The 123,117-nt window shown below is 43.0% G+C and overlaps 3 protein-coding genes across 16 annotated transcripts; 1 reads left to right on the forward strand and 2 right to left on the reverse strand.

Annotated features, from left to right (window-relative positions):
- Positions 1-966: 966 nt before the first annotated feature.
- On the forward strand, positions 967-50,524 carry Mak (male germ cell associated kinase). Of its 11 annotated transcripts, XM_070024571.1 has the most exons (17): positions 984-1,018; positions 3,353-3,469; positions 12,489-12,802; positions 17,213-17,267; positions 18,552-18,673; positions 19,433-19,512; positions 22,493-22,625; positions 23,713-23,884; positions 25,619-25,786; positions 27,825-28,130; positions 30,746-30,918; positions 32,328-32,476; positions 39,376-39,507; positions 41,831-41,905; positions 43,955-44,074; positions 49,235-49,314; positions 49,951-50,524. In XM_070024571.1, exons 3-17 carry the CDS (start codon positions 12,702-12,704, stop codon positions 50,143-50,145), a joined length of 2,061 nt encoding a protein of 686 aa, XP_069880672.1. In that variant the 5' UTR covers positions 984-1,018; positions 3,353-3,469; positions 12,489-12,701; the 3' UTR covers positions 50,146-50,524. The 11 variants fall into 11 exon arrangements, with proteins under 11 accessions (XP_069880671.1, XP_069880670.1, XP_069880673.1 ...); XM_070024570.1 differs by lacking the exon at positions 3,353-3,469 and having other exon boundaries at positions 967-1,018; XM_070024569.1 differs by lacking the exon at positions 3,353-3,469 and having other exon boundaries at positions 973-1,039.
- Positions 50,525-60,691: 10,167 nt separating this feature from the next.
- Tmem14c (transmembrane protein 14C) lies at positions 60,692-65,790 on the reverse strand. Of its 4 annotated transcripts, none has more exons than XM_070024582.1 (6): positions 65,688-65,790; positions 64,480-64,640; positions 64,170-64,246; positions 63,155-63,256; positions 62,454-62,541; positions 60,692-61,215 (listed from the first exon to the last, which is right to left on the reverse strand). In XM_070024582.1, exons 2-6 carry the CDS (start codon positions 64,500-64,502, stop codon positions 61,161-61,163), a joined length of 345 nt encoding a protein of 114 aa, XP_069880683.1. In that variant the 5' UTR covers positions 64,503-64,640; positions 65,688-65,790; the 3' UTR covers positions 60,692-61,160. The 4 variants fall into 4 exon arrangements, with proteins under 4 accessions (XP_069880683.1, XP_069880685.1, XP_069880684.1 ...); XM_070024584.1 differs by having other exon boundaries at positions 64,480-64,536; positions 65,688-65,784; XM_070024583.1 differs by having other exon boundaries at positions 64,480-64,536; positions 65,659-65,784.
- A 6,749-nt stretch (positions 65,791-72,539) lies between these two features.
- On the reverse strand, positions 72,540-82,383 carry Pak1ip1 (PAK1 interacting protein 1). Its single transcript, XM_070024586.1, has 10 exons — positions 82,267-82,383; positions 80,612-80,774; positions 79,100-79,220; positions 78,952-79,026; positions 78,550-78,602; positions 77,741-77,886; positions 77,560-77,657; positions 75,084-75,183; positions 73,199-73,322; positions 72,540-73,062 (listed from the first exon to the last, which is right to left on the reverse strand). The coding sequence occupies exons 1-10, from the start codon at positions 82,348-82,350 to the stop codon at positions 72,866-72,868; spliced, it is 1,161 nt and encodes a 386-aa protein (XP_069880687.1). The 5' UTR covers positions 82,351-82,383; the 3' UTR covers positions 72,540-72,865.
- Positions 82,384-123,117: the final 40,734 nt, after the last annotated feature.

Genomic DNA, 123,117 nt, shown 5'->3' on the forward strand with positions numbered 1-123,117 from the left:
TCAAAAGACTCCACATAGAGCTCCCCTATGACCCAGCAATCCCACTTTTGGGCATTTACCCAAATGTTTACAAACATGACCACACTAAAGCTACCAGCACGACTATGTTTATTGCAGCACTATTTACTATAGCTAAGATATGGAATCAACCCAGATACCCCTCAGTAGATGAATGGATTAAGAAAATGTGGTATATATACACAATGGAATTCTATGCCTCCATCAGAAAGAATGACATTGCCCCATTTGTTAGGAAATGGAAAGACCTGGAAAAATTATATTAAGTGAAGTAAGCCAGGTCCAAAGAAACATAGGTCCCATGGTTTCCCTTATTTGCAATATCTAGTGTATGTCTGAGTCAAGCAGAAAAGGTCAGATAAGGTGATGTTAGGGAAATGAACCCTTAGATATGTATTCAAATGTTTTTTTTTTCTTTCATGCATTTGTTTCTAACGCATTTATAAGATTATTTCTTTGTTGCTTTGTATGTCCCTCCCCCACGGTATAACTCCTGCTTTCACTGTATTTGATGTTGGTATAATTTGTGGAGGGGAAGGGCAAAAACAAATCGTTAAAATAGGGATACAGGTGGACCCATTGCAACAATGAGAAGTACAAGTCGTTATGTTGAAAAACGAACTTTAAAACTTTGGTGGAGGGGGGGATTGGGTGGGGGAAGGGGGGAGGCTGGGAAGGGATGGGAAGGGGAAACAAAGGAGGAGGCTACAATGCTTGATAAGAAATGTACTCATTATCTTGTCCATGTAATTGTAACCCCTCTGTACAGTATTTTCACAATAAAAAAAACTATGAAATCAAAAACAAAAAGCTCACTAAATCAATGAATGTTTCCTGAAGCCCCGCCCCAGTGGGGGAGGGTCTAGCGGGGGATGGGCGTGGCTGGCTCGCGCAGACCACGCCTCCCTGGAGGCGGGGCTGGAGCCGGCGGGCGCACCCCGGCGGTTTCCTAGGAGACGAAACACACAGGACGCCGGAGCTTCACAAGGGGGCGAACGAGGTGAGCGGTCGGCGCCGGCAGGTAATCCTGAACGAGCGGGCTGCGGGGTGGCCTTCCTCGGTCCGACCCACCCGGAGCCTGTGCTCCGAGGCCGGCCCGGCATGTCCGATCCGGGCCACTCTCGGCCGAGTGCCCGGACCCGACGCCGGTCGGGGAGGGCGGGAAGGGCCGACCAGGACCCCTCCGTGGCTTCCCCGCCCCGGACCTCGCGGGGACCGGTGCGGGGAGTGAGGGTGACCGCGGCGTGGAGACCCCGGCCCCGGGTCCTGCGCGGAGCCGGTCCCGCCGCGTTGGGATGCGGGGAGGAAACGACTCCCGAGAGTGGGGCGCGGGCCTGGCCCTGGGGAGCCGGCGGAGCGCGGGGCGGGCCCGGGATCGGGAACGCTGCTGGAGGGGAGTGGGAAGGGGGTCCGGGGGGCGGTCCCGGAGGGCGGGCTGCGGCGTCCGGGCCGGCCCGTGCGGCGGCAGGTGGGGCGCGGGCCGGAGCCGCGCGCGGGGCGCGGGGGGGACCCCCGCCCGCGACCCCCCACGGCCGTCCCCGCCGACCCGCGGGACGCCGGCCCCTGGAGGCGCTGCAGGTCCCTGGGAAAAGTGCGAGTGACCCGCGAAAGGACCTTGGGGGCGGGTGGAGGGGGCGGCCGACGGCCCGTGAGGACAGACGGACAAACTGTGCGTACGGAACCCCTGTAAGAGGAACCTGCTTCTCGGGCTCGCGCTAACGGAGGGGACTGGAAGTAAATTGACTTAATTCTAACCAGAAAACAAAACCACCACCCCTGTTCAGTGAAATGGCCAGTGAAATGACAGAGGGAGAAGTTTCGCCTTCAGCCTTGGCGCTCCAAATCAACCTGGCCTGGAACGGGGTCTTTTCCTGGAGTTGGACTTGGACTTGATCATTTGGGTGTTAAATAATTGGTGAATGTTGTTAGCACAGAGCATCGATGCTTTTATTTTTTTTTTTAAGACACTGTATTTGTTTTCCTGTTATTCTAATTTTTGGAAACATATCCCTTAGTGTGAAAGCCTTTTGTCTGTTAAGAGTTTTTTTGTTTTCCACGCTGGTAGTAACACGATCACGTGTTCTACCAAGACACAACCAAAGCTTATCTGCTCTGTGATTGGCAGCCAGTTTTACCCTCCACTTGCCCTTCATGTAATCCTCTTTGGTACCTAAGCTGCTTATTACCTGGCCAAAGCTGTTAAGAATAAGGCCCAAGTCTACTGCAATTGTGCACTTAGATAAAAAATAAGAAAATGAGAGTAAGAATAAATTATGAGTATTTATTTGGTGAAGTTCTATAACTGAGACTAAATATTTCCTTGAAATTGGCATATATTCAAGTGACTCTTAGGAAAGTAAAAAAAAATTGTGCAGATTAAAAAAAAATAGTGCAGATTGATAGTAGAAAATTCTGAGTTCTTAATTCATTTAATTGTGGATCCTGCTGAATTAATGAAGGATCATACTTATACTGCATGTAGTTGGGTCTTCTTTGGTGTTGCACATATATGTACTCATGCACATAAATTGTTAATGCATCCCTATTTTGCAGAATTAATTTCCCAAAGGTCAATGGCTATGAGTAGATATAACTTGTAGGGAAGTACTATTGATGTTGGAGAATCAGAGACAGTCTATGTTCCTTTCATTACATACAGTACTATTCCAGTAATTGCTTTATAACCTTGACATTTGACACTAATAAAACCAGTTGTTTGTGCTAGGCATCGGTGATTCACACCTCTAACCCTATCTACACAGGAGGCTGAGAGCTGAGCATTATGGTTCAAAGACATCTTGGGCAGGAAAATTCATGAGACTCATCTCCAGTTAACCATTAGTAACTGGAAGGGGAGGTGTGGATCAAGTGGTAGAGTGCTAGCCTTGAGCAAAAAAGCTCAAGGACAGTGCCCATGTCCTGAGTTCAAGCCCTAGGACTGGCACAAAATCCAACAAGAAAAAAAAAAAACTAGTTGTGTGCATAGGAATATTTTCTTTTTCGCACAACCTTCTTATCCATGGCTTATGCCTTCTCGTTTGCTCTAGGCCATATTTTCCTGGGTTAGACTGGATAGCTGAAATGATCAGTTTCTCTCCTGAAAAAGCTGCTTGTTTTTGTTTTAACTAACATGGTTCAAAAGAGGCCTTTCTAGAGTTTGGTGTGAGAGCATGTAATCTTGTGTTACCAAAGGCTAGATATGGCTTAAACTGGACAGGTTCTCAGTGCTGGCTATCAGTCTGACCTTTCAGAATCTACATCAGATCTTTAATTTCCACCATCAAACAGAAGCTGGGACATGGTCGCATATTTGTTGATTCTTTCTCTCATATAGCCATCCAAGGTTGAAAGAAAATGAGGTTTCCAGAATAGCTGCTTCAGAAATGGCTGGACTTCCAGGCCAGTGCAGAAAGACAGCAGTGATTCAGTGGTCTGCTTTTCCCATCTCAAGGTAATGGTGATGGTGGCATATGAGGAGCCCAGTGGTGGAAGAGACAGAGGTAGTGCATTCCACTGTTTTCGGTTGTTGGGCAAATGCAAGGTATATTTTGTTGTTTGCAGTATCCCTTTACCTCTCTGCACTTGTTCCTACCTCCCAGATTACATCCCATCCCAGGCCCCAATGGTAGTCTAGCTTTCATTCCCTTCTCAAGCACTATGTTCTTTTGCAGTGTTGCTCAGTGACCTTCTTCTTCCCAAGTCAATGTTTGTCCTCAGGCCTTACCTTAAAAGTCATTTGTGCTGTACCTTTGGCTCACACCTGTAACTCTACTCAGGAGGCTGAGATGTGAACATCACCATTTAAAGCAGCCCCAGCAGACAAATCTGAGAGATTCTTATCACAAAAAGCATAAGTGGAGGTATGGTTCAAGTGGTAAAGCAACAGCTTTGAGCTGAGTTCAGTCCCCTATATTCTCTCTCTCTCTCTCCCACCCACCCCCCACACCTGCACACACACACACACACACACACACACACACACACACACACACACAGAGAATAGCTTAACAGAAAGTGATACTATTAAACCATTATATTTTTGAATTAAATTCTTTTTATGCAAAAAAGCTAACAAGTTTTTCCCTTAACCTCCCAAATTCTGTCTCATGCTTACTTTCCCTTGCCTCCTTCTAGGATTCTTTTAAAAACATCCTTCCAGGAATGTGGATGACACAGATGCAGCCCTGGTTTTCAGGGCAGGGCAGTAGTACCTTGTGCCTGTGCCAGCTGGCCAGCAGGATGTTGGTGTTTCCGAGAGAGGAGCTTGGATAGGAATGTTAAGTGTAGAGCACTGTGTGGTTTTAGCTGTAGGAGCAATGCTTCTTCTAGCTGCTTCAGTGATTGGAAGAGCTTGGCACAGTGTCATCAGAATTGGGTTGTTTGTAATGTGGGGATTACATGGAAGAACTAAATAGCTTCAACTCTATCGCAAGTACTAGACCGACTCCATCATTGAATCTCTGATTGGTCATAGACAGATCATTTTAAACCTTCTCTCACATGAAGAACATGATAACTCTTTGCACAATATAGTCTCTATATTATTACCTAAGCAAAAAGGATAAGTAAACCTAGAGAGAATGAATGTATTTTCTCAAGAGACAGGTGTATATCATCTTAATTGGGAGTTGAGAAAGAATGGGTAAGCATCTAATATGCTGGTAAAATGGTAAGAAACAGATTTAAATTCCTGTGTTGTTAAGTCAAAGCACAGCTCAAAAGAACTTCCAGGAAGTGGTGCTGTGGCTCAAGCAGTAGAGTGTTCACCTGGAGCTGAAGAGCGCAGGGACAGCGCTCAGGCCCAGAGTTCAAGCCCCATGACCGACAAAAAAAAAAAAAGAACTTCCAAAACTGGATTTGTGCCTAGCATGGGTTTGCTCATGCTTGAAATTCTAGCTAGAAGGCTGTGATCTAAGGATCAAAGTTTGAAGCCAGCCTGGGCAGGAAAGTCCATGAAACTCTAATCTCCATTCAAACACCAAAAAGCTGAAAGTGGAGGTATAGCTCAAGTGGTAAAGCACCAGCCTTGAGCAAAAAAGCTAAAGCTAATGGACAGCACCTAGGCTCAGGAATGGAAGTTGTTGAGTGGGGGAGGGGGAGGGGGAGGGGAGGAACCTTGCTTATAAGACAAAGGAAAACAAACAATGAGAAAAACAAATATGTAGTTTAGTTTGGAGCCACATATAGAGATGCTGCCCTTCTTCCTTTCTTTATATTACTAGCTAGTACTTTGATTTTAGGGTTTATTTTGTTGGTCATGGGGCTGGAACTTGGGGCCTGGGTGCTGTCCCTGAGCAATTTTGCCCAAGGTTAGTGCCCTACCACTTTGAGCCACAGCACTACTTCTGGTTTTGTCGTGGTTAATTGGAGATAAATGTCTCCTGGGCTTTCCTGCCTGGGCTAGCTTTGTACTTTGATCCGCAGATCTCAGCCTCCTGAGTAGCTAGCATTACAGGCATGAACCACTAGTGCCTGGCTTAATAGTTAGTACTTAGAATCAGTGTCTGTGCATAACATAAAGACCTTTTGGAAAAAGGTTCTTTTTTCCTTTCCTTACAAATGGGAAACCTTTGGTTGATAGTTAAGACCTTTAGTTTAGGCTTAAACTAAGGAAAAATGCAGAACCCCCTAAATAGGAATAGAATCTACTGGTGAGCTTTTTTTTTTTCAAGGAGTGAATTATTGTTCATGTGTCTTTGGGAAGGTTATCATCTAGGTGAAGTAAGATACATGTTAAGTCAGTATGCACTCCCTGTTACTTAGCCCACGTGATTCTGATGGAATTTTCTGCAAACACATGCATTCTTGCAAACACATGCATTCCTGAAGACAGGAAACCACAATTATGTGCATGTGTGTGCTACCTCCTTCAGGAAGCCTGGCTGTAGAAATCAGAGATATTTTGACAACTACAACATGTTCTTTAAACTTTTTTTTAGTGGTGCCATACATTTTGTTACTGTCTGCAACTATCAAGTCTTGTAAGAGAGTAAGAAATGTCTAAAAGCAAAAGAAGAATGCCAAATAGGTATGAATTGAACATCAGTTCCTTGAAATACAGAACTAAAATATATCAATAGGAGGGAATTGTTGAACATTATATAAAGACTGGCAGACACTAAGGTACATGTGTCTTGTTTTATTTATTTGCAGTAAACTATTGAAACAAAGTTTTTAATATACACGGATCTGTAACCACTTATCCACAATTTTGAAATCCACAGTGCTCTGAAAAATGAAATTGAGGTAGCTTACTGTCAGAGCACCTGCCTAGCACTTGCCTAGCTTTTCCTGTAAAGTGAGAGTCAGATTCTTGCCTAGCATGAGTAAGGCTCTTGGTTTGAGCGCTACTAATTGGGGGTGGGGGGGTGGGGGGGAGAGAGAGAAAGTCCTGTAAATTTATTTGCAACAAAACAGAACCTGAATGTCATGAGGCCACATCTTCATCTGTTTTACTTGGTATTCTTTTCTTACATGTATTTTCTGCAGATACACTAAGATGATGTTTGAAGCTTTTATAAATAATATCGTCAAACCCCCCATATTGCTCTTTTTTTTTTCCAACTGTGGGGCTTGAACTCAAGGTGCTGCTCCTGAGTTTTTGTACTCTAGGCTAGCACTCTACCACTTGAGCCATAGCTCCACAGTCAGCTTTTTGGTGGCTACTTGGAGATAAAATTCTATAGACTTTCCTGCCTGGGTTGGCTCCAAACCGCAATCCTCCAATCCCTGCCTCCTGAGTAGCTAGGATTACAGTTGTGATCCACTGGCACCACACATACATTGCTTTTTCAAGATGGAAATTTCTGAATTTCACACTCATCTAGCCCAAGAGTCTCACAGAAGGGTTCATGAGCTTTAACTAGATTTCATATGTCAATAGCACTGTTCTCTGATTGCTTAATACAGGTGGCATCCATAATCCTAAAGCATGAAACCCATAATAACTCAAAATCTGAAAATATATGTAAGCACAAATAAATCAAGACCTATGGCCTTTAAGTGCCAACGTAACATCTCAAGTGGAAAATTCCACACCTGATCTTATGATAAGCCACTGTTAAAATGCAGGCACTATACATATTGTATAAATTTACTTTGGGAGTCAATGAATTGCATGTTTAGAATGTCATGTTTATCTTGAGTGACATCCAAAAGATAATCTCATTATGTATATAAGCAAATATTCTACAATCTGGAAACATTTGAAATCTGGATCGCTTCCATCCCAAATATTTCTAATAAGGGACACTTGACCTGTGTCATGGTTCTTTTCTGCTTAATCGGATAAAGGCCACTCCTAATGGCAGGATCCGCACTGGAAACAAGTTAGGAAGTAGAAAGCTATAAGTTTGGGGAGAGTGCTGACTACAGGACTAGTTGCTAGTCACTTTCCAGATCCATTTCTCATAAGCCTGTGCTTCAAATCAGAATAACTGATTTGAATCTAGACCCTACCACTTAATAATAATAATAATAATAGTAATAATAAATTTCTTGTCTTTAAAATTCAAAAAAATTGATATAACACAATTCACTTTCCAAATGTGCCTTTCAAGTGATCAGTATTTATTTTTTTGGGGGGGGGTCCGATTGTGGGGCCTGAACTCTGGGCCTGGGCGCTGTCCCTCAGCTCTTCAGCTCAAGGCCAGCGCTCTACCACTTGAGCCACAGCACCACTTCTGGCTTTTTTTCTTTTTGCTTATGTGGTGCTGGGGAATCGAACCCAGGGCCTCATGCATGCAAGGCTAGCGCTCTACCACTGAGCCACCTTCCCAGCCCCTCAAGTGATCAGTATTTAAAAGTACATTTCTGTCATCCAAATCATATTGAAAATTCAGTTGCAGTTGCCATGCACAGAAGATTACTGTTGCTTCGTGAGCTGCTTTGAATGTATAGCTGGTCATCCATTTGGAAACTAGCCACATGACAGTCAATGCAATAACTGATCACTGACCGAATTCTGTGCTAGTTGTGATTCAATTTATCTGATAAAATTGGGTAGGAATGGTTTTGTCTTCCCTGTGGGAAAGGGTCATGGTGTATGCACGTTGCCCTTGAATGTGAGTATGTACACAGAGGCTGTGTGTGGAAAGAGTGCTCAAATGATAAAATGATGTATACACCCAGATAAGTCTAAATTCTTTGTTCTGTTCTTTGCATTTCCCTTTTTCTCTATAGGCTTGAAACTATTTCCAGGTGAAAATTTAAAAAATAAATAAAAGGCTTAACCTTGGGGGAAAAAAGCAAAAGCCCAACTCTGTAGCCTAAACTCTACTGGCATCAGTAGCTATGTTAGCTCAAGAACAATCACATAAGCAAATCTCTAATTTTCATCTCCATTTGTAGATCTGATTCAGCTCCATTAAATAGAAAGTTTAGAAATATATAAATGTTATTATAGATACTAATGAATATTTATACAAGATTGTATCTACATTAGAGTATCTGATCATAATACTGTTTAAATGCTACAGGTTATCCTTTTCCTGTCAGTCTTGGTTTTGATCAGTACCAAAAGTTTTTGTGCCCAGTGAGAGAGCTGATTCCAAGTCAAACAAGACTCGTAGCATGGTGTTTCAGTCACTGTGGTCTGCTATAACAGAAGAATAGAGATTGGGTGCTTATAAACAACAGTGATGTCTTCTCAGAAGCCATCAGTGGATTTGGAGTCTAGTCCAGAACCACAGCTGTCTGGAGACATGGTGGGTGTGGCCAAGTGCTCTCTGGACCCTCCTTTTGAGTACTTATGACTCCATCACTCTCCAAAGGCCCCATCTCCAGATATTGTCATCTTGGGAAGATGTTTTTTTCTTAAGAAAGAAAAAGAGAGAAAGAAAGAGAAAGAGAGAAAGAGAGAAAGAGAGAAAGAGAGAAAGAAAGAAAGAAAGAAAGAAAGAAAGAAAGAAAGAAAGAAAGAAAGAAAGAAAGAGAGAAAGAAAGAAAGAGAGAGAGAGAGAAAGAGAGAAAGAGAGAAAGAGAGAAAGAAAGAGAGAGAGAAAGAGAGAGAAGGAAAGAGAGAAGGAAAGAGAGAAGGAAAGAGAAAGAAAGAGAGAAGGAAAGAGAGAAAGAAAGAGACAAAGAGAGAGAGAAAGGAAAAGAAAAGAAAGAAGCTCATTTATGTATTTGCTTTTTTTGTTTGTTTGTTTTTGGTGGGTCCAGTTGTGGGGCCTGAACTCTGGGCCTGGGCGCTGTCCCTCAGCTCTTCAGCTCAAGGCTAGCGCTCTACCACTGAGCCACCTTCCCAGCCCCTCATTTATGTATTTGTTGAGGTAGGTCTCACCATATAGCTCAGACTGGCCATGAACAGACAATTCTCCTGCCTCAGCCTCCTGAATAATACAGAAGTGCATAACTATGCCTATCCAGGGCGTTAGGACCTTGACTTCATTTTGGGCTATGAACTAAGTCACTGTGTTTTGGGGTGAACCTCTTAGTATTCTTGCTTACCAACTACCCTTTTGACACTACAGAATTGTTACAGGAGTACTCTGGGAAAATAGCATGTAATAAATGATATTGTCGTTGAAAATTTAGGGATAACAGAAAACCTATTATATTTTGCTTATATTGTTAAGAAGATGATTGATACTTACCTTTTTTATTTTTTATTGTAAAAATAGGGTACAGAGGGGTACAGTTACATGAGTAAGGTAATGAGTACATTTCCTATTGAGCATTGTTACCCCATCTTTTGTTTTTCCCCTACTATCCTTTCCCTCCCCACCTCCCCAACTCCTCCCTCCCTCCCCCACCTGAAGTTGTAAAATTCGTTTTCAACTTAGTGTCTTGTGCATCTCATTGTTATACCATTATTTTTATAATACTAGTACAGTTGTGTTCTTGGCATGTTGTGATTGTCAGGGGTAGAGATCAATTATGTTAATCTGCAACTACTAAGATAGCAGCTTTATATTAAGTATATGTAATATGACCTTCTATAGTTAAACATGTATTCTTTTTTTTTAATTTTATTTGTGAACATACTGTACAGAGGGGTTATAATTACCTGGGCAGGATAATGCGTACATTTCTTACCAAGCATTGTAGCCTCCTCCTTTGGTTTACCCTTCATAAACATGTATTCTTTCTGTATGTCATAAAAGGAGGAAAAGACAACTGTGATCCTTGACTGTTTATAAACTTTGCACTAGTCATCACCTTCTTGCTGCAGTGGTGGGGGCACAGGAGCAGAATGAAGACCAGCCAGCTCCAAAACATGCCATATATCTTGCTCTAAAGAGCCAAAGCAAGATCCCAGCTTCTGCTCAGATCTCATTGTGCTCCACATGCTCTCATTTCATTGGCCCAGATCAAGTCACATGACCAAGTAGGAGTGGGACACATAAGCACAGTCCAGTCACCTGGGGCAAGGCAGGTCTGTATGATTCTTTAGGAAAGATAGAAAATAAACAGGTACAAGAATATATCTCCTGTCCTACATTTATGCTGTTATGCATAGCATATTGCCATCAATGAAAAGAAGCAACAATTTAGAGGAAAGAAAGTTTTGATCGTAGTGACTTTCTAGGACCTACTAGCTTTATTTCTGTGATTTGTACTGGGAATATCTGGAAGATTACACACTCCCATGTAATTGGGCTTTCCTAAGAGTTTCCTGGGGTGTCTCTTGTACAAAGAAGGATTTCTGCTGATGGACCTGCTTTGGCAGGTTGTATTAAGGGTATAAAAAAGCCAGGCCTCTGAGGAAGAATGCCAGAGTGGTCCATCCATTGCTACAGTTGGAGGACTTGCGAGGATTAAAAGATGTTTGCTAGCTGGGCACCCATGGCTCATGCCTGTAATCCCAGCTGCTCTGGAGGCTGAGATCTGAGGATTACAGTTCAAAGCCAGCCTGGGAAGGAAAGTCTGTGAGTCTCTTATCTCCAGTTAATCACCAGAAAACCATAAGTGGCACTGTGGCTCAAGTGATAGAGCACTCGCCTTGAGTTGAAGGGCCTTGAGTTGAGTTCAAGACCAATGAACCCTCCCAAAAAATGTACAGGAAGGATGAGCCACTCATTAATCTGGACCATGACATTTTAATGCCACTCAGATATGTGTGTCACTGGGATAAAAAGTAATTGATGATAATATAGAAATTATAAGAAAATAGCAGTTCCCTAAGCTTTTGATTTTAGTTGTTTTTCCCCTCCTTTCAGTTACAACAGAGTGTATCTGTATTCTGTTTGATGTTTTAAATGCAAAACTTCGAGTAGGTATGTATGTGACGGAAGGAAGGAGAGGAGGAGATGGAGGGAGGGAGAAGGAGATGAGGTGTTATCAAAGATTCATATTTATAGTCTCATGGGATGTTAGAGCTAGACTGCTCTGGTGTCAGTTACATAAACTGAGATCCAGAAAACTGAAAACTTTGCCCCTACTGTAACAGGTTGAAAGGTGTCAAGGTTCAAGTTCAGTCTTTACATTTGGAATACAGACTGTTAAGACCTCAATTCCAAAATTTATTCTTGCACCTCTTGAATGTCATAGAGAGTAATTATATGCAGGGCTGGAGCTATGGCTCAAGTGGTAGAGTACCAACCCATCAAAGAAGCTGAGCACGTGCAAGGCCATGAGTTCAGGCCTTCGTACCAGAAAAAAAAAATGTAATCACATGTATTACCAAATAAACGTGTGTATATACATATATGTATGTTTGTGTGTACATATATATATATATGTAAACAGTTCTACATTTCTCATTTTTTGTGTATATTAAGTATGATACTAATTCCTGGGTTTTCTGTATTTAATGCAAAATAAACAGAATATGAAGTTCTTTTATAATGCTACTCTGTCCACATAAGTTTACTTTATATTTACCTTACCTAATTGGGATTTCTATATCAGGAAAGTTTTTATTTTTACAAAGAATATAATTTTAAGTTTGTTTTTTGCCAGTCCTAGGGTTTGAACTCAGAGCCTGGACACTGTTCCTGAGTTTCATTTGCTCAAGGCTAGTACTCTACCACTTGAGCCACAGCGCCACTTCTGGCTTTTTCTGTTTATGTGGTAACTGAGGAATTGAACCCAGGACTTCATGCATGCTAGGCAAGCATTCTATCACTAGGACACATTCCAAGCTCCTAATTTTAAGTTTAATATGCTAAATTAAGTATGATGCAACAACCAAATCAAAGAATGGGTAAGGCTTAAATAAAGACTTCCCAACATCTTCTGATCCATAGACAGACGCGCTATCCATTGCGCCCACCCAACATCTTATTTGGAATAATATAAATTATAGCCAATAAAAAGAAAAAGACCATACCAATCACTAAGTCAATACCAAATCTCAGAAAACAACACACATAATGAATTGCACAGGTGACACTGGGTCCATTGTGTGTGAACTTCATGTCACAGGGCACATGTGACTGGCTGATACCTGGTGTTTCGTTATCCATGGCTTCTTGTATTCTAGGTTGTTGGGACAAAAACTCCCCTTACTTTTGTCTTTCTTGCAGGTTGTTCATAAGAATGGAAGCAATGTTTACTTGGCGGACTCCTTTTACTGTGGCTGATGAACCTGCATAACTTTGAGGGAGACCCTGGATTTAATAATGACAAACCTTTCACCAGTGTAGCAACGGGAGCAAAGGCAAAACCCCACAAAAACAAAGAAGTGTTTGCATTTAGATTCAACAAGGGAGTCATTTCAATCAAGCACTTTGGCCAGAATGAACCGATATACTACCATGAGACAGCTGGGGGATGGCACCTATGGGAGCGTGCTAATGGGCAAGAGTAATGAATCTGGGGAGCTGGTGGCTATCAAGAGGTATGTGTATATGTGGGGGCGGGGGAGGGGGAGGCAGGCACGGGGCGGGGGCTGTGGCTTACATGAGAAACTCAGGTCTTCCTGTAGTTATGTGCTTGCTACAGAAGTATTTTGCAGCACACAGTAGAAGTCTAGTTTAGACCTCATGCTAGTTTGACAAAGTAACATGCTAATCTGAAAAAAAAAAAAGTGTGTGTGTGGGGAATTACCAAAAAGCTACCCCTGATGATCTTTGTTTATATTATTTTAATTTTCCATTTTGTCAGATACAAATGACAAAACAAAAAAATACTTTAAGTGCTCTGTCTTTTATGCATAAAACGTTCATACTGAAATTAAAAGTAATAAAATTTATTTTTCAAGTTTAAAGTTGAATACAAAGTAGAACCTGTTTTAAGACAATAGGCCTCCCACCAAAAAAAAAAAAAGTCAAATTGAATAATGCTGGGTTGCATATAGTATTTTCCTAGACATATCAATGAACTAAAGTTTACTATTATTTCTTTTTAATCTCCTGTATTTATTGCTATCCAACAAAATACCTCAAAGCTTAGGGCTTAAAATAAGAAGAGATATTTATTCGTAGTTTTTATGGGTCAGGAATGTAGAGGTGACTTAAGTGGGTTGTTCTGGCTTAGGGGGCTCATGAAATGGCTCTCAGTTGTCATCCAGGTTTCAGAAGTTGAAGGCTTGAGTGGAGCCTGGCAGTCTATGACCGCTGTTGTCATTTTCTTAGGAGTATGTCCAGAGGCTAGAAGCCTGAATTTCCGGTTGGCTTCTCCTGAGGCCTCTCTTGGTGGCTTGTCAGAAGCCATCTTCTCTTTGCTTTCAGAATATCTGTGGGTACATGTGTTTCATAAGCTCCTTGATAAGGACACCAGTGATTTCAGCTCTGGGCCTTTGTGAAGGTATCATTAAATTTTAATCACCCCTTAAAGGCTCCATCTCCAAACACTGTCATACTTTTGCAGGTTATGACTTTAACTTGAACGTTGCAAGGTAAGGGAGCAGCCATAATGGGCTGCTATACCAAAACAGACTGGGTGGCCTAAATAATAAATGTATCTACTTTCAATTCTGGAGACTCAAAGTCTAAAATCAAGGTGTTGGCAGGGGTGTCTCCTTCTGAAGGCTGGGAGAAAAGGGATCTATTCCAGGCCTCTTGTCCTGGCCCTGCATGGCCATCTTCCCTCTATTTCTTTATAGTATCCTCTATAGCCATTTCTGTGTGTCTTTTTGTAAGGACAGCAGACAGGTTGGATTAGGGACCATCTTTAATGACCTCACTTTATATATTTATTTACTTTGTAAAGACCCCAACCCCAAATATAGCCACCCTGACTTCCACACATCATGTTTAAGGGACACACTCCAACTCACACCACTCACTCCTCCCATGGGTGGCAAAGCTGTGCTGTTGTTGGCAGCAGGCCTCATTTTCTCCTCACCTGGGCCTCTCCAGAGGTTTTCTCAAGCATCCTAAGGACATGGAAGCCATCGTCTACCCTGGTTACCATGACTACCAAAGTATGATAATGTAAAATTTAAATGCTTCAAGTATTGCAAAAGGTAATGGTTTAAAACACATGTGTAAGGAGCTAAGTATAGTGGTGCATGCCTGTAACCCAAGCTATTTGGGAGATGAAGGTGGGAGGGTCACAGCCCAAAGTTGGCCTGAGCAGGAGCATGAGACCTTAGCTGAAACACAAAGCAAAAAGCAAAATGTAGCCGAGCACCAGTGGTTCACACCTGTAATCCTAGCTACTCAGGAGGCTGAGATCTGAGGATCATGGTTCAAAGCCAGCCCGGGCAGGAAAGGCAGTGAGACTCTTTTTTTTTTTTTAATATTTTATTTTATTTTATTTGAGAACATACTGTACAGAGGGGTTACAATTACATGGGCAGGATAATGCATACATTTCTTACCAAGCATTGCAGCCTCCTCCTTTGTTTACCCTTCACCTCCCTTCCCAGCCTCCCCCCTCCCCTCCACCCAATCATACCCCCCTCCCCCCCCACACCAACATTGTAAAGCTGGTTTTGACATGACATTTTGTGGCAGTGAGACTCTTATCTCCAATAAACTGCTCGAAAACCAGATGTGGCGCTGTGGCTCAAGTGGTAGAGCACTCGCCTTGAGCTGAAGAGCGCAGGCCCAGAGTTCAAGCCCCATGACCAACCAAAAAAAAAAAAAGCAAAATGTTACAGGGGCTAAAGTGTGATTACAGTGGCAGCAGGCTTTGTCTAGCAAAAGCCTTGAATTCACTCCCTAATATTACACCAAGATACATGGAGTAGATAGATAAAGAGAGACAGACAGAGAGATAATAGGTCAAATTAAAATATGCTTTTATGTATGCTATTCCTAGGGTTTGAACTCAGGGTACAAGTCTCTATCCCTGCTGGGCGCTGGTAGCTCACGCCTGTAATCCTGCTACTCAGGAGGCTGAGATCTGAGGATCACAGTTCAAAGCCAGCCTGGGCAAGAAAGTCTGTGAAACTCTTATCTCCAATAAACCACCAGAAAACCGGAAGTGGCCCTGTAGCTCAAGTGGTAGAGTGCTCGCCTTGAGCTGAAGAGCTGAGGGAAAGCCCTCAGTCCCAGAGCTCAAGCCCCACTACCAAAAAAAAAAAAAGTCTCTATCCCTGAGCTTTTTTGCTCATGTTCAGCATTTTACCACATTGGCTATAGCTTCACTTCCGACTTTTGGTTAGTTAGTTGAAGATAAGAGTCTTGAAGACTTTCCTGCCTGGGCTGGCTTCAAACCATGATCTTCAACTCTCAGCCTCCTGAGTAGCTAGGATTACAAGAAGGAGTAAGCCACCAGCATCCATCTTTAATTATATATTTTCAATTGTATGTCAAACTGCTGTATTTTTTTAAGTTTTAGCAATAGGCAGTGGGGAATACTGCCCTGTCTCATTTCAGCACTGAAATGAGTAAGCCATGAGCCCTCAGTTTAATCAAACTGCCTCATAAATTTATAGTGCCTGCGTGACCATCAATGAAACGCTGATGCACAGAACAAGAAGAGTATCTGTTTCCTGCGTGTTGCAGAAAGCATGTTACAGTAAGCGTCTCGGTGAAGTAATGTACTCTATGACCAAAAATTGTGAGGCCCAGAGAGGTGACCCAGTGGCTCTTCCAAGGCTGCCCAGCCGGGGAGCAGCCGTTGCATGCCAGACTTGTAGTCCTGCAGCTGCCAGTTCCTGACCACCTTCCTCACCTGCAACTCATGACCTTGGAGGAGCCAGATTATAATAATTACTGCACTTAATTCAGTAATTATAAGCTTCCTCAGAATTTTCTAGAACATCTCACCAGGAGTTATAATAGTAAATGAAAGAATAGGGCATATATATATATATATATATATATATATATATATATTTACTTTTCATAATCCAGCCTTTGAATTCTTATGCCTGAAAAAAACAGTTTTAGGACACAAACCCTGACTTTTCTCAACTCCTATCTTGTGTGGTGACTGAAAATCCATTCATATATAGTACAGAACCCTTATCTATTGTATACTTTGGGACATTATTTTACTCTCAACTTTCAACACTGGGACAGAAGAAGAAAGTAAAGAACAGAATTTGAGAAAGGCCTTGGAGTCAGTCCCAAGACTAAAATAGCAAGTGAGAGAGGGAGGAGGAGGAAGAGGAGGAGGAAGAAGAGGAATGAAAAGGAAGAACAAAAGAAGAGGGAAAAGAAGAGGAGAGGAAAAGAGAAGGAAAAATAGGAGATGAAGGAGAAGAGGAAGAGGAGAAAGGAAGAAGAGGAGGAGAGACAGGAGCAGGAGGAAGATGAAGAGAAGGAGGAGGAATAAGAAAAGGAGGAATATGAAGAGGAGGACCACAGGAAGAGAGGGGAGAGGGAGAAGAAGGAAGGGGTGGAGGAAGGAGAGAAAAGAAGGAAGGAGAGAAGAGGAAGGCGGCAACAGTCATTTCTAATGTTTGGTCACTTCTGAAATTTTGGCTGGTTTCATTCATTTTGCTTTATAGCTGAGGTCTTCTTATGTCAAGTTGACTAAATTTACTACTAAAATTTATGATTCTTCCTCCAGCCCCTTCCAAAATATGTATTTCATATTTACTATTTAAGTTCCAGAAAGAGAAGAAATGTGAAAAGACTCAGTTATACTGATTAAACAATGTTAAGAACTCACCCAGAATGGGAGCTTCATAACAGTTGACTGTGTGAGGTTGGAAAGTCAGACATGACACAGGCCTGGCCTCTATCAGCAGCTTGAGAAGGAGGGAAGTAATAATGTGTTTCTAAGACAGAGGAAGTGGTACCATCATTTCCCCAAAGTGAACCCCAGTAATAAAGGAAGAAAGCCATTGTGTCATTTGTATTTTGTAATCCTCAATCCAGAGCACTGAATATCTTCTTGTTTATTTCAGGATGAAGAGAAAGTTCTATTCTTGGGATGAATGTATGAACCTGAGAGAAGTTAAGGTAAAGTCTGAGAAATGAACAGAACTCAAGACCTAACTCCATCTTGTGCCAGACAATAGCAAAAAAAAATATTCCCTGGGAATAATTGGGAAGCATTCAAAGATAATGGTGTTTACATTTTCCTTCATCTTCCAAAAATAACTTCTCACAGCTTCCTGCTCTGATGTTAGTGGACAACAGAAATATGGCCTCCTATTTGAAAGTTCTCTCTCACTTCTAAGTCTTTTAGAGAAGAGCATTTTAAATTCAGACTAGCAAAAGAAAGATAACTTTTTAAATTTCTTTTCTTTTCTTCTTTTTTATTGTGAGAATACCATACAGAGGAGTTGCAATTACATGGGCAAGATAACGAGTACATTTCTTATCAAGCATTGTTGCCTCCTCTTTGTTTCCCCTTCCCATCCCTTCCCATACTCCCCCTACCTCCCCTCACCTGATCCCCCCCCCCACCAAAGTTGTAAAGTTTGTTTTTCGACATAACGACTTGTACATCTCATTGTTGCAATGGGTCCACCTGTATCCCTAGTTAAACGATTTGTTTTTGCCCTTCCCCTCCACAAATTATACCAACATCAAATACAGTGAAAGCAGGGGTTATACTGTGGGGGAGGGACATACAAAGCAACATAGAAATCATCTTTTTAAATTTACATACCATTTCCTATATTTTATGCTGTACAGCTTTAACAAGTATTAGAGATATTTCAATGGCTAAGTCAAAAATAAGATTGCCTTAATTCCCTCCCATCCTCCCTCCACACACACACAGAAAGACAGATTGAATTGATTGGTAGCTATTGTTAGCTTGATTAATACTTGCACTTAATATACATGTACTACTTGCTTTAGGTATTCTTAAATGTTTAAATTTTTTGTAGCTATTAAAATGTAACTCATGAATCCAGAAGCAACAGAAAATTAAAGTCATTATCATAACTACCATTGAATGAGATTTTTGCCAACTTCTGTTAATTTGTCTTAAGAATTTAATGCTTTAGCCAGATGTCATATCTCTGTAATTCCAGCTATGCAAAAGACTATTAGAGGGATGGGGAGATCCCATCTCAATGAGGTAGAGATAGGAAGATTACAGTCCAGACCAGCCTGAAAGGCAAAACAATATTTTTTTTTAATGCAAGACCCTGTCTGAAAAAGAACTTAGGGCAACAAGAACTTAAAGGCATGGCTCAAGTGGTAGAGCACCTACCTAGCAGGGCTCTGAATTCAAACCCCAGTACTAAAAAAAAAAAAAAAAAAAGAATTCAATGCTTTGCTATTTTGCAGTCTCTGAAGAAACTTAATCATGCCAATGTGATTAAATTAAAAGAAGTTATCAGAGAAAATGACCATCTTTATTTTATATTTGAATATATGAAAGAGAACCTCTATCAATTAATGAAAGACAGGTATGTATGTGTTTTATGAGAAATATATTTGTCCTGTTATTTTGTCCACAATCTCCTTGGATCATTTGAATATATTGCACTTTAGGACAGAGAAATAAATCATTTCAAGAAGTGGATTTGAATTAGCCTATTATTGTTGTTGAATGGCAACATTTAACTCTGGAAAGAGAAGCCACCACTTTTCTGGGATAATTCTTTAAAAGGCAAGATAGATATTTCAGATAAGCACGTCTAACATTTATGCTTTAAAAGGTGAATCTAGGATGTAGCTCAAGAGGTAGAGAACCTGCTTAGTAAGCCAGGGTCTTAAATTCAAACCCCACTACTCTAAATAAACAGACAAGCTGTAATAAAGCTGGTCTTAGGCAAAACTGTAGACATTTAACCTTCTGGTCAAGCATCTTAGGAAAAGTTAATAGAAGAATGGAGAAAGGAAGTCTAGGTTGGTGGCTCACACCTGTAATACAGTTCCTCAGGAGGCAGAGATCTGAAGATCTCAATTGGAAGACACGCACACATACATAGACACAGAGAGAAATCAGTTGCTGAGTATTTGTTCAGTACAATCACTCTTATAGATGAGTTTTGATAACACATCAACACAAATTTCTATTTCCACCTTTTGAATGCATGCACTTTTACACTGTAAGTCTGGAAATGATACCTCAGCCAGTATCCTGAGGCTAACAGAGGCAGGGGAAAATCTCTAGTGGCTGATTAACAGGATGTCATGACTGTTCATTTATCCATTTCTTCCAGAAACAAATTATTTCCTGAGTCAGTCATCAGGAACATTATGTATCAAATATTACAAGGACTGGCGTTTATCCATAAACATGGTAGGTATCTCGATGTTTACCTCTGTGCTGTTGAGTTCCCACACAGGCAACGTGTGTCAGCTGTTAAATAATGTTAGATTGTATACCTGCAAGTTTGGGGTATATACTTACATACATACACTTTATTGTTTTTCTAGCCCTGTGTAAAGCAGGATGTCTGCAATCTAGAACCATCTTTTTCCATAGGAGAGGTTTTAACAGTTTAAATCTTCAATCTGTTGATTCAGTCATCAGAAACTCATCCTGCCCCTCCTTCTCACAACTGTAACTGAAATGTCAAATGTGACTAGTCCTTCTTCATGAAAACACTGGAATTCTTTGATCCACCATGCCCAGGTCCTAACATTTGAATAATTAATAACCCAGTGCTGTTTTATCAATAATTTTAGCATTTGCATTTAGTCGTTCCTATTCTCTGAGGGAAATTAAAGCAGGTGTTTATTCTTTTCTTTGAATTTATTATTTAAGTGATTCATTTTTTTGCATATGTGTCAAACCAAAAACAATTGATAGTCCAAAACATAGAAATGGTTGTGTGCAGTGAGTCACGGATGTTAGATATTAAGTTGGGAAAGTGTGTGTCACACCACTGTGTGTTCTGACTGGGGACAAGTGACCACCACCCTGCCCTCCCTGTCCCCTTCCATCTCACATCCTCTATAGTCTCTCTGCCTTTCTCTTGCTCCTCTAGCTGCTGCAGGACACAATATGTCTCCAAAAGATGCCATTTAGAATATTGCCGAGTCTCTCCTCTCATTTTTTGCTAGTACTGAGGCTTGAACTCTGCGTCTCATACTTTCATTCAGCTTGCTTGCTTATGAGTGGTACTCTACCACTTGAGTCAGCTTTTTTCCTGGTTAATTGGAGATGGAACCTCAATGACTTTTCTAACCCTTGATTTTCCAGCAACTCAGGATTTTCCTGAGTTGCTAAAATTGCAGGCACGAACCAATTGTCGCCTAACTAGACTTTCCAGTTCTTTTTATTTGGGGTAGAACATATTGGAGATAAATTACTGGTGTCTTTTTAATTCAAAAGTCATTTACAATAGGCTAGAAACAATTGGTAAAGGCCAGGAATATATAGAAATAAAGATCATTGCTCCTCAGCCCATTTTAAATTGCCGAACATGATAACTTAATGTTTACTCATGCTGTGATTATCTTCCAACTGGCACAATTAAAGGAGAAATTAGGACTTTAAAACTGGCTAAGGCTGGGAATGTGGCTTAATCATAGAGTGCTTGCCTAGCATGCATGAAGCCCTGGGTTCGATTTCTCAGTACCACATAAACAGAAAAAGCTGGAAGTGGCGCTGTGGCTCAAGTGGTAGATCACTAGCCTTGAGCAAAAGAAACTCAGGGACAGTGCCCAGACCCTGAGTTCAAGCCCCAGGACTGGCAAAAAATAAAATAAAATGAAATGAAATGATGGTTAAAAATTAATTGCATATGAATTGTATAATTGATGATCACCTAGTCCACTTACAGTCACCCTGAGGAGAAGCCCCACTTCAAGTCTGAATTTCAGGGGTGTGTCTACTTTTCTTTCCTCTGGGTTTGCTGCCTCATTTTCTGTGTGTTGCCCATTAGTCTTGGTATCCATTTGTTCTATATATTGAATTGGTACTATAAGCATCATAATTGTTGGGCTGTTCAATGACATAGCTGTGAGTAGAAACTGAACTATTTTTTCAAGGTAACAGATGTCTGGTTTATTTTAAGTATATAATGTACTCAGCCGTTTAGAGGTTTGCTGTCTGGTTTTACTCTCACCTTACCTAGCTACTATAAAATATGCCCCAGAACTGAACTACTAACATAAGATAAATTTAAATGAAGAAATTAGTTAATCCCAGCTACTTGGGAGAAGGAGGTGGGGAGGATAGAGGTTTGAAGCCAGCCAGGACAAAAAGTTAGCAGTCAATAAGGCAGGCATGGTGGTGTGGTGGTACACACCTGTTGTCCGAGCTACATGGAGGCCACATGTAGGAACACCAAGATCTAAAGGCATCCGCAGGCAACAACAAGAGACACTAGTGGAAATAATAACAGAAAAAGAAGGTGGATTGGTAGTGACGGGGTGTATGGTTCAAGTAGTAGAACACCTGCTTAGCAAGCATGAGACCACGAGTGTAAATCCCAATATTGCTAATAAAATATATACATGTACTATACATATGGAAAGCTACACACTATATGTATAGCTATGTACATATATATGTATATAGTATATAAGGAGTATAGTATATATGCATATATACCATACCAATACATATATAGTATATATTATATATAATATAATATGGCACATATATACTATATATGTATGCTATATGTACTATATGCATATATAGTATACATAGTATGGTGTGTATGCTATTATACATATATTGTATATGTATATATATATAACATATAGTATATATGATATAATGTACTGTATAATATATATAGTATATATTATAAATATATAGTATATATACACCGTAGAATATAGAGTTCCATTTTTGTCTAATGTCCTTTACAATAAACAAACAGTTCTACTCCAGGAATCTTGTGTTAAGTCACAGTATGGCAGAACAGTAGAAAGGCCCACCACACTGACATTAAACTGACTGGGAAGTGCTTCTTGGCAAGCCCCTTTTCTCTGGACCTCAACCCCTGGTCTCCTACATAGTAGCACTTGTAGGAATGTGTGGAGATAGTCATGGTATGCCAGGTTCGTCCTTGTACCCAGACCTGCTTGAGTCACAGTAAAAAAGGCTCCTCAGATGAGTGGCTGTTTTAGTGTTCTTGCATGGTATGTGAACTTGCTTGCCAGATCATTGTGAAAGAAGGCTCCAGTCCAGTCCCTGCTTAGAAGAGAAGTGTGATTTGCTTAACACTGAGTTTCTATCACAGTAGGGAGACTCGATTGTCATTTACGAACCAAATTGTTTCAACAAGATGACTGATTCTCATTGTCCTCTGTCTTGCCAGGTTTTTTTCACAGGGACATGAAACCAGAAAACTTGCTTTGCATGGGTCCAGAACTTGTGAAAATCGCTGATTTTGGACTTGCAAGAGAATTAAGATCACAGCCACCATATACTGATTATGTATCTACCAGATGGTAATGTATCAGCTCCTCTGAGGACTGAGACTCTGTTGATATTTTCCTCTGATGAATGCATTCACTGTCTTTCTGTAGGTTCCACAGTGGACATTTAAAGCAAAACAGAGAAATTAATTTGATATTTTAGTGAGGGGGTAGAATTGGTCAGTAACTATTCTAATCCGTGAACTAAGAGACAGAGAAAGGATCTCATCCATGCATGCAACCAATGTGATTCCATACCCAAGTATGTCCCATAGATGATTTTAGGCACTGAGTACACAGCTGAAAACAGAAAAGAAACATTTCTGCTTCCTGCTGCTTATATGACAGCAAACATACAAATGAACAAGCTAAAAAAAAAACCTGCTGGATGCCAATGGCTCATATTTGTCATCTTAGTGATTCAGGAGGCTAAGATCTGAAGATTGAGGTTCAAAACCAGCCCAGGCAGGAAAGTCTGTGAGATGAGATTCTTATCTCCAATTAATCACAGAGAGAGAGAGAGAAAGAGAGAGAGGGGGAGAGAGAGAGAGAGAGAGAGAGAGAGAGAGAGAGAGAGAGAGAGAGAGAGAGAGAGAGAGAGAGAGAGAGAGAGAGAGCACTAGAAGTGGAGCTGTAGCTTAAGTGATAGAGTGCCAAACTAGAGCAAAAGAAACTCAGTGACAGCACCCAGGCCCTGAGTTCAAGCCCCAGGACTGGAACACATGCACACACACACATACACATACACAGAGCCAGAGCCATTATTGTCCACAGAGAGGAGTGGATTAATGGTATGAACACTTTCAAACTGATAAAAAGGGAAAGCATCCCTTTTGATGTGTTATATCTGATACCCATTTTCTTCCTTAATAATCTAAGCATGCTTATTTCCCTATCATTCATGTGAACTCCAGTTTCAGGCAACCTGGACATCCCATCTGTAGTTGTAACCAGCATCACGAATTGTTGGTGGTTGTGTGCAGCCTGTTGTACAAATGCCTGGTATACAGAAGGCACTGTCTGTACCTTGAATAGGACCCATGACCAGAGTAGAGCCCTATACCCACCTCCCTGAGAAATCTCACCCAGAGCAGCTTCTGTTTGGTTTTCTGTTCCCCAGGTATCGTGCTCCTGAAGTCCTGCTAAGATCTTCAGTGTACAGCTCCCCCATAGATGTGTGGGCCGTCGGAAGCATAATGGCGGAACTGTATACATTCCGACCTCTTTTCCCAGGGACAAGTGAGGTGGACGAAATCTTCAAAATTTGCCAAGTTTTAGGGACTCCTAAGAAAGTAAGTACTCATGTGCCCCACTTGCTATCACTTTTATTTCTAAGTTGCCTCTTGGCTTTCCATTTTATAAGCTTTGATTATTTATGACTGTTGTCTGATATATGCATTTTCAAATTGCTTTATAATTTAATGGTTTTTATCTTTATTTGCTTATTGAGGAAGGAAAAGGATTTATTTTTCTTTTTTTTTTTTTCCTTTTTTTATTGTCAATCCTGGGGCTTGAACTCTGGATCTGGGCACTGTTGCTGGGCTCCTTTTGCTCAAGGCTAGCATTTTACCACTTGAGTCACAGAACCATTTCTGGCTTTTTATGTGACTAACTGGAGATAAGAGTCTCATAGACTTTCCTTCCCAGGTTGGCTTCAAACCAGGATCCTTAGATCTCAGCCTTCTGAGTAGCTAGGATTGCAGGCCTAACCCACTGGTGCCCAGGAAAAGGATTTTAAGACGCCAGAATCACACCAGACTGAAGAAGAAAGGACCCATCTTTGTTAAGAACTTAAGAGAGCTAGGAACTAATGGCCTATAATCCAAGCTATTCAGGAAGCTGAGATCTGAGGATCATGTTTCAAAGCCAGCCTAGATAGAAAAATCCAGGAGACTCTTATCTCTAGATAACCTCTGAATAACCAGCAAAAAGCAGGAAGTGGAGCCATGGCTCAGGTGGAAAAGCACCAGCCTTGAGTGAGCATGAAGCTATGAGTCTAAGCCCCACTACTGGCACAAAAACAAAAACAAGAAAAAAATTCCATTTGGAGAGTCACTTTGCATTAATGGCCAGCGCTCACCACATAGTTTGGAGGTCACTTGCTCTACGTGTGTCTATTGGTATCAAGTCATTAACCGCAGGGGCCTGGACTTTCTCATCTCTCGACCCCTTGTGTCTGTCCTGCATGGATATTTTGGTTTCTTGTGGTACTAGGGTTTGAACTCAGCAACTTTTGCTTGCTAGACAGGCACCCTACCACTTTAACCACATGCCCAGCCCTTTTTGTTTTAGTTATTTTTTCAGATACAGTATTGTGTTTGTGCCTGGGGCCAGCCTAAGACAGCATTTTGCCTCTTGTATAACTGGGATCACAGGTGTGCACCACCACGACTGGCTTATTTATTGAGGTGCAGTCTCACCAACTTGTTCCATGGTCAATCCTCCCAACCTCCATCTCCTGAGGAACTGGGATTAGAGAGGCATGAGCCACCACACCCAGCCAGAAACTTGGTTTCTTGAACTGTGCATTTTTCGATTAATATTAACTTTCAAGCAGTAGCTTACTTTCTGAGATGTGTTTAGTAAGTAGTTTTAACTCTCTATAATTATGTCCTAATTAAATATTAGCATGTGCCTTGTCTCTAACATTAGATAACCAAATAGAGATGTTATGTTTTAACATAATTATCATCTCAGCTACATATGATTTTAACACTGGATTTGGTATATAACATGCAGTGAGACTGATTTGTTCTTATTTATTCAAAGTTGTCATCATCAAGATTCAAAAACAGACAAGAGCTTAACACATTGAAATTTATAAACGTGATTTCTTGTGGTGTGCCAAGTCTCGGTTAAGTCTTCTTTCTATATGGGTTGTGGAACCCGATAGTACATAAAGCATGGAATTTTATTTTTGCATTTGAGTCAACATGAAAAATCCCCCCACCTGAATGGTGTCTGTGTTATTCTTGCATTTCAGAGTTGATGCCTAAATCACGTTTCTCCTTGTTCTGCCTACACAGAGTGACTGGCCCGAAGGGTACCAGCTGGCATCCTCCATGAACTTCCGCTTTCCCCAGTGTGCCCCCATCAACCTGAAGACCCTCATTCCCAATGCCAGTAATGAGGCCATTCAGCTGATGACCGAAATGTTGAATTGGGACCCAAAGAAACGACCGACGGCAAGCCAGGTAGGACACATTTCCCTGGCGTGTTGTGGGCTCTTTCAATTTTCAGGTTTTCCCAATACAAGGATGTTTTCATTTCCAAAGACAGTGCGTGCTCCATTAGTTTCCCCCAAGGGGATGAAGCCCTAAAACCCCAAGATACCCATTGCATGTGATCAGTCGACTTTTGGTATATGTAAGATCTTTGAGAAAATTCTGAGACTGGCTATGGCAATGATTTCTATGTTCTATCATTCAAATGAGCAGTGTTTCAAGCGCTTGTTCAAGTATGGGGAAGGCCTTATACATCCATAAGAACCATAAAGAAAGGAAGGACAGATGTAAGGAGAGAAGAAAGGAAGAAAAGGAAGGGAGAGAAGGGAGGAACGAAGGGGAAGGAGGGACAGCCAGAGAGGAGGGGAAAAAGAGAAGCAAAACAAGGTTTGACTGAATGGGATCGCTCTCGATGATTCTGGGGTTTGACAGTGGTGATGAGGAAAAATTAAGACACACAGAAGGCTTTTCTGAGTTCTCCTTTGGTTAAGGGTGGGATTCCTGTTCACCGTGTCCATAAGACTGGACTGAAGACGTTCCTCCTCCAGCATCCACAAGAGGGCAACATTGCAACACCTGCCCTTTGTTGCTTTGTGACTAGGGCAAGTTTCTAGGTCTTTAAATGCCACTGATGGCTCCTGTCTGTAATCCTAGCTACTCGGGAGGCTGAGATTTGAGAATCGAGGTTTGAAGCCAGCCTAGGCAGGAAAATCCAGAAGTCTCTTAATCTCCACAAAAGGCCAAAGTGGAGCTTCTGGCTCCAAGTGATACAACCCTTAGCAAAAAAGCCCCGGGACAGCTCCTAGACCCTGAGTTCAAGCCTCAGGACCAACATAGAAAACAACAACAAAAAAGAAAGAGAAAGAGAGAGAGAGAGAAAAGAAAAGAAAAGAAAAGAGATGCCTTGGGGCTGGAGGAATGGCTCAAGTAGCCGAGCCCCTGCCTACTAAGTGTGAGGTCTAGAATTCAAATCCCACTTCTGCCAAAAAGAAAATGGAGAGAAGGATAATAACTTTTATTGTATTTTTATCATTTAAATGTAAATTCCATATGAAATACCTTGATTTTTTAAATTTTTAATTTATGGAAATGTCTCTAATGGTCATCTGGGAAAAAAAACAAGAAGCATTAGTGCAGGAGTATTTGAATAAGTAATTTGTATATTGAAATTTTTGCCAGTTTCGACCAAAAAAAATTTTGGGGGGGGGGTCCGGTCGTAGGGCCTGAACTCTGGGCCTGGGCACTGTCCCTCAGCTCTTCATCTCAAGGCTAGCGCTCTACCACTTGAGCCACAGTACCACTTCCGGCTTTTTTCTTTTTGCTTATGTGCTGCTGAGGAATTGAACCCAGGGCCTCTGGCATGCAAGGCAAGCGCTCTACCACTGAGCTACCTTCCCAGCCCCCCAAAAATTTTTTTTAGAGATACTGTGCTTTAAACTCAGGGCTTTGAAGATGCTGTTCTACCTAAGCCATGCCCCAGCCCCTTTTGCTTTCATTATTTTTCACATGTGTCTCCAGGTTTTCCTTCAGACTAGCCATGATTTTATGATTCTCTTACCTACAGCCTCCCAAGTAACTAGGTGCTCTGCCACACCCAGCTCGTTGGTTCCTATGGGGTCTCACAAACTGTCTTGCCCTGGTAGCCTTGGAACCTCAATCCTCCCCAGTAGTTGGGATTACAGACATGAGCCACTGCAGTCAGCCCAACAATGAAATGCTTAATGTTTCTCCCTGTGGCTGAGAGTAGTGTTACAATTTATAGAAAAGATCAAACAACAACGAAAAGATTTATAGATGGTCTTTATCCTGGGAGATGAGTTTTTCTTTTGGTTTCAGGGTAGCAGCAAGGTACTTCTTGCAGGGAAGGAGTCCCCTGTTGGGGTAGGGACATGTGAGGCCCTGGGATCAATATCCATTGTAATGGTGGACAATCGGTGCCAAGTTTGAAAGCCCGAGACATGGAGACGAACTAAGCCACCATCCTGTAAAACCTTCCATGCTTTCACAGGCTCTGAAGCACCCGTACTTTCAAGTCGGTCAGGTACTTGGTCCCTCCTCGCATCACCTGGAATCCAGACAGACTGTAAGCAAGCAGCTGCTGGAAACCAAGCCATCTCCAGCAGAAGCAGAGCCTAAGCCTCGGCCTGGAGGAGCTGAGCCCACTGCGGGGCAGCCTCAGCCAAAACACAGCCACCAACCCCTGCAGTCCATCCAGCCGCCCCAGACCACGGGGGTCCAGCAGCCCTCGAAGCAGCCCAGCCAGCAGAAGCCATCCTTGACACTGTTTCCAAGTATCATCCCAAATGTGGCTGCAGTGAGTACCTGCCATGTGGCAGGTGACGGGTTGGGGATGGGGCGGGGTGGGGGGGAGGACTGGGGGTTTGGGTCTTGGGCATTTCTGACAAGAGTACTGTGGTGGGGGTAGGACAGCCAAATAGGGAGACTTGCAGAATGAAAAACCATCCCTCCAGTCCCCATTAATTTCTAAAAGAATTCAAGAGAAACGGAATCCTCAAAACCAATCCCAAATCCTAAGGATTTTAACAGGAATTTCAAGTGGATGTGAACAGATTGTTGTGTTTTTGAAGTGAGAGGCAGGGTGGTGAGTCCTCTTCCTGTTCAATTGTGGAAGCTCATGAGGTGCCAGGTGATTGCTGGTATCCTCTCTTGGGATGACCACTGACAAATGTGTCTGCCCTGCAGCACCTTGGGCGTGAAATCCACCTTACACACGCTGACGTAATCTTCCCCAAGTCACCCCTGCCACCCACCCTCTCCCGAGGCACCTTCTAACCTACTGTTAATTACTGAGCATTGAGTTTATGGTTGATCTTCTGGCCCTTCCCCCTAGGAAGCAAACTCCACATGGTCAGGAATATTCTCCACATAGCCCCAGAGTCCCGAGTTCTCTCAATACATATTTGCTGAGTGAATACATACTTGTCTCCATTATTTTAAAACTACCTCTGGGATAGTTAGTGGAAAGTTCTGAATATTAGAAAATTCTTCCCTATATGGAGGTAGAATTTTGTTTCCAGTAGGTGTGTGTGTGTGTGTGTGTGTGTGTGTGTGTGTGTGTGTGTGTGTGTGTGTGTGTGTGTGTGTGTGTGTGTGTGTGTGTGTGTGTGTGTGTGTGTGTGTGTGTGTGTGTGTGTGTCTAGAGTCTGAACTGAGCACCTCATGCTTGCTAGGCTGGCAGTCCTAGCACACCACAGGCCTTTATATTTTAGCTATTTTTTCAGTCAGGGTCTCACTTTCACCCAAGGGCCAGCCTCGGCCTGTGATCCTTCTACCTACGCCTCCTCCATAGCTGGGATTCTAGGTGGGAACTACCCTATCCAGCTTTTAATAAAAAGCTTTCTCTCCTAGAAAGGCAGCCTTGTAGCTATTTGGCAATTGCCCTTGCATTACCTAGCCTCTTTCTAGGGGAAAGACCCCCAGCTTCTGCACAGGCTCTACATCATTTGCTGTGAAGCCCCTCACCCCCCTGCTTCCCACTGAGAATGACGCTGCCAGGACCAGAGGCAAGCAGTGCAGGCGGGAGTATAGAGCAGGGGGAGCCACTCCAGCACATGCCACACGGGGTTACATTTCTCCTTCTCTCCTTCCCTCCCTCCCTCCCTCCCTTCTTTTCTTCCTTCCCCTTCTTTATACTGAGCTTTGAAATTAGGAACTTGTTCTTGCTGGCACATGTTCTATCGCTGGAGCCATGCTTCCAGCCCTTAAAATGTACAATTTTTGGGCTGGGAAGGTGGCTCAGTGGTAGAGCGCTTGCCTTGCATGCCTGAGGCCCTGGGTTCGATTCCTCAGCACCACATAAGCAAAAAGAAAAAAGCCGGAAGTGGCGCTGTGGCTCAAGTGGTAGAGCGCTAGCCTTGAGCTGAAGAGCTGAGGGACAGCGCCCAGGCCCAGAGTTCAGGCCCCATGACCGGACCCAAAAAAAAAAAAAAAAAAAAAAGTACAATTTTTGATTCAGGTCACGCTGGGACACAGGGAAGTTTGTTTGGTTATTTTCATATAAAACCTCAGGAACTCCGCATAGCCTTGGGAGGGGCCCGCAACGTCAATGCACAGTAAGGGAAAGGAAGGGACCTAGGCTTTGTTGGGTTGCCACTACGTACTTGGAGCTAGCTTTCATTCTCTGAGTTACAGAACCACTAACCCACCCTGATGCCGACAGCTCACACTGGGTTAAGGATTCTGTCACTGGACATTTCTGAGTGCCTTTTTTTTTTTTTTAATTCTCTCACCCACTCAGTCAGAGCAACTTCCAGCCCTCTGACCACCCCCCCCCCATCTCACAGTCAATATCCTGGACACGATACCATTTTTATATTTTAGACTACATTTACTATACCTTGTCATTTGTTTGTTTGCTTGCTTGCTCTACCATTTGAGCCACACATCCACCTCCAACTTTTTGCTGATGAATTGGAATATGAGTCTCATGGATTTATCTTCCCGGGATGGCTTCAAATCTCCATCCTCAGATCTCAGCCTTCTGAGTGGCTAGGATTACAAGCGTGATCTGCTGGCACCTGGCTTGTACCTTGTCTTTTGGTTTTCTTCCTCATCTTTTTTTATTTTTTGGCGAGAGTGGGGGCACCTGGTTTGCTCTACTAGACCTTCAGCCCAGCCCTTTTCTGTACCTTTCTCTGTTTGGATATATTTAGGTACACTCAGGACTCAGTACCCTATTGTGCTGCGCAGCTTTGTAACCTAGGAGCAGTAGGCTCACATAGAACCCTGTGTAGTAAGTAGTAGGACCATCTAGAACAATGACATGACCACCCAAGGCTGCCATGTCTCAGAATATGTCTTTGTTGTCAATTGTCGCGGGAGAACTGGGGCCCTCAGTGTCAGCCAATGTCATGCTCCAAAGGCCTCTAGGAAATGTTGGAAGATGATGATGTCTGCTTTCCACTGCAGAAGCCAGCTGGCACACTGGGTCACAAAAATGGCAGGCGGCGTTGGGGTCAGACTGTCCTCAAGTCTTGTGATAGCTGGGAGGACCTAGAGGACTGGGACTACGGAGCCTCCCATTCTAAAAAGCCAAGCATGACTGTTCTCAAGGAAAAGAGGAGGAAAGACTCTCCGTTTCGGTAAGCGTTCTCATTCCTGGGGGAAGTGGATTGGACCACTCACTAATTATAATGAGTGTAGACCTTAAAAGACAAAGAGAACTAATATTTTCTTTGATGCAGCCTAAAACCTTTATGTATAACTCTGAAAAAATTAGAATCGTGACTCTCACAACAAAGGATGAGTGAGGGTGTGTGGCATGCGCTCCCACAGTTACTTTTTAAGATAGAGACTGGCCAGGTTCAGTAGCTCAAGCCTGTAATCTTAACTACTTGTGAGTCAAAGTCCAAAGAGATCACACTGATCAAGAGGGAGTCTTGCAAAATTCTTTGTGCCCAGGCAGGACTCAAACCACGATCCTCCGATACTCAGCCCCCAAGAAGTTAGTATTACAGACTTGAGCAAGAAACAGCATAATAGTTATCTTTAATAGGTAGACAAAAGCAAGATATGGATATTGACACTTATGTGTATGCTTATCATCAGTAGACAGTTACCAAATAGGTAGTTGCACTAAGCAGAGATCTTCAGCCTATCAGATATTCAGCCGTGGGAGCTAGAGTTTCAAATACCTGCCACATAAGAGTGTGTATTAAACACCAACAATGAAACAGCTTCAAGGAGCCATACAAGTTCTACTGAGGCTGCTAAGCTAGAGGGAAAGCTCAGCGTTAGAGCATGAACAGTCCCGAGTTCAATCCCCAGCCCCACCAAACAAAGAGTAAGTTAAGGGAATGGGTAAAAGCTTCTATCTGTGATTAAACTAGCAAGAAATGGTGAGTCTATGGCCCAATGGGGCAGTGTCCATTTTCCAGGGCGTGGACTTGGTGAGTGGGAGAGGATATGGTAGTATGAATTTGCAGGGAGTAACTGTGAACTTTTCCAGGCAATGGGGATTGGATGGTCCATCCGGGCCCCTGCAAAGAAAGAGGATGTTGACAGGGAGATGGGCAGTTGTTTATAACGCCTAGAGTATTGAGCAGTAAAAAACAAACAAACAAAACTGCAGCCCATCTTCTGATAGAGATGACTGCCTCACCCAGTTGCATTGTTAGGATGGCCTTAGGAAAGAGGCAGAGCTAAGCCTGGAAGGTGAAAGTCCTCAATTCCCACACAGGAACCAGGCTGAGGGAGACACGGGTGACACCCCCTGCTGGCACCACCCCACACCAAGGAAGGGCCCGCCTCTCCACACATCTGTTCCGTGTACTGGGGAACAGGGCAGCACATTCTGCACCGTGCAGAATACTGTCTGGTATTAGTAGTAATTCTGTATCTGGCCTAACGGGGGTGTAGGGAGATGGCATTCAGAATTCCTCTCAGCAAGGGATTCCAATGGCGTCACATTGAGTGGTCTGAAACACCATAGAGGGTAAGGAAGAACTTGCCATTTTAGTGCTGTAATTGCTACCTTACCTCCTCTCCCAAGGCTTCCGGAGTCTGTACCCTCAGGCTCCAGCTACTTGACTGGGGAAACCAAGAGCAAATCTTCTGCTATTGCCCTAACATCAGATGCTGAATTATCAACTGCTTCTACAGCTAAACAGTACTATTTGAAGCAATCAAGATACCTTCCAGGTGAGTAGATAGAATAAAATGTGCATAGATGGGCCAGGCTCTGATACAAGAACCAGTGACATCAAAAGTATAACCACAGGGCTCTTTGGTGGCTGTGCCAGTTGCCAAGGACTAATTGGACTTAAGGCCTCTGCCACTGGAAATCTAAAGAAATACAGAGCATCCAAAATAACAAAGATGATAAATATTCCCCAAAGTATTATCCACCCCCTTCCCTACTCAGAGCTATGCATGTAATGAATGCTACATTTTATGGAGACAATTCTGCACTCCATTACCATTTTTTATAAAAAACAAAAATGAATTTTGTAGGGGATTTTGTTGTTCTTACTGCTACCGCTGTTGTACTAGTCCTGGCATGTGAACTCTGGGCCTGGGCATTGTCCCTGAGCTTTTGTGCTGAAGACTAGTGCTCTGCCACTTGAGCCACAGCTCCACCTCCAGCTTTTTTTGGGGTCCCGTCATGGGGCCTGAACTCTGGGCCTGGGCACTGTCCCTCAGCTCTTCAGCTCAAGGCTAGTGCTCTACCACTTGAGCTACAGCACCACTTCTGGCTTTTTTCTTTTTTCTTATGTGGTGCTGAGGAATTGAACCCAGGACCTCATGCATGCAAGGCAAGTGCTCTACCAGTGAGCCACCTTCCCAGCCCTCCACTTCCAGCTTTTTGTGGTTAATTGGAGATTAGAATCTCATGGATTTTGCTTCTCGAGTTGGCTTTGAACCTCGACCCTCAGATCTCAGCCTCCTGAGTAGATAGGATTACAGACATAAGCCACCAGCACCTGGAAAAATTGTTACTTTTAATATGTATGTGTGGGGCTGGGAAGGTGGCTCAGTGGTAGAGCACTTGCCTTGCATGCCTGAGGCCCTGGGTTTGATTCCTCAGCACCACATAAGCAAAAAAGGAAAAAAGCTGGAAGTGGTGTTGTGGCTCAAGTGGTAGAGTGCTAGCCTTGAGCTGAAGAGCTGAGGGACAGCACCCAGGCCCAGAGTTCAGGCCCCATGACCTGACCCCCCCCAAAAAAAAAATACGTATGTGTGTGTGTGTTATTTACTTAATGAAGTGTGATGCATGTTACAAGATCATTTTGGCTGCTGGGCAGAGCATGCTAGAGACTCAGACAAAGAGACTTGGTGAACAATCATTGCACAATCATATCTGAATGGGAGAGGGTGATATTTTGTTCCACGCTGGAGGAAGCAGAGGTAGTAGCAGATACAAAGAACACATAATTTTGGTAGTAGAACCCATAGGGTTTGCTGATAGATGAGCCTCAGTGATAGCACACAATGAAGAGTCAATATGGACTTCTGAGTTCTTGACATGGTTGTTCCAGGAATGGGAGAGGACTGGGGTATAGAGAATTAAAGCTGCATCTGAGCCCATTCAACATCTGAGTCAATGTATCTAACAGACAACTAAGTGTGTGGAGCTGGAGTGTGAAGGAAAAGATCCAGACCATGAAAGAGTTTATGATGTGCTTACAATAGAGTTTTGTCCTGTAAATACAAATAAGAAGTCTTTGGATTCCATTAGCTCTGAAAGAGAATCAATTTTAAAAGCACTGTCTGTCTGTGTGACTATTCTGAGTCCAGTGAGAGGAGAGGTGATCTCTTTTGCATCAGTATGGATGCAGTCACCACATTCTAGATGCCCGGGAAAGGCCTCTGGGCGTATATGAAGATGCACCTCTCAGAGGCAGCCGAGCTTCCTGGCTGCCAGCCACAGTCACCACTCCCCACCAGCATGTCTGGGATGGATGGGTAAGGCAGATGAGACTGGCTGGTCTAGATACAAGTCACTGATACATGGCATATTTTTTCTGTCCATCTTTTAGGCAACTTAAGTACATTTAAGCTCTAGGAATCTAGTTGGGGCCCCCTCCTGTGAATAAAATCATTGGCAAAGAAAAAAAAAAGATGAAACAGTGTGTAGTGATACACGTTTGTGATTTCACAGCTGCAGAAGTTGAGGCAGGAAGATGGTGAGATTGAGGCTAGTTTGCCTTGAAAACATAAGATTAAAGTGTAAAGGCAAAAAAAAAAAAAAAGAACAACTCTACAACAACAAAAATCGGAGTATAAGAGGAAAAAAACAGAAAGAAGGGAGGGAGGAGTGGGAAGGAGGGAAGGGGAAGGAAGGATGGAAGGAAGGAAGGAAGGAAGGAGGGAGGGAAGGGGAAGGAAGGATGGAAGGAAGGAAGGAAGGATGGAAGAAAGGAAGGAAGGAAGGATGGAAGGAAGGAAGGAAGGAAGGAAGGAAGGAAGGAAGGAAGGAAGGAAGGAAGGAAGGAAGGAAGGAAGGAAGGAAGGGAGGAAGGGAAGGGAGGAAGGAAGGAAGGGAGGAAGGGAAGGGAGGAAGGAAGGAAGGGAAGGGAGGAAGGAAAGGAAGGAAGGGAAGGGAGGAAGGAAAGGAAGGAAGGAAGGAAGGAAGGAAGGAAGGAAGGAAGGAAGGAAGGAAGGAAGGAAAGGTTGCCTGAGGACAGGCCTTGGAAGCAGGAATGCAGTTAGGGAGCTACTGAAGGTCATCCCGGGAAGACATAATGATGGCTTATAGAGTTCTGACCTAGTTCAGAAATGGACTTGTGAGTGGGGGGGGGAGGGGGGTATAATTGGGTGGGGGGAGGGGGAGGCTGGGAAGGGAGGTGAAGGGTAAACAAAGGAGGAGGCTGCAATGCTTGGTAAGAAATGTATGCATTATCCTGCCCATGTAATTGTAACCCCTCTGTACAGTATGTTCTCAAATAAAATTAAATTAAATTAAAAAAAAAAAAAAGAAATGGACTTCTGAGTGTAAAATAGGGAGTAAGTGGGATTTCACATCCCAGGGGACTCCAGTCCTGGTGGGTGGAGCTGCGGTGTACTGAGATGGGGTGGCACATGCTGTCTGGGGTATGACAGTTGATCTCAGGTTAGACGGTGTGTTACTTCTAAGACTGCCTCGGGAAAAGCTGGGCAGTGGCTCCATGCATGCAGGCTCCGAGTCCACAGGACTGGATAGGATTGCTCACAGAGAGGTTGTGAGAGGCACAGTGTGCATTCATGTACAGGCAGAGGGGCCCTAGAGGAGGAGCCCAGCAAGGGGAAAGGAGACAGCCAGACAGTGGAAAGGGACAGCCAGGAGAGGGCGGTATCCATCTATCACAAAGGGAAAACTTACTGGAAAGAGCTGTTTGCTGCTGAGCGATTGGGGAAGAAGAAATAGAAATGTGCCCGGGCTCGCGCCTATAATCCTAGCTACTCAGGAGGCTGAGATCTGAGGATCATGGTTCAAAGCCAGCCCAGGCAGAAAAGTCCGTGAGACTCTTAAAGCCACTGGAAAACCGAAAGTGGCGCTGTGGCTCAACCGGTAAAGCACTCGCCTTGAGCTGAAGAGAGAAGGGACAATGCCCAAGCCCAGAGTTCAAGCCCCACGACCAACAAAAGAAAAGAAAAGAGATAGACATATCTGGCCACCATTGACAGTAGAAAGATCCCTGTTCACCTGTGAGGTTTCAACCTGGAATGGCTGAAGGCAGGACCACCTTGCAGGGTGGATTGGACTAGAGACTGAAAATGTAGCCAACTCTTCGAAGGTATTCTGCGAAGTGGGATGGAAGAGGTTCTTCAGCGGTGGAGACACAAGAGCAGAAGGAAATGATCACTTTCAGAAGGAGGAATTGGCCATGCAGGAGTGAAGAGAGTGACGGAGGACCGAGGTTCTTAGAAAGCGACAGGAGCTGGAACTGATGTGATGTGCACATTTGAAAGTGTAGTTGAAATTGGCATTGAAACCATGAGAGTGTGTCTCTGACTGCAAAACTAATGATGTAACAGAATTCCCAGAGCTCTGATCCAGGGAGAATACTTTTTTCTTGTTAATTTTTAAACCTCAAGTATGTTTCAGGAGTGGAAATCTACTTCTCTAGAAGGGCGCTCTCTGCTGGTAGAAACAAGTACTGTGAAACACTGGCAAAAAAATCTGGTGGAGCAAAGGCACCCCATCTTCCTGGGTCTGCTCCCGGATGTGGTTTTCAATAACATATTTCTTTTCTTTTTCTTGTTTTGTCGGTTGTGGGGCCTGAACTCTGGGCCTGGGTGCTGTCCCTCAGCTCTTCAGCTAAAGACTAGCGTTCTACCACTTGAGCCACAGTGCCACTTCCAGTATTTTCTGCTAATGTGGCGCTGAGGAATCCAACCCAGGGCCTCATGCATGCAAGGCAAGCACTCCACCACTTAACCACCTTCCCAGCCCTCAGTAGCATATTTCAAGAGGAGATCTGTCGATCATTTCCTTTTTAAAAAGGAAATAACAAAGTTTTAAAAAGCAAAATAACAAAGTTACTCTTAAGATGATAAAGAATTGTTTGAATTGCTAAAGCTGAGCCTTACTTTTTGTTATCCAGTTGGCATCTTTGTGTCTTGAAGATGGTCACTTAGAGCTAGAGGAGATAGAAGCTAAAATGAACCCAGTGCCGTCACTTGGAAAAACTTTATTGAGCACCTGTTAGGACCCAGCAACTGTGCAGATGACAGAAAGGGGGAAGAAGAAGCAACCCCCAACACCTATTAATGACACATACTTATTTGTGTAATCGAATATCTTCAAGAATGAGAACAGTATACTGGGGATCCTCTTTAATACACTAAAAGCCACATATATATACATATATGTGTATGTACGTGTGTGTATGTATGTATGTCACCCTGTAGGATTATGGGAGCTCTAGAAATGTACCATATAATTGCAGGGCTGAATGCCATAGCACTAAGGAATCAGCATCTGTGACATTGACCCGTGGGGAAAGAGAGACTCATAGTTATGACTGCTGTTGACAGGCTATGTACTTGGAACAAGACTTTGAGGTTGTTATCTGTTATTTACAATGTGCCCCCCCCCCCCGTGCTCTTATCAGCTTACACAGAGTATCTAGTAGAAATGCTATCTCTCAGTGGTACCCTCTGGTCTCACCCCTGCTCCTAGAACCCAGACCCACATCACAAGCTGATGCCACCGCTGCCTGCTGCAGCAGCGCACCCTATAGCATCTTTGAAACCCCATGCTGCCCGATCCTCTCCACATGAATCACATCAAGTCCTCCCCATGGCCTTTCCGGGTTAGTTCCTCCTATTTCATTTTAAATCTCTTAACATGACCTGACCTGACCCCTCCCCTCCTCTCCAGCCTCATGCCATAGCCACATCTTGTTCCTGCCACCTCTGAGCTGATGGGCGGTGATCCTCAGCCGCCTCACCTTTACACCAAACAGACACCCCTCTACTCGCTGGTCATAAGGCTTAGATCAGCTCAGATCACCATAGCTGGTTGGCAAGACTCATTGCTTTACACCAGATTCTCACATGACAAATTATGTAATTAGAATTATGAATGTCCCCTTGTTCATGACTGTCAGAGCCAAGAGTAAAAACTGGTCCATTTGGGCTGCACACTTTTTCTTCTGTCTAGCACATGGTAGGTGCTCAGTAAATATCCTTTGAGGCCAGAGATTACCACCATATAAGATGCATTGTTAAAATGTCAGTATTTCCTGCTTGGCATATGGAAGACATCCACAGAAAGTTTAGACACTAATAATTCCCTTAGATCTTATTTCCAACAGATTGAACTCTTTATCTTAATAACTTCAGTTAAACCATGGTATGTGTATTTACTTTTTTAAAAAACTAGTTAGGAATATTGCCATGGCTGATTGGATTAAAATATAATTTTAATATTCACAATCTATTCTTCAGTGAATTACATTTATGAACACTGTGCTCACTTTAAAAACGTTTTTACTCTCCCACACACTTTTCGCTTCCATTTTTGGATAAAGATTTTTTAAATATGATTTTAATGAAATTCTTTAATAGGAATTCAAAGATCTTTTTAATATGCACCTGCTGCAACACCTTCTTTCTCCAATAAGTTCCTCCCATAGTCCTTTTTGTAGGTGTTTATTAGAAGCTGAAATCTCTAAAGAGTTGTGTTCTAAGAAAGAAATGGCTTAGCAAACAACCCACTTCAGTAGAGCAACAGGGATGGGTGGCTTTTGAAGCTTATTATTTCTGCTTTTAAAAGGAGGGGCAGCACTATTAGAGATCTCATACCTGTGAAATGTTTTTAATGAATTCAGTTTGTGAAGAGCAAAAGCTCACACTGGGTACAATAATGTCTTTAAAGTCTTTAACATCGCAAAAGTTCACCAAATGTAATCATCAAAAGCAAACAAATGAAGAGGTTTGCAAATCTCCTCCCACATTAAAGCCACCATCTTTGACCACCCAGCACCAAGGCCTGAGGCTGACTTGACATTGCACAGATTGCAGGAAATCATATATGACTTAATCTGTCCTTTTTCCCAGGTACACTTCCAACACCTTGTATCCAGGTCACAGGTGATAAACTGTAGGATTTACTATGTCTCATATACAAGTAAGCATTGCACATGGATTTCTTTAGAACTTGCTGGGGTTCCCTGAGTTCCACGTTACACGTCTGTCTTGCAAACCTTTGTGTCTTGCTAATGGTTCCCTGAGGCTCTGATCCAGTCTATACTCAACGTGAGTGAATGAAGCAGAACTGTCATGTTTATTTTTGCAGAGAACACACAGTGCCTCTTCAACTTTGAGACACTTGGCATGAATATCAAGTGCTTGTTTTACTTATATGCTTCCATAGAAAATATGTTCTGATTATAAAGTAAAAAAGTGAAGTCTGTGAATAGTTCAGACAGGTGCCGAAAGCTCCAGATGAAGGCAGGGCTCATCAAAAAGCAGGCACGTGCTGCAGCTGGATGCTAAATTGATCTCTAGTCTCCTGGGCACAAGTATGTTTAGTCTTCATTAGACTGTGTTTTGTATTTTTCCCTCAAGTTTGTGATCCCACCATAATCTCTGAGATGTCTGTCTGTCCTCAGGTGTAAATCCCAAGAACATGTCCTTCCTAGCCAGTGGAAAGGATCTGAACGCATATGCTTGGAACAATTCATTATTTCCTAAGGCCCTGGGGCCCTCAGGAACAGGACTTGCTTTCAAAAGGAGTAACGCAGGTAACATCAGAACACATTTAAATATAAATATGTTGTTTGCCTTCTACCCATGTGCCTTCTACCTGTGTTAACTTGTAAGTATACGGCAACTATCTTCTTCCAGTGGAGATAGACAGCCCTGGAAAAGGCTTGTGCTATCCCAGGCAAAGGTTATCCCAGAGACTCTCTGAGCACAAATAGTGGTTTGGATTGTTTTTTTTGGGGGGGGGGAGGTTGTGGGGTTTTTTTGAAGGGTGGTGATTGGTCAAAGCCTCATCTTCTACTTAGTCTCTTTCCTAAATGGATCTGCTTTTATTAGCAAGATGCTTCATTAATAAGAATTCTTATTAATTAGGATGGTGTGCTTCCAGTTCCCCCAAAAATGTAACGTTTGGGATGCCAATCAAATGGATGGTTTCTATGTTGCAGTCAGTGTTGAGAAAGGAAGCCACTCTTGTGACTGGGGAGCAAGTCCTTTTTAAAGTCAGGTGGTCCAACACTTAGGAGGCTTTAGATAGGAAGAAAGTTCAAGGCTAGCTTGGGTTACATGGTGAGACCTTATCTACAAAAAAAAAAAAAAAAAGAAAAGAAAGAAAGAAAGAAAGAGGGCTAGGAAGGTGGCTCAGTGGTGGAGCGCTGGCCTTGCATGCCTGAAGCCCTGGGTTCGATTCCTCAGCACCACATAAGCAAAAAAAAAAAAAAAAAAGCCGAAAGTGGCGCTGTGGCTCAAGTGGTAGAGCACTAGCCTTGAGCTGAAGAGCTGAGGGACAGCGCCCAGGCCCAGAGTTCAGGGCCCACCACCGGACCCAAAAAAAAAAAAAGATCATTTTCAGTACTTCACTTTCAGGTAATAAAAATCATGTTATATGAGATTACTGCATGATTCTTGGTCTATAACTCTGAAGAAAGTACAAAGGATAGAGTGGCAAAGCTGTAACAAAATGCTTTGATTCCTGGCTCTTTAATTATACCAAACACTGTTGGTGTTTCTGTCTCCAAAAATTAAAAAAAAAAAAAAGGAGAGAAAAGAAATCACACTTAACCCTAAACATGTGGGTTCCTGCAACAAATATTCATTAGTTGACACATAGGTTACTTGACAAAATCTTTCTCTTTAAGAGATGTGTTCCTCGTACTTCCAGCTCTGTGGAGGCCCCCCTCTACTGAAGAATTTCACTGTTTTCCTTTTGATTTCAAGTAAACCTGCTCTGTGTGCTTAAAAACAAAAAGAGAGATGTGTGTTCCCAATGTTTAGGAATCAAAATTAGAACAAAGACACTCATCTATATTAGTTAAGTATGAAATATTAGTTAAGTATGAAAAGTAGTTAATCCAGAAAAGAATCTTGATGCTTATAGAAATTAACTTTAAAAATTTTATATTTTTGTGATTTAGATTGTTTTAATCCTAAAATTATATTGAGATAAAATCGGGAAGCTGAAGTACAAATGGAAATCTGTCTTGAAGGAGAAGGGAAATTAATATTGAGATCTCCACATGTAAAAGATGAACTTGGGGCTGGGAAGGTGGCTCAGTGGTAGAGTGTTTGCCTTGCATTCATGAGGCTCTGGGTTCAATTCTTCAGCACCACATAAGCAGAAAAAGAAGTGGCACTGTGGCTCAGGTGGTAGAGTGTTACCCTTGACCTGAAGAGCGGAGGGACAGCGCCCAGGCCCAGAGTTCAGGTCCCATGACTGATAAACAAACAAACAATAAATAAATAAATAAAAGACAAACTTACTCATGTATTTGACATCAGTATCGGTGGATATATAATTACTGTGGGATTTCCATTGCACTGGTTATATTTAAAGGAGAGATGTAATCATGTGTTCTTAAATGTTTATCAGGACAATATACCAGAAATAGCATCCTTTATAACTTGTTAGATTTATGATGAAAACAATTTTTTTTCAAAAGTGTGAGGGGAAAGGTACACAGGTCTTTTCTTCAGAATGGTGATACTGGAACAAACAAATTTGTCCAGCATGGTCATAGCAAGTGAACTATATGGTATCTACATACTTGGATTTTGTACAAGTTTTTCAAAGTCACTGTCCATTTAACAGGGTTGAGGTGTCATACATTGCAGCCCTGTAATTTACTTATTGTTTAAAAATAATATTCATAGAACAAGAGATCGATTCAAATGACAGCAGTACAGCTTTGAGTCTTGGTATTCCATAGTTATTGAGGGCTATGACAGCACATGGGAATATTTTCTCATTTTCAGAGTTCTTTTCTTCCTGGAATGTTTCAATGTATCATCTAACTCATTTTTCCCCCTCTTTCCCTATAACATTCTCCTTCTGCCATTCATTCTTTCTACCTGCCTTCTCTTTAGAAGAAAGCATAATAAAACCAATTGAAAAACTCTCATGCAATGAAAGTTTTCCTGAAAAGTTAGAGGACCCACAAGGTAATTTCTGGGGATTATGAATGATACCACGTGTCCTTTGACTCTCTTCTCTAGTTTCCTTCTCAACCTTTGCTCCTAATCCCTTCATGAAACGGCCATGGCTGTCCTGCTCTTAGGATTCAGATCAGAACTAGCAGAAAGAGAACCATTCCATGTCATCAAGAACACTGATCTTTGCTTAGAGTGTTGGTACACACCTGTAATCCCAGCTCTCTAGATGTAGAAGCAAAGGGATCATAGGTTTGAGGCCAATCTAAGCAACATAGTGAGATTCCCTCCCCTCCCCCACCAAAAAAAAGAAATAAAGAGTAGAAAATGATGGCAATTTATAGAAATAAGCAGATAATTCTGTTGAAAAGAATATTTTCTAAATTTGCCATCACTACTCTGAAACTTACTTCTTAGACATTAAAAGGTAAAAGCAGGTTAGTGGAGATGGTGGATTTCCCAGGAGTTTACTGGTTTCAGTCACGCCAACCACTGATTTCCAGCCTCTACAAATCAGCAGATCATAAGTTAGAACCATTTAAGAAGACTGAATTTTCTGTTCATTTTTTTTTTCTTAGCAGCATCTTTCCTCCTCATGCAACTGCTCAGTGCATGGCTTTCACATCTGACATGTCCCCATTTTTTGTTACTCATTTGTTGTTTTTTTCTGTTTTTTAAATCATTATGAAGGTGATATACAGAGGGGCTAGTGTTTACTCATCGCTTTTTTGATAAGACGTTTAAGCTAGTATCCCCTCTTTCTGGCTTGCTCCCCAGCTTCCTGCCAGTGTCCTCCGCCTGCCTCCCTCAGGCCAAGGAAGCAGCTTCCGCTGCTTCCCTCAGGGAACATCCTGGGGGGGGCGGGGGGCAGGCAGTGCTGGCACATGGCCTCCCGCCTCCTTTGCCACTCCTTCCTCCTCTACCCCGCTCACTCCTGCATCTCCACACGTGCTCTTCCTACCTTCCAGCTCTCTAGTCTCTCTCCTCTACCAGGTCCTGTTCCTTCTGTGCCCTTAATGCCCACATCCTGTGGGGATCTGTTCTGAATCCCTGCAGTCCACAAATGCGTCTGAGCCCACCGTTGCAAGGCTACAGCTCTGATTACTGTGTCCAAGCCAGCCTTCTCCCCTCACTCTCTTAGAACGTTCTCTGGCACCATGTGTTTCCCAGCCCAGCCAGCCCTGAAACCCCACTTATTTCCCTTCTCCATACCTCTGCAACTAGCTGGGCTCCAGCCCTCCTCCCCTCTCACTTCAACAAAGCAGTGGCCTCCTGCCTTTAGATTCTCCCTTCACCTCATCCTCAGGTTGGTCATTTGCTAACAGTGATGGTGGTGGTGAGATAGTAACGGTGATGATGATGATGATGATGATGACGTAAGCCAGAAGGCTAGAGTCTTTGCCAAGTGCTTTACCTACATCCCCCTCAGTCCCTGTAACAACCCTACAATACTACTACTAATAATAATAATGGGCTGGGAAGGTGGCTCAGTGGTAGAGTGTTTGCCTTACATGCATGAGGCCCTGGGTTCAATTCCTCAGTACTACATAAGCAGAAAAGGCCAGAAGTGGTGCTGTGGCTCACATGGTAGAGCACTAGCCTTAAGCTGAAGAGCTGAAGGACAGCACCCAAATCCTGAGTTCATGCCCCACGACTGAAAATGATGATGATGATGATGATGATGATGATAATAATAATAATTATTATTATTATTGTCCACCTGTAACAGTTGCACAAAATGAGGAAAGCTATAGAGAACACCACACATTAACAGCTGGCATTGTGAAATGCTGGCAGAGTTCAGGGTGAACTGGACTTCAGATTCCTGCTCATACCTTGCAGAACTGCAGGACCTCAGGCCAGGCCTCACAGAACTACACATGTGCATAACAACATGCCTCTGACAGGGGGTTCTAGGGACTGAGTAGCATCGCCTGCAACACACCCAGCACACTACCCAGAACATTAGCAAGTGCTCGAAATAGTTTTTTAGAAGTTACAGGTAATAGACACTTGAAAATATTCACCTTCTGACTGTGGAACTTTATGATACATCACTAGGAAATCTTGGAAGTTACACTCCTTACAAACAGTCAGGATATACGCCTTCCTTTCTCAAGAAAGAAGTGGGCTCAGCCGGCCAGAGGATTCACTTAGCACCTCTTGGTGCAACGGCCTCAGGTAAGAGCGACTTCAGATTCGGGTTTTTGAGCAGAGAGGCAGGAGCTCCTTCCTTTCCACATTCCCTCACTTTTCCTGAATGAAGACTTTTGCTTTTTGTCCTAGACTGGGACTTGAGCTCTGTATCTGATGCTTTCGCTCGTAGGCTGATGCTCTTCCACCTGAGCCATGCCTTCCACCCCCCCCATGAATGAAGATTTTTAAATGTCTCACTTTACTAACAATAGTTCTACTTGGGTTTTTTTTTTAATCACAACATCCAGATTTTCTTCCAAAAGTATCTTTTTGAAAGTCTAACAGGGAGAGGAAGAGCTGCACTAGGGAAGTTTCCCTGGATTGTCGCTTTAGTCTCGGGACCACCTTCACAGCAAGCGTTGACATCAGAGAGCTTCCCCAAGGTCACAGCTAGAGGCTTGTCCACTTACAAAGGCAATACTGTGCTATGCAATGAAATAGGAGGAGGGGCTTTAAAAAAAACCTTTCTGCCTCTGCCACAGAGGAAGAGATTGGTAAAATGTGGACCCTTGATTGATATGTGACTTAGCCTATAGCTTCTTCCCAGTTGCATTTCATTAGTGTACAGGCCTTGCCAAGGGCCCAGTCACACCTGGCCTTTGTGTGTAGCAAGCCACAGGTCATGAGAGGTGGGTCCCTGTACTGCCTGTACCCTTTTGGCTGCCCAAAGTCAGCTCACCACTCCCCTTGCCCAGATGTGACAGCCACCAGCAGTTATACACTCAACGTTTTGAGTACTGTGCCAGGCACTGGTGGTTCTGGTGGTTCATGCCTGTAAATCTGAGCTATTCAGGAGACTGAGATCTGAGTATTGTGATTTGAAGCCAGCCTGCACAGGAAAGAATCAGTGAGATTCTTATCTCCAGCTAGCCAGTAAAAAGGTGCAGATAGAGCTGTGGCTCAAGTGGTAGAATGTTAAACAAAAAAATCTCAAGTACAGTGCCTAGGCCTTGAGTTCAAGCCCCAGGAACACACCAAAAAAGAAAACAAATTTTTGTGTGCTGATTCTGTATCATAGCCTCCTCGATTTAACCATGAATGTTCTCTTAAGTTATTTTAAAAGGTGTCATTCTTATTGATATGTAAATAGCACCCAAAATAGTCATTTAAGGCAGAGAGTCAGAAATTCATGGTCAAGGTAACTATTCCTTTAATTTACACATTGACCCCCAAGGTAATATTACATTCCATCCTAACCAGAATGATCTATGAAAACTTGGGATTAGAATGGGAAAGCACAGAAACAGTGGGACAAAGGATGAACTAATTCAGCAGTGATACTCACTAGATAACTATGTTGGAAACGAACTATACAACTGGTGGGGGCATGAAGGACAGAGGGGGGAAAAACTGGGAGAAAATGAGGGAGGGGTAACACTGTTCAAAAAGAAATGAACTTAATACACGACTTATGTAACTTTAACCTCAGTACATCACCTTTACAATAAAAAACAATGACAAGTCTTTGAAGTATGTAATATGACAGCTTGAAAAGCAAGCAAGCACTGAACAAATATACTGGTTTTTTAATGATAGGAAACTGTAAACAGTATACATTTACCTTGTCAGTAAAGGCTGCTGCACTTTCTGCTGGAATCAAATCTGCCCTTATAAGCAACCACTTTGTGGGCAGCAGTGATTTGAATAAGCCCCAATAGTCTTAGCCACCCTTACAATAAGTCCATCTCCATGACTTTAAAGCAATTTGTTTAATATAAAGTGGAAAAAAAATCATGTTTTGAAGTATTTTGATATTTGAGTTCCTGCTTAGAAATGGAGGTCTTTTTATAAGCTATTGAGGGCCTGTATATATTGATTATTCTGCTGACTTAGCATGCCTACTCCTGTTTGCATTTTTTAAGTAAATGCTCTCTCATAACTTTTCATCTCTTCATTTACTCTGCTTGTCAGATTTTCCTACCGACGGTGATAGGCGGAAAGGTAAAAAAAAAAAGAAGTAAATATTGACTCACTCTAAAGTGGTCCATGCAAATGAGCCATTAGGAAAACCCCGTTGTATAAGAGATGTGCTCATCTTCCAGGCCTCCCACTTGGGTGACTGTTTCCCACAAGAAATAAAACCAGGTTATTACCGTATTTACTCAACTATTTCCTCTCCGCTCATAGTATCCCTCTCTGCTCCTAACCCTCATCTTCTGAGAAGAAAAAAAAAAATCAAACTAATACCTATTTCCTTTCTCCACACTCCCTAACATTCCTTGTCCTCTGCTTTAGATGTAACAGGGAGAAGGGTAAGAAGGGAATTCCTCTATATACAGGCCACAGAGAAGCTGTAGGCCTGGTCTCTTTGCCTGTGTTCACTCCTTTAATCCTTCCTGAGGCTCTATGGCAGAAGATATCATGGTGATCCTCACTGTACTCAAGTTTTGCTTCACAGTGGCATTGATAGAATCCCTTGCCATACATTTTCTATAAGCAGTCAGATGCCCTGAGCAGGACGTAGGTTTTTCCAAGAGCATTATGGGGTGACTACCTCTTGCAGAGGCCACAAGGGGCCTCACATGCTCCAGCCAAGGCTCAAAGGCGTTTCTGCCCCTGCCAAGCGGTCTGAACCCCTTTGTCAGGGGATGTGCAGAGATGCACATCCTAAAATCCCATTAGCACTAGGAAAGAAATCCTACATCTCATCATCCCCACTTTCTTGGCAAAGGAAGTCCTTCTAAGAAGTTTTTAACAGTACCAGCCTGGGCACGCTTCCCTTCAGTGCACTTAGAAGCTGACTTAGGCTCTACTGTGACCTGGAAACATGCTTCTCTTTTTGCTGCTCCCCAAACTCCCCACTCCTTACTCCAAGAGCCTCAGCCATCAGCCTGTGACCTTGCTTGCCTTTTCCCATCCTGGACTTGCCTGCCCTCCCTCCCTCCCTCTGCTCTGGCCCTCCTGAGCTCTCTGCTTCACCACTGTGCTGTCTGGCCTGTGGCCATCTTGTGAACTGGCTAACTGAACACTCTGGTGCTTCTCCTTTCTAAAGGGCTGTCCTGGAGATAAGGTGTCTGCTCTGGCCCTTCCGGCCCACTGCTCAGCCTCTGCAAGGTAGCTTTCCCACAGTGGCTTTAACCTTGAGAGCGTTCAGGCCTGTAGAGTGGCATGAAATATCCTGGTAGACCATCAAAAAGAGAGCTCTTGGCCTCCCAGTTCTAACCAGCCAGGGCAATGGTCTGACCTCTGCACGGAGCTTTGCTCAGGATGAGCTGGGGTCGGCAGTGTGTCAGGACAGCCAGCTTGCAGAGACACAGTGAAAGGAGGAGGAGAGCCATGCCAGTGTGCACAGGGTAGTTCCTGTATAGGACTACAAATGTCAGAATGACAGTTGTCATTCCTGCACAGAGTGAAAACACTAGGATTCCCTGTAAGGTTTACAGCTTGAGATATGTAAGCAAGTTTAGCTTACCAATAGTTCAGATAAGAGCACAAAATTTCAAGCAGTCAGATTAAGGATCCTTAAGAATAAGTTACCTAAAAGTAACTCACTTTAAGGGGGTTATTATCTCTCCAAAGTTTTCTCAATAAAACAAAGTTTCTAGAACAGGGGCTGTACTCAGGGGCAAGACTTCAGGGCCTACCATGTGTGAGACAGTGGGTTCCATCTTCAGCACTGAAAATGAGAGGGAGAGAAACAAAGAGGAAGGAAAGAGGGAGACAGACATAGAGAGACTTCTTATGTAGAGAAACCATGAAAGCACATTTTCACTATTAAGTGTTACAGGACCTTGTATGAATGAGCGCCAGCATTTTACAAAACTCACAATTCAAATACATTTTCTTTTCTTTCCTCCTTTCTTTTCTTTCTTTCCTTTCCTTCCTTCCTTCCTTCTTTCTTTCTTTCTTTCTTTCTTTCTTTCTTTTTCTTTCTTTCTTCCTTCCTTCCTTTCCTTCCTTCCTTCCTTCCTTCCTTCCTTCCTTCCTTCCTTCCTTCCTTCCTTCCTTCCTTCCTTCCTTCCTTCCTTCCTTCCTTCCTTCCTTCCTTCCTTCCTTCTTTTCTCTTTTTTGTTGTTGGTGGTGGTGGTGGTATGGGGCTTGACCTCTGGGCCTGGGTACTGTTCCCAAGCTCTTCAGGTCAAGGCTAGTGCTCTATCACTTGAACCACAGCTCCACTTCCAGTTTCCTGGTGGTTTATTGGAGATAAGTCTCACGGAATTTCCTGCCCAGGCTGACTTTGAACAGTGATCCTTAGCTCTCAACCTCCTAAGTAGCTAGGATTACAGGCGTGAGCCACCCGTGCCCAGCTTCAAATACATTTTTTTTTGGGGGTCCAGTCGTGGGGCCTGAACTCTGGGCCTGGGCGCTGTCCCTCAGCTCTTCAGCTCAAGGCTAGTGCTCTACCACTTGAGCCACAGCGCCACTTCCGGCTTTTTTCTTTTTGCTTATGTGGTGCTGAGGAATTGAACCCAGGGCCTCAGGCATGCAAGGCAAGCACTCTGCCACTGAGCCACCTTCCCAGCCCCTTCAAATACATTTTCTATAGCAATACCATCTTTTAGCATTCTATAAATGTGACCACATTAAGACATTACAAAGTCCTAGTGAATTGAGTATTGCTTACTGACTATGAGCCAAGAATATGTCTTGGTTTTCTTATTCTATGTTATCTATCTAAATGAGAATAGGAAAAATTCTACTGCTCTAGAATTTAGGCTTTTAAAATAAAAGAACAAAAAAGCAGTGAGCAAGGGGAAACATGTTCATTCTCAGCACTTAGGAAACTGAGGTGAAGGATCATGAGCTCAGAGCCAACCTGGGATACATAGCAAGGGGCTGACCCTGACTCAAAAACAAAAATAGAGCCTATAATCCTAGTTACTCAAGAGGCTGAGAAATGAAGATCACAATTCAGTAGCAGCCCAGGCAGGAAAGTCTGATTCCAGGAGCCACCAAAAAAAACTAGAGGTAGAGCTGTGGCTCAAGTGGTAGAATGTCAGCCTTGAGCAAAAAAGCTCAGGGACAGCTCCCAGGCCCAGAGTTCAAGCCCCAGGACCACATCAAAACACACAAAAAGCACAACCACCACCCATAAACCACTGTATTAAGATAAATCCAAACTTTCACCATAAAGTGAGGATGAATTGTTTTGAGTTTGACAATGGGATGAACAAGAGTTGAATTTCTGGTTCTGATTTCTTTCAGAATATACTTGGAACACAAAACCTGGTCGGAGCCAGTTTTCAGGATCCACTTACAATCCTCCAGCAAAAAACCTAAACCTGGTGAGCCGCACACAGCCTGTGCCCTCGGTGCATGGGAGGACAGATTGGGTGGCCAAGTATGGAGGCCACCGCTAGGACCCTTGCCAGGAAGCCCCCCATTGCTCCAGAGTGCACACAAGTCCCCTGACCCTGGGAATTCTCTACAGATGTCTATTGCTACTGAGTTCTGGAAGAAAGATGCACTTGTGGGCACTTCAGAGAGCAAACATCCAAGCACAATGCATCCTGTCAGCATCCATACCACAGTGCTCACATATGGGTAGGACTTTACAAAGTATTGAATAAAATATTTGCCAAAGTACCAAGTATTTGATATACAAATTAATAGATCCTAAGATTTTTTTTAATGCCTCTAGCAAACATGTATAGTGTTTTGTCTTCATTTGTTGTGCATTGGCCTCAAGGGTCTTATTTTGCACTTATCTCCCCTTTGGTAATGCCAGAAAGATTATAGTTATCAATTGTTTTTCTACTGTGAAACTATGAGATCAGTGGCAATTCCGTTCTTGAGCAGAATGTCCTCCTCAGGAATAAATTAACCCTTTACACATAGAGAGAATACCCAGATTATGCCACCTGGTTTAGCAGAGTATGTTGTTTCATCTTGATCCTATGAATGCACAATGACTGTCAAAGCAACAGCTTGATGACCTATCGTCCACATTGACTATGTCCACCTGTCGCCATCCTCTGAAGCAAGTTCTAGACACCATGTTTGCTGCTCGTTCATCTGACTTTCCAAAGACTTCCCTTCGTGACCCCAGCAGACGAAGTGTGCCAGCCAGTGCCCGAGCCACCACCTACTCTTACAGCCCACAGGCTCGTCTCTGACCTCCTACTCCACAGGGCCGTGTAGTTCATTATTCTTCTTAGTTGATATTTAAAATAGACATCTTAAAACTCAGGACTACTGTATTTAAACCTGCCACTCTATGGACTGGATATTAGTACTGTATTTTTTTTTAAAGGGATAATTAATGTTACCACTGCAGAAGTCTTGATGTTATATGACTTAACAAATGTAACTGGAATGACCGTGTGGGCATTATCCAATGTCACATTATATAATTAGAATAATAGGATATTTTTTGTATAGAAAGTTCCACTGTTCAGATTCCTCGTGTTGGAACTGCTCAGATGTAAAGAGTGATCTAGCCATGATGTAAGGTGTACTTGTACAGTTTCAAAGCTAATAAAAAAAACTCTCAAAATGGAGTATTTAAATAAACACAGTTTACTGGTGTGCTTTCTTTATATTTTAAAACTTAATACTCTTAGATTTTTGATTTTAGTGTTTTGGTTAGGAACTTGGGGAAGGGTAGTTGTGGCTTTACAGAAATCGCCATCACAAGGTGCCAAGGTCCTGCATGCCCTCAACCTCCCTTCCCAATGATCCCCATTCTAACATCACCCATTATTGGGCTGCATGTGTGGCGACTGATGTGGTGTCAATGCAGTATAACACACATTAGGGTCCGCTGCGTCTTATACATCCTTACAGGCTTTGACAGCATATATGACTTGCACCTCCCCACCCCAGGCCAGTACCATGGAGAAGTTTCATTCCTCCTAACTCTTCCCTCCTGACATACCCAGACCCTCCAGCACACTCATCTTTTTACTGCATTTATCTATTTGTTTGTTTGTTTTATTTAGGCCGGTTGTGGGGCTTGAACTCAGGACCTGGGTACTGTCCTTGAGCTTTTTCTGCTCAAAGCTAACACTCTTCCACTTTGAACCACAGCTCCACTAACAGTTTTTAGGTGGTTAATTGGAGATAAGAGTCTCTCTCTTTTCCTGCTCAGCCTGGCTTTGAACCATGATCCTCAGATCTCAGCCTCCTGAGCAGCTAGGATAATAGGCATGAGTCACCAACACCCAGCAGTCTATATTTTAATAACTTCTGTTTCTAGAATGGCATGTCATTGAAGTAAAAAAAATATATGTCTTCTTTCTCTTGGCAGTGTGCAAAGTTCTTTTATGTTTCATGTGTGTCCGCTTGATAGCTCATTTCTTTTTTTTTCTTTTTTTTCTTTCCTCTTTTTTTTTTTTTTTTTTTTTTTTTTTTTGTCGGTCATGGGTGTTGAACTCTGGGCTTGGGCGCTGTCCCTCAGCTCTTCAGCTGAAGGTGAGCTCTACCGCTTGAGCTAGAGCACTACTTCCAGTTTTCTAGTGGTTAACTGGAGATAAAGAGTCTCACAGACTTTCCTGCTCAGGCTGGCTTTGAACCGTGATCCTCAGATCTCAGCCTTCTGAGTAGCTAGGATTACAGGCATGAGCCACCAGCGCCTGGCTGATAGCTCATTTCTGTGTGTCACTGAAGGATGCCTTGTGCAGATGTGCCACTGAAGAATACCATCATTGATTCCAAGTTTGGGCAGTTTTATTGTTTTGTTTTATTGTTTTTGTGCTAGTATTGGGGTGTGAACTCAGGACCTCATGCTTTCTCTTGGCTTTCTAGCTGAAGGCTTGGCACTGCACCATTTCCACGTGTGGCTTTTTGCTGGTTAACTGGAGATAGGATTCTCAGATTCATCTGCCAGGGCTAGACTTCCAGACAAAATTCAGAGATCTCAGCCTCCTGTGCAGCTAGGATTACAGGAGTGAAGCACTGTCCCATTGCTGTTGGCTTTTTGAGATGAGATCTTGCTATATTTCCCAGGCTGACCTCAAAAATTCCTCTTAAGTGCTATGATTACAGGTATACACTATTTATTATGCATGGCTTCCAACTTGGGCAGTTTTTAATACATCAGCTATAAATAATTACATATATCAATTGTGTAGAAATCACTTTGGTCTCATTTTAGGAACTACCAAGACACATGATGTCTAGATGGTATAGTAAGAGTGCTTTATTTTTGTAAGACACTGGGCAACTAGCCCTCTAATGTAGCTATGGTATTTGCATTCACATCAGCAGTGAAGGAAAATTCCTCCACATCCTCTCCAGCATCAGGTGGTGTCAGATCTGAGGTCTGGCCATGCAAATAGGTAAATAATGGTATTTGTTATTTGCATTTTTTTCATGTATTTGATTGTAATTTGCATATCTCCTTTGATGAAGTGTCTTCAGATCTTTCATCTATTTTTTAATTGTTCATGTTCTCATTGCTAAGTTTTCACACTTGTGTTTCTTTTGGTTAATAGTCCTTTATCAGAAACATCTTTTGGGGCTGGGAAGGTGGCTCAGTGGTAGAGCACTTGCCTTGCATGCTCAAGGTCCTGGGTTCGATTCCTCAGCACCACGTAAGAAAAAAGCCGGAAGTGGCGCTGTGGCTCAAGTGGTAGAGTGCTAGCCTTGAGCTGAAGAGCTGAGGGACAGCGCCCAGGCCCAGAGTTTAGGCCCCACGACCGGACCCAAAAAAAAAAACCCAAAAAAACAGACACATCTTTTGCAAACCTTTATTTTCAAAGTTTGTGGTATGTTTTGGATTCTCTTGTCAGGTGAAGTTTTCTGTTCTAATGGAGTTCACCTTCATTTTTTTTTCTTTCATAATGCTTTTTGTTATCTTTAAAAAGTCAACAGCCAACTCAAGGTCATCTATAGTTTTCTCCTGTTATCTTCTAGGATTTTAATTTTTTTCTTAAAAATCTTATTTATCCCCATTTTAATTTTTGTGATGTGTATGATCTGTGTCTTCATGTCCTCTTTTCCCATGTAGATTTCACTTGTCCCAATATCATTAGTTGGAAAGATTCATCTTGTCTCCTCTGGATTGCCTCTGCTCCCAAGCCAGTTAGGAGACTGTGACTTCTTTCTGCTTATATGTTCTCTTACTAGCAACACCAGTAAGCAAGATGGTTATTACAGTAACCATCATAACTAATGTAACTCTCTACAAGTTCTGCAGCTGGATAATGTCAGCCTTCCAATATTGTTCTCTCTTTCACTATGTGACTATTATGGGTCTTTGACTTCTCCATATAAATTCAACCATGAGTTTGTTGACATCCACAAAATAACTGCTCTGAGATTTTGAGTAGCATTTATTGTGATTACTTTGGATTTAGATCTAGCCGGGAAGGACTGACCTCTTGACATTGTATCTCCCTATATGTGTACATGGAATTGCTCTCCATTTATTTGTCTTCTTTCATTGGTTTTATAGTTTTGCTCATCTAGATCTTGTATATATATCATTAGGTTCATACCTAACTATATCTTGGTTTGCTTTTGTTTTTGTTGATACTAATATAAATTATACTGAACTTTAACTTTGTTGCTGCAATTGATCTCTGTATATTAATCAGACTCTAATATTTTCTGTAATTTCCTATTCTAGAAGTTTCTCAGTTGAGTCTTTGGGATTCTATACAGATATCCACATCTATAAGAAAAACTGATTTTTTCCTTCCTAATCAGTACATATTTACTTTTCGTGTCTTGTTGCACTTGCTAGGAGTACAGTGTGGAGTAAGTGATGTTAGTGGACATCCTTGACTGATTCCTTGCAGGAAAGCATCTAATTTTCTTCCCATTAAATATGAATGCTAGATATAGAGTTTTTGTAGATGTACTGACAAGCTGAGAAGCCTAGTTTCTTGTGAATAAGCATTCAATTTTGTCAAATCCTTTTTCTGCATCTATTGTTTGATACAATTGTTGACTTTTCTTCTTAAGCTTGTTGGTGTATTGGATTAATTTTCAGATTGTTGTACTTAATTTGCTAATATGTTGTTAAAGCTTTATCTGTGTTCATATATATTTGTTGGAAAATCACATAAGTGTGACACATATGTAAAGAAAAGTATAGTCATGATCCAAATGAGAGGATTTTCTCAGAAAGCAGCACTAGAAGTCTAAAGCATAGGAACACCTGAACCACACAGTGAACTGTTTACCCTATGCAGCATGTAAAACCTAAAGCAGTAGTGAAAATGGTCACATTCTTCTCTAATACAAAATTTCAAATATGTAGGCCACACTCATTCCACTCTATAAAGGAAAATACAAGATGTAGTGTTAAATTTTAAATTATTGCTGTCAACACAATGATTTAAAAGGAAAAAACAGGCTAGGCATTAGCGCACACCTGTAATCCCAGCACTCAGGAGACAAATACAAAAGAATTCAGAATTTGAGGCTACCTGGGCTACACAGATTCTGTCTAAAAAAAACAAACAGGTGCCGGTGGCTCACACCTGTAATCCTAGCTACTCAGGAGGCTGAGATCTGAGGATCACAGTTCAAAGCTAGCCTGGGCAGAAAGGGCAGAAAGTCCGTGAAACTCTTAGCTCCAATTAACGACCAGAAAGCTGAAAGTGGCTCAAGTGGTAGAATACTAACCTTGAGCTGAAGAGCTCAGAGACAGTGCCCAGGCCCAGAGCAATCGACAAAAAACAAACAAACAACAACAACAAAAAAATACCTAGGAGACGAGGGAAGTAGTGATATTGTCCAAAATGAAATGTACTCTTAGCCAGGCGACAGTGGCCCACGCCTATAATCCTAGCTACTCAGGAGGCTGAGATCTGAGGATCACGGTTCAAAGCCAGCCTGGGCAGGAAAGTCTGAGAGACTCTTCTCTCCAATAAACCACTAGAAAACCAGAAGTGGCACTGTGGCTTAAGTGGTAGAGCTGAAGAGCACAGGGACAGTGCCCAAGCCCTGAATTCAAGCCCCACAACCAGAGGGAAAAAAAAAAGAAATGTACTTTTTAACCTGACTTATACAACTGTAACCCCTCTGTACATCACCTTTATAGCAATTTTAAAAGAAAGGAAAATAAAAATGGAAAGAAGTCATTAAGAATGCACAAGATGGGCTGGGAATGTGGCTTAGTGGTAGTGTGCTTGCCTAGCATGCATGAAGCCCTCAGTACCACACACAGAAAGGGCCAGAAGTGGCACTATTGCTCAAGTGGTAGAGTGCTAGCCTTGAACAAAAGAAGCTCAGGGACATTGCTCAGGCCCTGAGGAGTTCAAGTCCTAGGACTGGCCAAGAAAAAATTTTTGAGGACAATTCAGAAGATGAATGGCAGGCACAGTGACTCACATTTACTTGGGAGATGGAGACTTAGTAGGATTGCACTTTGAGGCCATCCAGGCAAAAAATTAGGCCTCTTACATCTCAATAAGCTGAATCTAGTGATTTGTGCCTGTGATTTGTGCAATATGACCACAAATAGGAAGATCCTGGTCTGAAGCCAGCCCAGGCAAAATCAGAATATACTATCTACAGACAACAAAGCAAAGTTGGAGGGTGTGGCTCAAGTGGTTAGAGTACCTGTCCAGCCAGCATCTGGGCATAGGGCTTGGAGAAAAGAAAACAATGAGCCAATATCCTCAATGAACACAGATGCAAACATCTTCACCTAAATGGTATCTGACAGGATTTAACAACGCCTTTAACAGATCATTTACCCTAATCAAATGAGATCCCTGAAATGCAAAGACAATGGTCAAACACATGCAAATCAGATCAATAAATGGACCTTTCATAAACGGAAAAGACAACAGTAAATGATAATCTCATTAGATGCAGAAAAAGCACTTGACAGAATTCAATATTTTTTCATGATTTAAAAAAAAAAAGACTTTCACTGTAGTGAGTATAGAAGGAATGCATCTCTACACAATGAAGGATGCAAATGTGAAAGTAGCGCTCACATCTGGAAGGAGCCAAGGAGGCTGGTTCTCACCCTATATATTTAGCAGGGAACAGAAGCCCTTGCCAGAGCAAGCAATAGAGAGAATGAAAAGGCACCCAAAGCCGAGCGCTGGTGGCTCACACCTGTAATCCTAGCTACTCAGGAGGTCTGAGGATCACAGTTCAAAGACACCCCAAAAAACGGAAGTGGCACTGTGGCTCAAGTGGTAGAGTACTAGCCTTGAACTGAAGAGCTTGAAGTACAGTGCCCAGGACCAGAGTTCAAACCCCATGACCGACCAAAAAAAAAAAAAAATGCATCCAAACAGGAAAAGAAGAGAAATTGTCACTGTTGACAACATGATCTTATTTAGAAAAATTCTTACAGACACTGCAATTATTAGAATAAGCAAGTCAAGTTATAGGACACAAAGCCAACCCACAAAATGAGGAGAAACAACCTGAAAATGAAATCAAGAGGGTGGTGCCAGTTATAAGAGCTAAAAAGAAAAAAAGAAAAAAATTTAGGTGCTAGAGGCTCAAGCTACTCAGAAAGTTGAGATCTGATGATTGTGTTTCAATGCCAACACAGCCAACACTCTTATCGAGGCTCAAGTGGTAGAGTGTCAGCTGTTAGCAAAAAAGCTGAGCACGAGTTTGTTGGAGGTCCTGAGTTGAAGCCATGGAACTAGTGCTTAGGAACAATTTAACCTAAGAGGCCCCAAAACTAGGGGAAAAAACAACCAAAATACTAATTAACTAAATTGAAGACAAAACAAAATAAATGACGATCCCCCAAGTTTATGGATCGAAACAATGCTATCAACATGTCCTGTTCCCAAAAGCAATGGACAGATCTATTACAATTCTTATCAAACTTTGCTATTTTTCCTAAAAATAAAAAAGCACTCCTAGCTAGGTGTTGGCGGCTCACACCTGTAATTCTAGCTACCTAAGAGGCTGAGATCTGATGATTGCAATGCTTAACCTGAGCAGGAAAGTTTGTGAGACTCTTTATTGCCAATTAACCACTAGAAAACCAGAAGTGGAGCTATAGCTCAAGTGGTAGAGCACTAGCCTTGAGCAAAAGAACTCAGGAACAGCACTCAGGTCTCAAGTTCAAGCCCCAGGATCAACCAAAAAAAAAAAAAAGCACCACTAAAATTCATGAATCATGAAAAAATCTAGAGCTATCACAGTTCCCAATTTTAAACTATATTGAGAAGTTTGTGGCTAAAACAGCATGCTATTGCCAGAACGAAAACATACCAACCAATGGAGGAGAAAAGAGGAAAAAAAGAAACCAGAAATGAACCTAGTCATCTACAGTCAAATGATTTTGCACCAATGAGATACATGGGAAAAGCATTCTCTTCAATAATTGATGTTGGGCATACTTGATACACACAAAAGGAAAAATCCAGCTGGCCCCATATCTCCTCCTATATACAAAGATCAAATGAATCAAAGACTTAAACGTAAGGCTACAAACTACGGTAATTACGACCACTGCAGGAAAACTAGGGGGAAAAATATACAATACCAGATTAGGAAATAACTTTTGAATTGGATACAACATCTGCAGACAACAAAAGCAAAATCTGGCAAACGGGACTCTTATCAAACTAAAAGAGCTTCGGTACAGCAAAGGGAGCAATTAACCATGTGCAGTGATCACCTGCAGATTTGGAGGAAATATTTGCAAGTTAACACATTAAGGTGTTAACATTCAAAAATGCAGTTCAAGCAAGTCAACAGCAAGAAAATAAAGCAACTAGAAATGTGTAAGGGATCCGACAAGACATTTCTCAAAAGACAACAGATAACTGAAGAGGTCCCTAACATCTCCAGTTCCAATCATTAGAGAGATACAAATGAATACATAATGAGATCATATCACTGGCCTGTCAGAATGGCCAGTGAGTGACAAAAGGTAATAGATATTGGTGAGGGACTAGAAGAAAAGGAATCTGGTACACGGTTGGCTGGTGTATTAATCAGGACCCAAGTACGCTGGTTCAGAAATCAGAAAGACAAAACCTGGGCACTGGTGGCTCACGCCTGTAATCCTAGCTACTCAGGAAGCTGAGATCTGAGGATCATGTCGAAGCCAGCTGGGCTAGAAAGTCCATGAGACTCTGATCTCCAATTAACCACCCGAAAACAGAAGTAGAGCTGTGGTTCAAAGTGATAGAGCACTAGCCTTGAGGAAGAAGAGCTGAGGGACAGTGCCCAGGCCCTGAGTTCAAACCCTATGACAAGACAAAAAAAAAAAAAAGAAAAGAAGAAATCAGAAAGACAAACGTTATATGTTCTGCTCTCAATACTCAGAATCTAGACTTTAAAAAAAAGAGAAGGGCTGGGAAGGTGACTCAGTGGTAGAGCATTTACCTTGCATGCATGAGGCCCTGGGTTCGATTCCTCAGCACCACATAAGCAAAAAGAAAAAAGCCAGAAGTGGTGCTGTGGCTCAAGTGGTAGAGCGCTAGCCTTGAGTTGAAGAGCTAAGGGACAGCACCCAGCCCCAGAGTTCAGGCCCCATGACCGGACCCTCCCCCCCCCCAAAAAAAAAAGAAAAAGAAAAAAATATATAGGTGTAGAAGGGAAATTATCTGGGAGAGGAGAGAGGAATAGAGGGGGTGATTAAGTACATTATATACGTATATGAAAGTCACCTCAGGAGTCAGAAACAGAAGAGGTCAGGGTCACAGTGACCTAATGCCCTCTGAGAGGCCACCTATGGTGAGCACCACCAAGGACCACATGGAACAGAACACAAGTTTTCAACATTCACTTCCTCTTGGTCTATGGCAGTAGAAATGATTGGAGCACCAAGGAGAAAGAGCAGCTGTCTAAATACACAGTATGGGTGGACATGGACCACTCATGACCATCTCCACCCACTGATGGGTGTTGGCACCATAGAACCCTGTTGCAACTACAACTAGTTACTTTTTTCCCCAATTGAAGTCAATCATAAAAAATCTACTCAGTACTGCCTACCTCACACATGTAAAACCTCGCTGGGGCTACCTGGGGGTAGAGCCCTTGACAAGCACAGGTCTTAGGTGTATCCTAGCACTGTCTAGTGGGTCACTCAGCAGCAAGGCATTTACCCAGCATATAACAGGCTCTGGGTTCGACCTCAAGGACCATAAGTAATATTAATATTCAATCTGGGCATGAAAGTACACACCTGTAAGCTCAGCTACTTATAAGGCGGAAGATCACAGGAAGATCACTTGAGCTCAAGAATTCAAGGCCAGCCAGGCAACATGGGAAGACCTTAAATAAATCATCTGATTCTCCAGGGCATGAAACAACAGTACATACTACTAAACTATGTGTAGACGAATTGTATCTTTATTACTTAAGCTGTGAATTTGTTACAATACACTATAATTACAGATTATGTCAGCAACTATAGAGGAGGTTCAGATTTTATCGAAGCACTTGCAATTATGTGCCATCAAGCACCTTCTCCTATATATAGTAGTCAAGATCTTTAGCAGTGATGAGATGTAGTCTTGGTAAACAAGTCCAATGAGCCAGTGCTGTAATGTGCCTATCCAGATTCCTATTTTGAGCCTGGCTGCAATAATAATGGAAGCACAGTCTGAAACACCCCGCTTACCTGCACAGAGTTCTGGGTATTCTTAGTTTACAAACAGTCCTCTCCAGCTATATCCTGTCTGAGGAGTTACAAGGATAGTCAAGCTGGGTGACTGGTGGCTCTCGCCTGTAATCCTAACTACTCAGGAAGTTGAAATCTGAGGATCATGGTTCAAAGCTAGCCCTGGCAGGAAAGTCTGTGTGACTCTTAAATCCAATTAACCACCAGAAAACCAGAAAACTGTGGCTCAAATAGCTCAGGGACAGTGCCCAGGCCCAGAATTCAAGCCCCAAGACTGATTTAAAAAAAAAAAAAAAAAAGGGCTGGGAAGGTGGCTCCGGGGTAGAGTGCTTGCATGCATGAGGCCCTGGGTTCGATTCCTCAGCACCACATAAGCAAAAAGAAAAAAAGCTGGAAGTGGTGCTGCGGCTCAAGTGGTAGAGCGTTAGCCTTGAGCTGAAGAGCTGAGGGACAGTGCCCAGGCCCAGAGTTCAGGCCCCATGACTGGACCCCCTCACCCCCCAAAAAGTATTCAAAGCCACGTGATATAAAAAGGGATGAAAACTAGGTGTGGTAGAACACACCTATCATTTGGAGGATCTTGGCTCCAGGCCAGCTTGAGCAAAAGTTAGCATGATTGTGTATAACTAAGAAGCAAAATGAGACTGGAGACTTTGCTTGAGAGTTGAAAACTTGCATAGCAAGCTCAAGATCTTGGGTACTGGAGAGGGTAAAGGGACTGGAAAAACTAGTACTGCTTTCAAGAGGCTTAAGCAAAAATAAGTAAGTGCCTGAATTACACTCTCAATTCAATATAATACAGAAGCAAATTTGTTTCCTGTTGAAACTAAAACAAGGGCTCCAAACGGAGTTAATTCCCAGTGCTGAAAAAGTGAAAGAATGCACCAGCATCCAGTTATAAGGCTTCAGCCTCACATCGACACATGACCCAGGTCATCTTTTTCTCTGTAAGACCTATCTCAGAAACCCTCCAGGGCATTTTTTTAAAGTAAGCTTCCAGGCTACATAAAGTCAAATCATAACTGTGTTGATCCGTAAATGTTGCAATTTCTAAATGGAAAACTAAAGACACTTTTGACATTCCTATATCATTCTGCTACCCACCTCTTGTGTGAAACTCCCATACCACTGGCAAAGAAGGCACCACAGGATACATTGTCATGGTAAACTTTATTTCCATTGCTATTTTAACCAAAGCAGGGCTGTGCTCTAGATGAGCCTCAAGAGAATATACATCATTAACCTCATGTGAGATTTGTTTTCACTTGTCCTGAGCAGCCTGTGCTGCTTTAGTGCCCCCAGTGTGCAGACACGTCTCATTCTACCCCAAGATTTTTATCTGCTGATACAGAAATAGGACAACATAACAGATGAAACATAGAAGAATCTCATGAGGCATCCTCAAACTTTGGGGTTCAGATGCCTGCCCCCATGAAGGGCTGCAGAGGTCAATGCCCACTTCTTCACCACTAGGGTCAGTGTAATTTCTTTCTGTGTTCTGCTTATAAGGTAAAATGTCAGAATAGGTGTGCTGCACTTCCTTCTCCTAGTACATTGAAAACAGTGGAAGTTTCGACAGTTTCAATTCTTCCTGAGGCCAACCAAGCTGGGATGTGATTATTACGGATGGGGTTTACTCAACATGTTAATTCCAAGTTTGGCCACCATCAGCAAACTGTTCAAAAGAAACACAAACAAAAACATGAGGAAACAAGATAGCATGGTGATTTTTTTTTTTAAGAAACCAGGACTCTGCAGGCCCTTCACAACTGCATAGGAAGGGAGGTCTCAAAAAAGAAAACAATCCACTGGGCACTCACACCTGTAATCCTAGCTACTCGGGAGGCTGAGATCTGAGGATCGAAGTTCAAAGCCAGCTCAGGCAGGAAAGTACGTGAAAACTGGAAATGGCGCTGTGGCTCAGCAGTAGGGCACTCACCTTGAGCTGAAGAGCTCAGAGACAGCGCCCAGAGTTCAAACCCCATAACAGACCAAAAAAAAAAGAAAAAAGAAAAGAAGAAAGAAATAATTCCTACAGGAACCAAGAGAGACTCATGCCAAGGGGTAGTCTGTATTCAAGTCTTAATATACCATAGGGGCTTCCTGGTCCAGTGCCAGTAATGGAGAGATGAGGAACTGAGGGAGATCAGGGCCTCTCTGGGTCACAGCTAGCTAACTATGCATCCTCAGCCTCCCAGCTGATTGCTCCTGACCTTGGTCTACAATGAGTCTTTCACTACAAGTAGAATAATTATGACTAACAGTCTAACTGCAGCTGTGGATAGGTCATGTTTTGGAAACACTTTAAATATTCTTCTGTCTCTGGATGTCTTTTTTCTTTCTTTGGGTCAGTCCTAGGCTTGGGTGCTGTCCCTGAGCTTTTTGGCAGAAGTCTAGCACTCCACTACTTCCAGCTTTTTATGGTTAATTGAAGATAAGAGTTTCATGGACTTTCTTGGTTGGCTTCAAACCACAATCCTCAGATCTCAGCCTCTTGAGTAGCTAGGATTACGGGTCTGAGCCATCGGTGCCTGGCTTGTAGGATGCCTTTATTGTACTTAGGAATTAGTACATTGAAAACAAACTGCTTTGGGTTTTACAAAGATTTGATCAAAGTTCTTTTAACAAAGGACATTTAAGAAGTTAACACGGAGTCCAGGATGAGAGTCACAGTGCCACAGACAAGGTTTGCCCTGAAGCCCCTGTGACGGACCAGTGAGCAAGTTGAGAATAAAACCACATCCATGAAGAATGAAATCTTAGGCCATTTGGGCCTAACTTCACAACTGATTGTAATTAAGTTCATATAAACTGATTCTAGGATCAGACATACCAAAGCAAGTAAATTTTGAATGCATAAATTATCTTAGACAATAACTTTTCTCCTGATAAGAGAGAAAACGAAAAGTATACCTGGCACCTGCGATTAACCCCGCAGGCATGAATTTCCCGGAGTTGTAGAATCGCATTCCCATGATGCCAGCTAAGGTCCCAGATGTAGCTGATGAAGAAGGCAGAGGTCAAAAGTCACAACACCTTATACACAAGGGAAGTTGAGTGAGAAAGCCTATGAGTAAGACCCACCTCCACCCTGTACTTCCTGTTCCTTCTGAGGTGGGGGAGGCGAGGAGAGCCTCTTGGCTGCCAAACTCTGTGGGACTAGTTACAAACACAGGCTGTGTGAGGCCCTGCAAGCCCAGGCCACCTTTCAGGCCTCCCTCCTCACCACTCTCCTGCAAACCCCACACTTCAGCCATAATCACCCTCTCCTTTTCCAAGGCATACGTTTTTTACATGCCTGTAGATGCTATTTCTTTTACCTCATGCTTCTCCTGCTGGATACCAATCAAAGCATGAGCTACAGTACGCCTGCCTTAGTTAGGGTTTTGACCAAGTGCAGTCAAAAACAAAAACAAAATCAAAAGAAATTTCAATGGTCTTCTTGAGACACATGTTTGCCCTGCACCTGTTTTAAATCTTTCCACATTCTAAACAGTCAGCAGCAAGATTCCCCATTGTATAGTTTCCCTAGACTTTTTGGCAGAAGCAATGAGACCAGGCAAAACAGATTAATGAGACAGAACCACCCCAAGGTGACACCAAAACAGACATACCTAGAAAAACCCACACATTCCTGGGATCCTGAGACAACTGGTAAGCACCAAGGCCTGCTAAGCCCCCAAAGAAGAGTCCAGCAACCAGGGACGGCACACTACCTAGAAGGAAGCATGCACACACACGGATGTGATAACGCCATACTGATGTACAAATCCCCGAGGCTCCCCTGCCCCGAAGAAAAAAACAGCAGAGACAAAGTCTCTTCACTCAGCTCTTAACAAAGGCCTCCTCAAGCAGGAAAATGTTTGGGGGAGATTTGTTATTCTACCAGAAAAAGTCAGGGTCATGGCACCCCATCAATCTCTTCCCAAATAGGTATACAGGGTAAGGTACTTCCACCTGAGAAAATAAAAACTCTGGCTCCTTAGGGGAACTATTGTCTGGCTTGTTCTTAACTATTCTCTCAATCCATCAGGGGCTGAATTGTGCCACAAGGAGGACTTCAGGCAAACCACCAAAAGAGAGGGAAACAGGGCCATTGCTTTAAACAGACTGTGAGAGTAGAAAGTGCAGTGTGTGTTGAGGCGCACATGCAGGCAAGGCAGTGCAGAAACGGGCACCTTCACTGGAACTCCTTACCTACATTCAAAATAAGAGTATAGGAGGGGCTGGGGGGTAGCTTAATGGCAGAGTGCATGCCTGGCCTGCAAGAGGATCTGGGTTCCATCCACAGCACCACAAAATGGGGAGAAAAAAACAGTGAAGACTAAACTAGTTTTTTTTTTCTACATAAAAAACAAAGATAGCAACTCTGGGGCCAAGAATTACAAATGGCAGCCAATGATAATAACAATCTACTGCCACCCCTGCCTATCTTTAGATAAGGAGGTGAGACCAGGGAGCTGACTCAGCTGAATCAGATAACCAAAGGCAAGTGTAGGCAGGGCCAGAGGACTGAGCACTGAAGTTAAGGGCCTAAGGAATATGAGCTAAAAGAGATGGAGTTTCAAGGCCTTGGGCTTCATTCTCTCCTGGGACAGGTGAAGGCTGTAGGTGGCTAGATAACTTTACCTGCTTTCGCGTAGCCCACGATGCCACCAGTCGCAACCAGTGCAGCATAGCCAAAGCCAACATAATGGAAAGGCACTCTGAAAATGCAACAGGAAGACTCAGTAAGCATCCACCAAGTCTCCTTAAAAACCATCCTATCATGGCTGATGGGCCCAAGCAAACCACCTCACTGTACAAATGAAAAAAGCCCACCAGAAAGGTTTCATGGTCCCTTCCCATATCCCACATTGCCCAGCCCCTTCTCAGAAGCAGAAAGAAACTTTGGATTGAGGAGCTGCAGACTTCCATTCCCATTGAGTCATGAACTCACAGAGAGCTGGTGTCTTTCTGCATTGTTCTCTCTCTCTCCGGACAGATGACACCAGGCCTGTGGAGAAGGGGCAGTTAAAGCATAGCCCTCTAGCAGTCAGAAGAAAAGTGGGTTCAAGCTCAAGCCCTCTGGAAGCCTCAGGCTCCTTCAGTGACTGTACTCTGAAGATAAAGAACAAGAGTACCAATTTCTTGGGGTGATGCACAGTCAGAGAGGTCATAAGCAAAAAAAGCATAGCACATAGTAAATGGCGGAGAGATACCAAGCAATTCCGCGGTATCTTTAAACAAGATACACTCATCAGCTCTGAAAAGGCACTATGAAAACATGAACCAACTCATTACTATTCTTGTTTCTGTGCCACCAATTTTTTTTTTTTTTTTTCAGTACTGGGACTGAACTCAAGGCCTTGCCCTTGGTAGGCTAAGTGGACTATTTTTAAAGTCTCTCTGAGGGACACGATGGGGTGCTGGTTCCATCGGTGTCACAAGAGTTCAAGTATCACGTGTGTGTGTGTGTGTGTGTGCGCCCACTCGTGGACCTGAACTCAGTCAGGGCCAGAGCACTGGTCGTGGCTTTTCCCCTCAAGGCCAGAGCTCCACCACTTGAGCCATGGCTCCATTGCTGGCTTTTTGGTGGTTCATTGGAGATAAGAGTCTCAAGAGACTATCCTGCCCAGACTGGCTTCGAACCACGATCCTCAGACCTTAGCCTCCTTCCTGCACAGCTAGGATTACAGGCGAGTATTTTTAATACTCAACATCTGTTTAAAAACAAGCTCTGCATCCAACACATGGTTCTTGCGAGGGTGAAGGACGGGGAGGGCAGCGCGGGACAGGAAGCCGCGGTCCGATGGCCCCTCCGGGCCTGGGGCGCGGCGCAAGGCCGGCCTCGCGAGCCCGGGCCCGGCGAGAGGATCAACGCCAAGCCCCATCTTCGGGAAGGGCGGCGCTGCCCTCGGCGCACGGCCGTCCTGCCCGGCCTGAGCACGCTCGTTTCCGGGGAGGCCCGAGTGACGGGCATCCCCCGGGGACTCCGTGCTGCTCCCGGGAAGCGGCGCGCGACCGCGACCCGGGGAAAGCAAAGGAGAAAAGCACCGTCCCCCCTCCCCCCTCCCGCGTCCCCCCGGCCCGGGGCACCAAGCGGGGAAACCTCGGTCACAACGCATGAAAGCTGAACCTGCAAACACAGCGTCAAACCCCAAGTACCGAGCCTCTTCTCGCGAAGGCCGCGGGCGGGCGGGCGGGCGGAGCAAAGCACACAGAGCGCAAAGCCGAGGGAAGCCCGAGTCCGGACCGAGGGCGGCGGAGGCCGCGCACGCGCGCCAGGTCCTGGGGAAGGGGCGGGCCTGCGGGCGTGGAGTCAAGGCGCTCCGGGGCGGGATGGGATTGGGGCCTGGAGCCGTCGTGTAGAGATTGACGTCCCAGGGCGGGGCTTAGGACGGGAGCTAGAGCGAGGAGTGGCTGCACGCGCTCGCGCTCCCCCAAAAGGGCGGGGTCTTGAGAAGCATCGGAGCCGGGAGGCGGGACTTAGGGCTAGTAGCCAGGGCGGGGCATGGAGGACGTGAGTCTTGTGTTCCTGCAGCTGGGTTGGGGCCTAGAACTCTGAGTCCAGGGTCCGGGGGGTTCACCAGGCCGACCACACCCAGCCACAGCTGCTCACTCCAATAGCCAGAAGTCAGAAACCCAGAGTTTGACTCGGAAGTTGCATCCAGCTACATGAGCTGATTCAGTTTGGTGCCAGATGGCTGTCTGGTAAGCAGTGATGAGCTGCCATTATTAGGCAATGGGGTCCTTCCTGCTCAGGTGACTAAGATGTTTCATTAGACTGTGCACCCCACGGCTAGAAGGTGCCAAACCAGAAGGCAATGACGATAGGCTATCTTGTTTAAATGTGTTAGAAACCAAACAACTTACAAGTGAATTGCATTCAAGGATGGGACAGAGAAAATAGTTTCAATTCATGTCCCTGATAAAAGCATAATCTTCAAACTATATAAGGAACTCCTGTAGCTCAACAGCAGAAAGATAACAGGTTTTTATAAAGGACTTACGTAGAAATTCCCTCCAAAAAGACACGCACATGGCCAACAAGCATAAGATATGCAACATTATTACTCTTTAGGGAATATAAATGAAAAACAGAGAGGTGGGCACCGGTGGCTCTTGCCTGTGTAATCAAGATGGTGAGATCTGAGGATTGTAGTTTGAAGACAGGCTAGGCAGAAAAATCCCTGAGACTCCAATTAACCAGCAAAAAAAGCTAGAAGTATAGTTGCTGCTCAAGTGGTAGAGTGAAAAAACTTAAGGGACAATACCCAGGCCCCCAGGTCAAGCCCCAGTACTAGCACACACAAAAGAAATACTAAGATATTAATTCACAAATACAAGCATGGCTATCATACAGTGTGTGTGTGTTAGTACAGAGACTTGAAATCAGGGAGTCTGTGACCCTTGTTCAGCCTGCTTGCTAGGCTGGCACTTGAATCACAACTCTAGGCCAGCATTTGGCTGGTTATTTGGGGATGAAATCTTAATGATTTTTCTTTTCTGGGCTGGTTTCAAACCACAGTCCTACAGATCTGAATCTCCTGAATTGCTGGGTCCAGGCTACAGGTGATTTGGGTTTTTTTCAAGAAAAAAAAAAGTTGGCAAGGACGTGGGAAAATTGGAACTATCATATATTTCTAGTGTGAAATGGAAGGTAGCCATTTTGAAAAATAGCTAGGAGGCTGCTCCAATGACACAATTCCTCTCTTCTTTATATATTCAACTGGTTGTGTATATTCAGCAACTCAATCAGATATTCTTTTTATTAGTGTGTGTGTGTATGTGTGTGTGCTGATCCTGGGGCTTGAATTCAGAGCCTGGGCATTGTCCTTGAGCTTTGTCGCTCAAGGCTAGTTCTCCAGCATTTGAGCCACAGCTCCACTTGAAGCGTTTTTTGGTGGTTAATTGGAAATAAATCTCACAGACTTTCCTGCCTGGGCTGGCTTCAAACCTCCATTCTCAGATATCCACTGACATCAAACATATTTTTACACCAACCCACTGAAATACTCATCAGAATGGCCAAAAGGTAAAAACAACCATATCTTCAAACAGGTAAATGGACAAAGTAGTTTCCTATATACACAATGAAAAATTAATGAAGTGGGTGGTAGCTCACGCCTGTAATCCTAGCTACTCATGAGGGTGACATCTGAGGATCGTGGTTCAAAGTCAGCCTGGGCAGGAAAGCCTGTGAAACTTGACTCTTATTTCCAATTAATCACCAGAAAACTGGAAGCGGTGCTGTGGCTCAAGTATTAGAGTGCTCACCTTGAGCTGAAGAGCTAAGGGACAGCACCTAGGCCCAGAGTTCAAGCCCCACAACCAAAAAAAAAAAAATTAATAAAGTTTTGGCTAGAAGTGTGGCTCAAGTGGGACAGCACCTGTCAAGATGTGAGAACCGAAGTTCAAACCCTAGACCACCAAAAAAAAAAGAAAAAGAAAAAAGAAGTGCTAACCTGTTACAACGCTGATTTAAAACACACACACACACACACACACACACACACACACACACACACACACACACACACACACACACACACACACACACACACACACACACACACACACACACACACACACACACACACACACACACACACACACACACACACACACACACACACACACACACACACACCCCCAGGACAAATCTTGCATAATACATCTATATGAAATGGTTAGAAAAATCGAGAAACAGAAAATAGAACAGAGGTTACTAGAAGCTGGGTGAAAGGGAAGGGAAGTTGTTACCTAATAGTTACAAAGTGTCTGCCTAGGATAAGGAGAAGGTTGTAGAGATAGTGGTAATCACCATGCAACTCTGGTGATTAAGGCACTAAACTAAAACTCTTTGAAAAATGACTGACAAAAGGATGAGTGCACACATGTCCACTCAGCTACTCAGGAACCTAAAGCAAAAAGATCATTGAGTGCAGAAGGAAAGGTCAGCCTGGGCAACACAGTGAGACCCTGTCACAAAAATGAACGAGCCCTGGCGATGGTGGCTCTTGCCTGCAATCCTAGCTACTTAGGAGAATGAGATGCAGAGGACTGTGGTTCAAGAACAGTTTGGGGGGAGGAAAGGGATGTAGGGGAAAAATAAAGGAGGGTATAACAATGCTCCATAGGAAATGGACTCATTACCTTGCTCATGTAACTGAAACCCGTCTGTACAGTATCTTTACAATGCACACATACATACATATATAAAGAAAAAACATGTGAGCCGGGCGCTGGTGGCTCACGCCTGTAATCCTAGCTACTCTGGAGGCTGAGATCTGAGGATCGCGGTTCAAAGCCAGCCCGGGCAGGAGAGCCCGTGAGACTCCTATCTCCAATAAACCACCAGAAAACCAGAAGTGGCGCTGTAGCTCAAGTGGTAGAGTGCTCACCTTGAGCTGAAGAGCTGAGGGACAGCGCCCAGGCCCAGAGTTCAAGCCCCACGGCCGACAAAAAAAAAAAAAGAAAAAGAAAAAACATGTGAGCCAAAAAGCAAAAAAAGTTTGGACAGAAAAGTTTACAACATTCCATCTCTAAAAAATAACGTAGTAAAAATCTAGGCTAGAGATATGGCTGCAGTGGTAGAACACCAGCTGAGTAACTCAAGCAAAGTCCAGGCCATGAGTTCAAACAAACCCTGATATCCACAAATAGATAAAATTGAATGTTTGGCTGGGTATAGCTCAGTGGTAGAACATGCATTACAGGTCATGGGCTTAATTCAGCACCAAGTATAAACACTTTTAAATGGTTAAAATGGAAGTATTACAAGGCATGATTAGTAAGTTATTCAGTGTTAAGGATCAAACCTAAGGCCTTAAACACATTAAGCAAGCACTCTACCACTGAGCTACACCCTCAACCCTTTGGTTAAGTAGAATTTTATTAGCAACTTGTAACCTGAATTTAAAATTTACGGACAAGCTGTAAAAATACAAGAAATCCTTTTTTATTCTTCACCAATTATCTTACTTTTTGCTCTATCCTTTTTTTTTTTTTTTTTTGGTGCCAGTATCAGGGCCTGGGTACTGTCTCCATAAATTTTTTGCACAAGGCTAGCTAGCACTCTTCGACTGAAGTCACACCTCTATTTATGGTTAACTGGAGATAAGTTCACAGACTTTCCTCCTGAGCTAGCTTCCAACTGTGTTCCTCTTATCTCAGCCTTTTGTGTAGCTAGGATTAAGAGCAACTAGTGTTCAACAAATTTGTTTTTTCTTTTTTTTTTTTTTTGGGGTCCGGTCGTGGGGCCTGAGCTCTGGGCCTGGGCACTGTCCCTCAGCTCTTCAGCTCAAGGCTAGCACTCTACCACTTGAGTCACAGCGCCACTTCTGGCTTTTTTCTTTTTTGCTTATGTGGTGCTGAGGAATCGAACCCAGGGCCTCATGCATGCAAGGCAAGCACTCTACCACTGAGCCACCTTCCCAGCCCGTTTTTTCTTTAATACCAATTTTCCCTTTACTTAGGATATAAACTAGAAGCATATTTTGCTGAGTTGTCATGTTTAATTTTTCTATCATCTGGATTATTATTTAGCACTTTTTTTTACATTTTTTCCTTTTTGGTTTTGGAGTTTGAACTCAGATTGTACATACTAAGCATGTTCTACCACTGGACTCCACTCCCATCCATTAAAAAAAAAAATGCAACAAAGTCTTGCTAAGTAGTTCAGTTTGGCCTCCTGAGTAGCTGGTGGTACAGGTGTGCACTATCTTGCCTGGCTCGTTTCTTGTGCATTTTCTCCTAGTTATTTTGAATATGTACATGTATCCCAAGTTGCCAAGATTTCTCTTAAAGGAAAAACTACAAGTCAGGTCAGGTGAGAAATGGACATGAGATTAAACAAAGTATCATAAAGGATCATTTATGTCAAGTCTAGTGGTACACGCCTATAATTTCAGTTTCTAGAGAAGTATAAACAGGAAGATCACCAGCTCAAGGGCATCTGGGGGAAAGTTAAAGTTTCCAAAACCAAAATGCAAACAAAAGGACTGAGGGTGTAGCTCAAGTGGTAGAATGTATAATGAGGCCCTAGGTTCAAACCCCAAATTGCTGATAGATAGATAGATAGATAGATAGATAGACAGACAGACAGACAGACAGACAGGTAGGTAAGTAGACAACTGACCCATGTAAGACTAGACATTGTGCACTGGTTGCTTACATCTGTAATCCTAGCTACTCAAAAAAAGTCTGAGATCTGAGGATCATGGCTCAAAGCCAGCCTGGGCAGGAAAGTCTGTGAAACTCTATCTCCAATTAAGTACCAGAAACTCAGTAGTGCTGTAGCTCCAAGTGGTAAGGCACTAGCCTTGAGCTGAAAAGCTCAAGGACAGTGCCTAGGCTCACAAGCCCCATGACTGACAAAATAAACTGTGAAAGGCTGGGGATGTAGCTCAATGGTAGTGTTTGCTTAGCATGCATGAGTTTGTCTTAAATACCCACAACAGTGAGATTTATCACTGCTAAGGCAGTGATGAGAGCACATTGAAAAAAAGAAAGTTTCACATCATTAACCCAAACTCCCATTTCAAGAACCAACAAAAAGAAAAAGAAAAAACAGCAAGTAGAAGGAAGGAAATATTATATAAAGACAAGAATAAAAGTCAATAAAACAGAAAATATAACACAGAAAACAATCTATGAAACACAGAGCTGGTTCTGTGAAAACATCAATAAAATTAACAAAGCTCTAGCAAGACTGATAGACACAAATTAGTAACACCAAGAAGGTAACCAAGGAATCTTACATACAAACTTGACAAGTGAATGAAGTGAATTCATTCTATGAAAACACAGACCACAACTCACCCAACATGAAATCATTTGAACAGCTGTATTAATTATATTTGGGCTGGGAAGTTGGCTCAGTGGTAGAATGTTTGCCTCACATGCATGAGGCCCTGGGTTCAATTCCTCAGAACCACATAAGCAAAAAAAAGCTGAAAGTGGCATTGTGGCTCAAGTGGTGGGGCCCTAGCCTTGAGCTGAAGATCTGACTGACAGCGCCCAGGCCCCACGACCAACAACAAAAACTCTCAAGAGGCCCAATTCTACACAATTTTCAGAAAATAGGATGACCAAAATAACAAAAAAATCCTACAAGAACACTGGATCGCTTAAATACTATTGGTAGAAGTGTAAAATCAGCCAGGCACAGGTGGCTCACACCAGAAATCCTAGCTCCTTAGGAGGCTTCAAAGCCAGCCTGGGCAGGAAAGCCTGCTATCTACAATTAACCTCCAGAAAACCCTAAGTCTGAAGTGTAGTTTAGCAGATGTCTGCAAAGAAATGGGTCTGACCCCCAGAACTGCAAAAAAACAATTATCAAACCAAACCAAACCCCAGACTGATGGCTCTAGTTAATAGCCCTAAGTCAGACCTGGGGACCCCACATTAAACAATCTTTTCAAAACATTTAATAATCTGTTGAGAAAAATGCATCTCTTCTAGCCAAGAAATGACAAAATAATAACCAACAAGCTAAACTTAAGACCTTAGCTAAGTGACTTTTATGATGCCCTGAAAGGATGAAAAAAAAACAGGAACTGTCATTTTCCTGCTATTCACTGCTTTCAAGCAGAATTGTTTGAATATCAAGCAGAATTGTTGATCCGTCTTTGGGAAAGAACATGCTTACGAAGCCAGTGGCTGGTGGCTCACATCTGTAATCTTAGCTACTGAGGAGGCTGAGATCTGAGGATAACAGTTCAAAGCCAGTTTGTTCAGGAAAGTCCATGAGACTCTCCTCCCCAATTAACCACCGAAAAAGCTGGAAGTAGCGTTGTGGTTCAAATGGCAGTGTGCTAGCCTTGAGCAGATAAAGCTGAGACAGTGCCCAGGCTTTGAGTTTAAGCCTAAGGACTAGCTCCCCCAAAAAAGAGTATGTTTGCGGGGACAGGGGTACAGGCTCAGTATATAGCACTTACCTAACACATACAAAGACCTAGGTTTTATTTACTGCACAACAATAAGAGAATGTGTTCACAATTTTGCATTATTTAAATTACCATATTTGAAAAATATTTTATTAGCTTTGTACAACAGTAAAAAAAAAGTACACAATTAACAAATTACAGAACACCATATAATGTCATCTGCTCAAAATAATTCTGCCATAGTTAAAAAAAAAAAGGTTAAGAAAGTGGCGCTGTGGCTCAAGTGGTAGAGTGCTAGCCTTGAGCTGAAGAGCTGAGGGACAGTGCACAGGCCCAGAGTTCAAGCCCCAGGACCGACAAAAAAAAAAAAAAAAGGTTAAGTAAATTATTAGGAAAGGGTGATTCATCAAATGAGTATCTTGGAGAGGAGGTATCTGGGAGCCACTGCATCAGTTATATCTTCTTTTTTCTCTGCTTTTGTGACATTTCTGTCACTTTCCTCTTCTTAGTTGACACCAGTCTATTTCCTTTTGTTAGCTTTTTACTGTGACCAGTTAAGCCACATTTCTTTAACTTAGGTTTTAATGTTTCTTCTTCCTGAACCACATCACCAGACACCCTTTTACTGATCTTGGGCTGTTCTTCACTTACTGAAACACAAGGGAAGTACATTTAGAAACTGTTTTCCTCCTTTAAGTGAAATAAACAAGCCAATGATAAAGTTATCTTCAAACAGCTCAAGACCCTACACTTTCTATACGCTTTGAAATAATGAACATCATTTACCAGGAGAGGGCTCTGCTGCTGGAGGCAAGCTCTCTTTTGCATCTGTCCCTCTGTCTAACCACACTCCAAGACATGTCAACCTGGCACTAGTGTTCACTCCACAGAGTAGAGATGGGGGAATTTTCTAAAAAAGGAGAAAAATTATAGTTAACACAGAAAAATTTTGGATAACTGCTCTTTTTTTCTTTTACCTTAAGACTTATTGTAGTCATAAACAACAAAGTAATATTTCAGTCAACGAGCATGCATGTACAATGCTATATGCCATACGCATCCATGAGCTACACAAACTTACACCATCTAGGTTTATTTAAATATATTCTCATGCAATCACCTAACAACACATTCCTTAGAATGCAACCCCCCCATCAAGTAAAGCATGCCTGTATTTTCTTGAGTGTAACATACAATATTAAAATGCAATCTAAGCAGGCACCAGTGGCTCATATCTGTAATCCTAGCTACTCAGAAGGCTGAGACCTGAAGATCATGGTTGGAAGCCAGCCCAAGCAAGAAACTCTGTGAGACCCTTATTTCTAACAAACTACTCAAAAAAGCTGGAAGTGGCACTGTGGCTCAGGTGGTAAGAGTGCTCACCTTGAGCGAAAGAAGCTTAGGACAGCATACAGGCTGAGTCCAAGCCCCAGGGGACCAGAAAAAAAAAAAAGAAACAATCTATGCTTGACTATGTTATTCACAGAGCCAATTTCCATAAAGTATCTAGCAGTTATGAACTCTGAGGACAAAGATTACATCTTGCTCATTTCTGGGCTTAACAAAGAAGCTTGCACAAATCTGATACTGAACAACCCATATTCACGGACTTGTTTATGAGAATAAAAAATAAATTATAGACAGCTAGGTGCCAGTCATTCATGTCTATAATCCAGCTATTCAAGAAGCTGAGATCTGAGGACTGTGGTTTGAAATCAGCACTGGCAAGAAAGTTAGTGAAACTTTTATCTCTACTTAACTACTAAAAAAAGGCAGAAATGGAGCTGTGGCTAAGTAGCAGAATGCTAGCTTCAAGCAAAAGAAACTCTGAGGCAGCACCCAGACCCTAAGTTCAAGGCTTGCAGGACCGCTACCCTTCCCCCACCATCCCCCCAAAAAAACTACAGAGGGAACTTATCTTCACGTTATCTGGCTCAAAACTGTTAGCTCCATACATCAGTCAGCACCTTTTACACTGATTTTAGTAATGGCAGTATTTTTTTAATCTCATATCTTACAGAGAATTCTTATTTTTTAAAAAAAGACAAAAACAAAAACAATCCAGCAAGTCGTTTTTCTCATTAAAAGAACAGGTAGCTCAGAATCTCAAATGCTAACCCCCCATGGCAGCTCTGTGGGAAGCCTAACTTTAAAATACAAATATCAGTCACTCCTGCAAGAGAGCTTAGTGTTGCTGTCTTTGGTTGTTTTTTTCTATGCTAGTATTGGGGCTTGAACTCAAGGCCTGGGCGTTGTTCTTTTAGCTTTTTACTCAAGCTAGTGCTCTGCCACTTAAGCCACAGTGCCACTTCTGGCTGTTTGATGGTAACTGGAGCTAAATGTCTCTCAGATTTTCCTGCCTAGGCTACCTTTGAACCTCAATCTTTCGATCTCAGCTTCCTGAGCAGCCAGGATTACAGGCATGAGCCTATAGCACCTGGCCTAGAAGAGATTTTCAAAGCTTATTTTTTAAAACTATGCTTTATGTCCCTTAAAAAAAAATTCTACCACTTGGGCTAGAGTAATAGCTGAGTTGTAGAATGTTTATGAAAATACGAGCTAGATTTAATACCTAGCACTAAAAAAAAGGGGGGTCTACTTTATTCAACTCAAGTTAATTGTAACAGCACAGTTTGCATTAAGTGTATTTCTATCATGCTATGATACGAACCTTATCTTGCTTAAGCTCCCACATTTTGATGAAACCATCATTCGATGCCGTTACAAGAACATGATGCTCTGGAATTTCAAAACTGAACATGTCTTTTACCCTAGGATAGAAATATGAATGCCATAAAAGACCTCTTCTTCCAAAGAGAGATATTATAAAACCTCTAAACAGCCTTGCTTTTCCAATGCTTTGATTATTTCGAAACTGTTCAAAGAATGCTTTAAAATATGTGACTCTACTAGTAAAATAGCTCACCAAATATAGGATAAATTGAAAAAATTGAAAAGATAGAAACTAAATATAATTGAGTTATTTCAAAGGAAATAAAGATACTTAAAACAAAGACCTTCACTTGAAGCAAGTTCAGTAAGGAAAGACAACAGAAATGAATCCAGCCCTACTAGATGCCCTCAGGGAAGTGGCTTTCCTTCATCTCCAGCATCACCATTCAAGCACTAAGTTACTTTTTTCTTCTGTGTTAGAGAGGCTGCTCAACTGGTCTTTTGGCTTCCATTTTTGTACACTAACAATTTCTTTCTTTTTTTTTTTTTTGCTGGTTGTGGGGCCTGAACTCTGGGCCTGGGCACTGTCCCTCAGCTCTTCAGCTCAAGGCTAGCTAGTGCTCTACCACTTGAGCCACAGAGCCACTTCCAGCTTTTTCTGCTTATGAGGTGCTGAGGAATTGAACCCAGGGCCTCATGCATGCAAGGCAAGCACTCTACCACTGAGCCACCTTCCAAGCCCCCTAACAGTTTCTTAAATGGAAGTAAAATCACATTACTTTAGGCTTAAAAGCTCCAAAGAACTAAACATCTATCTTAAAATAATATGAGCAAAGACAAAATGGCTGTGGATATAGATGAAGCAAGACTGATCCTAGGCTGGAGGCATGGCTCAAGTGGCAAAGTACCTATCTAGCAAGCGTGGGGCTCCAGGTTCAACCCCAGTACTGCCAAAAAAAAAAGGGGAAGGGGGATGTTGTTCAGTGGTACAGTGTCTGCTAAATGTATTTATTGCTATCATCAACCACTCTCTCTGGGTTTTGTTAATCATTAGTTACCTAGTACAGTAGATTACCTGGGGTGTTTAACAAACACTTGTTGGAATGAACAAACAACAAACAATGGCCAACTATTATTAAGAATCAGGATCACTGGGAAGGGATGTGAAGGGTACAAAGGAGGAGGCTGCAATGCTTGGCAAGAAATGTATGCATTATCCTGCCCATGTAATTGTAACCCCTCTGTACAGTATGTTCACAAATAAAATAAAATACAAAAAAAAAAAAAAAAAAGAATCAGGATCAGAGTCAGGCCCAGTAGCTCATTCCTCTATAACCCTAGCTACTAAGATATGAGGTCTGCAGTTCAAAGCCAGCCCAGGCAGGAAAATTTGTGAGACTCTTCTCTCAAATTCATACCAAGAAGCCAGAAATGAAGCTGTGGATCAAGTAGTTGGCCACTAGCTTTGAATAAAAAAACCACAGGGACAAACACCAAAGCCCTAAATTCAAGCCCCAGGACTGACTCCAGGAAAAAAAAAAAAACAAAAAAAAAACAGTATCATTTGAAATGGCCTTCTTAGAATGTGTTTACCTCCCACTAGAGAGGAAAAATAAAGCCTATAGAATTACTGCAGGACTAGGACTGAGTATTTACAAAGAGCTTTCCTAAAATAATCATTCTTTGGAAAAAAGTTAGCTTATCTGAGATACAGGAACATATGCAGGTAACAGTATTAAAGCAGAACTCTATGTTATCACCCTTCTCAAAATTACAGAGAAAGAGGCTCAGGGAAACTGGATTTGGATCCCTTCAAATTGCAAGTCAGTGAACAACTTACTCTTTAGAGACATGGTATCCCAAGACTAGAAACAGTAAATACTAAAAGATGGAACGCAGGGCTGGGAAAGTGGCTCAGTGGTAGAGTGGAGGCCCTAAGTTTGATTCCTCAGCACCACATAAGCAGAAAAAGCTGGAAGTGGTACTGTGGCTTAAGTGGCAGAGACCTAGCCTTGAGCTGAAAATCTGAGGGACAGCGCCCAGGTCAAGAGTTCAGGCCCCACAACCAAAAAAAAAGGTTAGAACTCAATAATGTTTATTTTTTCCTGCAGGATAAAAACTAGCATGGGAAGGGGAATTAAAAAGGGGCAAGATGATCAGGGTAAAACTCAAGATGGTTTAGTTTTTTAATTTGCTCAAATATGTCTGACATAGGTTCCATGTCTAACAGACTTGTCTGAAAAAAAGTGTAAATGACTAGCCCTAATCACAACTTTGCCATTTTTGCAGGAAGGCAACATTCCAATTCCAGGAAGGTAACCTTTTTCTAACATCGTCTTAAACTCCAAATACTATAAATATATTTAGGCATGTCTGATTATTTCTACAATTGTTCTTAGGAATAGTGTTTCATAGAATTATTACATATATAATTTTTATTAAGACTCCTTGTAGACTGGGACTGGTAAAAATACCTGTTTTCATGAGCTTTAAATTCACAGAGGCATGCTAGTGAATCACAGTCAAAAAACTTTACAGCATCTTCATCTCCAGCTACTGCAAGGACAGAGTCCTAGGAGTGAGAAAAGAAATACTCAGAGTGTCCAAACAATTCTGACCATATCCACAGTTAAACACCGATTTCTGATTACTTACTGAAAGAAAGGTAATAGAAGAAATCCTCTTTCCATTTGTGATGGTGCCACTAATAGACGCAGTGTCAAGCTGATAGATATCTATTTTACTCAGTATGACAACTACGTATCTCTCTCCCCCTGGTGACCACTCCACGATGTGTGCATCTGTATGTTTAAAAAGCCAAATTTATTTATAAGATGAAATCAGGGTCATATTAAGAATAGCAAATATTTGTACTGTATATTTTCACAAGTTTCTTCTTTCATCTTCACACTGAATATGTGGTATATAATTCCCAAGTTAAATTTTAGATAAACTGAGCCCAAAGAATTACTAAAGGAAGTTGGTAGCTGGACAATGGTGGCTCACGCCTGTAATATTAGCTACTCAGGAGGCTAAGATCTGAGGGCTGTGGTTCAAAGCCAGCCTCTGCAAGCAAAGTCTGTGAGACTCTTATCTCCAAGTAACCGCCAAAAAACCAGAAGTGGTGCTGTGGCTCAAGTGGTAGAGGCTAGCCTTGGGCTGAAGAGCTCAGGGACAGTGCCCAAGCCCACAGTTCAAGCCCCATGACCAACCAAAAGAAAGGAAGGAAGGAAGGAAGGAAGGAAGGAAGGAAGGAAGGAAGGAAGGAAGGAAGGAAGGAAGGAAGGAAGGAAGGAAGGAAGGACGGAAGGAAATGGTATATACTACAGCCACAAAATCCCAAATCAAAAGTGGGAAAAGAAGGTGACCTGTAACATTTCCATCTAGGAAATGTGAATGTATATATTTTTATTCTATTAGGTTATCGTAAAATGTATAATTCATTGTAAAGCTAAAATACTCACTTTGTTTTATATTTTTTATGAAAGCTGATCTTCCCTCCACAAGATTCCATGTTCTGCAAAACAGGAAGCTTGTTTATGGCCTGATCAAGTAACTTACCAAAGGGAAAAAACACATTTTAGTACTTCCATCTTTCTTATAGCAATGTCCCAAATTTCCTTATCAAGCAGAATTATAGCTCACTTCATTGCCATGCCCTTTTTAATAGTTAAATTCATGATTTTCAGAAAATTTCATTTCCTAAAATATTTCTTTTCCTACCATTATGAAATGGTTCATTAGCTTTCTACTTTTTGTTTGTATCATAGTAACTAAATGTTTGAAGAAACAATACAGAAACAGTATCTAATTATCATAATAAAAAAGACAGGTTGTAAAGATGCCCTTGGGCATTAATGACTCACCTTAATGTCTTATCCGTACCTACAGACAGGGCCAACTTTCCGGATGGGTGAATAGAGAGGAAAGTCACATGTCCTCTAAAATGAAATGGATAGTTAGCTTCCAAGGTGGGTGACACATTGAAATATCAACAGGAATATGACGACTCACTTGTGAGCTTTAATGGACTTCAGGCATTCCCATTTCTTTGCATCCCAGATACAGATGAGCCCATCTTCTGCGCCGCTGATTAAATGCCTATTGCCAAAGAATTTTAGGCAAGTTATTGTACCTGTGGAAAAACCAAAGTAGACAAAACTATACTCATTCTGAACACAATTCATTTCTGGTTGGGAAGTGATATTAACACTAGACTGGAGATGTCAGTTAGTGGTGGTTCTGCCCAGTTTGCACAAAACCCCAGGTTTGATTCCCAGTATGGTAAAAACAAAACTAAGTAGGACTGAGATACAGAAGGCAATGGGAATGCATGTTAAAAACATTCAACGCCTAGATCCTGTTGAAGAGGAGATAGTTGTCAAAGAACCTAAGGACTGTGTAATATAAGGCAAGAACTTATTCCAAATTTACTGGTAGAAAACAATTTTAACTAATTATACTAACTTCAGTTTTCTCTTCTGGAACACATATTAACTTCCTCATCTCTGTCCTTGGAAAATGCAACACAAACACTATGGAGGGAGAGGGGAATTAGTGTTCTGCTATGCTTGGCAACCTCAAAAGCAATGTGGAAAAACAAACTTTGAGCAGGAAACCATTACTCTTACTCTTCTTCAACTCCCCTGATCTTTGCCACCTTAGACTTCTATGACAACTGTGTCCATACTGTAGGCATTGGGACTAAAATACAGTGAAGACACCTTCTGTCTCCTAATAGGACTGTGAGAAACTTGACAGCAAGGTGAAATGTTTTATTCCTAAATCTGCTATGTAAATACATATAACGAACAGTCCTTCTTAAAGACGCCCAATTTACCTTACAGAATACAACCCTTCCTGGCTGTCAGTGGCTCACACCTGTAATCCAGGCTACTGAGGAGGTTGAGATCTGAGGATCCCAGTTCAAAGCCAGGTGGGGAAGGAAAGTATGGAAAGCCTGTGAGACTCTAATCTCCAATTAACTATCAGAAAACCAAAAGTGGAGTTGTGGTTCAATGGGGTAGAGCACAAGCCTTGAGGGAAAAAGCTCAGGGTGGGTGCTGGTGGCTTAGGCCTATAATCCTAACTACTTAAGAGGCTGAGATCTGAGGATCACAGTTAAAAGCCAGCCTGGGCAGGAACATCTGTTGAGACTCTCCAATTAACCTGAAGTGGCGCTGTGGCTCAAGAGGTAGAACGCTAGCCTTGAGTTCAGGGACAGCGCCAAGGCCCAAAGTTCAAGCCCCACAACTGACCAAAAAACAACAAAAATGCTCATGGACAGTGCCCAGGCTCTGACAGTGCCCAGACTCTGATTTCAAGTCTCATGACTGACAAAAAGAAAGAAAGAAAGAAAAAAAATACAAGTTGAGGAGGCAGGAAGGGACAGGATGGTAGGGGAAAAACAAAGGAGGTAACAATGCTCGATATGAAATGTACTAATTACTCATGTTACTGTAACCCCTCTGTACAGGATCTTTACAAGAAAAAAATATATACTAAAAAAAAAAGTACAAACCTTACCGTTATGATGTACTAAAGCCCCATGTTCTATCTTCTTTTTCATGTCATAAATGTGAATTGTTTCATCTTTGCTCCCAGTGACTACAAAGCGACTGTTCACAGCCACTGCTGACAAAGAGGCAGTGTGGGCATGGTGAGTAAAGTCAGCCACAGGAGTCCATTTCTGATGGAAAGTAAAACTTGTTAGTATCAATCATATCACAGGTCTCTGGAAATATACAAATTGTTCAACTAGCCATAAAAACTATCAGCGGGTCCTAAAATGGAAAAAAGCTATGCAATAATATCTGCATTAGAGCAAAAACCTGAGAACTTGGTAAGGAACTCAAGGAAGTGGGAAGGCAAAACTAGCTATCAACACTCCAGGACTCAATAATAGAGAAAGGACTGTGGATTTTAAAGCACCAGGGTGGAAATATAGCAATGAACAAAAGTTCCTTAAGGACTTCCATTCCAGTGCAAGAGACATAAATTAGTTGACATTATACCAAGATACATATATTAAGTCCTATAAAGAAAACATAAAAGCCAGGCGCCGGAGGCTCACGCCTATAATCCTAGCTACTTAGGAGGCTGAGATCTGAGGACTGTGGTTCAAAGCAGCCCAAACATGAAAGCCCTTGAGACTCTTATCTCCAGTAAACCACCAGAAAACCAGAAGTGGTTCTGTGGCTCAAGTGGTAGAGTGCTAGCCTTGAGCTGAAGAGCTCAGGGGCAGTGTCCAGGCCCAGAGTTCAAGCCCCATGACCGACCAAAAAAAAAAAAAGGAAAGAAAAAAAGAAAACTTAAAACGTGCATATCTTCCTTAAGACCAATGTAAACCCTATAGAATCACCTATGATGAGTCTCAAGAGCCCTTTGCCTATCACCCTCTGACTTCTACATGGGAATACGTGACTGGGCATGTGCAAAGAAGAGTACCCACACTGACGCTCCTTAAACTGAAGGAACTATATGTGTGTGTGTGGGGGGGGGAGAAGTACTGGCAAAACAAACCAAAGAAGGAAAAAGTAAAAATCTGCCAAACTTATTTGCATATGCTTACGATGTATATACTCCTGCAGATTAAGTCCTACAGACCTTACGTCCTTCCACCAATCCGGTTCCTTCAAGCTCTGAACACGTTGGTGTCCTTACTTTCACTGGCATATAATATAATAACTGTCTGCATTTATGGAGCAGTGTGATACTCCAAAGCATGCACACATTGTGTAACGATCAAATCAGAGGAACCGACATATCCATCGCCTCAATCATTTACCGTATCTTCTGCGTGAATACCTCTCTTAACAAGCTTCTCTGAGACACTTAGCTGATAACTCCGGTTACTCTTCTACGGCAAAAACCTCAGGCGCCACTGCTACCCAACAGCCCCTCCGCTGCACCCCGTCCCCTTGGCACTTTTCTATGTAAATGGTCGCTCTCCTTTTTTGAGGTCAACCCTTTTTGTTTTTCCCCGACGGACACGTTGTCTACGGCGACGGGAACCTCATTTTGCAAAGCCTCTAATGCATCTCCACAGGTCATCTTCTTGCTTGAGTCTCCCGCGTCTGATCCACCCGTGCACGGAGATCAGACACCGGGCGCCATGCTGCTCACTATGCCTGACTTCCCCGTGGCCCTCTCTGGAGGTCCCGGCGCTCGCGGAGTCTCACCTCGGGGTCGCCGCCCGCGCCAGGGTCTCGGTGCACAGCGTACCCAAACAGAACCTGCTCGTAGCTGCCGGCCACCAGCTCCATCCGACCGCACGCACGCCGCCCGACAGAAGAGAGGGCCTGTCCCACGTCGGCGCTCGAATTATACGTCACGCTATAGTCCGGCCTTGCGGATGCCTGAATTAAAAGAAAAATTTCCAGCGTTTGATATCACGTGGTGCTTTTCAAAATAAATACATATAAATAAATACATAAATAAAAATAAGGAAGGAGGCCACACGAAGGGATTCTGGTGAAAAGGAAAAACAATTGGAGTCAAACAGGCAAATTATAGGAAGCTGTGAGCTAGGTGTGGTCAAAGTGGGGCGGGACATCCTGTGTGTTGTCCCTCCTTCCTGTGGGTGGGGCCTAAGCAAGGGGAGGGGCTGGGTTCGGCCGTGGTGGGCGGGGCCGTGGTGGGCGTGGCCGAGGGTGGGCGGGGCCGAGGGTGGGAGGGTACCCGTGGCCGTCGGGGTGTGTTGTGCTTGTCCCGCGGCTGCTGTGGGTTGTGATGGGGTAGAGCCGCGAGGTTTCCGTTTTTGTTTCGGAAACGGTCTGTCGTAGCCGGACCTGAGCAGTAAGGTGTGGGGTTTCCTGTGCCCGAGCCGGCACTGTGAGCGCCCAGGGCCGCAGCGTGTGGGACTAAGTTCTGAGCCCCGAGCTTTGCGCACTTTGCTTGCGAAATCGCGTGTCTTCAATCTGGGGTTGCGGGGCACAGCCCTGGTCGGTGAGGAAATGCTCAGCATCCCTGGCCATAAAGGAAATGCCAGCCCCTTGAGGGGCCGGCCATGTGGCCTTGTGGTAGAGCGCTTGCCTAGCATGCATGAAACTCTGGGTTCGATGCCTCAGTACCACGTACACGGAAAATTCGCCCGAAGTGGCGCTGTGGCTCAAGTGGTGGAACACTAGCCTTGAGCAAAAGAAGCTTAGGGACAGTGCCCAGGCCCTGAGTTCCAGCCCTAGGACTGGCCAAACAAACAAACAAAAAAAAAACATTGAGACCCCATCTCAATCCTGTTAGATTGGCCAGCATCTGGAATTCTAACAACAAATGCTGGTGGGGGTGTGGGGGGAAAGGAACCCTATTGCACTGTGGGTGAGCAGATGAAAGTAGTGCAACTACTCTGGAAAGATGTGTGGTGACATCCCAAAGAAAAGCAAACCTAAAGATAAAATTATCCTATGATCCAGCTATACCACTTTTTTTCTTTTTTTGGTTAGTCGTGGGGCCTGAACTCTGGGCCTGGGCACTGTCCCTCAGCTCTTCAGCTCAAGGCTAGCTAGTTCTACCACTAGAGCCACTTCCAGCTTGCTTTTTCTGCTTATGTGGTGCTGAGGAATCGAATCCAGGGTCTCATGCATGGAAGGCAAGCACTCCACCGAGCCACCTTCTCAGCCCCTAGCTATACCTCTCTTAGTTACCTACCCAGAGCATTACAAGTCAGGATACTGTAAAGACACTTGTACATCCTTGCTCATTGCTGCACAAATCACAACAGCAAAGTTATGTCTTACAATGGATGAGTGGATCAAGAAAATGTACATATATATGTATACATACACACACAATAGAATTTTACTCACCTATCAGAAAGAATAACGTTATGTCATTTGCCTGGAAATGGGTGGACGCAGAAAAATTAATTTTAAGTGAAGTAAGCCAGGCTTGGAGAGACAAATGGTGCATGTTTTCTTTCATATGTGGAAGCTAGATCTAAAATACAAACATGCATGATAACATACAAGGAAATTATACACAAGTAAACCAACTAAAGGATGGCATACTTAGGAGAGGACTCCAGAGGTACAATACCTCTGAATAACTCATGTACTCTTTATCAAAATGGAAACACGTTTTAGAGGGGAGGGGAATGAAAGGAGGAAGAGTGAGCAAAGCAGTCATTATATTCAATGTACATTCTGTACAAAAATGAACTCTGGGGGTGAGAAGGAGATGGGAAGGGATGGGAAGGGGAAACAAGGGAGAAGGCAACAATGCTTGATAAGAAATGTACTCATTACCTTGCCCATGTAATTGTAACCCCTCTGTACGGTATTTTCACAATTAAAAAAACAAAACAAAACAAAAATGAACTCTGTAACTTGAGGGTAGGAACAGGAGAAGGAAAGTGGAGGGGGGAATGATGGAAGGAGTGATACTGATCATGAAGCATTGTACTCATAACATGACTTATGGAATTATAACCCCTTTTTACATCTACTTAATAATAAATAAATACTGCAATTGACTTGAGGGAGAAAGGCATCTTTGGTGAATGTTCTAGAAGGAAATCTTAGCTTTGCTCTAATCTCCCCTTGCCTTTGGGGACTAGATTATGTTAATGAAAATGCAGGTATTACCTAAGAGTATCCTTTTACATTGAGATTTTTTAAAAATGATAGAGGTTCAGTGAAATGGGGCTGGGCAGGTGGCTCAGTGGTAGAGCGCTTGCTTTGCATGCATGAGGCCCTGGGTTTGATTCCTCAGCACCACATAAGCAAAAAGAAAAAAGCTGGAAGTGGCGCTGTGGCTCAAGTGGTAGAGCGCTAGCCTTGAGTTGAAGAGCTGAGGGACAGTGCCCAGGCCCAGAGTTCAGGCCCCACAACCGGACCCAAAAAAAGAAAAAAAGAAAAAAAATTACAGCTTTCTCTGGAACTCCTAATACATCAAAGGCGGTCTATTTGACAATAAGGAGTTGGTGGCCATGACCAGTCTTAAACTCTTCCTCCAACTCAACATTTGAACTGTAATAAAATTTTTCAGTGCTCTGGACCTTTGGTTGCTACATGCTTTCCTACCTGGGCTAACTTTGTACTACAATCCTCACATCAAAGTACCCATGAGACTCATCTCCAATTAACTACCACTTGTATTAGCTTTGAGCATAAAAGCTCAAACACAGTGCCCAGGCCTTGACTTCAAGTGCCAGGGCTGGCCAAAAAAACTCTGCTTGAAACAAGCAGAGTTCTGAAGATATAGAAGGTATCTAGGCAAAAATTAAACCTGGAATAGGGTTATATGGATACATCTCAAGGGATTTAATCCCCCCTTCCCAAAGGATATGAAATAATGTGGATATCAGTTTGGGGAGGTTTAATTACATTTTCAAAGAGATCCAGGTCTCATGGGTGAATCCCTTGAGTAAGGAAACCATAGGATAAATAAAACCCTAACTCGGTCTTAGGTTATAAATGTTGAAACATAACCAGAAAAGTGACATTTTCAAGATCACACTGGTAGGTAACAGCCAATATGGCTGCTGCACTTCATGGCCTCGAACATTCTCTTTCACAGAGAACAAAGCAGGAGTGTTTCATTTCCTGCGTGGCCATTGCAGTCATTTCATAACGTGCTCCGGTTTCAGGTGTTCATTATCTGCCAAAAAACCAAACCAAACCTGTTGAATTACATACCTGGAAAACTGTATTCAGACTGAGTGGACTTCCTGTAAAACCTCCTGTTCTCTCCAAACACCGGATATAAAAGGCCATTTAATTTTACTATGGAAACCTGTTGCCAAGGAACTAAATAGCAAGAGCAACCCTAAGGCACGGTCATGTTGCTTGTAGTTTTTGAAAAACTTTACGTATATGAGCCATGCGTGCATTTATTCATACAACAAATATTTTCTCCGTGTTTAGATTGGTTTGGGTTGCCAAAAAAAAAAAAATCACTTCCCTTTCTTTAGGTAGTGGTGGTAAGGTAGAAACCCTCAGCTGAAAGCAGCGTAGAGAGGAGAAACATCAGCCCCATTAGAAAGTCAGGTGAGTGCTTACCCTCCTTCCATGATGTGAAAGGTAGTAACTGAAACTCTAGGGTCACAGCTGGATGTAGTGGTTCAAGTCTGTGAGACTCTTGTCTCAAATTAGTCACCAAAAAGCTGGAAATGGAGGTATACCTCAAATGGAAGAGCCCTAGTCTTGAATACAAAAGCTCTGGGACTGTGCGCAGACCCTGAGTTCAAGCTCCAGGACCTAGCAGAGCACACACACACACACACACACACACACACACACACACACACACACACACACACACACACACACACACACACACACACACACACACACGGACCATGGAGGGGTTGCATGTGATTGCATTCCCAGAGGACTTCCCCACTGTATTTCAGAATTAAAGGAAGCAGTTAGTGTTCAACTTTCCCCTAGATGCTAAACATCCACCTTGCATGGGAATAAACAGGTGAAACAACAGGTTTGCATTCGGTCACAAATAGAACAATATAAGCCTTTCCATCCTTGTCACTGGCACACAAAGGGCTCCTAAATGCTCATCTTCCTGTGAAGGTTTCACTTTGCTCACAGGCTCCTGCTATCTCTCCACCCCACCCCACCCTCCTCCCCATGGGTTTTTGTTCTGTTTTGTTTTTTTCTGGTACTGGGGCTTACACTCAGGGCCTGGACGCTGTCCCTTAGCTTTTTCACTAAGGCTGGTGCTCTATCACTGGAGCTATACTGCCACTTCGCAGGGTCGGGAGAGGGGGGGAGGAGGGGGGTGTTTGTCAATTGGAGCTAAAAGTCTCATGGAAGAACTGGCACTGTGGTTCATTTGGTAGAGCACTAGCCTTGAGCACAAAGAGGCTCAGGGGCAGTGCCCAAGACCTGAGTTCAAGCCCCATAACCTACAAAAAGATAAAATAAAAACTCACTTCCTTCAGGGCTGGGAAGTGGCTTGGTAGAGTGCTTGCCTAGCATGCATGAAATCCTGGGTTGGATTCCTCAGTACTACATAAACAGAAAAGGCCAGAAGTGACGCTGCGGTTCAAGTGGTAGAGTACTAGTGTTGAGCAAAAAGAAGCCCAGGGACAGTGCCCAGGCCTTGAGTTCAAGCCCTAGGACTGGCCCCCCAAAAAAGTCTCATGGGCTTTTCTACCTGAGCTAACTTTGTACTGTGATCCTGATATCACAGTAGTCTGAGCCTAGCCTCCAAAGTAGCTGGGTTTACAGCCTGAGCCACCTGTGCCCACTCCCTGGTGATTTTAAAAGCACGCGTTGCCTCTTCTTTCCTCAGCTTCCTAACCTTTCCATACTCCTTTGCAGCCACAGCCTCAACTCTCACTCATTCATAAAGCCTGTCCTAAAATGATAAGGAGAAACTAAAGTTTCCACTGAATCCTTTTCTTAGGTGTCTAAATTGCTCTAGTTGATGGGAATTGAGTTTAAGTTGGGTGTAATTAAACCAGGGCTTAAACCTGGAAGTCAGCCGGGTTCTGGTTGTGGCAGTCCTTAGTCATCAGGGACCCAGACCTGTTCCGTCAGATTGTTAAAGGAAAGGTTATTTATTCAGTGATCCTTGTTAAAAAAAATTCAGCATCATACCCATAAATGGACATGCTAAATTCGACCCCCTTTGTACAACTATGTAAGGATAATTTAAAAAAGACAAAAGTAACATAAACCTAAGGTCATGCAAATGGTATAGGAACCACTGCCACAAGGGCTTGGACTCAACTCTGAACACAGTCTGGGCAAGTGGGAATTTATAGCCAAGGAACAGTATGGGGCTCAAGGGGTTAAAAAGAATTACTAAGAAGATCAAGGGGCACCAGCCAGGTAATGGTGGCTCACACCTATAATCCTAGCTACTCAGGAGGCTGAGATTTGAGGATCATGGTTCAAAGCCAGCCAGGCAGTCTGTGAGACACTTATCTCCAATTAACTATAAGAAAACTGGAAGTGGCACTGTGGTTCAAGTGGTAGAACACTAGTAAAGCGCTGAGGGACAGCTCCCAGGCCCAGAGTTCAAGCCCCATGATGGACAAAAATAAAAAATAAAAAAAAAGAAGAATATCAAGGCACCAGTGTGGCTCACGCTGTAATTCTAGCTACTCAGGAGGCTGAAATCTGAGGATCACAGTTCAAAGCTTGCCTGTGTAGGAAAGTTTGTGAGTCCTTTATCTCAGCAACTGCCCCATCCCCCGCCCCCAAAAAAATCCAGAAGTGAAGCTATGGTTCAAGTGATAGAGACAAAATGCTCAGAGACAGTGCCAGGCCCTGAGTTCAAGCTCCAGGAATGGGGTATTAAACACACACACACACACACACACACACACACACACACACACACACACACACACACACACACACACACACACACACACACACACACACACACACACAGAGGTGGGAATTACTAACAGGGTTCTTGCTGAAGAAAAATGGGTGCCCAGACAACACTTGGGGCATGGCAGAGGCCAAGGAAGCAGATGTCATATGTGATCAGATATCCAGGAGGAGAGGTTTGGGCTGAACTGACATAGCAGGGCTCTTTTGCTAAACCTGGATTTTATAGGCAAGGCAACAGATGGGACTAACAGAAGACTCAGAAGCCTGACTAGAGTTTGGCCAAGCCAAAAAAATCAAGCTTGTGTTCTTGTGCATGCTTTACCCTGGTGTGACTTCATAATCCAAGGCAGCTGAAGAGTTGGATTGGCTCTAGATAGCCACCCTAGTAGTAGTCTACGGGGGTAAGGATGCAGTATGAATAAGGCACCTCTCTTTGTCCATCTAACCAAATGCCTTTTGTGCACACAGCTTTCCTCAACTTAAGAGTCCTTTTTTACATCTAGTTAGCCATGTAGTTGTAAGGCAAGGTAGAAATAGTCTTTTATTTTTGTGTCTATTGCTGCCCCCAAATAAAATCAGGGCTCTGATATTAAGGAAGGAAAGAAACAAATAGTGGATGGTACTGGGCAACATCTACCACAGCTGCTAATCAATTGTCTCCTTTGAAGACATGGGGAAATCTGCTAGTTGTAAGCTCCACTCTGCCACCAAAGCCTGTAGCTCTGCACAGCTATACTAAATAATTGTAGGACCTTGGTGAATAATTGATAAAATGGTCAACCTGAATTAATCATGCTTATTAGTTTTCATTTACAGGTAATTATGAAATGCTTTAAGCAATTGAATAGTGCAAGAGTTATTAACAAGCTTTAGGGTAATGGTCTAGTCCCAAGTACCCTTATTTAGAATCAAAGTCATTTTCTTTAATTTTGAAATTTTGTATAATGGGTCAATTGGAAATGTAGCATTTGAGGCTTTATTCTAAGCATGTACAGTAAAGTTTTGAAGCCCTGCTTGCTTCATCATGCATTTATTTTTCCTTTTTAAAAAATACATATATGGGCTGGGAAGGTGGCTCAGTGGTAGAGTGCTTGCCTTGCATGCATGAGGCCCTGGGTTCGATTCCTCAGCACCACATAAGCAGAAAAAGCGGGAAGTGGTGCTGTGGCTCTAGTGGTAGGTGCTAACTTAGAGCTGAAGAGCTGAGGGACAGCGCCCAGGCCCAGAATTCAGGCCTCACAACCAACAACAACAACAAAAAATAAAATAAAATATATAAGTGTGTATGTGTGTGTGTGTGTGTGTGTGTGTGTGTGTGTGTGTGTGTGTGTGTGTGTGATGTGCCACTTTTTTCCTTTTTATTTTGTAGCTGGTTGTGTTAATGATTCTAACCTCCAGGGGAGGTTTTGATACTCTTAGCTGATAACTGGGTGCAAGGTAAATTAAATAGGTAGGTTTAATTAGGTAGCCAATAAAGAGAACACCGCATGGTATTCAGGCAGGAAGAGAAGTTATTGTACTACGGAACTGCTACCCTGCCCTGCATGGTGGAGAAGGGCATGGTTGAAGGGGACTCACCTCTGAGCCAGGATGTATCTAGGCCAGGGACAGGAAGAAGTATGGCGGCCACACTGGATCTAGATGTGACCTCGGGCCTGGGACCCTTCTACAGTCAGATGGGTAAAGGCAGATCTCCTCCAGAAGAAGGTAGCAGGCAGAAGCGGTCCCTTGGTAGATGCAAGTCCTTAAGTGAAGTCTGGAAGTTTCCTGAGGCAGGGGCTGGGCAAAAAAATATTAGAGAGCACAGAAATGACAAAAGGAAAGGTTCAAGGCAGAAAATTAAAAATTGGATGACTTAGTTATATTGGCTGCATTCCAGGCTGTCCTGGAGTTGGTGGGAAATATCCCTAGCTACTTCTGACATCTGACAACTAGATAGGGGAGATCATCAGGTAACAAAGGCAAAAATATAAGTTCCTGTCCAGTTAGAAGGTAGACAGGTACGGACATTAGACGGGCAGGCTTCTTCTTTTTACCTCTGGGCTCTAGTTAATTTTGAAAGGACAGGCACAAAATGGCTGATATGACATCATCTCTTCCTCCTCCTCTCCATGATTCCTTGTTCCACAGCCTGGCTGAGTCCCAGGGGCCTGGGTGCTTATTACTGGGATGGCTCATCCCAGTTGGCATTCATGGGGGTTTGAACTCAAGACTTGGGCATTGTCCCCAAGCACTTCTGCTTGAGGCTAGCACTCTATCGCTTTGAGTTACAGAACCACTTCCAGTGTTTGGCTGGTTAATTAGAGATAAGAGTCTCTTGAGCCATGCTTCCAGCCTGGCTCTTTGCTGATTAGTTGGGAGATGGAGTCTAAGAGATTTTTCTGCCTGGGCTGGCTTTGAACTGTAATCTCCCCCCCACCCCCCACCCCCCAAAAAACCTTCATTATTTCCAATTTAAAGCAAAAAAGAGATCAAATAGAAATAAGTAGAGCTTATCTGCTCCTTATCAAGAATTGACCAACAAATATTCTGCAATGACAAAACTCGTTAAATGTGATCAGAGTTTTAGCATCGATATAGTATTGATTTCTGGTGACCCTAATGATGCCTAAGTTAACCATAGTTCACAAGAGACTGTCTTGGCTTACACCTGTTTCACTAGCATAACAACATAGCCAGCCTTTTCCAAGTTAAGCTGGGTAAGATTTACAAATCTAGGGGTTGGAAAGGTGGCTCAATAGTAGAATGCTTGCCTCCCATGCATGAGGCCCTGGGTTCGATTCCTCAGCACCACATAGGCAGAATAAGCCAGAAGTGGCACTGTGGCTAAGTGGTAGAGCACTAGCCTTGAGCTGAAGAGCTGAGGGACAGCGCCCAGGCCCAGAATTCAGGCCCCATGACTAAACCAAAAAAGAAAAAGATTTACAAATCTAATATTACAGAAAGAATGTCACACAAGAGCCTTAGTGTTTTTGCAAATCCAAAGAAATTTTCACCAGGAATCAGCTGCATGTGATAGAGTCAAGCAGGAGTCCAGTCTGCTTTTACCATGGTGGATGTAGTCAGGATGGTCTAGGCAGGAGTAAGGCTGTCTTACAGGTTGGAAGAGATGGACTGGATCTGGACTATATGTAGACTGGCTGACACTGAACTACGAATCCAAACTGAACAAACTTCAGGAATATCAGACCACTAAAGCCAAATAACTTGATTACAATGCCAGATAAGTTTACACAGACATAGACACATATAGACATGCATGCACACATACACAAGCACACACACACAAATACACACACATATACACACCGTGCACATTAAGTTTTACAGTGCATAAAATGAATAGCGTACATAGATTCTTTTGGAATTTCAGCACTAAGATGACATCATTTTGCCCAATATTTTAGAACCACATGGCCAGTGGTAGGGCAGACCTTACACTGGGGAGGGCAAGGGCAGATTGTGGTATTTGTCCTAAGCTTTAGTTATAAAAATGGACTATTGCTTACCTGTTATGTCGGGAGGTGTAAGGAAGCAGCTGGGTTGTTTGGGTTTGGGTTTGGCAGTACTGGGGAGTTAATTCAGAGCATGTGCTTACTAAGGCAAGCAGTCTATCACTTGAGCCACACTTCTATTCCTTTTGCCTTTGGCTTGTTTTTTCGATAGGACCAACTTTGCCCAGGTTAGCCTCCAAATGTGAACCTCTTTTGTTTGCCTCCTGAGTAGCTGAGACTACAAGTGTGTATCACCATACTTGGGTTCTTTGTAGGATACACACACACACACACACACACACACACACACACACACACACACACACACACACACACACACACACACACACACACACACACACACATCCTGTTCTGCTTCTCTAGTCCTGAAAGCTAAGGGTGACAACTGGAAGTTGGAGCTGGCAGCTAGAAGTCAGTGCCGAGGCTTACCCAGGGTGACCCAAATACATCCTGGCTTTTTCCTACGCCTTTATTCCATTGGCAGGAAAGTAAGGGCCTAGCAGGAATTTCTACTGAAAATAAGGACTCCATCTCATTCCACCAGCTCGGATTTCTGATGCAAGAATAAAAACTGGATTCCAGTAATAAATACTCTTGTGTATCTTGTGTAAATTTTCTGTATAGACAACCATAAGGGAGAATTTTGCATTTTTGGTAGGTATTTACCATAGTTTCTACTACCACTCCTGGCAAATGGGAACAGATTTTTCTTTTTTTCCTACTTTGAAAGTGAAAACCACTGGTGTTCTTGTGCAACGTGTTTTTGTTATTGTAGTTTTTTTTGTTTGTTTGTTTTTACTTATTGTGAAAATGCCATACAGAGGGGTTACAATTACATGGGCAAGATAATGAGTACATTTCTTATCAAGCATTGTAGCCTCCTCCTTTGTTTCCCCTTCCCATCCCTTCCCATCTCCACCCCCCCATTCCCTCCCCCTCCAAAGTTGTAAAATTCGATTTTTGACATAACAACTTGTACATCTCATTGTTGCAATGGGTCCACCTGTATCCCTAGTTAAACGATGTTTTCCCCCTTCCCCTCCACAAACTATACCAACATCAAATACAGTGAAAGCAGGGGTTATACCGTGGGGGAGGGATGCTGTTGTTTTTTGACAACTTGTAGACTGTCGCTTTGAACTTAGGTGTTTTTAAACAGTTGAAGCAGAAATCATCCTTACTTGAGACTTCCTGGAAAGAGGGGGTGGTGGGTTATAAGTGAGTCTGGCTGGTTGTGTGGTGTGTGTCACACCTGTCATTTTCCCATGGGCTTTGGGCGAGAAGCCAGAGCTCCATCTCAGCCTGGGTTACCACAGTGGCCACTGGTATGGGCAGCCACATGGCTTGCGCCCCCTTTCCTACTACAACAATGTCTGGAATTGAAGTAAGGTGGCTGAGCCTAAATAATTTCTTGCAGACATCCTGGTGCCTAGGATGGGGGGCTGTTTACCCAGCTCCAAAGCCTAGAGGGGAGACAAACCATCCTTTAAAATGAAGATGCCTAGCTCAAGGTGAGCAAGGAGGGCTCTGCTTCAGAGAAATGCAGATGTTATACTGCTTTCCTGGTGGGGGAGGGTGGTGTCCCCCAGCCCCCTCAGCTGATGGGCAAACCTGGATCCCTGGAGACAGGGTGAGCATTTAATTGATAGGTTACTGGACCTGTCAGTCCACTGCCTGGGATTGGAAGTATCCTGTGACCCTGCCGCCTGCGTGGACCCTATTTGAGGATGGAAAAGCATAGGTGCCAGGACCCATGCCATGTGTGTCTCTGTGATCCTGTCCTGTGTCCTGGCTCCTGGCTTCTCTCCGGTCATCATGGCATCCCAATTCAGCGATCCACCAAGCTGAATTGGTTCATTGGTATTGGTTTTGTTCTTTCTTTCCTCTCTGGCCTGTTTCCTAACTGTGTTATGTATATTTGTGAGTTGCAGGCCTTTGTAACAACTAGCTATTTGTGGCCTGCTAACTGTGTAATGAAGACTCCAATATTCCATCTTCCAAAGTATGGCTTCTGGGCTAGTTTGCCTTACAGCAGGACATGGACAGAAATAGACCCAATCTTATTGTTGTGCATGACACCCCTAAACACCCCGCTTGAACCTCAGTTCTGCCACAGGTAACCTCGATGAGATCTCTTGTGTCATTCCTGGGCACAATAATGTGACATACACATCTTATTCAATTCCCACAGCCATGGCTTTGTCTCCCTACCATAATACAAGGAGTAAAACTGATCAACTAAGAGGGGGGAAAAAAACCCCAACAACTTTTGAGGTACAACTGGGAGTTTTAAAAAGAATATTGAAAACTTGTGCATATATTTAATGATGAATGTGTACATATGCATAACATTTTTTTTTGCCAATCCTGGGGCTTAAACTCAGGGCCTGGGTGCTGTCTGAGCCTCTTTGTGCTCAAGGCTAGCACTCTACCACTTGAACCACAGCACCACTTCTGGCTTTTTCTGAGTAGTCTCACAGACTTTCTTGCCATGGCTGGCATCAAACTGTGATCCTCAGATCTCATGGCTCCTGAGTAGCTAGATAAGAAGCGTGAGCCACCAGTGCCTAGCTCTAAGCAATATTTTTTGACTTGCAAATCTTAAGTCTTCATTCTCCTGGAAACAAAATATAGACTGATGAGGTCTCCATCTAAAATTTTACTATTAAATTTTATGTTTTGCTAATAATAGTAGGGACCTTTGGGTTTCTTTGATTATAGTAAAAGACATCAACACTCTTAGTTTATTAAAGGCTTTCTAAGCCACACAAAGGTGTATTGGATTAAGTAAAAACACCCCCTCTCTTTCTTATTTCCTCCCTACTTGGAAGGAAATGCCTATGTCTTCTAAATGTTTCCTCAACAATCTTGCCAACTTAGTATGGTTGAGCTTCCTGGGTTTTGTTTTGGAAGTAGGAGTGGGCTCTTCTGTTACAAATGGACAATACAACCAGTAACTGGTGGCTCACACCTATAATCTCAGCTACTCAGGAGGCTGACATTTGAGAACTGAGTTCCGAGCCAGCCTGAAGACTTTTGTCTCCAGTTAACCAGCAAAAAGCCAGAAGTGGAGGTTTGGCTTAAATGGCATAGCACCAACTGTAAGCAGCAATAGAGCAAGGCCCTGAATTCAAGCCCCAGTACTACCTATAAAGCTATAGAGATCTATATTTATATATACTGGCTTATTTCTTTTCCTTCATTACATATAGGTTATTTAAGGAGAGCTTTCTCTAAAAATAACCCATCTAGGGGTTGTGGGGGGGGGAGTAGCCTGGTGGAATAGTACTTGCATAAAACCTGGGGTTTGATCTTCAGCAAAATACATGCATACAAAATTCATTTACACGAGCTGTGATTTTTTTCTCTTCCTTTATCTGACATTCAAAATGTTTTCATTACGTTAAAAAACTTTCTTCAAACATTTGTCTGGATTTGTGGGAGGGAAATCATTTCTGGAAGCGGAAGGACTAGATTAAAGGATATAACATTAATCAAACAGCAGATTGCTCATCAAGAGACTTCATAGGCCAGGTGTGCTAGTATATGCCTTCTAATTCCAGCACGTAGGAGATGGAGACAGGAGGGTATTTAGTTTGATACCATTCTGAGATACATAACAAGACACTGTCACAAAAAAAAATTTTTTTTTTTTTGGTCCAGTCGTGGGGCCTGAACTCTGGGCCTGGGTGCTGTCCCTCAGCTCTTCACCTCAAGGCTAGCACTCTACCACTTGAGCCACAGTGCCACTTCCGGCTTTTTTCTTTATTGTTTATGTGGTGCTGAGGAATCGAACCCAGGGCCTCAGGCATGCAAGGCAAGCGCTCTACCACTGAGCCACCTTCCCAGCCCTCAAAAAAAAAGTTTTTTTAAGAGCCCTGCATGGATTTACACACTTCATGATTTTGGTTGGGTATGCTTGTCTCTTGCTGTTCTTCTCTGTGTGTTTAACCAATCAGGTTGGAAAGGAGGCCTTGGTTTAATATGAAGACCAAACATCTTTTAAAATGTTTATTAGTTTCTATGTCCAGTGACTTTGTGACTCTCTATTGTCTACTTTTCACTTGTGCTTTATTTCTTTGGTGGTACTGGGGTTTGAACTTAGGACCTTGTGTTTGCTAAGTTAGTTGGAGCCAAGCCTCCAGCTATCTACTTTTTATTCTGTTTGCTCAACAGCATAATGTGTCCACCTGTGAGGGAAATTGGCACTTTGCAGACAGAAGTGTTGGCTTTCCCAGTTTACTTGCTAATATGCACAGGGATGATCCCTGGACACAGTCTTGGCCTTAACACCAAAGTTAAATTTATTGTCTAGCTAGACCTTTGATTTCTTTTTTTCTTTTTTCTTTTTTTGGGTCTGGTCGTGTGGCCTGAACTCTGGGCCTGGATGCTGTCCCTCAGCTCTTCACCTCAAGGCTAGTGCTCTGCCTAGACCTTTGATTTCTTAAGCTTACATTTGCTGGATGTTTTTTCACTGAAACTTTCATTTTTATTTTTTTTAGTCTATTTTAGGTGTGCCGTTATATAAAATAGCTTGTTAGATTCCTTGTCTGTTTTTTTTTCCTTTTAACCCAATTTGGGTTTTCTCTCTATGCAGTTACTTGAAAATATATCACTAAAAATTTCCTTTTAAAAGATTGAGATTTTACAATTTTTTTCCTTTCCCCCTTGTTTCCTTTCTCTTTCTTGCTTTCTCTCTCCATCGTTACCTTTATATCTTTAAAATAGAGCATTACAGTGTGAATATATTATCAATTTCAGAAACTACTTTTTCTTTTTACTCATGAGAACATTTTTCTGAAATTAACATCATTTTTTCTTACCCTGCCAACTCTTCTCTCCATTCTTATGACCATTTTTGTTGGGACATTCTGGAATCATGTTATTACTCGCTAACTATTAGGACCAGGTCATGTTAAGCATATAAAATATTAATTAGACTAAGGAAGAAGGAAACTTAACTGGGATAACTAAGTTCCAGGACATAAAAATAAGTGCAAACTTGGAGAACAAAACTGTAGCTTGACTTTTGCTGAGAATTGCAAAGCAAGTAAAAATAGGGCCGACAGTCCGCAAGGCTAACACCAATGTCCCAATGTCTGTTTTTTATGATTATGCTTGCTCAGCAAGTATGCTAAAACATGGAACTTGACTCTTTGCAGTTAGCTTTTATTGATTAATAAGAATAAAGCCAATCTTGAAAGGTGGGATTTCCCTTTAGAAGAACAAAGGGAAGATCAAGGATGAGAACTTTGTCTTGATTGATTACTGGAATTGGAACCGCCATTTCTGATCACTAACTGCTAGACTGCTAGTTCTGCTTTTGTAACTTGCTTTCTTGCTGATAGCAAAATTACCACTGACCACCTGCACGTGGCCTCTGTGGTTTTTGCCTTTATATTCCCTGAGCTATTGGAGTTTGGGGCCATTCTTTGTCCCCTGAATGATAGAGAGTAGTCCCCATGTGGAGAAATAAAACATCCTAGCTTGATTGACTGTGTGTCTGCATCTCATTCTGGTATTTGTGAAATTTTCTGGATAAAACACTATCCAAATTTCTACAATAATTTGCATTTATTCATTTAAGAGTTATAAGTGAGCCAGATGCTGGCACAGACTGTAATCCTAACTACTCAGGAGGCTGAGATCTGAGGATCATGGTTCAAAGCCAATGCCAGGCAGGAAAGTCCATGAGATGCTTATCTTCAATTAACCATCAAAAAGCCCGAAGTGGAGCCATGGCTTAAGTGGTGAAGTACCGGCCTTGAGTGAAAAGCAAATGGATAGTGCGTAGGCCCTGTCCTGGTATACAAAAAAAAAAGGATTATAATTGTATTTTCTCCTAAGGCAGTAGGTACCACATTGGGGTACCTACCTGCTACTCTGGTGGGTATTTCTGATTGGGAAACTGGTCAACAAAACAGATAGTAGAACTCTGAAACAGTAAGGCTCTGTGGTGGGCCCTCCATTGACACATCATCATTTTGATCTTCCTGAATGAAGTGTGTCCACTATGAAATACCATATCCTTAGCCCTTAGCTTCCCAAATCAAGGAGCTTGCCTCCCCTCCACCAATCCTCAAGAGCTTGCTCCTTAATGTTGTGCTATGTATGTAACTTTCCTCATGATTAGAGAAAGTGGATGTCTTCAGAAGATTCAAGTCCCCAGTCTTTGGGATCCTTCAGCATCATTTCCCTGGACTATTTCTACTTGAGGAAGTTGTTTATACACATGCTCTTCTCTGACAAGTACTGATTGCATATACTGCCAGGTGGCCCTCAGATCTGGGAAAATGCTGTCTCAACTTCTGCTTCCAAAACCTTGGCCCTTTAGGGTTCACATTTATCAGAATATACATGCAAAAAAGAGGAAATGTGAGATTACTTGCCAATGATTATAGGAAAAACCTGTCAGCAGAGATGCTGGCAATCTTAGCCATTTCTAAGCAGGAAAAAAAGATACAGATGATGTGTTTACACTTATGGTAACTGTATGATTAATTTTCCAAATGAGAGAAGGGGAAGGCATGCTTTCAGACAGAGTGAAGAGAGATAATGGATGGATCTTTGGCTCTCAGTGGCATCTTATTATTATGAGCAAGGGAGGTTTAATAAAAGGTCACTGGTGCCAGAAGCTACTGCAGCCATTCCCAGAGAGGGTGGTTTCTTGGAACAGCTGTACATAGTTTACAAAAGGAAAGCTCCCGGAAGGTGTATACAGAGGAGTCATTTAAAATGTGAGCTGTTCTAGTAAAGCCAACAAAGTCTGAACTAACCAACTGAGATTTATGACAGAAGTGTTTCTGGAATTGACTTTCCCATTACTAGAACATGACTGATTAGTTTGCTCTTCTGTAGCTTTGACATTTCCTTAGGAACCTAATGTCCTGAAGTTCAGCTGTGTTTGGGGCCATAAGGTGGATGTAGACAGTACCTATTGTCTTCTGGAAGGAAGGCCAGAACTCCGGGGGACAATTGGCCATCTAATAGAGGCATGGCATGTCTGTGTGCCAGGGCTCTTGAGGGTCTGATCCTGTTAACTGGGAAAGTTCCATCTGCTTTCTAGTTTCTATTCAAAATCATAGGAACAAACAAATGTGTTTGGAGGGGCTTTTACAAGAAGGAGAGAGTCTCATGAGGAGATAGTAATATTGGCAAGGACTTATTTTAGTGTAACAGGATAAAGTAGGGGAAAAATGGAAGATGAGAATAGAAAACCTTTTCCTCTTTCACACAGGAAATGGAGGTGAAAACTCAAATGGTGGTTCTTACCTAGAGTCTTTAAACTTTCTGATCTGGGAGATTACTGTGATCCTGTAGACTAGTAAACCCCTAAGCATTAGAGATAGGTTCTCTGATGAGCGTCTTACCCAAAATATGGCCACAATGGCTGCTATTTATTTTGCCAAAACATAGAAATAGGATCTAGCCTTACCTTTGAATATACACGCACAATAGGGGAGTTCCAGAATTTCTGTTTGTCAGATGTGTCCAGCAATTTTCTATCTTTCTACCCATTCAAAAATAATTTGCAACCTCTTATCTCAAAGGAGAAGGCAGATACAGATAGCCCCTTTCTGTCTTTTCTTCTTGTAACTTAATATCTAAGAAGAGGTGATAGGAGAGAAGCTTGCTGCTCTGGTTTTTCACAGTTACTTCCTACTTCAATTTCTGAGTCTGGGATCTTCCTTCCCTCCTTCCTTCCTTCCTTCCCTCCTTCCTTCCCTCCTTCCTTCCCTCCTTCCTTCCTTCCTTCCTTCCTTCCTTCCTTCCTTCCTTCCTTCCTTCCTTCCTTCCTTCCTTCCTTTCTTTCTTTCTTTCTTTCTTTCTTTCTTTCTTTCTTCCTTTCTTCCTTTCTTTCTTTCTTTCATTCTTGTTGGTCATGGGGCTTGAACTCTGGGCTTGGGCACTGTCCTTGTGCTCTTCATCTGAAGGCTAGCGCTCTACCACTTGAGCCACGGGGGCACCTCTGGTTTGCTGGTGGTTAATTGGAGATGAGAGTTTCATGGACTTTCCTGCCTGGGCTGGCTTTGAACCAAGATCCTCAGATCTCAGCCTCCTGAGTAGCTAGGATTATAGGTGTGAGCCACTGGTGCCCAGCTGGGATTTTTAATTGCTGTTGTTGTAAATTTGCCTGTAGCCTCAGCTATCTATACTGCCTCAGGATATCCATTAGTTTCTAGAAGCTACAGAAAAGCTAGGGGCATTTGTGAGCCTTCTTTGTCCTTGAGGACTTCTGTTGACTCATGTCAGCCATTTCATAACTGTAATATTATGTTATTAAAGATTCTTCCAATCAAAATTCAAACTAAATTTGCTCTAAAGAGGCGTTGCTATTTTAGATATTATTTGAAAAGCTAATCTTAAATTCCTCCCAAACATGTATTAAATATTAAATCTTTTAAGTAGAATATTTTTCTTTCTCTTAAGATAACTGAACTTCTTTGGAGGAAACCACAGTTCCTAACCTAAGGCTTGTACTGCAGTGGTTGAAAACGAAACCTAACTTCATTTCTAGGTTCCACATTCACTCGGCTTGTCAGAAACAAAGATCTACTGGAAGTCTCAATATAGGTTGCTTAACTCATTCTCTTCAGTAACTTGTCCCATTTGGGGAGAGTGTTTCTCTGAAGTGAATGTCAACTGCTTCCATGGGCCTTCCTAAAGGACATCCCAAACAGAAGACATCTTATCATTTTAAATGTTTTATCCAGAAAATTTCCCAAATACCAGAATGAGATCCAGACACACAGTCAATTGAGCTAAGATGCTTTCTTTCTCCTTGCGGGGACCACTGGCTCCAAACTCCAATAGCTCAGGGAATATAAAGGCAAAAACCACAGAGGCCACTTGCAGGTGGTCAGTGGTAATTTTGCTATCAGCAAGAAAGCAAGTTACAAAAGCAGAACTAGCAGTCTAGCAGTTAGTGATCAGAAATGGTGGTTCCAATTCCAATAATCAATCAAGACAAAGTTCTCATCCTTGATCTTCCCTTTGTTCTTCTAAAGGAACTCCCACCTTTCAAGATTGCCCTTATTCTTATTAATCAATAAAAGCTAACTGCAAAGAGTCAAGTTCCATGTTTTAGTATATTTGCTGAGCAAGCATACTGATAAAAAACAGACATTGGGACATTGGTGTTAGCCTTGCAACTGTCGGCCCTATTTTTACTTGCTTTGCAATTCTCAGCAAAAGTCAAACTACAGTTTTGTTCTCCAAGTTTGCACTTATTTTTATGTCCTGGGACTTAGTTATCCCAGTTAAGTTTCCTTCTTCCTTAATCTAATTAATATCTTATCTGCTTAATTTAACCTGGGCCTAACATTAGAGATTCATGTGAAGACTTTTTTTCCCCCAGTCCAGGTGCTTGAACTCTGGGCCTGGGTATTGTACCTGAACTTCTTTTGCTCAAGGCTATCACTCTACCATTTGAGCCACAGCACCACTTCCGGCATTTTGTGTTTATGTGGTACTGAGGAATTGAACCTAGGGCTTCATGCATGCTAGGCAAGCATTCTACCACTAAGCCACATTCCCAGCCCCATATTTAGACTTTTTGGATGTGTCTCCCACAAAGTTCATGTTAGAAACTTAGTCCCCAATGCAGCTGTGTTGAGCAAGGAGGCCTTTGAGAGGGGATTAGATTGTGAGTCAATATTGTTGAAGCAAATGGCTCACAAAAGGCTGAATCCATCGTTCTTACTCCCTTTTCATACTGTTCCCTCTTGCTCTCACACCCTCTTGCCAGCCACTAGAACTTGAGCCAAATACCTTTTTCCTTGTAATAAATTACTGAATCTCAGAACAAAATACACTAAGACAGGATTAGTTAATACTTTGTGGGTGGGTGTTTACACTAAACCCCAGACCTTGCTCTACCACTAAGCCACCCGGTAGCCTCATTTTATTTTTTAAGGAAGAGAAGCAGGAGGTAGTTGTGGTCAAGGCTTCCTGACTTCCCTCTGAGTTACCGATTCCAGGGAACCTGACCCCGTGGCTCTGTTGTTACAGACTGGCATACTTTCTGTAGTTCATCTGTTCTAAAACAAATAAAGCTAGCCAGTAAAGAACTGTATTTTTGAGTGTACCTACCTGGAGAAAAAGGAGAAAATATTTTGTTTATTTAAGAGATGCAAACAGAAAGAGGAGAAATACTGAAATCTCAGGATCCTGATTCAAAGCCAGCCCAGGCAGGAAAATCCATGAAACTTATCTCTAATAACTTACCAAAAAAAGAAAGAAAAAAAAGCCAGAAATGGAGCTGGGACTCAAGTGGTAGAATTCTAGTCTTGAGTAAAAAGCTCAGAGAAAGTGCTCAGGCCCTGCATTCAAGCCCCAGAACAGACCAAAAAAAGGGGAGAGGGGTTTGTTACCTTCTCTATACTCATACCTCTACAGAAGCATAGGTCTAGAAGGCCCACGTGTTTAACAAAGATGTCATGAATTTGTCTTTCCTAGACTTCTATTAGAGCTCTGGACAATACCCCTGGGAGGTCTTGATCACACATCCAGCGGTTTATAGCTGACAGCACTGTTTCTATTTCTCTCTCTTTTTTTTTCAAATTCTTTATTGTGATTAAGTGATTACATAATTTCCCAAATTTCACAGTATTCTGGGATAGTGATGCTTAGTTAAAGTCACAAACACATTCTAACTTTCATGGGGCAAATTGTCTATCGTGGTCTATAACATTTATGAGTTCTATGAGCTTTGACAATACAGTTATTTCTTCCACGTTGGGTGATATGTACATTTCTTTTGTTTTGCATAGGTCAGCTGTTCCCTCTTTCCCACTCGTTTCCTCTCTCCCATCGCTGCCATTGAGTTGCTTAGTTCATTTTGATTAATGTCCAGTGCAGCTGATGGGTACTGTGTCTATTTAGTTGTCCATAGGGGAGTCAGTGTTCATATACGACTATGACCAGAAGTGTGCAAACAACTGCCCTCTCTGGACAAGAAAGGAATCAGAAGCATGGCTTTTTGAAAGAAAATTTCCAAATGTTTCAGGGGGAAGGAGGAAGAGAAATGTGATTTTTTTTAAGTACTGTTCATTTTACATTTTTCTCCTCTTCATTTATTTATTTTTTGCTCTTCAGCTCAAGGCTAGTGCTCTACCACTTGAGCCACAGTGCCACTTCTGGCTTTTTCTGCTTATGTGGTGCTGAGGAATCGAACCCAGGGCCTCATGCATGCAAGGCAAGCACTCTACCACTGAGCCACCTTCCCAGACCGAGAAATGTGATTTTTATAGTCAGAATCTCTAAAAGGAAACCCAGCTCTCGAGACGAGACACGGCAAAAACCAAGAATCAGGACAAGAGGGCCAGTCCTGGTTATTCAATGCTCTCTGTTCTGAGGGGATAGATATGGAAGAGCAATGCATTATCTGCTAGGACTGCTAAAACACCATACCAGCAGCTCGTGGTTTTAGAGTCTGGAAGGTTCAGGTTCTGGCCAAGTTGGTTTCTGCGGTGAGCTCTCTTTCTGGCATGTAGATGTAGGGCTTCAATTTATGAGGGCTGGGAGTCACCAAGCTTTCAGCCCCTGTCATGCATACACATGAATAGGAATCCATGAGAGTAGCAAGAAGCGAATTATGGTCCTGGATATCCCTGGACTTGTAAAGATTTTAAAGAAAATAGAAAGAACTGCTTCTGTTACATTCAGTACAAGGAGAAATAAAGCACGGGGGGAGGGGGGCGGAATTATCTTCTAGAAGAAATCAATGGCCTTGAAAGCTTTGGGAGCCTCTGGGAATCTGACAGCTTAACCTTAGAACCCAGGTCCAAGATCTTCATGATTTCACCATACCATCTCCTAGTCCCAGGCTTCCAGGCTTCAGAAAAGGGGCCCATGTCCTGCTATGCTTTTGAGTTGGTTTCTGTATAAAATTTGCTCACATACATTAAGCAATTAAAATAGCATGTTTATTATGGTTTTCAAAGCTCTGTCTCAGGAGGAGCTGGTCTTGACTCATTGTCTGGCAGCATAGCTATCCTGTTGCTCATGCCAGAAGCACAGATTTCATCCTTGACCTCCCTTCTCCCTTTTTCCCTAAATGGAATTCATCTCTAAAATGTCTCCTCACTTTTCCATGTTTTCTTATCTCGTCCAACCACCTAGATGCTGGCTACATCTCCCGGTCCTGGCTTTAGAGCTTCAATTTCTAAGTTTTATTCAAAGGAGACACAAAATTAAAGTTTGTAACTTTTAATGTCTGCAGTATTCCTGCCAATGCCAATGTTTTTTTCCCCTTTTTTTTCTTTTTTTTCTTTCTTTTTTGGTCCCTGAGCTCTTTTGCTCAAGGCTAGCACTCGACTACTTTGAAGCCACAGCTCCACTTCTGGTTTTCTGCTGGTTAACTGGAGATAAGAGTCTCATTGACTTCCTGTGCAGGCTAGCTTTGAATGGTGATTCTCAGATCTCAGCCTCTTGAGTAGCTAGGATTACAGGCATGAGCCACCAGCGCCTGGCTTTTTGTTTATGTTTTTGTAACAAACTCTGGTTTTCAGCCATTACCAGTGTGTGATTGACTTCTGCGATCCTAGTCTTCATTGGAATGGTGAGGAAGGGAACAAGGATTTCGTGGAAGAGTGAAGAGCTATATGACACCATCATGAGCTGTCCTGGCAGCCTCTTTACACAGTTTACTCTGATATCCCCACTCACACCCCAAGGGAAGCAAGACATTTCACTAAATCACCCACTATCAAAGTATTTGCAAGTTGTTTTATTTACTTTTGAAGAATGTACTGGATTTTACAAGTAAACTTTAGCATACCCATTCTTGAAAATGAGTTTTCTTTTTCTTTTTAATTTGTGCATATTAATTGTACAAAAGTTCATCATATTTCCATATACATATAGAATGTGTTTTGTGATAGTCATTCCTCTATTACTATATTACTCCATATTGCTATATTATTGTATTATTATATTATTTTATTACTATATACTCTATTATTATATTACTCTATTACCAGTTCTTATCTCCTCTCCCCCTGAAGGTGTATTATCTAGAATAAGGGCCAAAACAACTTCTATGACTCCCATAGTAGAATGTATATTTGAAGACAATTGGAAATTGGATTTAATAGGAGATAAGCTTGAGCTCAAGGGAGTGAGTGCTAGACACTCTATGTTTTGCAAAGTGTCTGAAATATTGAACTCTCATAGAGAGAGTTCATCCACATAGGATACAAGCACCTCACTTTGTTTGGAAAATGTTGATTAGAACTAGAGGTTTGGGGCTGTTGGTAAAAGTTAAGATGTCTTGGAGGAGGGAAGGGATAGTGGGAGAACAACAAAGGAAAAGGTAGCAATGCTCGACAGGAAATGTACTCATTCCCTTACTCATGTAACTGTAACCCCTCTGTACAGCGTATTTACAATAAAGTAAAATTTAAAATTTTTTTTAAAAGTTAAGATGTTTTATAACAAAGGGATTGGGTATATTTCAGTCTCTGGGTAGTTTGAAGAAAAGGGCCGATTGTACAAAAGGTCCACAGAGATGAACAATATTTCAAAGTGTGAAGAAGAGGTGTCTGCAGCCCAGTTTGAGGGGTCAGTCAAAGACGTGTCCAATCTCATTAACAGTGGCCTCCTGACCTGTTGATGCCAACAGAATCCCCCTGCTGGAAAGACTCCATCCTCCCAAGTCCTGAAGGAGCTGGAGAGATTGGTCCTGCCATTCTTCTATTTCTTTCCTCTCCTGGGATGTCCCTTAAGCAACTGCAGAGTAGTCTGGCCTGGTAAGCAACTTCTCCTCCTCTTCCTTTGTAAACTGTCTGCTGCTGACAACTGCACAATTTTTCATGAATTCAGTTCTCTCATACTGATTTCCAATTACACTTTTTTTTTTGGTCAGTCCTGGGGCTTGAACTCTGGGCCTGGGGTCTGTCTCTCAGCTCTTCAGCTCAAGGTTAGCACTTTACCACTTGAGCCACACAATCACTTCCGGTTTTCTGGTGGTTTATTGGAGATAAGAATCTCACTGACTTTTCCTGTCCCAGGCTGGCTTTGAACTGACATCCTCAGATCTCAGCCTCCTGAGTAGCTAGGATTACAGGTGTGAGCCACCACGCATGGCCAATTACACTTTATCAGTCACATAGACTAAATACATCTTTTCCCTACTTTGCGTGTGAGTGTGTGTGTGTGTGTGTGTGTGTGTGTGTGTGTGTGTGTGTGCGCGTGCGCGCGCGCACTAGCGCCAGTCCTGGGACTTTAACTTTGGGTCAGGGAGTTGTCCCTGAACTTTTGTGCTCAAAGTTAGTGCTCTACCACTTAAACCACAGCTCCAGCTATTTTTTGATAGTTAATTGGAGATTAGAGACTCATGGACTTTCCTCTTGGGGCTGACTTGGAGCCTCAGATCTCAGCTTCCTGAGTAGCTATGCTGAGCCACTAGCGCCTGGTTAATATTCCTTATAATAATTCCTTAGTATAAGGAGGTTACTGGATTTCTTATGTTTTACTTTGTATTTGACCAATTTTACAAACTCTGGTTATTTAATTTTCTTTCTTTGGGGGGTGGGGTCTGAGACGGGGACTTGAACTCAGTTCTTGCTGTTTTCCCTTGGGGTACTGCTCTACCAACCAAGCCAACCTCCAGCTCCTGCTTATTTCTTAACCTAGTAAGATGTAAGGAAAATAGGAAATAAATGGATTCTGGGTAAGTCAGAAACCAATCTCTGAGACTGTTACAGGAGGTGTAGGGCAATCCTCACAAACCAGACTTGGTTCTTCCCAGAATTGGGAAGACCAGGTAAAGAAATCAGTGAGTCCCAAATTTGTCTTTGGGATGCTGACATGAACTCTTGGTTTAGATAGAGGAAGGCATGTATAATTAAGCAGACTTGGTCCAAGTGGGGTGTGGTTGATCATAATCTCAGTTCTCATTCTGCCAGGTGGTCCTAAGGAGAAGACAATCTGCTTCCTGGGAACTGATAGCTCCTATTTTAAGATGAACTCATCATGGGGTGGTTGGTGTGAAAAGCTCCATTGCTTTTGAGATCCACTGTGATTGCTGGTTTAGGATAATGATTACAGATTTCTGGTACCTTTTGGGGGATCGGGAATGGAACAGTATAAAATCTGATAGTAGGATACTCAGTCACATTTGTCTTTGTGCTTTCAGCCCTGAATAGAAATAAGACAGGTTAGGTAGCTCTGGTTTTCAGATAGACACTCTTGAGTGATTCACAGGCCTACATGTAGTGTTAAGCAGAAGTCTGACCCAAAGTTTTAAGACAAAGGAGATAGATGCAGAAGAATTCCTACAAAATGAAGGTGGGGTTGCTAGGCTTTTTTCCCCTTTTACTTAGTCCCTTGGGCTCAAGTGAAGTGTCCATACATTTCAGCATTAGCTGTTTCTAAACACCTGTTATAAGACAAGCATGTGCCAGGCACCAGTGGCTCGCCTGTAATCCTAGCTACTCAAGAGGCTGAGATCTGAGGATCATGGTTCAAAGCCAGCCCAGGCAGGAAAAGTCCATGAGACTCTTATCTCCAATTAACCACCAGAAAACTGGAAGTGGCACTGTGGCTCAAGTGGTAGAGCACTAGCCTTGAGCTGAAGAGCTCAGGGACAGAGCCCAGGCAGTTCAAGTCCCATGACCAACAACAACAAAAAAGACAACCATATGGCCATGAAGGAGAGGGAGACAGAGGGAGAGAGAGATGGGGGGGGGAGACTGGGTTAGATTTGAATAAATATGTATACAGAGTAAACACATAAATAGCAAACAAACACATGAAAAGATGCTTGACATTATTAGTTATCAGGAAATGTAAATCCAGAGCCACAGTGAGATAGCAGTTCACACTTACTAGGCTATAATAATAAGACTTTTTAAAGTCAGATTATAGCAAGTATTGGTGAGGATTTGGGGAAAAAAAAGAAAGAAAGAAAATGTATTCTGAGCTTGGTCTCTTTTATTATACTAGCTATTCAAATGGCTAAGATCTGAGGATCAGAGTTTGAGGCCAGCCTAGGCAAGAAAGTCCATCAGACTCTTATCTCCAATTAACCACCAAAACAAAGTGGGAAGTGGAGCTGTGGCTCAAGCCTTGAACAAAAAAGCTCAAGGACAGGGCTGGGAAGGTGGCTCAGTGGTAGAGTGCTTGCCTTGCATGCCTGAGGCCCTGGGTTCGATTCCTCAGCACCACATAAGCAAAAAGAAAAAAGCTGGAAGTGGCACTGTGGCTCAAGTGGTAGAGCGCTAGCCTTGAGCTGAAGAGCTGAGGGACAGCACCCAGGCCCAGAGTTCAGGCCCCAGGACTGGACCAAAAAAAAAAAAAGAAAGAAAAAGAAAAGCTCAAGGACAGCTCTCAAGCTCTTGAGTTCAAGCCCCAGGATAAGCAGAAAACAAAAAAACAAAAAGAAAAGAAAAAGAAAAAGAGGACAACATTTAGGCTGGATGCCAGTGGTTCTCAGCCTAGAAGACTGAGACCTGAAAGGATCACAGTTCAAAGAATCTCAGGACAGAAAATATCCAGAAGACAGTATCTCCAATTAGCCAGGAAAGTGTCAGACTGGAGGTGTGCTCAAACCAGCAAAACCCCTGTCTGTCTCTTTTCAGTGCTTCTGCATTGGAAGTCCTGTCACCTCTCTCGTGGCCTAGAGTTTCAATTGCTTCCTGTTTTGTCATTTTCTACTTCTCATTCTCTTGCTGGCTTTTGGATATTTTCCATGAGTAAAGACTGCTAACATTTTATTGATGTCTTCCAATTATCCTAATGCTACTTGCAAGTGGAAGGACCAAAATAGCCATGACCATTTTGAGCTTAATCACTGAAATGATGTTATTAGAAAAATAGACTAATGGAACATAGTCCTTACAATAGAAAGGAAATGGCACTAGATCTCAACGCTATTCAATAAATAGTGTTGGGAAACATTAGTTATCCAAATGGGCAAAGATAATATCAGATTTGTTATTGAAATATGGATACTGGCTCTAAGTAGTGCCATCTTATCCTCATCACCATCTTGGCATCTTAATAGATGATGGAGACTTTTCTGAAAATTCTAGAGGTGAAATTCCACTTCTCCACCCCCCACCCCCAGGTGATAGGTGCTTGAATTCCTAGAAATAGATGGGGCAGGGTCTTTAAGCAATAGTCTCCCAGACCTGCCAGACCTGTGTCCTAAACTCAAGAGGCTCCCTGAGACCCTGCCCCCTAACCATGACCCCATTTAGGCCCCTCCACCCCTGCCACTATTTTGCCGAGCCTGGTGTCTCCTGACACACTTCAGATTACCATGGCAGCCCTCTTCAACGATTCATTAAAGTTGCTTTGGTCTGTTGAGATTGTTTTCTGCTCTTTCTTTACTACTTTTGTGGTTCAGTTTCCTAACAGTATTAACTGCATCGGAGGCTGCCAGTTTTTTGGGACATGAGTCTGCTTGAAGTCACCAACTTTCTAATAAAGACTCCCAATTCAGCCACTCGAAGTGGCTTCTCTGTATCTCACTTATCAAATTCCCATATCACATTATGCACCCCAGGATTTCTTTATTATAACACTTCCTTTTACATTGGCAAATATAAACATCAAAACTAGCCAAGCTTGGGCTGGGAAGGTAGCTCAGTGGTAGAGTGCTTGCCTCGCATGCATGAGGCCCTGGGTTCGATTCCTCAGCACCACATAAGCAGAAAAAGCTGGAAGTGGTACTATGGTTCAAGCGGTAGAGGGCTACCTTTGAGCTGAAGAGCTGAGGGACAGTGCCCAGAACTAGAGTTCAGGCCCCACAACCAACAACAACAACAACAACAACAACAACTAGCAAACTCTTCATAGTAAACACGTACCATGGGCTAGGGATGTAGCTGAGTGCCAGAGCACTTGCCTAGTATGTGTGGACCCTAGTGCATATCTTCAACATTGGAAAACATCCAAGAACAAACTATTACTTATTCTTGCCAAGCATAGTGATATACATCTTTAATTTCAGCACTCAAGAAATTGAGACAGGAGCATCACAAATTTGAAGCCAGCCTAGACTACATAGAGGTCCTGTCTTATAAAAACAAACAAGCAAAAACCCAAGTGTGTGTGTGTGTGTGTGTGTGTGTGTGTGTGTGTGTGTGTGTGTAATATGGTAAATATCTTTATGGTCTTTAGGTACAGAAGGATTTCTCAAAGAAGACTGAAAATACTGAACAGTATATACTAATAATGCTGGAATAAGGGAGAAGGTAGACACATACTGTGAAGAGGGAGAGATAAGGATCCTGCAGCAACCTGCAGGCTTTAATCTGAATTTAACAACTAAGAGAAAAACACCAGAAGTACATGAGTCATGACAGTATCCTAAGCAGATTTTGGTTTTCAGCATCACACTGACTGCAGAATGAATTCCAGGGGCAAGAGATCATAGGAGTCCCTGTAGGGACTAGGGTACTAGGTTAAATTGGCTTGGATTAGAATGTGTGCAGAATGCAGAAAGGATCGTTTTAAGAAATCAACAGGAAATAGACTCTGCAGGATACAGTACTTGATTACATTTGTGGGGTGAGGGAGGAGGGGGGTCATCTTGGGATAGGTTGATTTTATGGTTTCAGTTAGACATCTAAAAGATGTTGAACAGCCAGTTAGATATATGTGTTTGAATGCGGCACTGCTAGCTCACATCTGCAATCCTAGCTACCTCGGAGGAAAGTCACAGTCACACAAAGTAAGAATCAATCACAAATACACAGGGAATTTCAAAGATTTGTAAGTACTATCTTTTTTCCAATCCTGAAAATGAATTGAAAAATGTAGATGCAATGGATAATGTTCTTAGGAAAATCCAGAGGGATAAAAACTACACCATACAAAGTGCTGTAGGAAAATAGAAAAGGATGCTAAAGGACCCACTCTTATCCCTTAAAAAACAATATATAATCACCAAACACACTAGTAAAATATTTATTACAGTTAAGAAGAGAATTATAATCACTAATAGTATTTCTATAGTATTATACTACGACAACATGGAATATGATTGTTAGCAAATTAGGTAAGGAAAACAATCTTGTACTTGGAAGTTAGGTTAATTTATCATTTGTTTGTATATTATATAATTAGATAATAGAAAGTGCAAGAGAAGCAACTTTAAATTAATATTGAAGTATCCCAACTTCCCAGGGCTGGTGGAACTCGAACCTATGATTGGCAAAAGGAGTCCCAGCACTCAGTCAACAGGCTAGGAATCTTTATTAGCCACATGGTGACTGTTCTCCACTATCAGGACAGTGAAAAACAGTAGCCAACTCAAATTGCTCAGGGTATTTAAAGGCAAGATTCACAGGGGGCCACTTGCAGGTGGTCAGTGGTAGTTTCATAATCAGCAATAAAGCAAGTTATAGAAGCAGAGCTAGCAGTGAGTGATTACAGGTGGCAATTACAATCCTGGTAACCTAGCAGTAAATCATTAAGGCAAAGTTCACATCCCAGATTTTCCCTTTGTTCAGTTCCTGGCTTTGGGGTTTAACTGATATTGACCAGAACACATTCCAAACTTATTTATCATACTCAAAATCAAACTACCTTCCAGGTTTTCTGGCTCTTTCTGAGTTTCACTGTTATTTACTGAATTCCAGTAACCTGGTATTTAAGCCTCTAATTTACCCAGGCCTTTATCTCTGGACTTTTTCCTTTTAATGACTAACCTAGAGTTTCTCTCTACAAAGAGGTTCTTCCTTAAATGTTTTGTCCTATTTCTGCTAGCTACGTTGAATTTTCACCTTTTTAAATTTTTCTTGGTTCTAACAACATGGGTAAGACAACATGTCTGGAGTGAGAAATAGTATTAAAAATCAATAAATGAAATAATGATGTAATCAGAAAATTTTATAAATATATAAGAAATCATAAGCAATCTGTAAAAGGATAGATAGATAGATAGATAGATAGATAGATAGATAGATAGATAGATAGATAGATAGATGATTTCTGGATAAATAATATGCTTATATTGCCATTTCTGGATGTGTTAAGTTTGAGCATTAAAAACCAATGTCATAGGGGCTGGGAAGATGGCTCAGTGGTAAAGTGCTTGCCTCGAATTCATGAGTCCCTGGGTTTGATTCCTTAGCACCACATAACCAGAAAAAGCCGGAAGAGGCACTGTGGCTCAAGTGGTAGAACGCTGGCCTTGAGCTGAAGAGCTGAGAGACAATGCCTGGGTCCAGAGTTCAAGCCCCACGACTGACAAAAAAAGAAAAAAGAAATCAATGTCATAGCTAGGTTTAGTGGAATGTGCCTATACTCCTTGGGAGGCTGAGGCAGAAGAATATGGGACTCAGCCTGGGTATTGTTATATAGGAATTCGAACTCAAGATACAGAGAAGCCACATTTTGAGAGGTGGAATTGGGCGTATTTATTAGAAAGCCAGCAACTGCCACTGACAGATGTTCCCAGAAAACTTGCAGCCTCAAATACTTTTAACACTGTTAAAAAAAAAAAAAGGCAACAACAACAAAATTGAGCCATGAGGGTTGTAAAGCAAGGAAAGAGCAGAAAAACAATACCAACACACTAGCTCAACTCCGTGGAGACGGGAAGTGGGTTGCCATGGTGACCTGAGGAGAGTCAGCAGACAGGAGGCAGGGGCCTGCAATGGCACCTGAGCTGATGGGGGAAGGGTGACAAGGAGCTGGAGAGGTCATAGCACAGGACTGGAAGGTCCAGACCCTATCGTCCAAGTTCCCACCCTGGCCTCTAGGAATTCAGGCAGCCTAGCACCTCGGGGTGGGGCTTCCCCCTCCTCCACCATGAAGACAAGATGGTGCCAGTTAAACCCAATTCCTCTTACCCACCATGTTGCCAAGATGGTGCCAGTTAGACCCAGTATCCTTATTTCAGTATCATAGCAAGGCCCCATCTGAAAGGAAAATCCTGTTAAGTGTTGAGAATTTGGTTTTTATCCTTTACTTGAAGTAGGGAGGTCAGGTCTGACCAGTGTCATATTGGCCACATGGTAAATGGTAAGGTCTTCATGGTGGGGGAAGGTGACCTCCCCCCGACCCCATCGGGTGATGGGCATACCTGGATCCCTGGAAACAGGAGCAGTGGACACTTGGCTGATCCGTTACTGACCCTGTCACTCCAGTGCCCGGACCTAGGAGTGTCCTGTGATCCAGTCTCCTGGCCTGACTCTATGTAGGCAGGGAACAGCACAGATGCCATTGTTCTGTGCCACATGTCTCTGTGTTCGCGTCCTGTCTCCAGTCATCATGGCACCCCAATTCAGCTCTTCACTGGAGCTGACTTGGTTTGTTGGTATTGTTTTTGTTCTTTCTCTGGCCTGTTTCCAAGCTGTGTTAAGTGTATTTGCGGGCTGCAGGTCTTTGTAACAACTGGCTGCCTGCAGACTGCTAACTGAGTAATAAAGACTCTAAGATTCAATCCTTCAAAATGTGGCTTCTCTGATAATTTACCTTAGTACAGCCCACAATTTTTCCTTCATTCATGTTCTTGTTTTGTTTGTTGGTTGTGGGGCTTGAACTCTAAGCCTGGGCACTGTCCCTGAGCTCTTCAGCTCAAGGCTAGTGTCCTACCACTTTGAGTCACAGCACCACTTCCAGTTTTCTGGTGGGTAATTGGAGATAACTGTCTCACAGACTTTACTGCCGAGGCTAGCTTTGAACCGTGATCCTCAGATCTCAGCCTCCTGAGTAGCTAGGATTACAGGCTTGAGCCACTGGTGCCTAGCTTTTTTGTGTGTGCCAGTCCTGAGGCTTGAACTCAGGGCCTGGGCACTGTCCCTGAGCTTTTGTGTTCAAGACTAGGGGTCAAGTGGAGACACAGCTCCACTTCCTGCTTTTTTGGTAGTTAATTGGAGGTAAAAGTCTCACAGACTTTCCTGCTGGAGCTGGCTTTGAACCATGATCCTCAGATCTCAGCCTGCTGAATAGCTAGGATTACAGGTGAGAGCCACCAGCGTGTGGCACTTCTACCTTCTTGCTCCAGGTGTGTCTTGATTTCTTTTTCAAAGTCCTCATCAGGCTGTGACCAAGGCCCCTCCATGGCACACGGCCTGCTTTCGGTCTGTACCTGGGAGAGGCTGGAAAAATGTGAGTTCTCACTTCCTGTTTCCGTTGTTGAATTAGCTCATTTGTCATAGCTGGATCTCATTGCTCATCTCTGAGCAACCTCCCTGCTTCTTTTGGCTATCTTCTTACTGAATCTGCCCACCTGGGTATTCTCCAGCAATTTCTCATCTGGTTTATTATTCCCAGCCCTTAAGTGGTGGAATTCTTCCAGCTCTCTCTCTCCTCTCAAGTTAGAGTACTCCATTAGGCAGGGCCAGGCAGGTCAAATGAGTTTTCAAATAAAGTGCTCAGCATAGTGGCTGGTGCCTTTGGGCACTTAGCACTTTCTTCTAATGAATAATGGAATTGGGGGGGAGGAGGATCCTTCCCTTTGTTTTTAGTTGCAAAAGGTTCCTGGGCCTGGGTGCTGTCCCTCAGCTCTTCATCTCAAGGCTAGCGCTCTACCACTTGAGCCATAGCACCACTTCTGGTGTTTTGGTGGTTAATTGGAGATAAGTCTCATGGACTTTCCTGCTCCAGCTGGCTTTGAACCGCGATCCTCAGACCTCAGCCTCCTGAGTAGCTAGGATTACAGGTGTGAGCCACCATCGCCCAACTCAGGATATAGCTTCTATACTGTGTATGTGTGTGAGAGGGAGGGAGGGAGAGACTGACCAAGAGACAGAGATAGGGAGAAAGACCCAGAGAGACAGCAATTTTTTGACTTTGGCATGTGTTGCTAAAAACTAAGTGCCTAGACTGGACTTCTAAGCTGTTACTATGTAAGTATTTGATTTTTAAACAGTTTCAAATTCAGATACAAACACTGAAATTTTTCCCCAGCAGTCTTGGCCAGAAAATATATTGCTTTCAACCTCCCTCTCCTTCTCTATGGGTGGTTCCCTAATAGCATCTTGAAAAGATCTCATAACACCAAGCTATCTTTAATAGTTTAAATTCCATTCCCTTTAAAGCTCTAATCTCACTCTAATTTAATGCAACCTTTCCCTGCCTCTGATCAGGACCCTGGATGAAAGAAAGCTTTGGTGTCCAAGAGGCAGTTTATTCTCTGATTTCTGCTCACCCTCACCACCAACCAGCTCATGTGGTATCAGGGAGAGGGAGCATGTGGTCTATGAGACCTTCCTGCTCTCTCTATTATTTTAATCATCTGGCCCTTGGTCAGTTATGACTACTTTACTTTCCATTTCAACTGCTTATGAATGTTGTAGATATCATTAAATGGTAGATAGGTTACTGTTCTGTCTCTGTCTGTGTTTCTGTCTTGTCTCCTCTCTCCCTCTCCTCCCTCGCCCTCTCCCTCACACTCTCCCTTCCCCCTCCTCACCCCTTCCCCCCTCTGAATTCTTGGTAGACCCTGGAAGCTTCCTAGCCAACCAAGCTTTCTGGTCTGGGAGCTCTGCCTAGCTCATTCTCTTCCACAGTAGTCTGATCATCTCGGGACAGATTGCAGACCACAAACCCTTTATGTCAAAATGGGGACAAAATCACTTTCAGTTTCTTTGCGAGCTTTCGCTTGGAGCAAGGGGAATCTTTGTCACACCAGATGGTTGCTGCTTCTCTCTCTCCATTTTGCCTCCATTTGCCCACTTCTCCCAGCATGCCCAGAGGAAGCACACCCCCATAAATTCACACCTCGGGCCAAGAGCTAAGCAGACACGAATCTTCTTTCTTCACACACACTCTCATTGTTTTCAGGTGATTCACTGGGTCCCTTACTTTGGCAGGGGTTAGTTGAGGGAGGGGGAGCAGGCATAGCTTTCCACATGGGTAGATAATTCATATCTATGGTGAATGTTCTTTCACCCTCTTAGACTGAGACTTATATTAAGGAAGAATGAATGCTTAGAACAGGGACCACAATCTACAGCCCTGGGATATACATAAAGTTTTATTGGTACCTAGCTGTGTTACATATTGCCTATGGCTGAAACAGCACATTTGAGCAAGTGCCATAGAAACCAGGTGACTGGCACAGACTAAAATACTTCTCTCTGACCTTTCATAGAAAATGGTTGCTGGCTGGGGCTGGGAAGTTGGCTCAGTGATAGAGCGCTTGCCTTGCATGCCTGAGGCCCTGGGTTCGATTCCTCAGCACCACATAAGCAAAAAGAAGAAAAAAGCCGGAAGTGGCGCTGTGGCTCAAGTGGTAGAGTGCTAGCCTTGAGCTGAAGAGCTGAGGGACAGCGCCCAGGCCCTGAGTTCAGGCCCCACGACCGGACCTCCCCCCCCACCAAAAAAAGAAAATGGTTGCTGGCTGAAGGACTTGCCCCTCCTCTCTTGACCTGATCTTTTTATGCATCTAAAGATGGAATATGACAGATTCATTCCTGCTTAAAACAAAGCACCAGGTGTGTGTTCATAAGCTTGTCCACAAACAGGTCATTCTGACCTTGGCCCCCAGAAGACAATAGCCCCTCATCTCAGGTAGATCTTTACACTTTGGGCCTGGCCAAAGACACTGCCCTTGGCTTCTGAGAGACCATAGTGTTATATCCAGGTCGCAGGACCCCCACCAAGGAGACCACCGAAAGTCAGATTCTACAGCTGTTTTAAGGTTTTATTTAAATGGGCTGCAGCTCGGGCCTCATCCTACACTCAGACACAGCGGAGCTAGGAGGAGAGCCCCAGCTAAGGATTTGCAGGTCTTATAAAGGCACACAACCAGGTGGTTTAGCACCACGTGATGCTCTGCTCTGAAGCAAGCAACAAATGGTCACTGCCTCAAGTACTTTAACCCTTCATTCCCCCCCTTGACTTATGGTCCTGAGACACAATCTTGTGGCTCCAGCCCAAAACTAAACTCCAACAGCTTTCAATCTTGAATGGGTATAGTCCCTCTCTGACCTCAGCCATACTATTAAACAACAATACCAATAACAATCAGTTCATTTTTCTTTTCTTGAGGTGTATGTGGAGTGGTTGGGTAGGATGCTTGGAGACTTCCCATGTTTCCCCACGGTCATCCAGGGCAAAGGGGTCACCCAGTCTGGCATGGGAGCAGTGGATTCAAGCAGCAATGCCGTCCACCTTAAGGGCAGTAGGTGTAGCCAGTAGCACCATGTAAGGTCCCTTCCACTGTGGTTCCAGAGATCTCAAGTTGTGCCTTCGAACAAACACCCAGTCCTCTGGTTTAAACAAATGGGAAGGTAGGAATAGAAGAATCATATAATGCTTTAAGTTGAAGCCACATACTCATGCACCAGCTGTAAATAGTCAAGCTTACACAGAAATTCAGTATCATCCAAATCAGCAATTCAGTCTGAAGGCTAGGGATAATGGGGGGAGGGTGTCCATACATTATTTCAAAAGGAGTAAAGCCAAGCTGATAGGGTGAATTTCTTACTCTAAACAGGGCAAAAGGAAGGAGCGATAGCCAGTCTGCGCCAGTCTCCAAGGCCAATTTAGTTAAGGTCTCTTTTAGAGTCCAATTCATTCTTTCTACCTGCCCTGAACTCTGGGGTCTATAAGCACAGTGCAATTTCCAATCCGTCCCCAGTGCCACGGCTATTCCCTGACTTACTTTTGAGATGAAGGCCGGTCCATTGTCCGACCCGATGGTGGATGGGAAGCCATACCTGGGTAGGATTTCTTCCAGGATTTTCTTAGCCACGATGTTTGCGGTCTCATGCTTTGTTGGGTAGGCTTCAACCCATCCTGAAAAGGTGTCTACAAAAACTAGCAAATATTTACACCCTAATTTTCCAGTTTTAATTTCTGTGAAGTCTACTTCCCAATACACACCTGGCCTATCTCCACGGAGGCGAGCTCCTTTTGTAACCAGTTGATCGGGGGCATTGGTGAGCTGACAGGCTTTACAGTTTTTAACAATGTCCTCAATGAGTTGATTTCCTTGCCTAATTTTTACTTCTGAGTGTCGGTGCAAGTCCTGCATTCTTCGGGTTCCCATGTGAGAGACCCGATGAATTCTCTTAAGAATCCCCTTGCCCAATCTTTGTGGCAAGATAAGTTTCCCCTCACCAGTTTTCCACCAGTCTTTGTTTCCTTCTCTGTCTGGGGGTTTATAGGCCATGGGAGTTTTCTTTATCCACTCCAACTCTTCTTGGGAGTACTGAGGCTCAGGAGGCAAAGCTCGTGGCCCTGGGTCTACTAGAGTCAAATCTGCTGGGGGCTGGAGGGCCGCCTCCTTAGCTGACTGATTTTCCAAGTTATTTCCTTTGGTTATAGAATCAGTTCCCTTTATGCAGTGCATAATGGCAATGTTTACTGGTTCCCATAAGGCAGGGATGAGGCTTAAAATTTCTTGTTTGTCTTTAATAGTCTTTCCCTCAGCTGCCAGCAGCCCCCTCTCTTGGTAAATGGCTCTATGGACATGCACGGTGGCAAAAGCATACCGACTGTCCGTGTAAATGTTTAGTCTCTTCCCTTTTCCCATCTGTAGGGCTTTTGTTAGTGCCACTAGTTCTGCTCTTTGTGCAGATGTTCCCTGGGGGAGTGCTTCTGCCCACACTATCTCAGTGTCCGTGGTGACTGCTGTGTCCAAGTACCTTTTTCCATCTCGAATGAAACTGCTGCTGTCTGTGAACCGGATATGTTTGGCATGCGATAGTGGCGAGTCCAACAAGTCTGGCTGCTTTTCCTTGGCCTGGTCTCTTCACACTCAATTTCACGTTCTCTGTCCTTCTTTCCTGTCTTTGCTCCTCTGTCTCTTATTGTAAACCTTTTCCACCGTGGGTACTAGATCCCTAATAGACTTTTCACCAAATCTGTCTAGAGCCTGCAACTTTTGCTTTATGTCTGGTGCAGCTTGATTTATATAGGCAAACCATCATCTGAGCCGACTCCTGGGTCTCAAGATCATATGGGGTATATTGACTAAAAGCTTCCATGAGCCACTCAAGATATGCTGCCGGACTTTCACTTCCTCCCTGTCTTACATCATAAACCTTGGCCATATTAGTAGGTCGGCGAGCCGCCGCCTTGAGACCTGCCAACAGAGCCTGGCGGTAGACGAGGAGTTGCTCCCTACCTTCAACCATATTGTAGTCCCATGTTGGTTGTATCTCAAGAAAATAGGCAGCGATCAGGGCAGGATCCATGATGGGCGCTCCTTTGGGGCCAGGGATATGTTTCTGTGCCGCTTCTCGGATGCGGTCTCTCTCTTTGGTGGTAAAAAGGACCTGCAAAAGCTGACTGCAATCATCCCAAGTAGGCTGATGAGTAAAGAGAGTAGTTTCAAGCAAACAAGTTAAATCCTCGCGTTTCTCAGAAAAGGGGGCATTTTGGGTACGCCAATTGTATAGATCACTGGTAGAAAATGGCCAATATTGGAGTTGCTGTGGACCATCCGCATCCACAGGACCTACAGCGCGGTAAGGGAAAAACAGCTGCCCTAGAAGTGGGGTTGAGCCCACGGCGTCGTTGAGTGACTGGCCCCTCAGAAACTTTAAGGGCAGGTGCCAAGGGTTCGGCTGCTGGTTCTATAGCTCCCTCCTCCTCTCGATCATTCTCAGGTTCTGTAAAAGGAACCTGGGAATGGGAGGATGGAGGAGGAAACATCTCTTCTTCCAAGTTATCTCCCTGAAAAACTGGGGGGTACCTTTTCTTTTCCTCTTTCTCAGTTTCTTTTTGTAAGTCTAGGGGGCTAGATGGAGTGGTGCCCATGGTTTCCAGTCCCATCAGACCTACAGTCCAAAAAACAATAAGCAGTACAAACAAAGCACACGCAGGCCTGACAGTTACGGAAAAAAAAAAAAAAAAACTTTACAAAGTGGAGATCTCCCGAATTGGTCCGGGGACTCCTGTCACGGCGGGGTTCCACACCCACGCCCCACAGCAGAAGGAGCAGACCCACAGTGGGCGAGTTGGGCCTCGGTTAGGAGGCCCTCTTGGTCAGTTCAGGCCCAACACCGAACCGACCCCGCCCCACAATTCACATGGCGGGGTTCCAAGGATCCCCACCCCACACGGTGGGGTTCCAACTCCCGCCCCACAAGGCAGGGTTCCAAAGAACCCCGCCCCACAAGAGGATCTGGAACATCTCCCATTTATTTTTATTTATTTTTTATTTTCTGTTTCCTTGTTAAGGCCTATATAAGCCCACCTCAAAATCTAGTCCCTCACACAACCTCCAAACTCTTGGGAAGGTCTGTGCTCCTCATTGCAATAAAGGGTCCTAGCCTATTGACAATTGAATCCAGCCTATTCCCTTTCTGTTCTCCTCTATTTTCCTAACACTGGCCACTAGGTACAGAATTATGGTAGATTGAATGGGGCCGGTTAGTTGTCATGTGTTTGGTCTGTTGGAGTGTAGTACAGGATCTCAGTCCAAATTAATGACTCCTTAAAAAGTTTAACAATATCAATATCTATGTTTGATATATGTACATTTACAGGTGTATTTGTGAATTCTTATTTTAGTTATCGGATTATAGTCCATTGCTACCATTATTTATTATCACACATTAGTATTACAAGGGGTTGTTTCATTGTGAAATTTTCACACATACATACAATGTATCCCAATCAAACTCACCCTCTCTCCCATGCTCTCTACCCCTTTCTTAAAATAATCTCAATAGGGGCTGGGAAGGTGGCTCAGTGGTAGAGTGCATGCCTTGCAAGCATGAGGCCCTGGGTTCGATTCCTCAGCACCACATAAACAGAAAAAGCCGGAAGTGGCGCTGTGGCTCCAGAGGTAGAGCACTAGCCTTGAGCTGAAGAGCTGAGGAACAGCGCCCAGACCCAGAGTTCAGACCCCATGACCGGCAAAAATAATAATAATAATAATCTCAACAATTTTCATTGTTCTTTGTGCATACCTGTGTGTCTGTGTGTATGTCTGTGTGTATGTGCATGTGGTGTACTGGTGCTGGGGCTTGAACCTAGGGTCCAAGTGCTGTTCTTTTTTTTTTTTTGGTCCGGTCATGGGGCCTGAACTCTGGGCCTGGGCGCTGTCCCTCAGCTCTTCTGCTCAAGGCTAGCACTCTACCACTTGAGCCACAGCGCCACTTCTGGCTTTTTTCTTATGTGGTGCTGAGGAATCGAACCCAGGGCCTTGAGCATGCAAGGCGAGCGCTCTACCACTGAGCCACCTTCCCAGCCCCCAAGTGCTGTTCTTAAGTGTGTGTACTCAAGGCTAGCATAGTACTGCTTGTGCTACAGCTCCACTTCCAGCTTTTTGGTGGTTCACTGGAGATAAGAGTCTCACAGACTTTCCTGGGATGACTTGGAAACACAATTCTCAGGTCTCTGCTTTCTGAGGAGCTAAGATTACAAGTGCCACCTGTCTTCCTTGTTGTATTTTCATACATGCAAATAAAGAACTTTGACCATATTCACCCTCATACACCCCCCCAAGTTAAATCAACCTGTTTTCAATGGTATGTCCTCCCCTACAGAGCCTGCTTTATTTTTCCGTCACTCATTTTCCTTTTTTAGTATGTATTAATTGCACTAAAAGGTTTGTTTTACCATGTTATTTCATATGTGCATATATTACATTTTATTTAGACTAGCCCTCCCTATAGACTTCTCTACTATTATTTCACTGCTCAAAGTGTCCCACACTTAGCTCCCAGCAGCCCCTTCAAGGTGGCTCTGTGTTGTCATGTGTGCTCCCCTCCTGCCTGGTGCAGCAATGTGATCTAGACCTGTCTCATACTTTCCCTGCTCAACTTCTAGCGCCAACTTTTTCTCTGAGTCCTTGACTGGTTGAAATTTACTAAGGCACAAAATAAGTTGTAAAGGTAAGCTGTAGGGGTTTTTTGTTTGTTTTTGTTTTGGGCCAGTCCTGGGACTTGAACTCAGAGCCTAGGCACTGTCCCTGAGCTTTTGCTCAAGGCTAGCACTCTACCACTTGAGCCACAGTGCCACTTCTGCCTTTTCTCTGTGTATGTGGCACTGAGGAATCCAACCCAGGGCTTCATGCATACGAGGCAAGCGCTCTACCACATTCCCAGCCCAGGTTTTTGTTTTGTTCGTTTGCATGTTTATTTTTGATAGGGTCCTGGGCTTTTTCCCATGGCCTCATATGGTGATCATCCTTCCTCAGCCTCCCAAGTAGCTGGGGCCAGAAATATCCACCACCATCCACCACCACACCACACCACACCGCAGCTATTGTCTTCTGATCAATTGCATATGGTAAAATTACAGTTTCAAAACATGTCCTCTGCACATCTGCCTTCCAGGATAGTCTCAATGGAAGTCTTTACTCCCACATCTACTCACCTGTGTACCTCCATCTGTTTCTTAGCTTCACATAATTTAGTCACTGTTTCCAATTTTCATCTTCATTACTGTACTTTGGAATTCCTCTCTCTCCAACTGAAATATAAAGATCCCGTCCATCTCTTTTTTCTTTCTAATTAACAGTGACTAGGAGAGATTGTCTTTGACTTGCTTCAGATACAGACCCAGTCATGAATAACAAAGATAGATCACTCAGAATCCTTTGCATCCTGCTGCTGGAAAACTAAACACAAAGTGTTCTTGAAGATTTATAACTATACTCTGTCCTAAGTTTTGTGAAGGCAAGAGTTTGTTAATCTTGGGCCATCAGGTCAGTGCCTGGCAAGAAAGAACGGCTTCTGTATTTACAGATAACCAAGAATAAAATGCATTGCTTCATACCTATGTGAATCAAATACCCTAAAGCAACAACTGTTGTGAGAACTCCTTGTCTTAATACCAGCTGTTCATCCAGACCTGAACCGACCTGGATGTGTTATAAGGATATAAAGGAATTAATGGAATCTTCCTAATCAAAAAAATCCCAGGAAAACATACTATGTCCACCCCCTCTCTATATATGTGGAAAGTTTTCACATGACATTTCCCTAGATTCACCAGTCCTTGGAAAAGTTAATTCATCCCATATCCACATAGGATACTTTTCAGGTAGGGTCATGGCTACAATATCAGAATTTTAGTGCATTCCTTAGGTCACAGGTATTTTTCTAACAGATTCTGTTGTGTTTAAGTGCTATTCCAAAGAATGGCATGTGGTTAATGTGGTTATTCTTTAAGCCATTCTCTTCTGCTGGGTGTGGGTGCTAATTGCAGCCAATCACAGCCTTACTGCCACACTGCCTGGCCTAGGAAATGTGAGAGGGGATGACAAAGACGTTAAGCTCCAGAGTTTAAATGTGGAGACATGGTAGCCATCCAGGCTTTTCTCCCTAGATATCCAAGACCACCTAGT

Source organism: Dipodomys merriami, unplaced genomic scaffold (assembly GCF_024711535.1).
Source record: "Dipodomys merriami isolate MVZ:Mamm:240054 unplaced genomic scaffold, mDipMer1.0.p SCAF_16, whole genome shotgun sequence".
Lineage (NCBI taxonomy): Eukaryota > Metazoa > Chordata > Mammalia > Rodentia > Heteromyidae > Dipodomys > Dipodomys merriami.

Coding starts and splice junctions, on each gene's coding strand:
- Mak (XM_070024570.1), top strand. CDS start 12,702: ATGAACCGATATACTACCATGAGACAGCTGGGGGATGGCACCTATGGG. Junction 12,803..17,212: donor GAGCTGGTGGCTATCAAGAG/GTATGTGTATAT, acceptor TGTTTATTTCAG/GATGAAGAGAAAGTTCTATT. Junction 28,131..30,745: donor TCATCCCAAATGTGGCTGCA/GTGAGTACCTGC, acceptor TTTCCACTGCAG/AAGCCAGCTGGCACACTGGG.
- Pak1ip1 (XM_070024586.1), bottom strand. CDS start 82,350: ATGGAGCTGGTGGCCGGCAGCTACGAGCAGGTTCTGTTTGGGTACGCT. Junction 78,603..78,951: donor GGTACGGATAAGACATTAAG/GTGAGTCATTAA, acceptor CCTGTTTTGCAG/AACATGGAATCTTGTGGAGG. Junction 73,063..73,198: donor AGCAGCAGAGCCCTCTCCTG/GTAAATGATGTT, acceptor CTTGTGTTTCAG/TAAGTGAAGAACAGCCCAAG.
- Tmem14c (XM_070024582.1), bottom strand. CDS start 64,502: ATGCAGAAAGACACCAGCTCTCT. Junction 63,257..64,169: donor CGTGGGCTACGCGAAAGCAG/GTAAAGTTATCT, acceptor GCTTCCTTCTAG/GTAGTGTGCCGTCCCTGGTT. Junction 61,216..62,453: donor GGGTTAATCGCAGGTGCCAG/GTATACTTTTCG, acceptor TCTTTTGAACAG/TTTGCTGATGGTGGCCAAAC.